The sequence below is a fragment of the Nomascus leucogenys genome, chromosome 13 (genome assembly GCF_006542625.1).
Source record: "Nomascus leucogenys isolate Asia chromosome 13, Asia_NLE_v1, whole genome shotgun sequence".
NCBI lineage: Eukaryota > Metazoa > Chordata > Mammalia > Primates > Hylobatidae > Nomascus > Nomascus leucogenys.
This window is the reverse complement of record NC_044393.1, coordinates 14,370,437-14,514,615: the sequence shown is the minus strand read 5'-3', so window position 1 is coordinate 14,514,615 and position 144,179 is coordinate 14,370,437. Positions and strand designations below refer to the sequence as shown.

The window sequence follows — 144,179 nt, the reverse complement described above, 5'->3', positions numbered from 1 at the left end:
GCGAGACTCTGTTTAAAAAAAAAAAAAGGCTGAGCACAGTGGCTCATGCCTGTAATCCCATCACTTTGGGAGCCTGAGGAGAGCAGATCAGGAGTTCGAGACCAGCCTGGACAACATGGTGAAACCTTCTCTCTACTAAAAATACAAAACTAGCTGGATATAGTGGTGCACACCTGTAGTCCCAGCTACTCAGGAGGCTGAGACAGGAGAATCGCTTGAACCCGGGAGGCAGAGGCTACAGTGAGTCAAGATTGCACCACTGCACTCCAGCCTGGGCAACAAGAGCAAAACTCCGTCTCAAAAAAAAAAAAAAAAAAAAAAACTTATCCAGAGAAGAAGTCATTTTTTTAGACTCAAGAATACTTTGTTTATACAGATGGTTGCTGTGAAAGGCCTGACTTTGTGCCGATAAAGAAGATGGATTTATGGTGAAGGCAGCCCCTGAACGAGCTCAGTAATCAAAGTCAAGTTCCTGCCAGGTGAAGCTGCAGCAGGCTCCACTCCTTATCAAAAATGACAGGCTCTGCTCCATCTGATGGGTGCTCCACCACATGACGCAACTCAGAAGGGCATCATGTTGTCAAACGGTTTTACTGCCAAGACTGTCGTTCATGTGTCCAAAGCATCACGTCTAACCTCTAGGCTTCGATGACCCCAGAGCTTGCAAATCTTGGTGGAAGAATTGCATGGAGCATGAAGTATGTTTTTCATCGGAAACGGTGCTCATTAAAGAAATATGTGCCTGTTAGCCATCACTTGGATTGTACATGACATCGTTGATGTTGCATATGTGTGTGTGTGTGTGTGTGGGTGCATGCACGCACTTGTGTGTTTACATTTTCTTTTCCTTCTTTGTTCCTCCACTAAAGCAGAAAAAGTGTTAGAAGATGTTTAAGAGAGATGTGAAAACAGAGAGAAATGCAGTTCCATCCACTCTTCTCTCTTGTAAGATAAAAATGTGCCTCTGGGTGTTTTTAAGCCAAAAGCCATTCTTTACCAGGAGGGCTTGTGGGAAAGCAGATTCTGACGCAGTAGGTCTGGGGTGAAGCCTGCAATGCTACTTCTCCAATGCGCTCCCAGGCAACGCAGCGGCCGCCGGTCTGGGAGCCATGCCTGGGAGTGGCGGGGCCTTAGCACACAGTGTGTGTCCCTGCCTCTGGACACATCCTGCCATCCCTGCTCTTCCCTCCTGCTGCTAAGTCTTGCCCTGGTCTGCCTGCCTTCTTAGAGATTGCACTTCCTTTAGCAAGTGTTTGCTCTACTTAAGGATTCAGGGAACATCTGGGCTGGAGAGATGCTGGAGACCATCTCGTCCAACTCTCTTTAGTTCCCAGTTGCTTTTGTGGCAAAAGCTAAAAACCCAACTCAACCCACACACATTTATATAGACTTGTGGAAAATACAAAGGGCTTTTTTTTTTGGCGTGTTTTAAAATATAAATGGTATCATATCATATGCGTCATTCTGTGCCTGTTTTTCTCCCTTAGTAACCAATCTTGGAGGTTTTTTAGGTCAGCAGAGGCAAACCTCCCCATTAACAGCAGCACAACATTCCAGGATCTAAACAGTCTTGACATTACTGACATTTACAGCTGGACAATTTTTTGCTAAGGGGCTGCCCTATGCATTATAGAATGGTTAGCAACATCCCACCGGCATGATTCCAGTAGCACCACTTGCCCCCACCAGTTGTGACAACCAAAATGTCATCAGACATTGCTAAATGTGTCCTGAGAGGCAAAGCTGCCCTGGTTGAGAACCATGGGGATAAGGTGTAGAAGAGCAAATTCCAAAGAGGTAAGATGAGTTACTTCCTGGGGCATAAGGAAGGACTGGAATGGGGATACAGAGTTCTCATTCATTATGACTTCATTCATTCATCCATTTCATACATATTTATTAAGCACCTGCCATGTGTCAGACACCGTGCCAGGTGCTAGGGATGCAGCAGGGAAGAAAAGAAGCCAATATCCTTTCTATTGTGGCTCTGCCATTCTCCCTGGAGAGACAGACATGAAACAAACAAGTAAGATATCAATATGGAAGATGTGCTAAGAACTATGGGAGAAAGTAGGGCAGGGGGATCTGGGAGTGCTGGGGCCCAGGTGGGGACTTTGCAGCCTCATGTATGATGTTTTAATGTATTAAAAGGAGAATATCTCCATGAGTTATTTGGGTGATTTAAAATTTTTTTATTACTTGAGCCTAGGAGTTCAAGACCAGCCTGGGCAACATAGCAAGCCCCCTCTCTACAAAAAAAATTTTTTTTAATTAGCCAGACGTGGTGGTGCACATCTGTAGTCCCAGGTACATGGGAGGCTGAGGTGGAAGGATCACTTGAGCCTGGGAGGTGAAGGCTGCAGTGAGCCATGATGGTGCCACTGCACTCCAGCCTGGGTGACAGAGACAGACCTTGTCTCAAAAAAAATTTTTTTTTAAGATCGATGGGCTGAGCCAGTCCCAGCCTGGCTCCCTGCAGCAAGGAGATCTTTCAAGGTGCTGAACCCTGGTGCCTGGGCAGCAGCTGGCCTCAACCCCCCATTCCTTCCTTCAAATTCCCTTGCTTAGGACAATAAACTCCTCAACAGGTACCCTTAGCTGCGCTTGCATGGAGCTGCACCCCCATCCCAAGAGCTCGTGGTGTGACCCTGAGGCACCCTCTCTCCACCTGTGTGGGTTCCTCCAGCCCATTGTTAAAAGATAATAGTAATGTCTAACATTCCTGTAAAAAAATAATCCCCATGTTTCTCGAGGCCCTAGGTTTCCGGTCCCTGCTCCCTCTATGACTTTTTCTCCTCCCACTCTCCCCCAACTCACTCAACTCCAGCCACACTGACTTTCTTTCTGCTCTTCAAACTTTCAGGCTGGGTCCTGCCACTGGGCTTTTGCACTTGCTGTTCCTAATGCCAAGGCTTTCCCCATGGTCTCCCCACAGCCAGCTTCTTATCAACCAAGTCCCATCTCAAATGTCGCCTCCGCAGAGAGGACATCCCCGGCCACCTCAGCCAAAGGAGGCCTTTTCTCCAAATCTCCTTACACGTCTCTCTCACATGTGTGTTTCTGTTACAGTTTGAATCTGTGTCCCTGCCCGAATCTCCTGTTCAACTGTAATCCCCAATGTTGGAGGTGGGGCCTGGTGGGAGGTGATTGGATCATGAGGGCGGTTTCTCATGGTTTCACACCATCCCCCTTGGAGCTGTCATTGCAATAGTGAGTTCTCATGCGATCTGCTTGTTTAAAAGTGTGCGGCACTTCCCCTCTCTCTTTGTTCCTCCTGCACCAGCCATGCGAAGATGCCTGTTTGCCCTTCAACTTCCGCCATGAGTAAAAGCTCCCTGAGGCCTCCCCGGAAGCAGATGCCACCATGCTTCCTGTAGAGCCAGCAGAGCTATGAGCCAATTATACCTCTTCTCTTTATAAATGACCCAGCCTCAGGTATTTCTTTATAGCGGTGCGAGAACAGACTCATAGTTTCCTTCATTGTACTTGTGACTTAATGAAACAATTCTGTTTGATTCTTTGCCGGGTTGTCGTCAGCTCCATAAGAAGAGGACCTTATCTTGTTCTCTGTGTACAAACACATAGTAGGTGCTTCATATGTACTTGTTGAACAAACATGTAAATGAATGAATGAATGAGAGCCAGTGTGATTTGGATAACTGCGTGCATGTGCTAAGTAAACTTTTTTCCATTATCTCTGGAGTTTTGTGTGTGTGTGTGTGTGTGTGTGTGTGTGTGTGTGTGTTCAGTTTGGTTTTTGCTGCATCTTTATACCCTCTGTTCTATTACAACTTAGCATTTTTCTTTTTATATAAAGAAACTTATTTAAAGGAATCTTGACAATATCACTAGAAACAGAAAGCCAGTATCAGCACATACTTGCTATAAATAGCAAAAAAAAAGAACAGAAAAAGAAAGAAAGAAAGAAAGAAAACCCTATACAGATAAATTCCATGAAGATGTGAAAAAGTTATCAGATTCTCACAGGATACAATTGCTACTGTAGTTTCTAAGCCTGAGGCTTTAGGAAATTGATACTCTCTTGGAAAAAAAAAATTTAAGCCTGAGGCTGTTGTGTCTTTCTTAAAAAGGAGATTGGCAGGTGTCAGAGAGGTGTTCAAGACAAGTTAACTCCAACCGAGGCTTTCTCAATGATCTTTCTCCAATTCATCCCAACACCCACTTGCAGCAGACCCTGCAGATGGACCCAGATCCAACCTCCCTTCCTGCTAACAGCAGCTGTCTGGGGAGATTTCCTTCCAGTTGAGCCATCCAAGGGCTCCTCCCCAGCCCTTATCTGTGGAATGGAAAAAATACTAGCCCACACCTCATAGATTAAAAGAATCAAATGAGCTCATTTATAGAAAGCACATGGAACAATGACAAGCATGAAATAATAGTCACTGATGTTTACTGAGACTAACAGCATGTCACACCCAGTGCAAAATGCCTCACGTCATCCCACAGAGTCTTCATAACAACCTTTAGCTCATGGAAGTACTATTTTTACCCTATTTGGCCAATGAAAAAGCAGAGGCCCAGGAAGGTGAAGTAACTTGTCCAAGGTCACACAGCAAGGAGGCAATAGAGCTGAGATTTGAACCCCGGTTGCCTGACTCCAGGACTGTACAAAGCCAGATACCACAGAGGCTGGGGTTATCGTTCGTCCAGACCCATGTTCCCACAGGTCCTCTCATCCCTTACCTGCTCCCTTTGTACCTTGCACTTCTATCCTCCTGCTCTGAGGAGATTCCTCTCCCTGGAGATCCTTGGGCTTGAGGGAACCAGGAGGAGAGGAGGTGAAGTTGGCCTGGATGACTCTGTGGTCAGGATCCTAATGACCCAGTAATTTTCCTCCAAGTCCTGTATTCTCAGGATTAAGTTCTAATCATCCATCTACCCACTCACCCACTCATTCATCCCTCTGTCCATCCATCTATCCATCCATCCATCCATTCATCCATCCATCCATCCACTCACCCATCCATTCATTTACTCACTCATTCATCTATTCTCCCATTCACCCATCCATCCACCTACCCACCCACCCATCCACTCATTTACCCATCCATTTCGTCCATTCTTCCATCCACCCATCTATCCATCTATCTATCCACCCACCTGTCTATCAATCCATCCATTCATTCATCCAGCCATCCATTCACCCACCCACCCATTCGCCTGTCCATCAATCCACTCACCTATCCACTCATTTACTCACTCATTCATCTATTCTCCCAACCTCCCATTCATCCACTCACCCACCATCCATCCATCCATCCATCTACCCATGCATCCATCCATCTATGCATGCATCCATCCATCCATCCATCCATGTAACATTTACTGAAGGCTCACTACCTGCCTGCAAAGTTCAGGTGAGGGACAGAGCAGTACTGTACAGGCCTCTCTCAGCCTCCAGCCTCCCTCATTCCTGCTTCCATCCTCTTCTGATCTGGGATAATTCCTCTCCTGGGAGATCCAGGGATGAGGGGGAGTAAAAGGCGGTGGGGTGAGGGGTCGGGGCTTCGGCGGTGCCTCTCTACTGAGGCCCCAGTCCCTTCTCCTTATGGACAAAATGGAAACTTGTGGTTTTTCTTCCTGCATTGAACCAGCAGGCTGAGCTGGGGCTGGACTCCTGGGACATTAAAAGGGGGTCAGAGGTGAAGGTGCATCCTCTAAGTGAGATCCTGTGGGTGGGGTGTGTGTGTGTGTGTTTCTGCGAGAGGAGGTGGAGGGAGAAAGGCCTGTGCATCTTGTCTCTGTCGGGCACACAGAGAATGGCAGTGGTGAGCCTGCAATGTATTGGGAAGACATTACCGTTTGCTCAGAACTGGCCAAGAACCCCAGCTCCTCCCTGCCAGGAGACACTGGGTTCTGCGCCTCCAGGCACAACTGTCTTCCCTCCTTTCCACTTTCCTCCCTCCTCCTCAAACCCTTGCCCAGGTGCCCCCAGGCTGGCTGGGTTCACCAGAGGATAGAGGACCACATACTAATCCCAGCCTCCTGTGGAGGCTAGTCCCACCCCCCACCGAGGTGGAAGATTCCTGCAGGTAGAATCAGCAGTGGTTCAAGTCCCACCGTTGTCCATGAGATCGGACTACACAGCACACACGGCCGATTTTTTTTACCTACCACGTGTCCCACATCTCCCACAGTCCTTTAATCCCTGACCAGTCCTTCAGAGGATGGACACATTCTGACCTTCGTAGCCTCTCCCCTCTCCTCAGGGATCACACCTCACTGTAGATCACAGCCCAATGTCCCAGGTGACTCACTTACTAGAATCTGTAATTCACTCCATCCTGCCATCAACGCCCCTGTGAGCTAGACACTCAAATTGACTCCATTTTACAGATTTGGAGACTGAGGTGCAGAGAGATTAAGTTCCAGTCTGAGGTTGCATGGTGGATGAGCAGCAGACACCCTGGCGGGCAGCCTGGCTCCTGAGCCATGTGTCACCACCGTCTTAGTGGAAAATCAGCCACAAGGAGGGATTCCCCTCCCAGTCTCCTGGCCCTTGCCAAAGGATCCACACTAGACATGAGAGGAGGAAGGGAGTCCACACCGAGTCTGGCCTCAAACCCTCATTCCTTAGGAAACTGTGCTAATGTTGCCCCTCCCTCTCTGTGACCACCCCAGGTTGAATCTGCACCTTCCCAGCTAGCCCAGGTGTCATTACATATTTATCTGTTGATCACTCGGCTCCAGGGACTGCCATATCAGCCCAGGAAGGCAGGATCTTGTCTGTCTGGTTAGGGGCTGTGGTCTGGCACTGGGCACATAGTCAGTATTCAATGAATTTTGGCTAAAGCCCTTTTGGATCGATCGTCTATTGCCAGTGTGGCTCAGATGCAGCCCCCGCCACTGACTGTGTGACTCTGGCAGGTCACAACCCCTCTCTGAGCCTCCCTTCCATCATCTGTAAAACAGATTCATCTCTGAGTCCTACACATGTTAAACACTCAAAGGATTTCTGTTGCATGAATTAGTGAAATCTGAGCTGGAAGGGCCTTTAGAGCCCAAGGTTGCAAACTGAAAGACTCAAAGAGTCCAGGCAGGAGCCAGAAACCACCAAGGGGGCTGGGGGGAACGGAGGCAGCTGCTACTCAGCTCTAGTCACCAGCACTGCCAGATCTTCTGGTTTCTCAAGAAAAACCAGAAATCTAGAGATTTACAAGAAGTTTCCCAATTTATAAGTATTGGCAACTAATTTAAAACATTTAAACACATCTGTGGACGGGATGTGGCTGCAGGCCGTTACTTTGCGACTCATGATTCATCTAACTGCTCGTGGCACAGATGAGATCAAAGCCCAGAGAGGGTGAGCCACCAGCCCCAGGTCACAGAGCACAGGAAGTGAAGAGGAAACAGTGACCTTTCTCCTTCGGCTGCAGCCCTGTTGCCCAAACTCAGGGCAACGCCTGAGCCCTGATCCCGAGGGAGGCAGTGCCGCCTTCTCCTCTAGGCCTGGCAGTTCCAGGGTGAGAGGAAGGTCACGATATCTCTGTTTGGGTGCACTGCAGCCTCCGCTTCCTGCCAGGACCAGGGTGAGAGGTAGGTCACGATATCTCTGTTTGGGTGCACTGCAGCCTCCGCTTCCTGCCAGGACCAGGCTGTATCAGGCACTGGGATGAAGAAAACATTCCAAGCAATGGGCTGGCCTAGGAGGTAAGAGCTGGTGGCAGAGAGGGGGTAGGCACACCCCTTCCTTACTTCAGGGATGTGCAAACCCCTTCAGCAGGCCTGGGCAGAGCTGGGAACGGGGTGGTTCAAGCCCTGCTTCTGGAGAAACATGCTCTGCCATGGAGGCTGGGAGCTGTGTCCCCACATGGCTCTTAGGACCTTGGAATGCATTTGTCCGGCAGCTTCTATACACCAGGCCTTCATCTGACCTGCACCCCCACAATCTCCATGGCCACTCCTCCCTCTGTGCCCTCTTGATCTCTCTACCCAGGCACAATGGTGCCTGCTCAGCCCTGAACACAGCAGCCCTGCTCCCACCTCAGGGCCTTTGCACACGCTGTTCCCTCTGCCTGGTTCACTTCATTCATTGTGCAGATGGCTCATTGTAGACCTCTACTTGAATGTCACCTACTCGGTGAGGCCCTCCCTACCTGTTCACTCTGTTTAAAAATGCAAACATCCCCCACCCTCCTTAGCCTCCATCTGGCTTTCTTTGACCCTGCTGTGCTTAGGACCATGGGACACATACGTTACACATGTTTATTTGCGTTTCACTTTCCTGTTGCTGCTGTAACAAATCGCCACGAACTTGGGAGCTGGAAATAACACGAATGCGTGAGCTTACGGTTCTGGAGGGCTGAAGCCCACAGTGGGTCTCAGCAGGCTAAAATCAAGGTGTGGGCAGGGCCGCGTTCCTTCTAGAGGCTCACAGGGAGAATCCGTTTCTCCAGCTTCTCAAGGCCACCTGTATTCCTGAGCTCAGGGCTCCACCCTCCATCTTCAAAGCCAGCAACGGCGAGGCCGTCTTTCCCATGCTGCATCCCTCCGCCTGCAATGCCCCTGCTTCCCTCCTGCACTAAGGCCCCTTGTGATGACACAGGGTCACAATGTCATCAGCTGGGTAATCCAGGGTTGTCTCCCCCAGCTCAAGGTCCGCTGCTCAGCAGCCTCCATTCCCCTTGACCTTGTAACCTTGTACATTCACAGGTTCCAGGGATGAGGACGTCTTGGGGAAGGGCGCATTAGTATGCCGACCACACACCAAACACACCAGGCGTTGGCTCCGGGAAGGCACGTGGTTTGCTGCTTTATGTATGCCCAGTGCCTGGCGCATAGCAGGTGCTCAGTAGACCCTTGGTGACTGCGTGGGTGCTGGAGTAGAATGTTGTAGCCGCCGAAGGAAAAGAAGGCAGGAAAGGTGACTCAGCTACCCCAGCGGTCCTCCCCGTCTTACCTATGAGGAGACTCAGGGAGACCTGACAGGCTGAGGGCTGAGGAGCTATGACTTAGCCCCTACCCTTCCACACCCATCCTGTGCCCACAAAGAGGGGTAGGACCTGGACTATGTCGGGGAGCCCCAAAGAGAAGGCCCGAAGTCTGGCAGCTTTAAAGGGGACAGTCCTGGTCCTGAGCCCTCTCTCTGAGCGCCCCTCACAACCCCTACAAGCTCCCCTCCCAAAGCTAGGCCAGCAGTGCCTGCAGGGGGCTGCCCAGGCGTGGTCCTGCCATGTGGGACCTGCCTGTGTGGCCCAGCAGGACCCAGATGAGTCACAGGACAGCTGGGGTGCCCTCCCTCCAGCCCCACGTGTCTCCCTGGCTTCAAAAGAAACCGACTCAGGGCCCAAGTTTCCTCATGACTGAAAAATGTTCCACCCCAAAGGACATGAGCAACAGCTCACCCAGAAAGAGAGAGAAATGAAATAAGTGGCTTTTCAGCACGGGGAGAGATGGTCGGCCACGCACAGCTACAGGCAGAGATCTGGGAAACAGAATGCCAGGGAAAGCAAGTGAGGAACAGAACTCTGCAAATCAGAACACTCATCATAAAATAATTCTGCTTGTTTCACAAGGACACATATACACCCAGGGACATATATCATGGGCCCCGGTATGGAGGCTCAAGAAGAAAATAAAACAAAATAATTTATTTTGTTTTAAATTATTATTATTATTATTATTTGAGAAGAAGTCTCACTCTTGTTGTCCAGGCTGGAGTGCAATGGCACAACCTCGGCTCACTACAACCTCCACCTCCCGGGTTCAAGCGATTCTCCTGCCTCAGCTTCCCAAGTAGCTGGGGTTACAGGCGCCCACCACCATGCCTGGCTAATTTTTGTATTTTTAGTAGAGACGGGGTTTCACTATGTTGGCCAGGCTGATCTTGAACTCCCGACCTCATGTGATCCACCCGCCTCAGCCTCCCAAAGTGCTGAGATTACAGGCGTGAGCCACTGGGCCTGGCCTAAATTATTATTATATGTTTATTTTGTTTTAAATTATTTTTATATTTTACAATGGAGCTTCCTGACATGTGACAATGATGCTATGGCTTTTTGTCGCTGTTTTTTGTTTGTTTGTTTGTTTCTGGATTCACACTAGTGTGAAATTTGGAGGGAGGTGATGATAATAAGAATACTAACAGTAACAAGAACTGTAATAAGAAGAGGCCAACACTCTGTAGCACTTACTACAGGCCAAGTGTTAACTTGTGTTAACTCATTCAATCCCACGATCACCCTCTAGATATAGGTGGGTATAGAGAAGCATGCCCCCATTTCACAGATGAGAAAACTAAGGCCCAGAGAGGTGAAGTGACTTGCCCACAGTCACACAGCTTGTATGGGATAGAGAAGGGCAGGGCGTATCACTGAACAAAATGGAGGTCCCTTCACCCCAGAGTTGCAAACCCAGCCTCCCTCACTCCCACTACCCCTCTGGGCCTCACTGCATGGATGGACATTGGCAACAACCCCTCCTGGAACTCCCTGAATCTACCCTCGTCCCCACTTCCCCCCAACAGTCCCTTTTCTATCCAGCGGCCAGAGCGATCTTCCTAAAGTTCTAGTCTCATCTTCCCTTGGTCTGCTCTCAGGCAGGGCCAGGCATTAGGTGAGGCCAGCAGGTGCCGGGCACAATGTCAGGAGACCCCCCTCTCAGGTGAGGCCTCAGCGAGGCCTCCTTATGTTTTGAACACTCAGTGTCCCTCTTGCACAGATGGGAACAGACAGTGTCTGGAATCCCCCCAAAGCCGCATTTGAAGTTTCTCTCCAGGCAGACAGGGCCTCTCCGGGCAGATGGCTTCTTCAATCCAGATGAGGGTGGAGGCCTGGGGATCTGGCAGCTCTGGGCTGATGGGACCATGTCCAGGGGAGAGGTTTCTGTTTTCCTGCAGTGGTTCTCTGGCCTATGCTTGCTGGATGGGGGTGTTGGTAAATCCTCCAGCTTCCTGGGGCCTGGGGAGGAGCAACCCTGAGGTGGACTCTGTACCCGCTCCCAGAGGCCCCAGCAGGATGGAGCCCCAGTTGCCCAAGTGATAACCTGCTCATCTAGACACCCAGCAGTACCAGCTGCCCCCTCCCCTCTGCTCTCAGAGCTTCCTGCGATCAGCTCCCCGCTAAGCCCCCTGCCCTTGGACCCTCTAAGTGTCTGCTTCTGGAGGAGGCCCAAGCCAAGACCCGGGAGACAGGTCAGTGGCTCAGGGCTCTGTGGCTCATGATATCTGCAGTATTTTCTCTGTGGCCTGGGTCTTCCTGTCTTCTGGGTGATCCCTCGGCCTTTGGGAGGCCAAGGTGATTGGATCACCTGAAGTCAGGAGTTCGAGACCAGCCAGCCCGTCCAACATGGTGAAACCCTGTCTCTACTAAAAATACAAAATTAGCCGGGCATGGTGGCGCACACCTGTAATCCCAGCTACTCGGGAGGCTGAGGCAGGAGAATCGCTTGAACCCCGGAAGGGGAGGTTGCAGTGAGCCAAGATCAAGCCATTGCACTCCAGCCTGGGCAACAAGAGTAAAACTCCATCTCGAAAAGAAAAGAAACAAGGTAAGGAAGTTCCAAAGCCCATACAGTGGGTATCTTAGGCAGGGCTCTACCAGATGAAAAGTATAGCAGAACCCTGACTCAAATTGGCTGATGCCATGAGAATTTATGTCAACTCCATCTGGTAAAAGCAGGAGTAGAGGTAGGCTTCAGGCATGGTTGGATCCAGATGCTAAATCAATGTCTACCAAGACGCACTACCTCTGGCTCTCATCTCTTTTACTCCACACAGACCCTCCAGGTCATGATGTGACCAAGGTTGCCCCTTGCCACTCCCAGCTTTATTCTCACCAGCTCAGCAACCCCAGGGAAAAGGGAGCACCAATTTCCAATTGTTTCAGAACAAGGTCTGTGGCAATGTTGCTCAAACTTGAATGTGCCCATGTTCACACTTGGGCACTGGGGACCATGATAAAATGCAGATTCTGGCTCATAGGTCTGGGATGGGGACTCAGATGCTGCATTCACTGCATTTTTTTTAAGACAGAGTCTTGCTCTGTTGCCCAGGCTGGAGTACGGTGGCATGATCACAGCTCACTGCAACCTCCACTCCCGGACTCAAGTAATCCTCCTGCCTCAGCCTCCCAAGTAGCTGGGACTTCAGGTGCATGCCATTATACCCAGTTAATTTTTGCATTTTTTGTAGAGACCTGGTCTTGCTGTGTCACCCAGGCTCGTCTTGGACTCCTGAACCCAAGTGATCCACCCACCTCAGCCTCCCAAAGTGCTGCAATTACAGGTGTGAGCCACCCTGACCAGCCCAGATACTGCATTTCTAACAAGCTCCCAGGTGCTCCTCGTGCTGCTGATCTGAACCACACTTTGAGTAGGGAGGTCTTTGCATGATGCCATTCCTCTCAGTTAAAAGCACATTGCAGGCCAGGCATAGTGGTTCACGCCTATAATCCCAGCACTTTGGGAGGCCGAGGCAGGTGGATCACCTGAGGTCAGGAGTTCGAGACCAGCCTGGCCAACATGGCGAAACTCTGTCTCTACTAAAAATACAAAAATTAGCTGGGCGTGGTGGCGGGCGCCTGTAATCCCAGCTGCTCTGGGGGCTGAGGCAGTAGAATCACTTGAACCCGGGAGGCGGAGGTTGCAGTGGACCAAGATTGCAGCATTGCACTCCAGCCTGGGTGATGAGAGCAAACCTCCGTCTCAAAAAAAAAAAAAAGAAAAAGAAAAGCACATTGTATACATAGGCAGAATATGCATCTAAAGAAAAATTGTAATCAAAATTAAAAAGTAAAAGCACATTGTGCACACACATGAAACTATTGCTGTATCCCAAGTGTCCTGCATGAAGTAGCTGATCAACTGGCCACAAGGACGTTAGAGGTGGGTGCTCTCATTACCTCATTTCTCCACAAGGCCCAGACACATTCCCAAGGCTGCACAGCTGGGAAGCAGCGAAGCTGGTAATAGATTCTCCAGATGGAATAAACAAGGGCCATGCTGATGGCCCTTAATGCTCTTTGCAATCCTTCTCTATTACAAAAACACTGTGCTGAGCAAGCCCACAGGTGTGTGTGTTTGTAAGCATGCACTAGTAGGTTTGGGGAAAGAGATTCCTAGAAGTGAAATTGCTGTATCAAAAGATGATGTACGGTTCTATTATTGTTAGGGGCTGCCAAAAGGGAAAGAGACTGCCCATTTCCCCGCATCCATGCCAGAACTGCATGTTCTTGTTTTTGCCACTCTGGTGAGAGGCGCCCTTCCTCATGGCCCTAGGAAGGTAGTGAAGTTATGTCCCAGCCCCAGGTAGGCAGCCTCCTTCCTGCAAGGGGTCATCCAGGGAGCACCCTGTGCCAGCCCACCTCTGGGCATCCTGTTGTTGTGGAAATATTTCAGGGTCTGCTTTCATCCTGAATAGCAACTTCAGTGGAAAGAGAAGGCCTCTGTTATGGGCTAAATTGTGGTCCCTCAAAATTCATATGTTGAAGTCCCAACCCCCAAGACCTGAAAATATGACTGCATTTAGAGATGGGGTCTTTAAAGAGGCGGTTACATTAAAATGGTTGTTAGGGTGGGCTCTAATCCGGTCTGCCTGGTGTCCTTATAAGAAGAACAGACCTCAGGAGCGCTCATGCACAGAGGGATGACCACGTGCAGAGGCAGCAAGAGGGCCGCCATCTGCAGGCCAAAGAGAGAGGCCTTGATGGAAACCACCCCTGACAGACGGCATCTCGAGCTTGGACTTCCAGCCTCCAGCACTGTGAGAAGATAACTGTGTTGCTTAAGCCACCCAGTCTGTGGTCTTTTGCTACGGCAGTTCTAGAGAACAAGTATAGCCTCTTTCCCTGCACACCTAGAAGAGTTCCTGGGAAGACGCCCATATGCCTGGCTTGGGTCACTTCCCATCTGTTACCAGTTGCTGTGGCCACCAGATGCTGAGCTCTAATCAGCCAGGCCTTGGCCAAGTGCTCATCCCTGGAACTAGGGATGGGCTCAGTCCGCCAGCCTGGGTTCACTTTTCCTTGTTTGATTAAAAATTTTAATTTAAAGCAAGTGAGGGCTGGATGCAATGGCTCACTTCTATAATTCCAACCTTTTGGGAGGGCAAGGTGGAAGGATCACTTCAGCCCAGGAGCTGGAGACCAGCCTCGGCAACACAGCGAAACCTCATTTCTACAAAAAATATTTAAAAATTAGCCAGGTGTGATGGCACCCACCTGTGGTCCCAGCCACTTGGGAAGCTGAGGTGGGAAGATCACTCGAGCCTGGGAGATCAAAGCTGCAGTGAGCTGTGATTGTGCCACTGCACTACAGCCTGGGTAACAGAGCGAGACCCTGTCTAAAAAAAAAAAAAGAAGAAAGTGAGGTCGAACCTGCGGCTAACAAGGGGATAATTTACATGTCTGAGCTCAAGTTCAGATGTAGAAGTTGGATTCTCTTTTCTTTTTTTTTTTCTGTCCTTTTTTTGGGGGTGGGGACAGAGTCTCACTCTGTCGCCCAGGCTGGAGTGCAGTGGCACGATCTCGGCTCACTGCAACCTCCGCCTCCCGGGTTCAAGCGATTCTCCTGCCTCAGCCTCCTGAGTAGCTGGGATTATAGGCACCCGCCACCATGCCCAGCTAATTTTCGTATTTTTGGTAGAGATGGGGTTTCACCATGTTGGCCAGGCTGGTCTTGAACTCCTGACCTCAAGTGATCCACCCACCTCGGCCTCCCAAAGTGCTGGTATTACAGACGTGAGCCACTGTACCCGGCCATCAAAATTAGAAGTCTTTTTAAAAGTCCCTTTGATCCCACCCATGGTAGGCAAATCCTACCTCAGGCATTGGGTCAGGCTGCAATTTCCAACTCATATGTGCTTTTAGCCCCTGGAGATTTCACTTAAATCCTGTGAGTTCAGCCATCTATCCCCAAGATGCAGTTCCTCCAAGATACCTGGCAGGTATCCTGGCGGGAGGGTGTCACGGTCTCTAACCTGGCTGACTACTGAGCCTCTGGGCTGCATGAGGACAGGATGTCTCTCTCACTCGCTGCTAGCCCAGTCCCTGGCACAGCCTTGGGGCTTGGCAAATATTTGTTGAATGAATAAACAGGCTGTGGCTTATAAGCTGGTTCAGATTCCAGCTCCCCACTCACTCCGCATGGAAGAACCACTTCAATCCTCCAAGCCTCCCTTTCTTCATCTGCATGGGGGATATTTTGTTGTTATTGTTGTTTTTTAAACTTGGGATTTTTTTGAAAAATAGAACAGATATAGATACAAAAACCACACAGCATAAGCATGTGCCTTAATGATTTATTATAAGGCAACTGAACACCCTTGTGACCACCTCCAGGTCAAGAAGTGTAACTTTGCCTGCCAACCCTGGAAACCCCTGCAGAACCCTGTCCTCTCAAAGCCCTGCCCCTCCCAAAAGTCACTGCTACGCTAAGTTTTATGGATATCACTTGTGTTTCTTTCTTGTTTTACCAACCCTGTGAGCAGCCCCAGACACTATATTTTATCTTGCCCACTTTTTAAAAACTCGATGTCTCTTTTAGTTTCTATTCCTCCTCCATCCCTTTCTTTTCCTTACAATTTATCTGCGCAGTACCTGGGCCGTCTAACCTGCAGAGACCCCTGGGTGTGGGTTAGGCTGATGACAGCACCGTGTCGTGGTTCAACACGTTCTGTCCTTGGGATTTGCTGTAAAATGGCAGCTGGATCCTGAGGCTACACCAGGGACGTTTCCAAGCTTCTGCCCTCATGGGTCGTGCTGAGAATTGAAGGGGGATGGGTGAGTGTTTGACATCAGCGAGCAGCCCGCAGAAGCAGCGGCCAAGGCTGTTTGGAGATGCTCATGAGGCCTGAATGGGCACAGCCCGAGGGACATCCCATCTCAACAGTCCATCCTGGCTTCTCTCCCCACCCAGACCCACCCACCCCACTTCGGGAAAGTTCCAGGGCCACGGCTGGCTTGTCCCAGCGGGAGCTGGCAGCAGAACGGCCTGTAATTTTAGCTGTTTCTCTTCCCTAAAATTATTTCCCTTCTGGAAATGGTTTCCCAACCCTGCCCAGGAAAGAGTTGGTGGTGCATGGAACATTTTTCTATTAAAAAAAAAAAAATAGGGGCCGGGCACTGAGGCAGGGGAATCGCTTGAACCCGGCAGGCGGAGGTTGTGGTGAGCCAAGATTGTGCCACTGCACTCCAGCCTGAGCAACAGAGTGAAACTCCGTCTCAAATAAATAAATAAATAAAACCAGTCACCAAACGTTGAATCTCTGCAGCCCAGGCTCTGGAGGCCTGGCTGAGTGCCAGCTGTATACCCTGCCTTGAGGGAACTCTGTCAGCGAGGAGCAGAGGGTAAGAGGGCATAGTCAGGGCTCTGCTGCCAGGATCCCCCCGCCCACCCAGTACATGGACAAGGACTCTGATGCAGGTCCTGGGACAGCCCCAGGCGAGCTGAGAAGGATCTGGCCTGGGGTTGAGTGGCCTGCCCAGCTGCTGCCACACTCGAGGTCTGTGGGTTATTCTAGGTCCCACAAGGCATGGAATCACAGAGCAGAAGTTCTTCCTACGGGGATTCTCTTGCAGCTGCTCTGAGCATTTCAAGAAAAAAAAAAAAATCCCTGCCGCTAACATCTCCCCATGACCTCACTAATTCTCTTCTTTCCTTTTTTTTTTTTTTTTTTTTTTTTGAGACGGAATCTCGCTCTGTCGCCAGGCTGGAGTGCAATGGTGCCATCTCAGCTCAATGCAACCTCTGACTCCCTGGTTCAAGCAATCCTCCTGCCTCAGCCTCCTGCGTAGCAGGGACTACAGGCACACACCACCACACCCAGCTAACTTTTGTATTTTTAGTAGAGACGGGGTTTCACCATGTTGGCCAGGATGGTCTTGATCTCCTGACCTTGTGATCCGCCCACCTCGGCCTCCCAAAGTTCTGGGATTACAGGCATGAGCCACCGAACTCTCTTCTTTCTAACAAAGTTCTCACAGGCCCCTGACTCCTGACCGTGCAAGCAAGAGCATCCGGCAAGAATATCATGGTATTTTTAGCACTTCTTGTACTTATTTTCATAATTTTTTTTTTGAGACAGAGTCTCACTCTGTCACCCTGGCTTGAGTGCAGTGGCACTATCTCAGCTCAACCTGCAACCTCTGCCTCCTGCATTCAAGTGATTCTCCTGCCTCAGCCTCCTTAGTAGCTGAGATTACAGGTGTGCACCACCATGCTTGGCTAATTTTTGTATTTTTAGTAGAGACAAGGTTTCATCATGTTGGCCAGGCAGTCTTGAACTTCTGACCTCAGGTGATCTGCCTGCCTTGACCTCCCAAAACGCTGGGATTACAGGTGTGAGCCGCCGTGCCCAGCCTTATTTTCTTTTTTTCTTTTCTTTTCTTTTTCTTTTTCTTTTTTTTTTTGAGGTGGAATCTGACTCTGTTGCCCAGGCTGGAATGCAGTGGCATGATCTCAGCTCACCACAACCTCCGCCTCCTGGGTTCAAGCGATTCTCCTGCCTCAGCCTCCCGAGTAGCTGGGAGTACAGGCATGCATCACCATACCTGGCTAATTTTTATATTTTTAGTAGAGATGGGGTTTCACTATGTTGGCCAGGCTGGTCTCGAACTCCTGACCTCGTGATCCACCCGCCTCAGCCTCCCAAAATGCTGGGATTACAGGTGTGAGCCACCGTGCCTGGCACCCAGCCTTATTTTCATAATTGTTTGCATGATAAATGATATAGGTTTTCCATGTTTGCTAATGATATAAAATTTCCTCTGCAGAAACAGGTTTAAAGAAAAAGGTGGGCAGAAAGTCCATTTAAAATATATATTAAGGAAAATAAAACACAGATGGCACAAAATCCAAAGCTACCTGGAGTTTGGGAGACTCAGGAGCCACGGTGAAGAGGACAGACTGCAGCTCTGAGGGCCCTGCAAGCCAGGCTTGCATTCTGGCTGTGACTCTGTGGGCCCTGTGATTTTAGGAAAGTCATTTGCCTTCTCTGAGTCATGGTGCTTTATCTGTAAAAGAAGGGAAAATAATAACACCTCCTTCCTATGATGATCTCTGAGAATTCAATAAAACAATGCTGAGAAAACACTCAGCCCAGTACCAGGCACATGGGTTGCATTTGATGCTGTCAGAACACAAGGTGGGTGCTACTTTTATTCCTGTTAGGAAGCTGAGGCCCAGAGAGGTCATCTAGTCCATCCAAAGTTGCACAACTTGTAGGTGGTGGAGGTGGAACTAGAACCCACAAAGTTCTAATGTGAGGCTGGGATTTGTGCTCTTAAACCGCTGTGCTGCTATTGGCAGATCCATCTATCCACCCATCCATCTGTCCGTCCGGCCATCCGTCCATCCGTCCGTCCATCCATCCATCCATCCATCCATCCACCCATCCATCCATCCACCCACCCACCCATACATTCATTCAGTCAGAATTCATGGAATTGTTCTGAGTTCTTGGTGTTTTCTCAAAAAGCAGCAAAGTGCAGAGGTTCCCAGAGCAGGTTCAAATCCCAACCTGCCATGTACAGGCCACCTGGGCAAGTTGTCCCACCTCTCCGAGCCTCAGCTTGCCCATCTGGAAGAGGGGAACATTGATAGCCTTTTGAAGTTCCCGCAGGAGGTAGAAGACCGTTTTTTGGGACTTCACAGTGTCCTACGTGCCCTGCATCTGACCCCATGCTCTGCCTCCACCTCTAAGTCTCAGTGAATCAAGCCCCGCCATATGTCTGCCTCATCCTGCCTCCCTCCTCCCTTTCACTCCAATTTAGCTAGACTCAGCTATTGGGGTTCCCTGAACAGCCCCTGGGCCTTTGTACACTTTGTTCGTCCAGCCTGAAATGTCCTCTTGCTTCCATCTGGTAACCATGATTCCTCCCTGAAAAATCAGGTGGGCTTCCCCCTCTGCCCCAGGAGCATCCCCTGAGGCTGAGCCAAGCTCTGCCTTTCTGGGCTCCCCCAGCTCCCCGCTTCTCTGACATGGAAAGGTCATGGATGTAATAACTTAGACAAATTCTTGTGCTCTGCCACAGTCCACCTTCTTGGTCACAAATGTCTGCTTCCCTTCTTTCATGCAGGTACATGTACCCCTCTGCAGACGAGGCCACACACATGTTTAACACAAGCATGGCATGTGATCCGAAGGCATGAGATCTGCCTTCATACATCCAACATGCAATGGTGGAACAGCATTAGCTCTGGCTAGTGACCTCTCCTGGACTCAGCTATCACCTCTGCAGAAAGGGGGCAGTAACAGGACCTGCCGCACGTCTGCTGTCATGAAGACCACATGAGCTAATATATGTGGGAAGCCCTTAGCACAGCGCCTTGGAGAGCATAAGCGCTCGATGCAAGGCAGAAGAAAGGCGTGTCCTAGTATGACAGGGCCCTTCCGACCAGGGCTGGTACTAAGGTGAGAGAAGCGAGGTGCCCACCGTGCAAAATGTAAGGCAGCATTCACTCTCAGAGCGGTGCACCTGCCGCTGGGTCCTAGGAGCCACAGAGCAGTCCCGCTTGCCCCCTGCTGGTCACTCTGCAGAATGACGTCCCTTCCTTCTGCTCTCAGGGGTCCCTGAGCCTCGGTTTCTTCACCTGTAAGGTGGGGTAGGAGAATCTGCCTTTCAGTTTGCAGGGCAAACAGGGGGCACTCCTCCAACATCAGTGTCCTCCTCTCAATGCCAGCACTTAATGAGCACCTACTACGTGCAAAGGAAGATGACTGAGACATGATCCTTACCCTTCAGGGGTTTAGCGAGTGGAGAGGGGAGGAGGAAGGCTGGGAACTGTGACTAAAGTAAAACACTTGTCCCTATGCAGCACCTACTGCTTACCTCAGAGCAGTCAGAACCACTGCCCTGGCACCTGTTCATCTGCATATGTTTACTAAGCACCTACTGTGTGCCTGAGCCCAGGCCCAGCTGTGGATTTACATGGATTAAGGGATTTAATGCTGTCAGAACACAAGGTGGGTGTTCTTTATATTCCTGTTGGGAAGCTGAGGCCCAGAGAGGTCATCTAGCCCATCCAAGCTTGCGCAGCTTGTAGGTGGTGGAGGTGGAACCAGAACCCCCAAAGTTCTAATGTGAGGCTGGGATTTGTGCTCTTAAACCACTATGCTGCTATTGGCAGATCCATCCATCCACCCATCCATCCACCTACCCATCCATCTATCCATCCATCCATCCATCCATCTATCCATCCATCCCCATCCGTCCATCCACCCACCCATCCATTCATTCAACAAATATTTGTTGAGCACCTACTGAGTGCCAGACACAGTGCTGAGTGCTGGAGAGACTCCAGTGACCAGAAAGACACAGCCCGTCCCTGCCCCCAGCAGCTGTTTACAAAGAAAGGATGGGCAATAAGCAAGACAAATAAGTAAAATATATGGCACTTGGTGATTCTTGCTATATATAAAAATAGAGTACAGGCTGTGCCCAGTGGCTCACACCTGTAATCCCAACACTTTGGGAGGCTGAGGCGGGAGGATCACCTGATCCCAGGAGTTTGGAACCAGCCTGGGCAACATAGCATAGTACAGACCCTGTCTCTACTAAAAACACAAAAAATTAGCCAGGCGTGGTGGCTCACGCCTGTAGTCCCACCTGCTTGGGAGACTGAGGTGGGAGGATTGCTTGAGCCTAGGAGATCTAGGCTGCAGTGAGCCGTGATTGTGTCACTGAACTCCAGCCCAGGTGACACAGCGAGACCCTGTCTCAAAAAGGCTGAGCGCGGTGGCTCACGCCTGTAATCCCAGCACTTTGGGAGGCCGAGGCTGGTGAATCACTTGAGGTCAGGAGTTTGAGACCAGTCTGGCCAATATGGTGAAACCCTGTCTTTACTAAAAATACAAAAATTAGCTGGGCGTGGTGGCGTGCCTCTCAGGTACTCGGGAGGTTGAGGCACGAGAATCGCTTGAATCTGGGATGTGGAGGTTGCAGTGAGTCGAGATCGCACCAGTGCACTCCAGCCTGGGTGACAGAGCGAGACCCTGTCTAAAAAAAAAAAAGAAGCACAGAAGTGTGAGAGGATGGGACTGAAGTGTTTCAATTTTAAATCATGGGGTGAGGCCTTGAGGGCCATTTAGGGACCTTGGCTCTCACTGTGAGTGAGCTGGGAGCCATGGAGGGTTCTGCGCAGGGGAGGAACCTGGCCTGACTTAGGCCCTTACAGGATCACTCCACCAGGAGGCCAGACTATTAGGACCCAGGGTGGAGGCTGCGAGCTCTAGGAGGAGGTGACCGCACACAGGATGGCGGCTGGGCTTGGTGGGGCAGTGGAGTGGGGAGACAGAGTCTGGATGTATCCTGAAGGTGGAACCAACAGGATTAGCTGGTGGATGGGACATAGAGATGGCAGAAAGAGAGGAGTCGGGGATGCCTCCCTGAGCCTCTGGGGAGGGTAGAGCTGGCTGCCCTTAAGGCCAAGAAGGCTGTGGGCAGAGCAGGTTTCTGCGGGAGATTAGGAGTGGGTTGCGGATGCATTCACCCCGAGTTGCCTGGCAATGTGGACGTGGAGTTTGGGTTTACCCTCGTGTTGACTGGCACACGCTCGCGGTGCGGTTATCACGCTGCTGGTGTCGTCACCACGCGGGCGCTGCAGGGACGGACCTTTCCCAACGCCAGGCTCTTCGGGGACTGCTGCGATGCCCAGTGCAGCCGCCAGGGGGCGCCCGAGCCGCACCCAGGACGCGCGGGGACGGGGTCATCCTCCGGGCGGGCTACTTGTGCGGGGCAGGACGCTTAGCCGCACCATTGGCCTCCGCCCACTCGGAGTCTGTTGCATTCCTCCTTCCCCACCGCCGCGCGCCGTGTGACAGCCAAAACTGTCTCCAGACATTGCCAGGCGCCCCCTGGAGGGGAAAATCGCCCCCACGGCAGTCAGAGCCATGGCCTGCGCAGCCACATTCATTTACTGAGCGCCTACTGTGTGCCTGCGTCTGGGCTCCGCAGGCGCTCACGGGGGTTCCTCATTTTCATCCAGGTTTCTGTTCAGATGTCACCACCTCAGAAAGACCCTGTCCTAGACACGCTCCACTCAATGACCTGAAAGGATCTTGTTGAAATGTTAACTTATTACATTTTAGTTTTTTGTTGTTGTTGTTGTTTTTGTTTTTGCTTTGAGACAAGGTCTTACTCTGTCACCCAGGCTGGAATGCAGTGGCACAATCTAGGCTCACTGCAGCCTCAGCCTCCTGGGTTCAAGTGATCCTTCCACCTCAGCCTCCAAGTGGCTGGGACCGCAGGAATGCACCACCACACCTGGCTAAACTTTTTTTTTTTTTTTAGTAGAGACAGGGTCTCACTATGTTGCCCAGGCTAGTCTCAAACTCCTGGGTTCAAGTGATCCTCCCGCCTCTGCCTCCCAGCGTGCTGGGATTATGCCACTCTGCCTAGCCTTCTTTATTGTCTGTCTCCCCTACCCAGCAGACAAGCCCCTGCCCTCTTGGAGCGCACCTTCCAGTGAGCCAGATGGTCACCTCTTTGAAGTGGTGGCATTTGAGTTGTGCCTTGAAGGATAGAAGCTGCTGATCATGGCGGAATTTGAAGAAAGGTCTTTCCTGGCAGAGGGAAAAGTCAAGGCGAAGGTCTAGGGGCTGCTCAAGTCCCTGCCTTAAGGCATTTAGAGCGTCCTGCCCAGTGGGTGATGGGTCCCCAGGCCACACACAGCTGCTGGCCGAGCGCCCAAGTCATCGGGAAGCCATGTGGTGTGGACAAGGGCCAGGCAGCTTGGACACACAAAGGCCCATTGACAGCTGCATGGGAAGGGCCCAGGGCACCCAAGCTGGAAGCCCAAGGCAGCTCCCTCCTGTCAACTCCCAAGGAGCTTTGGGTGGGGACAATAGAAAAGCCAGACTTCTCAGGAGACTCAAGTTTCCCTGGGGTGGGGCGAAAATGCAGGTGGCCTGGTCACTGGGACATGCAGGGCAGCTGCATGAGGCTTTTGCAGTCCTCCATCCCTGGTTCTAAGTCTAGCCCTGCCCCCTGCTAGCAGAGTGACCTTGGCCGTGTCATGCTCCCTCTCAGACCCTAAGTTCTCTCATCTCTAACACAGGGTGAAAGCCGGGTGCGGTGGCTCATGCCTGTAATCCCAGCACTTTGGGAGGCCAAAGTGGGTAGATTGCTTGAGTCCAGGAGTTTGAGACCAGCTACCAAAATACAAAAAATACAAAAAAAACAAAAATTAGCTGGGCATGGTGGCACACGCCTGTAGTCCCAGCTACTCGGGAGGCTGAGGTGGGACAATCACTTGAGCTAGCGAGGTCGAGGCTGCAGTGAGCCAAGATCGCGCAACTGCACTCCAGCCTGGGCAACAGAGCAACACTCAGTCTAAATAAATAAATTAATAAAATGGGGTGCAAAATAGAAGCAACCTTCCAGCGATGGTGTGAGACCGCCTGGGTCGAGTAGTGGCAACCAGGCCTGATTCAGCAGGTGTTTAACAGCAGGTGGTCAGCTCCAGCAGTCAGCTGTAGTGGCTGGCTGGAGTGGCCATCTGTGGTGGTCAGTAGTGGTGGTCGGTCATAGTGGTCAACTTTCATGGTCAGCTGTCATGACACTAGGCATGAGGACCGTCGGGTGAGCATGGCTGGGGTGTTTGGTCAGACAGACCTGGGTTCCACAGGTCTCCTGCTTTCCAGTGTGGGGCAGGTATGAGCTCCTTTTTCCAAGCTTCTGTTTCTCCATCTGTAAGATGGGGATAATGAGAGCCCTAACACAGGGCAATGACTGTGAAGCGCCCTGCACAGAGCGCCCAGCACTGGGATTACAGAATGTTCCAGGGCTTTGGAGGGCAGCCTCAGAAGAGCAGGCCAAAATGCAACTGGCTGGGCATGGTGACTCTACAGAGCCAGCAGGTGAGGAGTGGCTGTAAACGAACAGGAGCTGGGCCTCCCTCCGCGGGCAGGGGGGATGTGTGAGGGCATGTTCCCAGCCTGATAGCAGGAAGCATTTCCGGAAAGGCCCAGCTGAATAGTGAAGATAGCAGAGCAGGAATGTGAAGAACGCAGACCTGGGGTCAGCTTGCTGGGCTCAAGTCCCCTGTACTAGCTGTGTGTCCTTGGGCAAGTTACTTAACCTCTCTGTGCCTTGGTTTCCTCATTTGTGAAACAGGAATAAGATCAACCCTACTAGGCTATGGGGTTGATGTGAGGTCCTGATGAGAGAATATTTCTACAAAGAATGACAGATAGGCTAAGGGCCTTAAACGATGACGCAGGCCAGGCATGGTGGTGCGTGCCTGTAGTCCCAGCTACTCGGGAGGCTGAGGTAGGAGGATCACTTGAGCCTGTGAGGTTGAGGCTACAGTGAGCCGAGATTGCACCACGGCACTCCAGCCTGGGTGACAGAGCCAGACCCTGTCTCAAAATAAATAAATGATGTTGGACTGAGAAAGCATCAACACTCACCCAGGCTCTGGGGGGAAGATGGATGTGAGCAAGGCCAGGAAGAGCCAGGAGGAATAGGAGGCAACCCCTGTATGTTTGTGTGAGCACAGCCAGGTGTCAGGGTGGGGGGCGGCAGGAGCAGAAACCCTGAGAATGTAAAACAACTCGGGAGCGGCTGGGCAAGGTGGCTCACGCCTGTAATCCCAGCACTTTGGGAGGCCGAGACAGGCAGATCATGAGGTCAGGAGATTGAGACCGTCTTGGCTAACATGGTGAAACCCCGTCTCTACTAAAGATACAGAAAAAATTAGCCGGGCGTGGTGGCGGGCGCCTGTAGTCCCAGCTACTCGGGAGGCTGAGGCAGGAGAATGGCATGAACCCGGGAGGCGGAGCTTGCAGTGAGGTAAGATCGCACCGCTGCACTCCAGCCTGGGCAACTGAGCGAGACTGCGTCTCAAAAAAAAAAAAAAAAAAAAACTCAGCAGCATTGGCAATGGCCTCAGGACTCTGAGAGCTACTAACACAGCCACCTGGACCCACACAGGAAAAGCAAGCATTCTGAGATCGGAAGTATGAACTTTGGCCTGGGACAATAGGGAGCCACTGAAGGTTTGGTAGTCAAGGGTCAGGCCCCTCTTACCCTGAGAGTGGATATAACTAGGATACTCCACAGCTTCATCCCCAGCACCTACCTCGGGGCCTGCCACGTAGTAGGTGCTCAGGCAAATGATTTTAAATGAAGAAATGCATTAATGGGTGAATGAGAAACTGGCTACTAAAAGCTGGCCTTACTTTGCCCTTCTTCACCCACATAGCACTGGGTACCTCCGAGGACTTAGACACAGAGGGACCAGCAAAGGTAAATGTCCGGAGTGGGAACGAGCTCAGGGAGACAGAGGTGCAGTGAGGAGGCCAGAGTGGCTGGAGTAGAGAAAACAAAGGGAGAACGAGGAGGGGAGGCCCCGCGGAGGTCAGCCGGCTGGACCTCTCAAGGCTTTGCGGGTAGGGAATAGGGCTTTCTTCCAAGTGCAGTGGGAGCCTCCAGAGGGTTTGGTGGTTGTGTGTGTGTGTTTGGGGTTTTTTTGTTTGGTTGGTTGGTTTTTTGTTGTTGTTGTTGTTTTTCAGACGAGGTGTTGCTCTGTCACCCAGGCTGGAGAGCAGTGGTGCAATCTCAGCTCACTGCAGCCTCGACCTCACAGGCCCAAGCGATCCTCCTACCTCAGCCTCCAGAGTAGCTGGGACTACAGGCACGCACCACCATGCCTGGCTAATTTTTTTATTTTTTGTGGAGAGAGGGTCTCGCCATGTTGCCAGGGCTGGTCTCAAACTCCTGGACTCAAGCGATCCTCCTGCCTTGGCCTCCCAAAGTGCTTGGATTACAGGCATGAGTCACCATGCCCAGCCAGGTGCATTTTAAATCCTCCTATCAAAGAGCATAGCCATTATTATCATCCCCATTTTACGGATGAGGAAACTGACGCTCAGAGATTGAATGATTTACCTAAGGTCACACAGCTACATAGAGACAGTGCCAGGATTCAGCCTCAGCCCACTGGGCTGTGGGATCTGCAGGGCTGGAGGGGATAGAACAATGCCAGCTGGAGCCAGCACAGGTCCCCATCTGCTAAGCTCTGCCCTGCGACCTCTAGGTGACGCTGGGTGTTGGCAGGCATGAAGGACCTACACCGTGGGACTGTGGGGAACACGACCAGGCCCTGATCAGTAGGTCTGCTGAGTCACCAGGCCTGGCCCAGAGCTAACCTCTGGCAGCCGGGAGCCGCCCCAGGGTCCGTCCTTGGTGCCCTGCCCAGCAGCTGCCAAGCACAGCCACTGCCACTTGGGCTGGATGTCCTGCAGAAGCCAGAGTGACAAACTACCCCCAAATCTGCCCTCCTCCCTTTGCTGTGTGGCCTCTGGCAAGTCCCCTGCCCTCCCTGGCCTGCGGTGCACCTGCTGTCTCATCCAAGCCCCAGGCTGTAATGCCCCTCCCTTTGTGCTGGATAGAATCCTGGCCAGTTGCTGATACTGAGTTTAGACCGGAGGGCAGAAAGGCGGGACAGATAAGTGCAGGCAGTGGAGAAGCCTGTGGGCCCCACAGGACTAGACTCCTGTGGGTGTGGCAGAGGACAAGGCTGCCCATCAGAGCCCCAGGGACCCAGGCTCCACCCAGATAACAGAACACAAGAAGAGAGAGCCTCCTAAGCAGAACTCGGCTTCTGTAAGCAAGACAGATAGATAGGGCAAGCCAGCTAGCATTTATTGAGCACTTAATATGTGCTAGGCATTCTACAGCTATTCTCTTATTTAATCTTCTTAATAGCGGATGATGATCATGATGCAAGGTGATTCCTGTTTTGCAGATGAGGAAACTAAGACCTAAAGAGGTAAAGTCCTTGCTCAAGGTCCTCAAGCCAGGAAGTGGCAGAGCCAGGGTGAAATCCAAGTCCATGTCATTCCAAAGCCCCTTTGCCTGGACCTGGAAGTCCCTCAGATTCTAAAGCTCTAATCCCCCCTGCCAACCCCCCAGCAAAGTGCGGCATTCAGGACTGAGCCTCAAGGGACCAGTCAGGCCTGATTGTGAACCTCAGAGCAAGGCAGGATTGTCAGTGCAGTAAAGTAAGACTGGTGGGGCCTGATGGCCTCCTTGGGGACAGCCCAGGACAATAGCAAACAAGCTGGCTCTGTGCTGGAGCTTGCCCTGTCCTGGGGACCTCTTCCACCCAGGACGAGCTCACCTCAACATACAAGTCACCTGGGGCCCAAGTGGCCCATTTTAGGGATGTAAAACCTGAGGCTCAGAATGTCCCTGTAACGTGCCCAAGGTCACATAGAGAGTGAGCACACAGTTGGTGATACTGGAACCCAGTTGTCTCTCTTGTGCAGCCTCAGTTTCTTTTCCTCCCGGGATCGCCTGTGTTAAAAAAACATACAATGTGGCCGGGTGCAGTGGCTCATGCCGGTAATCCCAGCACTTAAGGAGGCCAAGGTTATCAGATCACCTGAGGTCAGGAGTTCAAGACTAGCCTGGCCTACACAGTGAAACCCTACTAAAAATACAAAAATTACCTGGGTGTGGTGGTGGGTGCCTGTAATCCCAGCTACTTGGGAGGCTGAGGCAGGAGAATCACTTGAACCTGGGAGGCGGAGGTTGCAGTGAGCTGAGATTTCGCCATTGCACTCCAGCCTGGGCAACAGAGTGAGACTCCGTCTCAAACAAAACAAAGCAAAACAAAACAAAACAAAACAAAACAAAACAAAACAAAAGACAAGAACAAAAAAACACACAATGTACTCTCTTGACCCTCATCATCTTCCAACAAGCACCCCAGTCCTCCGTCCCGCCTAAGGCTGAACTTCTGGTGGAAGCTGTGCATACTCCCTGACCCACTTTCACACCCTGCACCCTCCTCACCCCACCCCCTCTCCTCACCCACCCCTCTCCTCACCCACCCTCCCCACCATCACCCTCCCCACACCATCACCCTCTCCACACCCCACCATCTCCACACCCACCCTCTCCACACCCCACCCTCTCCACACAATCACCCTCTCCACACCCCACCCTCCCCACACCATCACCCTCTCCACACCCCACCCTCTCCACACAATCACCCTCTCCACACCCACCCTCTCCACACCCCACCCTCTCCTCACCCCACCCTCTCCACACCCCACCCCTCTCCTCACCCCACCCTCTCCACACCATCACCCTCTCCACACCATCACCCTCTCCACACCCCACCCTCCCCACACCCCACCCTCCCCACACCCACCCTCCCCACACCCCACCCTCTCCACACCCCACCCTCTCCACACCCCACCCTCCCCACACCATCACCCTCTCCACACCGCCACCCCCTCCACCCCCACCCCCTCCACCCCTCCACCCCGCCACCCCCTCCCCCCGCCACCCCTCCACCCCGCCACCCCCTCCACCCCGCCACCCCTCCACCCCGCCACCCCCTCCACCCCGCCACCCCCTCCTCCCCGCCACCCCCTCCCCCCGCCACCCCTCCACCCCGCCACCCCCTCCCCCCCCCCCCCCCCCCCCCCCCCCCCCCCCCCCCCCCCCCGCCACCCCCCCCCCCCCCCCTCCCCCGCCACCCCCTCCCCCCGCCACCCCCTCCACCCCGCCACCCCTCCACCCCGCCACCCCCTCCCCCGCCACCCCCTCCACCCCGCCACCCCCTCCTCCCCGCCACCCCCTCCACCCCGCCACCCCTCCTCCCCGCCACCCCCTCCACCCCGCCACCCCCTCCTCCCCGCCACCCCCTCCACCCCGCCACCCCCTCCTCCCCGCCACCCCCTCCACCCCGCCACCCCTCCCCCCGCCACCCCCTCCACCCCGCCACCCCCTCCCCCGCCACCCCCTCCCCCCGCCACCCCCTCCACCCCGCACCCCTCCACCCCGCCACCCCCTCCACCCCGCCACCCCCTCCACCCCGCCACCCTCTCCACACCGCCATCCTCTCCTCACCGCCACCCTCTCCTCACCGCCACCCTCTCCTCGGTGCCCTTGAGCATGCCTCCATCCTCTGTGTCACCAAATGGCTCTTGGTGTTGTGATCCTTGCTGCCAAGTCCCGGCGTGGGATCCCATGCTCAGAGCCACTTCTCAGCAACGTTGGACACTACTGACCACCCTCTCCTTCCCGAAACATCCTTCTTGAAACAGCCTCTATTCCTGACACTAGATGCTCCATGGGCCCTGCCTCTCCTCCTCCTCCCTGGCAGCTCCAACTCCATGGCTTTAAACAAACATGTGTTCTGATACATCTCAGACTCCCAACAGCATCCTTGATCTCTCTCCAGGGCTCTGGACTTGAATGTCGAATTACCTACTTGAAATATCCTAAAAACACAGCTTGGTTTCCCACAAAGACTTATTTCTTTCCTCCTTCCTTATCTCCACACTCTCCAGTCTTTGTTCCTCAGTGACACCACCCTGTAGCTCAAGCATCAAAGTGAGGTATCATTCTCAAGTCCTCTGTTTCCCTCCCACCAACTCCAAAATTTGTCCTGAGTTTTCCATTTCTCTGTAACTCCATGGCCACCACCCCAGTCCAGGCTGCTACCGTCCTCACCCTTGACCTCCTTGCTGTTTTTTGTTTTTTTTTTTTTTGCTGCTACATTTGCTTCCCATGCTGCCAGGGGAAACTTTCAGAAACATAAATCAAAACATGTCACTTGCCTGCTGAAAACCTTCTAATGGCCTCTGGCTGCCTTTCCAAAAACTCCCAAGTCCTCACATTGGCCTACAAGGCCCCATCTTCTTCTCCAGCCTTCCCTCCTCCCTTCCTCTTCAGCCACATTGGCTTCCTTTCATGTTTTCCAGCAAGCCAAGTTCTTTCCTGCCTAGGGGCCTTTGCACTTGCTGTTTCTTCTGTCTATAACTCTCTTCCTTCTGCTTTTCCTATAACTGCCTCTTTCTCTTCTTTTGAAACCCAGCTCAACCATCACCTTTCCAGAGGTCACTTCCCTGATCATTTAATTGAAGGACCTCACCCTTCACCCTGCTCACTCTCAACACTATCACCCTGTTTATTCCCTTCGTAACTCAGCACTGTCGGGAGCTCGCTTACTTGTTGACTTGTTTATTGTCTATCCACCTCTCTTCCCCAGAATGTTGGTCCCATGAAGGCAGAGATTTAATATCTTTCTTGTTCAGTGCATTAGATGGAAACCAGGTACACATAGCACAGTGCCTGGCACATAGAAAATGCTCAATAAATATTGGAGGGAGGGATGGATGGATGGATGAGATGGATGAATGAATGGATGGGATGGATAGGATGGATGGATGATGGATGGATGGGATGAATGGATAGATGCGATAAATGGATGGTTGAGATGAACAAATAGATGAGATGGATGGATGAATGGATGGATGGATGGGTAATGAATAGCTGGAATGGGTAGATGGATAGATGGATGATGGATGATGGATGAGTGGATGGGATGGATGGATAGATGGATGGGTGAGGGATGGATGGATGAGATGGATAGATAGATGGGATGGATGGATGGATGGATGGGATGAATGGATGGATGAAATGGAGGGATGAATGAATGGGATGGATAGGATGGATGAATAGATGGATGAATAGGTTGATGGATGAACAGGTGGGTGGGGGATGGATGGATAGGGTGAATAGATGGATGGATGGATGGATAGATGGAGGGATGGATGGATGGTTGGATGGATGGATGAATGAGATGGATGGGATGGATGCATGAATGTATGGGATGGATGGGATGGATGGATGGGATGGATGGATGGATGAATGGATGAATGGATGTGTGGGTGGGGGATGGATGGTTGGGATGGATGAATGGATGAGATGAATGGATGGATGAGTGGATGACATGGATGGATGGATAGATGGATGGGATGGATGGATGGATGGGTGAGTGGACGGGATGGATGGATGGATGGATGAATGGATAAATGGATGGATGGATGGATGGACGGATGGGTGGGTAATGGATAGATGGGATGGATGGATGGATGGATAAATAGATGGATGGATAGATGGATGGGATGGATGGATATGGATGGGATGGATGGATGGATGGATGGATGAGTGGATAGGATGGATGGATGGATGAGTGGATAGGATGGATGGGTGGATGGATAAATGGATGGATGGATGGATGGGATGGATGGATGGATGGGTGAATGGATGAGTGGGTAATGATAGATGGGATGGATGGATGGATGGATAAGAGGTTGGGATGGATGGGATGGATGGATGGATGGGGGATGGATGGATAGATGGATGGGGGATGGATGGATGGATACACAACCAGATAAATAAACCTAAAGTACACCTTTAATCATGCCACTCTCCTTCTCCAGAATCTAACTTGGCTGCCCACTGCCTATGGAATAGACAGCAAATTCTCTTCTGGGACATTCAAAGCGTTCTGAACTTGTTCCAAAGTGGGGGTGCAGAGAGTGATACGTGAGAAGATAAGTCATTCATACTGAATCATTAGGAAGTGGATCAGTTAACCATCTGTCTCTTTGATCTGGGCATGAGCCATTTGAGGGCAGGGTCATCTTCTCTCTGTCTAGACATTGAGCTCCTGGTCGGCAACATCAGAGATGTCTGATGAATAAATACATGACTGAGTGAGCAAATGAGCAAGTGAAAGCAGCCCCACTCTGCCCCAAAAAGCCAGCAAGTGAAAAGCAAGAAGCTTCAGACCCAGAGGGCTGAACAGTTCAAATTTAGAATAGGAGAGTAGTTTCACTGTTTCAGGTCACTGCTCCTGGCCAAGGTTTCAAAAGTATGTAAAGCTGGGGCTCTGCAGCGACCGGGAAATTGAAACTTACCAGAAACTAGACTGGCAGTGTCTCTCGGGAGGGACTGATTTGAATGCCAATGACCTGATCCTCCAATTATAAGAGCAGCATAGTGTCAGACTAAAAAGCACACTCCCACATAATTGCAACCAAAGCCACAAAGACTCGCACCACTAAGAGTGGCACTTCTTGAGTGTCCTGTCCTGCTGACACACTTCTGGTTTTTGCAGACCTTGGGCCCTTCCATTGTGACTCTCTTGGTTTGCAGGTGGAAGAGGAGCAGAGCTGTGAACAGGAGAGCTTGGGGTCACCTCAGCTCTACCAGAGGTTCTGTGACCTGCCAGAGGCTCTGGGACTTTCCCTGAGTCATCATCTGTGGAGAAAGGACTTGCCGTTGAGTGGTGCGTTCTATTTGTACTGCTCTTCTGATCGATCAGTGTCTTTGGTTGGGTTCCCTGGGAAACAGACTCAGAGAGCTAGGCACACATGTGGTTTACCGGGGAGCGCTCTCACGCACAGCACCTGTGAAGGGGGTAGAGCGGTGTGGGGGACGGTGATGTGGGGCTGGAATGCAGGCACACCAGAGGCCTCACCAGAGCTCAGAGGCTGGAACAGCCCTTCTGAGTTGCCTACATCACGGCCATGAAATGGGGTCCTTAGACCCCCGTGTCAACCCGACTTTGGAGGTGGCCTGCCCCTGTGGAGGAGGCAGTCTTAGGCAAGGCGGTTCCTCCTTGGCTGAAGGCGAATCCTGGAACCTCTGTCCTGAAGGGGAATCTAGGTGGCGGACTACAGTTTCCACTGAGGTCCACTCTTCTTCACTTCCACCGCCTGGAGCCAACCCATCACCTCTCATCTGGATGCAGCCTTAAGCTCCTCCCCGGAGCTCAGCATTCATGCTTGGCCCTTCACCAACACAGAGTCCAATCTGCACCAGGAACCCAAAACCACAGGGGGATTCCCAGCACAGAAATCAGATCACTTCACTTCATTGCTTGAAACCCTCAAATGGCCTCCCAGAACAAAACACACTCAGAATAAAATCCTGAGTGATCCCTGCTTCCGTCTATGACCTCTCCCTTCACGGTGCTTCAGCCCTCTCTCTCTCTCTCTCTTTTTTTTTTTTGAGATGGAGTCTTGCTCTGTCACCCAGGCTAGAGTGCAGTGGTGCAATCTCGGCTCACTGCAAGCTCCGCCTCCCGGGTTCACACCATTCTCCTGCCTCAGCCTCCCAAGTAGCTGGGACTACAGGCACCTGCCACCACACCCGGCTAATTTTTTATATTTTTAGTAGAGACAGGGTTTCACTGTGTTAGCCATGATGGTCTCAATCTCCTGACCTTGTGATCCGCCCGCCTCGGCCTCCCAAAGTGCTGGGATTACAGGCGTGAGCCACTGCACCCAGCCTCTCTCTTTTATAACAATCCATCATGACGTTCAATGTTCTCTGTTTCTTGAGACAGCAGCTGTGTTCCACCGCAGGGCCTTTGCTCTTGTTGTTCCCACTGCCTGACGTTTCCTTCCCTCAGATCTTCCCATGGCTGACTCTACGTCCTTCAAGTCTCATCTGACACGTCACCTCCTCAGAGGCATATTCCCTGGTTGTCCGATCTAAAGTTGTTCCACATTCCTCGCACGTTACCTTCCTTTTAAACCACTTCTCGCTGTCTGAAACTATCTTATGACTTTACTGGTTGACTTCCTGTCTCCTTCCATCAGAATAAATTCCATGGGGGTAGGAATCACATCTGCCTGTTCACCTCTGTTACATGCAGCATCTAAACCAGAAACCAATGCATTGTAGGTGTTATCTATTTGTTGAATGGCTTAATAATGATTTCATGGTTCTGTCTCCTTACTTATTGCTAATCTTGCTCTTTTTACTGTTTGCGTTTAAAGAACACCTTTTTCATTTTATCACTTCTATTTTGTTTTTTCTATTTCATTAATTGCATAGTTTACCTTTACTTTCTTATTCCTACCCTTTTGGCTTCTTATATTTTCTATTTTCTTAAGTTAAATACTTAATCCATTTTGTTTTCAATTTTTAAAAATAATAAATATCTTTAAGGCTATACATTTTCCTCTGTGGGCAGCATTAGCTATGTCTCACACACTTTGGTATGAACAGTGTCTGCTTTTTAAGACTCAAAAGTTTCCATGTTGGTTCTGATTTTCCTCTGATTCAGGGGCCATTTAGAAATAATAGCTATTTTTCAAGAAGTTAAAATTTTGAGGTTGCTTTTGATAATTTATTCTGAATTTTATTGGCTTATGAAATGAGAATGTGGCTTGGAAACATCTCTACCTTGAAACTTCACTTTGCCATTTACAAACTCTCACTAGACCAGAGTTTCCTTGCTGAGCATGTTTCCTCATCTGTAAAGAGAGCACAATAAATAGTGGCTAAGGATTTATGCCAGGCATGGTGGCTTATGCCTGTAATCCCAGCACTTTGGGAGGCCAAGGCAGGTGGATCACTTGAGATCAGGATTTCGAGACCAGCTTGGCCAACATGGTGAAACCCCATCTCTACTAAAAATACAAAAATTAGCCAGGCATGGTGGTGCACACCTGTAATCCCAGCTATTCAGGAGGCTGAAGCAGGAGAATCGCTTGAACCTGGGAGGCAGAGGTTGCAGTGAGGCGAGATAGCACCATTGTACTCCAGCCTGAGCAACAGAGCCAGACTCCACCTCAAAAAGGAAAAAAATAGAAAAAGAGTTTCTATGGCCACCTGGGCTAAGAGGCTTGTCTTGAAGCCACCTTACCCTAATAAACCCATTGTCTTTACTTACGTTGTATTTATATCTGTAGTGGCCTTGATGCTGTCACTGACCACTGGGACACCCCAGGCCTGACAGGCAGCTCCTGACACCAACTCAAATGCTAGTTCTGCTGGGTGCAGTGGCTCATGCCTGTAATCCCAGCACTTTGGGAGGCCGAGGCAGGCAGATCACCTGCGGTCAGGAGTTCAAGACCACAAAACCCCATCTCTACTAAAAGTACAAAAATCAGCTCAGCTGATTTAATCCCAGCTATTTGGGAGGCTGAGGCAGGAGAATCACTTGAATCTGGGAGGCAGAGGTTGCAGTGAGCCAAGATCGCACCACTGCACTCCAGCTTGGGTGACAGAGCAAGACTTCATCTCAAAAAAAAAAAAAAAATTATTTTGCTGAGAGAAATCTGGACCATACATTCCAGCTGTGACCAACTTATGACACTGCAGCTACATTTTTATTAGTCAGTGGATCTGAAACCAAAAAGTGTGAAAAAAGAAAAATTTCTCAATGATAGGCAAACAAATCTTAATATTTGGTGGTATTACTTTGTATTTGGTTCCACTGATTATTCTTTCAACAGGAATGTTAGTGGCCTTGCCACCAGCAAGGTTAGCAATCTTGGCTCCCAGTTACTTCTCTTGTAGGTCGGCCTTAAGAACAAGTCTTTGGCCGCGTGCAGTGGCTCACGCCTCTATTCCCAGAACTTTGAGAGGTCAAGGTGGGTGAATCATGAGGTCATAAGTTCGAAACCAGCCTGGCCAACATGGTGAAACCCTGTCTCTACTAAAAAAAAAAATACAAAAATTAGCCAGGCATGGTGGTGCATGCTTGTAATCCCAGCTACTCAGGAGGCTGAGGCAGGAGAATCGCTTGAACCTGGAAGGTGGAGGTCGCAGTGAGCCGAGATCACGCCATTGCACTCCAGTCCGGGTGACAGAGCGAGACTCTGTCTCAAAAAAAAAAAAAAAGGAAAGAAAAGAAAAAAAGAAAAAGGCTTTAAGGTTTTAGGATTGGATGTGGTGGCTCATGCATGTAATCTCAGCACTTTGGGAGACTGAGGTAAGGGGCTCACTTGAGGCCAGGAGTTCAAGACCAGCCTGGGCAACATAGCGAGACCTCTTCTCTACAAATAACGTAAAAATTAGCCAGGTGTGATGGTGCATGCCTGTAGTCCCAGCTACTCGGGAGGCTGAAGTAGGAGGATCACTTGAGACCAGGAAGTTGAGCCTGCACTGAGCCGAGATCGTGACACTACTCCAGCCTGGGCAACAGAGCAAGACTTTGTCTCATTAAAAACAAAACAAAACAAAACAAACAAAGAAACAGACAACAAGGCTTTAATAGCAAGAGTACTTTAGATTTATAGATGGTGCTTTGCAGTGAAGCTGCCATGATGAAAGCTTCCATTGACCGACCACCTATAGTGTGTAAAGCATTGTGCTTGGTAACTCACATATGTTGCAGCGTTTCCTCTTCACATTAACCTCATGGGGAAAGTCTTACCACCTCCCTTCTCCAAATGAGAAAACAGTATCAGAGAAATGTGACTTTACCAAGAGCACCCAGCTCCTGAGTGGGTTCAGCCTGGGGGTGTCTGGCTCTTCCTACATCTGGAATCTTCAGATTGAGAAGGTTCATTGTCATTTACTCAGCAAGTATTTGAGCACCTGCCCCTTGCCTTCTGTCCTGCAGTATGCCGAATTCTGGACTAGGTGCTGGAGATGGAACAGGGAGTAAAACAGCGTCCTCCGTTCCCTGTCCCAGTTGGGAAGAAAGACCAAAGAAAAGACAACCAAAACAAAGCAAGATGAAAACAACACTTCACAGTATATATGATGTTAGAGAGGGACGGGGCAGCTAAGATTCTCAACAGTTCAATTCAGTACTAAACTGTTTTACTTCTATTCTGTTTCTTTTCTTTTTTCTTTTTTTCTTTTTTCTTTTTTTTTGAGATGGAGCCTCGCTCTGTTGCTCAGGCTGGAGTGCAGTGTCGCGATCTTGGCTCACTGCAACCTCCACCTCCTGGGTTCAAGCGATTCTCCTGCCTCAGCCTCCTGAGTGGCTGGGGTTAGAGGTGCCCGCCACCACACCCAGCTAATTTTTGTATTTTTAGTAAAGACGGGATTTCACCATGTTGGCCAGGCTGGTCTCGAACTCCCAACCTCAGGTGATCCTCCTGCCTCAGTCTCCCAAAGTGCTGGGATTACGTGCATGACCCTTTGCACCCAGACTCTATTCCATTTCTGTCATCAGGTGGATTGGCAGACACAAAAATGTAGTGTCTCTATTGCCCTAGATCTCTTTAGTCATGTCCCAGGACCAAGGAATGTAAAATTTATTTGTTTGTTCGTTTGTTTTTGAGACAGGGTCTCACTCTGTTGCCTAGGCTAGAGTGCAGTGGTACAATCATAGCTCACGGCAACCTCAACCTCCCAGGCTCAAGGGATCCTCCCACCTCAGCCTCCCAAATAGTTGGAAGTACAAACGTAACACCATCATGCCCAGCTAATTATATATATATATATATTTTGTAGAGACAGGGCCTTGCCATGTTGCCCAGGTTGGTCTTGAACTCCTGGCTTCAAGCAAGCCTCCCACCTCGGACTCTCAAAGTGCTGGAATTACAGGTGTGAGCCACTGCGCCACCCAGCCCAGGGTTCTGCTATAATGAGCACATCCTTCTTGTAGTGTGTCCTTTCTTCACTTCAGTCTTCACTCACAGCCCTGCCATTTCTTGTTCCTGTGTAATCTGTCACTTTGTGGCACTTCCTTTTTCTCTATGTTGACACAGCCTGGCTTGTTTAGCCACTCTTGTGTCCTCAGGGGGTTTGATTTCCTTCCATGTTATTGCTATTATGTGTTACATAGCGATGAACTAGCCAGGACACATTGTTATTTTTCCCCGGGTTTGCCTCCCTGTTGGTAATCCTCCAACACCGTTCACATTTCTATTGATTTTTAGCCAAACTCGGGGGTTGGCAAATTACGGCCACCCGCCTGTTTTTGTAAATAAAGTTTTATTGGAACGCAGCCAAGCCTGTTTGTTTATATATTGTCTGGGGCTGCTTGAGCTATGAGAGCAGAATTGAGAAGTTGAATAGTTGAGTGACAGAGACTGCATACAGCCCCTGTGAGGGTGGAAAAAACAACTGTTTTTCCTCTGCTCTCACACTACAGCAATCAACACTAAAGATTTTTTTTTTTTTTTTGAGACAGAGTCTCACTCTGTCACCCAGGCTGAAGTGCAGTGGCACAATCTCAGCTCACTGCAACCTCCGCCTCCCGGGTTCAAGTGATTCTCTCACCTAAGCCGCCAGAGTAGCTGGGATTACAGGCACCCACCACCACGCCCGGCTAATTTTTGTATTTTCAGTCAATATAGGTTTTCACCATGTTGGCCAGGTTGGTCTGGAACTCCTGATCTCAGGTGATCTGCCCACCTCAGCCTCCCAAAGTGCTGGGATTATAGGTGTGAGCCAATGCACCTGGCCACAGAACATCTCCATGACCAAATGTGTGTTTTTCCCCAAGCACCAAGCAGTGGACACCAGCGGGGCATCCCCCAATTCCACTCCGATGCTGCCTACCTGAAGATAGCCTCAGGTCACACAGGTTGAGGGCTCAGTCCCCAAGACTGTCCCCTCCTTCCCAGCAGTCACAAGTCCAGGCTTCCAGAACTTCTGACCGATCAGCTCCAAACCCGCTCTTTGGGTTTAATTTATTTGCTAAAGTAGCTCACAGAACTCAGGCAAACTTACTTTTACGTCTACCAGTTTATGACAAAGTTTCTTTTAAAGGATGCAGATAAACAGCCAGATGAGACACACACAGTGAGGTCTGGAAGGGTCCTGAGCCTGTCCCCATAGGGTTGGGGCATGCCACCTTCCCAGCACGTGGATGAGTTCTTGTTCACTTTCTTATAAACCTCCGTGTGTTCAGCTATCTGGAAGCTCTCTGAGCCCTGTCCTCTTGGCCTTTTTTTTTTTTTTTTTTTTTTTTGAGACAGGGTCTTGCCCTGTCACCCAGGCTGGAGTGCAGTGGTGCAATCTTGGCTCACTGCAACCTCTGCCTCAAGGGTTCAAGCGATTCTCCTGCCTCAGCCTCCTGAGTGAGCTGAGATTACAGGCGTGTGCCACCATGTACAGCTAATGTTGGTATTTTTAGTAGAGAAGGGGTTTCCCCATGTTGGTCAGGCTGGTCTCGAACTCCTGACCTCAACTGATCCACCTGCTTCAGCCTCCCAAAGTGCTGTCTCTCCATCTGACTGCAAGGAAATGAAGTTGCAGGGAAGTGAAGTGACTTCCCCAGGCCATGGAGTTGTTGGCTGTAGAAGTGCAACCAGCAGAACATCTCTCCTAGGCCCTGCTCTTCCTAGAATTCACAGTGGAAGATGTATACCCTACTCTCACGTATTCCTTACCTCCGAGCCTCCCTACACAGCAGAGACCTCTCTCTTACATGACTGCCACCCACCATTGTCCTCGAAATAAGTCGAACAGTGGCATCTGTCGGTCCCACATCTAGTCGTAGCAGGGTGCTGAGTGGGGTGGGCATGGTGGCAGAGAAAAAGTGTGTCTTGGAGCAGTGAGAAAAGGACTCAAGGCTGTGCTTCCTCAAGGAGTCTCATGGCTTGTAGCCTGCCTGGAAAGTTTTCTGCCAGCATCTAGCAGGATGCATTTCACAAGCGGCATAAAGCTTCCTTAACCGTTTGTCCTTGCAGCCAGGTTGTGTGTGATGGTAAATCTGAATTGTTACTCAGTGACTGTGTTTTTTAAGAACAGCCCACCTGCAAGGTACTGTGGCATCGAGGGTACCAGGTTAGGAGGAAACTAGCATTTTTTTTTTTTTTTATACAGAGTTTTGCTCTTGTTGCCCAGGCTGGAGTGCAATGGCACTATCTCAGCTCACTGCAACCTCCACCTCCCAGGTTCAAGTGATTCTCCTGCCTCAGCCTCCCAAGTAGATGGGATTGCAGGCAACTGCCACCATGCCTGGCTATTTTTTGTGTGTGTATTTTCAGTAGAGACGGGGTTTCTCCATGTTGGCCAGGCTGGTCTCGAACTCCTGATCTCAGGTGATCCGCCCAAAGTGCTGGGATTACGGTGGTGAGACACAGCACCTGACCTCAGCAAAATAATTTGGTAAGTCTAGAGGTAAAGCTTAATACTGTAAAGATGCTAAAGATGCTGTCTTCGCAGATCATTAATTTAGTGCAATGTCAGTCATGATCCTAAATAGATTTTAAAAAGCAATTTTTTAAAATATAGAGACAGGGTCTCTTTGTTGCCCAGGCTGGTTTCAAACTCCTAGCTTCAAGTGATCTTCCTGCCTTGGCCTCCAAAGTACTGGGATTAGAGGCATGAGCCACTATGCCTGGCCCTTAAATAGATTTTTAAATATAACTTGACAAAATAAATCTCACTGGATTGAGAAAATACATAAACATAGCCAAGAAAAACAATTTTTTTGAGTCAGAGTCTCATTCTTTGTCACATAGGCTGGAGTGCAATGGTGCAATCATGGCTCACTGTAGCCTCACTCTCCCGGGCTCAAGTGATCCTCCAGCCTCAGCCTCCCCAGTAGCTGGGAATACAGGCACACACCACTGCACCTGGCTAATTTTTTCTTAAATTTTTGTAGAGACAGGGTTTCACTATGTCACCCAGGCTGGTCTTGAACTCCTGGCCTCAAGTGACCCTCCTGCCTCAGCCTCCAAAAGTGCTGGGATTACAGCCATGAGCCACGATGCCTGGCTGAAAATTTTGATGAGAATGGGGTTGTGTGAGTATGTTCACCCTGACAAAAGAGCTGTTTGCTTCGGATTTATGGACTTTTCTGTATGTACATTACACTTCTATAAAAGTTTACAAAATTTGGGGGAGGATATAGAAAGTAGAGATAAACATGTCTTATAAAAACATACTACAGGGCTATCACAATTAAAACTGTAAGGCATAATAAGACAAATAGCTCAATGAAATGGAAGAATCTTGCTACAAAATTTAATGTGTAAGACATGGGGAAATTATTGATTGTTCAATAAATACTGTTGAGACAATTAGCAATCCATTTGGAAAAAATAAATTATAGACCTCCCCTCCTGACCATATCATACACAAAATCTCCTTTAATTCCAGGGGATTAAAGATATAAATAGCATGATCATTCACTGATGGTAGAAGGATTAATTCATACTGCCTTTTCGTAGGACAATTTGGTAGGCTCCTTCAACATTTAAAATGTGCAGGTGGGGTGTGATGGCTGACGCCTGTAATCCCAACACTTTGGGAGGATGAGGCAGGTGGTTTGATCCCAGGAATTTGAGACCAGCCTGGCTAACACAGTAAGACCCTGTCTCTACAAAAAATACACTAATTAGCCAGGTGTGGTGTGTGTGCCTGTGGTCTCAGCTACTCAGGAAGCTGAGGTGGGAAGATAGCTTGAGCCCGGGAGGTCGAGGCTGCAGTGACCCATGATCACACCACTGCACTCCAGCCTGGAGTGACAGAGTGAGACCTTATATCATAAACAAATAAATATACGTATGTATTTGTGTGTGCATGTGTGCATATATATATGTGTGTGTGTGTGTGTCTGTGTGTGTGTGGATCCCTTGCTCCAACAATTTCATTTCTTGGACTCTCTCAAGTTAGCCTACACATATATGTGCACATGGATTGATGTGCATCTGTGTTCACTGTGGTGCATATAACGTGATAGTAGAAAACTGGGAACTACCTCCACGTCCATTAGGAGGGGAATGGCTAAATTACATACAACCACACAAGAGATTACCATGTGCCACAATTCAAATAATAAGATAGGTTCAGTCATTCATGCAACAAATATTTATTGAGCAACTACTATGTGCTAAGACCAGTTCTTAGCACTGGAGATACAGCAGAAAACAAAACAGTCTCTGCCTTCATGGGGATTATATTTTAGTGGAGTTGACAGCCAGTGAACAAAGAACAATAAAAATATAGTACAATTCAGAGTGAGAATATTGTGAATCATAAAACAGGGTAAGGGGGGACAGGGACAGGAAGGTGGCATTTCAGACTGGGTGCTCATCAAGTCTTCTCCAAGGAGGTAACATCTGGGCTTTATTTGAGGGAGCTCTTCATCCACGGAAAAGAGGTCTCCAGAAACATTAAGAAAAAAAAAAAAAGTAATTATAGGAAAACTTACGGTTTTTAAACTATGCCTTTGTTTTCCTAAGCATGCATATAGGTATACAGGTATAGATCTGGACATCAGCCAATGGCTGGACATGGTGGCTCACACCTAGAATCCCAGCACTTTGGGAGGCCAAGGCAAAAGGACAGCTGGAGCCTAGGAGTTCGAGACCAATCTGGGCAACATGGTAAAACCCCATCTCTACAAGAATTACAAAAATTATAAAAATTAGCTGAGCATGGTGGTGTGGGCTTGTAGTCCCAGCTACTTAGGAGGCTGAGGCAGGAGGATCACTTGAGCCCAGGAGGTTGAGGCTGTGGTGAGCTACAATCGTGCCACTGTACTCCAGCCTGGGCAACAGAGACTCCGTCTCAAAAAACTAAAAAATGTAGACATCAGTCAAACTGCTAACATTAAAGGAGAGGTTGAACACCTTTTTTCCAGTAAGCACATATTCACATGTTACTTTTAGAATAGACTTTTCAACTCTGTTTGTGAACAAAAACTATTTGGAGCACATATGCAAAAGAGTTGGGTCAGCAGAAGCAGCTTAGGGGTTAAGAGCATCTTCCCTGGGGCAAAAATGTCCCCAACCGGCTCAGCTGCTAGCTTTGTGACCTCAGGCAAGCTGTGGCTTCAGTTTATCTAGAGTAGCTGTTCCATTTGCGTTTGTACCTAGAGGGAGGAGGCCAGGGGTGCTACTGAACACCCGACAATGAGCAGGACAGCTCCCCCATTTGTCAAGAGCAATGTGGAGAAGCCCTGCTCCAGAACAAGGGGCAGTGTCCGCCTCTCAAGAGTTGAGGATTCATGGTGTGCAATGCACTTAGCATGGGCCCTGGCACATAGCAAGTACTTAATAAATAGGAACTATTTTTATTACTGGACTTGCCCGAAAACTAAAAAAAAAAAAAATGTTGAGAGTGTGGAGGACGTGGTAGTGCCAGAAATCAGTTCTGCTGAATCCCAATTCCAGCAGCTGGCTGGAAGGGATCTCTGACCTCCACAGCAACAACGGTCTTTACGGTGTGTGTGTCTGCCAATGGGATGGCCTATACAGAGCTCCTCATTCCTCCTGTTTGGTTTTTCTGGTTTGAATCTCATCTCCTGCCAGTAGTTCAGGGACATTCCCACCAGATCACCTGGTCTCTTGTACATATTCAGCTGTTCTCTCTCAGACATTCCCTGTGGTTCAGAAGAAACACACTCAAGCTTCTCTTGTAGGAAAACCAAAACCCAAGCCCACCTCACCCCGCACCCCCAGCTTCCCATGCTTCCTGTGGCCCTGACCTCCTCTTTCCACCCCTTCCCAGGAAATCCAAGAGACGCCCACTCTACTGCTATCTCATCCCTCCACCCCATCAGGTCAGCAAAACAACTCCTGCCACATTTCCAACACCTGGCCACTGCCAAGTCACTGCTTCTCCCTCTTCCTCTTGTATCGCTTCTCTGCTGCCTTCGCACTGCTGACCACTCTCCCTCTTGGCCTGCTTGTTCTCCCACCTCTCCTCCCACTCACTCATCCTCCTTTTCTCAACCAGGTTCTCAGAGGCTGGGCCAAGGCTGCTGCCTTCTCTCACTCTATGCTTCCTGTTCTCAATCCCCCAGCAATCTCACCCACTGCTGGGTCCTTACTAACCTCCACCCAAAGACTCCTCAGTCCACCTGTAGCCCCCACCCTGCTGTCTCTGCCAGGTTGTCTCAAAACTCCCTGAACTCAGCAGTCACAACTGATCTCGTATCTATCCCGCCAATCTGGTCTGATTCTAGTGCTCCCATCTCAGGGAATGGCCCTGTCACCTGTGCAAGTGGGAAGCCAGCAGCTTAGGTGGAGTCCTCCATCCCAATCACCCCTGGCAGGTCCTGGGAGCACGACCTCAGCATCTCCCAGTCTCCCCTCTTCCATCGTCCCTGCACCCATCTCACTCGCCCCTGCTTCTCTTCTGCTTCTGTACCATCACCCATTCTCCCTGCAGCCAGAGCCATCTCTCAAAGTTGCTATGGAATCCGAATCGCATCACACAGCCCTGCCTGCTGAAAACTCTTGAATCCATTGCTCTAAGGATGAAATGCAAACTCCTCCCGCTGTGCATCCCCCCGCCCTCTACTCCAGCCACGCTGGCTTCCTCCCTGCCCTGCAGCTGTGTGCCCCACACTCCTTGTCTCCCCCTAGCTCACTTGCTTCCTACATTCCCACCTGGGATGCCCACCCTAGCATGCACTCATCACCTGCAGCTTCCCCTTTTGGACCAGGTATTGAGGATACAATTTTAATCCTACCCCCCAATGGATCGTAAGCTTAATGAGGCCACTGATCCTGTCTTATTTTCTCTATTATTATGTCCCCAGCATCTGACACTATTAATACTGTGAGTGGCAAACATTCAACACATAGAAGCCACGATGACAACCTCTGAGCAGAATCTGGCATATACACCCTACACTGATCCTAGAGAACCTTCTGGAATCAAACTCCATCAACCCTCACCACCCCCTTCACCCCCAAGTCCCCTCACCCAAGTGTCTTATGCAACTTTCTTAGTACCACCTGGGTGATTCTTGAAAGAAAACCCAAGTGTGGGCGTGCCTGGGCAGCACAGTGGGGGACTGCTTCTGTTACACTGTGTAGCTTTTTACTCAGCCCGGTCACTTGCAGCACGGGTCAGGCAATATTTACCCCAGCAAGACCCAGAGCTCAGCTGAGCTGCCTGAAGTTGAACCCCTGTAGGAAAGGAAAGGAAAAAGCAAAGAACCCCAAGGACCCAAACTGTCCAAGACAAAGAGAAACGACCACCAAGGTTTGGTTCTTGAATATGTATTTTTTACTGAAAAAATCATTCATAAATTAACATACAAAAATGTACAAACACATGAGTAAATAATGTAATGACAAAGGACTATTTCTGTGAAAAGTGTTTTTTAAAACATCTTTAGATTTCAGTGCAAAAATGTACCCCTGGCACCTCTTAAAACGTAAGAGCAAGCTCAAAAACACGTACTGATGGAAATAAGCTAGCTACGCTCAATGCCATCGTCAATGGTGAGTGGATACAATCAATCCATGTGGCTCCTGCTCAGCTATTAATGTCTGTGGTACAGCATCTCTGACAAGAGGACCTATTATGTCAAAATGAGTATTCTTGCAAATATCCCCCCACCCCCCAAAACAGCATGAACGAGCAGGGACACCTTTCCCTGCACACAGCAATCAAAGACAAGATTAAGGGGCCATCCATCAGTAGCCTTGAAGATTTTCAGCTACCAATATATGCACAAGGTCACATTTGGTTCCTGGTTTTTTTTTTTTTAACATGACAATTTCACGCTATTAACAGCACACAGGCCTGGCTGTATGTTTTTAACTATGACATTTCCCATATGATATTCGAGGCCTGCTGGACGCATGACTGACAGTGCACATCCAGAGATTCTACACTCATCAGACACAGACATGACTGCAAGGGTATCAAAGTGACCCCACTTTAAGCAGTGAAAAGAGACCTTTCCTTTTGTTCTCAAATCAGCATTTCTTAAGTCAGGTGTTAGCCTTTTGCCAACAGTGTGTACTTGATGGTAATTATGGTAACGTAGAGCTTCAAACAAGATCGCCTTACAACACTGCCACATACACACACGGCATCCATGACTCAATCAGTCTGTCCTGGCAAATCCTTCCAAATGACATCATAGTGTTGTCACATTGAAAGCAACTCACAGCCTTCAGTGAGGAAAGGGGAGAGGAGACTGAGAAGGGGAGAAAAGGCAAGGCAGGGACAAAGGCCCGGTGGGGGGTGGGGGTTGCAGGGTGGAGGGGGGTCTTTATTGCTATATGCACCATAAAACAAAGGAAAACCAAATGAACTTCTGTGTGTAATGTTCCCTTGTGAAGGTATTTTAAAGCATGAAATGCTTGAGTCTTAAAAAACATACGCTATAGCTTACCAGCATTTTCAAGGGCAGGAGCCTGCTCTCTCATATGAGCCGATAAGAGCTTTGCAATGCAATTTATTTTCTAAATACCACTCTATTCTTCAAAAGAACAAAAACACAAACAAAAAAAAACCAAGGCCTGGCCAATCACTCCCACAGTTTGTGGGGATCATATGTCCACAGAACCATCACATGCAACGAAAAAAGCCCTAACCCACACACATACACACACACACACCCCTACACACACCCATGTAAACCATAAAAATCAAGAAAGTTGAAGGCAAACAAGGCAATTAAAAAAAAATACGAAGTACTCTTCAGAAAGTACTCCTCATCACAATATATAAATATGTTTTATGGAAAACAAGGGCGGGGGAGGAAAACTGGCATTTTCCAAAATTCTGCAGAAGTCGACAGAGACTACAATTTGAGGGCTTTGGTTTGGGGAAAAACAAAGAGGCACAAATTCAAATACAATTTAGAATATGACTTCAAGGCTGGGCGCAATGGCTCACACCCGCCCATAATCCCAGCACTTTGGGAAGTCAAGGTGGGCAGATTGCTTGAGTCCAGGAGTTCGAGACCAGCCTGGGCAACATGGGAAAAACCCTGTCTCTACTAAAAATACAAAAAATTAGCCAGGTGTGGTGGTGTGCACCTGTAGTCCCAGCTACTCGGGAGGCTGAGGTGGGAAAATGGCTTGAGCCTGGGAGATGGAGGCTGCAGTGAGCTGTGATCGTGCCACTGCACTCCAGCTTAGGTGACAAGAGCCAGATCCTATCTTAAAAAAACAAAACAAAAAAGAATATGACTTCAAAATGCAGGTGGGGGTGTAAGCAGTGCACCTGGGCTCTTGCTGTCTGGAGCTTTGTTAGTCTAATTTCAAAGCTTCAATCCGGTCTTACCTGGATCCCACAGCATACAAGTGTCACCAGCTCCCTGGCTCCTGGCTCCCTATTCGAGTGCTCCTTGGTTCTATGTATCAGTTACTAATGTTGACAAAGAATCTTTCCAGAAACCAAAAAGGGACACAGAGGAATCACTGAAGCCAGGTGGTAATGCAGGCACATTGTTCAGAAACTGTGGCCAAGTTCCACAAGAGAAAAAATAGGTGGGGGAGGGATTCCCATACACACCCCCGCCCCCCACCCCCTGCCCCACCATGCTGATGAAAAGACAGAACACGAAGCCTGGAGAGCCAGAGATGTGTGTGCAGCGAGCCCCGGAGGGCCTGCTTTGGGCAGGAAGCAGCCTGCTCTAACAGCAGCCTCTCGCTTAGCGGAGAGTGGGATGAGCACGTGCGCGGCTGACAGGGAAGAGTGAATCCAGAGCAGAAGTCAAGGGCAAGACTCATAGGCGAGGAAGAAAGGGGCAGATGCCAGCTCCCGGCAATAAAGGTCGGGTTATTTTGTTCTTTTGTGACATGCCCTATATCCACTCCCTTCCCAAAGTGACAGCAATTCGGGAGATGACATTCTTCAACTGCATTTTAACTGAGTTCCTGTACTTGCCAACCAAGTAAGTGGCCTAATATATAAATCCTCGATTTGAATTGGAGCCAGCTAGAAAATTAAATTTTAAAAAGGCATTTTACATGGCTTATTTACAATTATACTTCTTCAAGAAGTGATTGTTATATATTTGTCTATTTATCTTTCCCAAACACCCTCCCCTCCACCCTCAATCCCCACCCAAAGAAGGTAATTTTTTTAAAAAAATGAAACCAAAGAGAACACCAGAGATATAGAAGAATGGTGTGAAGTTTCATTTGCTCTTCCTAAAACGCAGCTGCCCTGTGGTGGGTTTGCCTCTGCTCTGAAGGCCAAGAGGATCCAAGGTCATGTGTAGGGACAGGCTCCACGACAGGACCACGGCAGGACCACGGCAGATCACAGTTCATCATGGGTTCTGGAGACTGTGGCTAAGACAAGATGTGGGGTAGGAGACGGGGGGAGAGCAGCGGGACAGACGCCTGTCTTGTGAAAACAGAAAGCCAGTGCTGACGAAGGAAGTCCCCAAGCTCACTCCCTCAGTCCCAGCGGCTGATCCAGTGAAGGCGTTTGTGCGTGTGCTGTCACATTTTCCCCCTGAACCCTGTGATCCTTCATGAGACACGGTATTTCTGTTCTCTTGCTGTGTAGACCCTCCCCCCTCCAAAAAAATTCTCATCGGACTGCTTTCTTGGTGGCGGTGGGTAAAGCAAACGTACATTCTCTCCTCTCAGTACTCATTCACCTGAGCCAGCTCGGGTGTCAGGTTGACAGTTATGTTTTTATACAAGGCGTCGTATGTGATGTTTGCAAAGTAGTTCAGGTTGTTGAGGCCATCCAGCCCTTGCCGTTCTTTTGACTTCCTCAGCAGAGCATACCTGTTTAGGGAGGGAACAGAGAAGAGGTGGCTCTGAGTGAGGATCCACGCCTCTGCAGTCAGAGGATGGAGCAGGGCGTCCCACAGCAGAGGACGCAACCCACGGCAGCACTTCTGCAGCACAAGGCGGGCGCACGGCCATTCTGCTATGCCAGGCTGAGTGCTGCGGTCAGAAACACCTCCTGTGTTTCATGCCAGGTGCTTCACTTAATTATTTCATTCAATGCTCACCCTAGCCCCTGCTAGCAAATGAGGAAACCAAGGCTTAGTAATGTGAGGTAACTTGCCCAAGGTCAGAGAGTGGGGAAGTGGGAGGTAAGGTATTAAAAATACAACAGATGAGAAAGTTCATAGTCTGTATTCAGTGCCATTTTACTTCCATGAAAACAGAATTTCAGCAATTAGAATTGGTTGTCTAGAGCACAGTCTTCCCCACAATTTAGAAAAGACACACACACACGCAAAGAAAGAAAAGGTAACACAGCAACTGCAGCCACCCAGACAGAAGCTCAGGACACCATTCGGAACGGGAGCCTGTGGAAAGGGCGCCACTGCTCTGTCACCTCAGGGACCTTCATCTAAGCCGTTTCTTCCCAAATTCCCCAAAGGCTACTGGGGAGACCACAATGCTGAAGACATAGGACAAGTGGTTTCCTTAGAAGAATCTTACTATTGAAATGTTCACCAACGGTCTGATCCCCACACTGGTCTGCCTCAGAGTTAGAATACATGCAACAGCTGTCAAACAACTGTCAGAACAGGGCCTCCGGGTGGAGAGTAGGAGAAGGGGTTGTAATATGCTCTAAGACATCCGGACATGAAAGTATAGGGGATACTTCTAAGAGACAGAGATAAATTGCACCAACCTTCCAAGAAACTGGACTTCTCCTCGATGGTGATGAGGAATGGACTTGTACTTTCCTGTGTCACCCTCTGGCCGGCTCACAGAATAGCCTGCATTCTGTACTCTGTCCAAGACCAAGAGAACGGGCTTTTAGATACAACGGTAATAGCCTAGGAGTGACCAAAGTCTACAAGACATGTTACAAGCTTACCCTGGAAATCACACACAGCAAAAGCTCTCACCCGCTCAACTGACTCACTGTGTCATTTCTTAAAAACTGAGTTAAAACTCAATTTTAACTGAATTAAAGTTTTTATGTGAATGGAAAAAAATAGGCTGGGCTCAGTGGCTCGCGCCTGTAATCCCAGCACTTTGGGAGGCCAAGGTGGGCAGATCATTTGAGGTCAGGAGTTCGAGACCAGCCTGGCCAACATGGTGAAACCCCATCTCTACTTAAAAAAAAAAAATTAGCCAGGCATGGTGGCGCAGGTCTGTAATCCCAGCTACTCAGGAGGCTGAGACAGGAGAATCACTTGAACCCGGGAGGCAAAGGCTGCAGTGAGCCGAGATCGCACCAGGCTGGGTGACAAAAAGAAAATCCGTCTCAAAAAAGAAAAGAAAAGTACAGAAAGAAATGGCTACTTCCAGGGAATGAAATAGAATCAAAATGGGGATTAACACTTAGACACTTATATCATCTAATTTTTTTTTTTTTTTTTTTTTTTTTTTTTTAAAGAGACAGGGTCTATTGTGTTGCCCAGGCTGGAGTCCAGTGAGGTGATCATGGTTCAGTGCAGCCTCAACCTCCCAGGCTCAAGTAGTCCTCTCATCTCAGCCTCCTGAGTAGCTGGGACTACAGGCGTGTGCCACCACAACCGGCTAATTTTTTTTATTTTTTGTAGAGACAAGGTCTCACTGTGCCCAGGCTGGTGTTGAACTCCTGGGCTCAAGTGATCCTCAAGCCTAGGCCTTGCAAAGAGCTGGGATTACAAGTGTGAGCCACGGTGCTCAGCCTATCATTTGAATTTTTATCAGCAAAATAGTACTTATAATTAACAAAAGACACATACTTTTCAAAAGCCAAGCTACAAAGTAAACAGATTGCATTTGTTCTTTACGAGGTTACTATTTACTTACTCCATAAAAATATTACTTTATTCCACTCACACACCGGATTGTTCACCCAAGTTTGTACAGTACAAGCCTCATGTGATGGTGCAGCTAAATCTATGTAGACATATCACTAATATTACACCCTTCAGTTTGGAGTGGTTCCAATGAAATGGGCATTTAGTACACAGGACGCTGGTGAAGTGAAAAGTTTTGTTAGAACCTTTAGCAGGAGGGGTACTTAGTTATAACATGCCTTAAAAACCCTATTTGCATCCATTAAAGGACAGTGCTTTAAAAAAATAGAGCCTTAAAATGACTACATTCGCCTAAAGGAATTTTTCCTAAATAGGAATAATAGGCAAAAGAATTATCTACTATATCACACTCTAAATAGTGGAAAATGGAAAAGATTCTAAATATACAACAGGAAATAGTTACATAAATTACAGTACATCTATATAACCGAATTCAATGGAGCCACTTAAGATCCTGTTTACAGAGTATTTAATGTTGATATAATAAAAACAGTAACACCTATTGAGAGCTTACCACATATCAGATATGCCAGAGCTCCATACACATTACATCATTTAATCCTCACAATCCTGAGATTTGTGATTTTAAAAACTGATACACAGAGATTTTAAATTACTGTTCACTTGCCACTTTTTAAACACAAAATAAACTCAATGAAATGGTAACATGTTACTTATTGTTGTGGGTAATTTATTTTTATACTCATTTGTATTTTATAATGAACATATTATTAGAAGAAAAAAATTGCTAAATTATAATTTGTTGATTTTTGCATGTCAAAGGAGAAAAATGAAAATAGCTGCTTTGTTGGGATATACAGTTTGTTTTTTAAGATATTAAGATATTTTTAAATTAAGATTTAAGATATTTTCTAAAAACTTGTGTGTGTGTGTGTGTGTGTGTGTGCGTGTGTGTATTTTTTAAGACAGGTCTCTGTCATCCAAGCTAGAGTGCAGTGGCACAGCTCTCTGTGGCCTCAAACTCCCAGGCTCAAGTGATCCTCCCACCTCGGCCTCCCAAAGTGCTGGGATTACAGGTGTGAGCAATCACAGCTGGTCAATTTCATTTTTTTTCTTAACCTTTTAAACTGTAGCTACTAGAACATGTTAAATTACACACAGGGCTTACATTATATTCCTATTGGATAGTATTGGTCTGCAGTCTAAGGTAGCATTTCTAGAAGACACCGAAAGAGCAGCAGAGGTACCTGTTCCAGAGGTCGTCATCTTCTCCACCCCAACCCCAGAAAGCATTAGGAAAGCCATTGATTTTCCGAAATTGTTCCACTGTTAAGCCACTCACTCCTCCAAAGAACTCGGTATAAGGAAGCCTAGGAGGAGATGTGGGACATCAGTCATCTGCGTGTTACAGGGTAATTGTTTTCCCTAGAAGGTTCTCATTTGAGGACTAAAAACAGTGCTCTCTGTGCTCCTGACCTGAACCATATGAACTTGCTTCCTCATGCTGACATGTATGAATCAAATTAGCAAAATTAATTTTTGCAAACTGATTTTTAATAGCTTTAGTGAGATATAATCGACATACCCATCCATACACAATTCGCCCATTTAGAGTATATCATTCAATGGTTTTAGTTTATTCACTGAATTGTGCAACCATGACCACAATCTATATTAACGTTTCATCACTGTCCCCGGCAAAGCCTTGTACCCATTAGCAATCACCCCGTACTCCTCCTGTCCTCCTTAGCCCCTTATAACCATTTATCTACTTTCTGTCGCTATAGACTTGCTTATTCTGGACATTTCAGACACCTGGAATCATATGATACATGACCTTTGTGTCTGGCTTCTTTAACGTAATGTTTTTGAAGTTCATCCGTGTTTTGGCACGTATCAGTACTTCATTCCTTTCTCCTGCCAAACAGTGCCCCAATTGTATGGATACACACATTTTGTTTATCCATCCATCAGTTGATGGGCATCTAGGTTGCAGCTAATTAGATTTCCTCTTCACATCGCTCACCATCCTTTCAGATTTAACCTCTTTAATTAAGAGGAAATGATACTCACAGATACATATACTTATCCAATTTGGTTGCAAAATGCCTCGGCATCTGTCCACATCCATAATAGTTGCGATCACTTTCTGGTATGTGATCTACATCATGAAAAATCAAACAGTCCCAATCCAAGTCCTTCATTGCTTCTTGAAAGCCAACGTTGAAAAGCATGGCTCGATTAAAGGGTTGGGTACCAACCTAAAAGAAACAGAACTTTATTTTTAAAAGAATCTTGAAGCAAAATCTTTGCTGTCTTTCCTGTACCTAAAGAAGAGTTTATTAGAACCAACTGGAAAAGATCACTGGGCTAGTGTAACCAGGTCCAGCACCACAAATCCACTCACAGTGTGGCCCAGAAGTCACTGGACCTCTGGCATGGGCACAGTGGCTCACGCCTGTAATCCCAGCACTTTGGGAGGCCAAGGTGGGCAGATCAGGAGTTCGAGACCAGCCTGGCCAACATGGGGAAACCCCATCTCTACTGAAAATACAAAAGCATTAGCTAGGCGTAGTGGCGCATGCCTGTAATCCCAGCTTCTTGGGAGGCTGAGGCAGGAGAATCGCTTGAACCCGGGAAGCGGAGGCTGCAGCGAGCCAAGATCGCACCATTGTACTCCAGTCTGGGCGACAAAGCAAGACTCCATCTCCAAAAAAAAGAAAAAGAAAAAAAGAAAAAGTCACTGGACCTCTGGCCCCAATTTCTTTAAAAATGTAAATGGTAGCAAACCCAAGCTTCTCTTTCCCAAGGCTACTGAAGGCAGAAATTCAACCATATAACAGCATTTAGAAGAGTACCCTGCTCCACAAAGGTAAGAGACAACACTACCATTTCTACTCTTTACCACTTGCTCTTCAGCATATCAACCAATCTCTAACTGTTCATAAACCAAATCTAGTACAAAGAGTGGTTTTTGGTTTTGTCTTCTTTTATTTTTAAGATCTAACTAAGACAACAACAGTCACTGAGCATGCCAGGGACTCAAGCCTATGGACAAAGAATTCAGTGGCTCATGAAGAAACCAGCTCAAATCAGTTAACAGCCTAATTAGTGTTACAGCTACATTGACTCCCCCTTGCCACTATCAAAATACCGAACTTAGGACCGGCAGATAGACCGTTAGCATTTCCCAGATGCCCGGCCTTGCTGAACAGTGGTGCTCAGCTTTTTTCTCACTCCAGTATAAGGCAAGCTCCAGGGTGACCACTTAACAGCAACTCAGACTATGAGACTCAAAAGTGTGCCCACAGGGAGAGGTGAGCATGCAACAGACCCTCAGGCTGGCGATCAGTGTATTCAGGGAAGTCTGTCAACCTTTTGTTTATCTATGCATATAGCGCCTCTAGTTCAAGGATCACAAACTTCAAAATGCCTAGAGAAGCCAAGTCAGTAAAGTAAACATATAAAGTAGGCCAGGCAAGAGAGAACCACAGTAGGACAGTCATGTTCCATCTAAAGGCAAATAAAAAATATGCAGGACCAAAAAAAAAAAGATTTACAGACTTAATTTGCCATGTGGTCTTCTTCAGTTTGTGACTCCTGTATCTGGTTCACTACCAATATTTTTAAGATTAAAACAAAACCAAACCCTCAGGCTTAGAGAAGTCTGCAAATGTCCCAGGCCACTTGGTTGATTAACAGCAGACATGACAAGCACTGAGGTCTCTTGACTCCAAGGCCACATCTTCTGTGCTGTACCTTGCTGCAGCTCTTTATCTTAAGGGGAACTTCCTGGGTCTGGAGCCTGCAGGCACCAACAAAACCACCATACAAAAGGCCTTTGTTCATGAGCAAACAAAGCTCTCTCCTGCATTCAAGTGTGCCCAGTACTGGGCAACAAACCTCAAACCAGGGGCACAGAATTGCTCTCTGCTCCCCCTTCAAACCTCAGGCAACTCAATCCTAGGATTCCAGTTTTATTGGCTCTTCACACCAACAGTGGATTAGCTTGCAGCATCCTCAACTGCTGTCTCAGAAGAGAAAGAAAAAAGGAAAGAAAGGACTACTCACTTGTTCAACCACATAAAATGCAAACTGCAGGCGCTGGCGCTGGAGCATGGGAATCAGGTGTCTGAACAGGACGGGGAGGTGCTCGTGGCGGTTCCGGAAGGGGATAAGGATCGCCACCTGGAGTGGATTACAGCAAAAGAAGCACAGTTAGGACTCTCAGCTTTCACTCCTTAGCAGGACACCCCTGCTGAATTGCTGACCAACCCGTGGGAGTTCTGGGAGGCTGGCTATCTTGTCCTCAGCTTTCTCTAAACAAAGATCTATGTTGGCAAGTTGGCCCTTGGACCTAGATGAATGTTATTCTTACATATACCATATCTTATAGTACACAGTAGGCCTACAATTTATTCTAGGCCACAACTCATAGGAAAACACACATTCTACACTGTGACAAAAATACATCTATAAACTTACAATTAAAACAAGCTTCACAAGACAGTACTTCCCCTTACAATGTGCAATGTACAAATGCTGGTTATTCAACTGTTTTTATTTCCCAGCGATGGGTTGGATACTGATCTGTTCCAGATCTGCCCTGATCACTGCTGCATCACCAGCACTTAACAAGGCTGGCACAGAATACGCATTTTAATAGATACTTGTTGAAAGAATGGACTTAAACTGGGATCACAGCTTAACAAAAACTACTGATGTCTTCTGACTATGGTCAAGCAGAAAAAAACTAAATCTCAGTGTCAAGCCAGGTAACTTTGCTTTTTAATCCACTAATCTTTTAGTAACCAGTGGAGAACAGGCATGAAGCACTGACTCTGCAGATGACTTCTGCAAATGGGTCAGTAGAGACCACCAACGCCCTCATCCCCTTGCTTTGTTAATATTCCTAGTGGGAAGACCAAAGGGTCTTGCTCGGTCATCAGAATAATGCAAATTTCTGTATCTACAAGAGTCCTTGTGGAAACCCATTCCTCTAAAATGTTTCTACATTTGCATGGGGTGGTAGGATGAAAATGACAAAATGTCATGGTTAGCTAATCCCATGGTGATTCGGACCTAAGGCAAACCCCAGGTGGGCTTCTCAGCATTTTGGCTGTGACTTTACACCCTACCTTCCACCGAGGCATGCAATCAGAAGGCTTCCAGTGACCTCCGAGCTTGATGGTTGGGTCTTTGGAGAAGAGTTCATGAATGTAATCCATTCCAATTTCACTCATGTTTATGTCTATTGGGCCCTCTGAACAGAGAGGGGGAAAAGAGATTAAGAGGTCAGAAAATGATAGGTTTCCCTATGCCCGGGGTTTTAGTCTCTGGAGAGTGCAATGCTTTTTCAGCTGAATTTGTTTTTAGCAAGGATGGAAGTCCCTTCCTCTGCTCTCCATCTCACTGCATTTCAGTTCCTCACTATTATCAAGGTGAAGAGGCAAATCAAGGAATTAAGACTTTAGAGTTCTGCTTCTGTCAGGGGCCAGGAAGAAATGAAGACTTTAAGTAAAACCGCAGCTGAGCTTTTCTTTTTTTTTTTTTGAGACAGTCTCGCTCTGTCGCCCAGGCTGGAGTGCAGTGGTGTGATCTCAGCACACTGCAACCTCTGCCTCTGGGTTCAAGCAATTCTCCTGCCTCAGCCTCCCGAGTAGCTGGGGTTACAGGCATATGCCACCACACCCAGCTAATTTTGTATTTTTAGTAGAGACGGGGGTTTCACCTTGTTGGCCAGGCTAGTCTCAAACTCCTGACCTCAAGGGATCCACCCACCTGGGCCACCCAAAATGTTAGGATTACAGTCGTGGGCCACTGCACCCAGCCTTCTTTTTTTTGTTTTGTTTATTAATATGTTTTAATAGAGACAGGTTGCCCAGGTTGGTCTTAAACTCCTGAGCTCCAGTGATTCTCCTACCTTGGCCTCCCAAAGTGCTGGGATTATGGCTATGAGCTCCTGCACCTGGCTGCAGCTGAGCTTTTCTGAGAAGGAGAAAAGCAGCTAAGCTTAGAGTCATGTCAGGTTTGCTCCTGATGCAAGTGCAGACACACTACCTCTCTCAATCCATTCACCAGTGGGTCAGGACCCTGAGTGATTATGTCCTAACTCAGAATGCTGGTCATCTCTGAGTTAAGTCAGGAAGTGGTACAGTAACAATTAATAAATGCTACTGAAACAATGAACTGATAACATTAGTTTTAGGCCTGTCAACGCCTATTTCTGAAACACAAATCTCAGCCTTCCCAAACTAAGCTTACATCTAGATGCAGACAAAAGCAGGTTTTAAAGGGAAAACCTATATATGTGTGGTGAGACACGCAAATGAAACAGTAAGGCTTCCAACACAACTTACATGCTTATAATTAATTATTCATATATGGATGAGAATATGTTCAAATACCATGCATGACTATTTCTAACATTTTCCCTATTTTCACTATGTTTGTGCATAAAAGTCAACTTTGCAAATGTAAGATTTTCTTTTTCTTGATCTCACTTCTTAAAAAAGAAACAATTTTAAAAAAAGAAGTGGGGAGCTATATAAGAAGCCTAAAAGTATAGGAAAGGTATAAAAGTTTACTGTCCTTGTTTTAGCTTACATGAGATCCAAAAAAAAGAACAAAAAGATCTAAGAATTGTTTTAACTAGCACTTCGTCAAGCAAATAACTTCCAAGCAAGGCATGGTGGCTCATGCCTGTAGTCCCAGCTACTCAGGAGGCTGAGGCAGGAGGACTGCTTGAGCCCTGAAGTTGGAGACCAGCCTGGGCAACATATTGAGACCCCCACCTCTAAGATCAAGCACTACAATCAGTGGGAGATTTATACTAAAAAGACAAAGCTGCCTGCCTATACAGTGATGTGCTTTGACATTTTCGCCAGTGACAGATGGCATATATGGTGGTTGCATAAGATCACAATGGAGTTGAAAAATTCCTACTGCCTAGTGATGACACAGCTGCCATAGCATTGTTGTGTTACTCAAGTGTTTCTGGTGATGCTGCTATAAACAAATCTACTGCACTGCCAGTCATATAAAAGTATATCACAAGGCTGGGAGCAGTGGCTCACACCTATAATCCCAGCACTTTGAGAGGCTGAGGTGGGCGGATAACCTGAGGTCAGGAGTTCGAGACCAGCCTGGCCAACATGATGAAACCCCATCTCTACTAAAAAAACAAAAATTAGCCAGGCGTGGTGGCAGGTGCCTATAATCCCAGCTACTCGGGAGGCTGAGGCAGGAGAATCACTTGAACCTGGGAGGCAGAGGTTGCAGTGAGTGGAGACCACACCACTGCACTCCAGCCTGGGCAACAAGAGCAGAACTCCACCTCAAAAAAAAAAAAAAAGTATAGCATATACAATTATGTAGAGTACATTATACTAGATAATAAACTATGTTACTGGTTTATATATTTATTATACTATATTTTTAAATCGTTACTTTACCCTTTTGAGACAGGGTCTTGCTTTGTTGCCCAGGCTGGAGTGTAGTGGCGCGATCATGGCACACTGCAGCCTGTTGCCCAGGCCTAGGTGGGAGGTTTGTTTCAGGCCAGGAGTTCAAGACCAGCCTGGGCAACATAGTAACACCCCATCTCTTAAAAAAAATAACAATAATTTTAAAATTAGCCAGGCATTGACAACAGGCACTTGCAGTCCTAGTTCCTCAGGAGGCTGAGGCAGGAGGGTTGCTTGAGCCCAGGAGTTCAAGGCTGCAGTTTTTTTTTAAACTTTTTATAAACTTTTTAAAAGTTCGCAAGTTTAGAAAGTAAAAAGGTATAATAGTAAGGTTCATCTACCATTAAAGAAAGAAAAATATTTTCTGAATAAATTTGGTGCAGCCTAAGTGTTCAGTGTTCATGAAGTCTACAGTAGTGCAGAGTCATGTCCCAGGCCTTCACATTCACATTCGCTCCACGTTCACTCACTCACTGACTCACCAGAGCAACTTCCATTCCTGCAGGCTCCATTCATGGTAAGTGCCCTACACAGCTGTACCATTTTTTATCTTTTATATCTCATTTTTTACTGTACCTTTTCTATGTTTAGATACACAAATACTTACCATTGAGTTACAATTACTGTATAGTACCATGCTGCACAGGTTTGCAGCCCAGGAGCAATAGGCCATACCATACAGCCTAGGGGTGTAGCAGGCTACACCATCTAGATTTGTGGAATTTAACTCTAGGAGGTTCCCCCAACAATAAAATCACCTAATGATGTACTTCTCAGAAAGTACCCTCGTTGTTAAGCTATGAATGACTGTATTCATACTTCCTCTAGGAAGTTCAAACAGAACCCAAGTTACAAAGGACAGGCAAGTGCAAAGGAAAGAGTGAAAAAGTAGGAAAGGTAGAAAATGGCACCCAAGAACACAGGCAACCTTGCAGCAGGCTTTGAAGAGGAGTCAGGAGCACAACTTTCACAAACCCTGTTTCCAGTGGAAGGGAGGTATTTATATTCTCTCTGTAGGCAGACAGAGAGATCAAGAGTGCCCTCCCCTTTATCCATTTTAAAAGAAGAGGAAGATAGGCCAGAGCTGTACTCACTCATGGAAGGGAGCCTTTCAGGGCAGGTGTGGTTTGCAAAGTAGGTGAAGTCTTCAGGAAGAAATGTTGTAGTTTGCAGGAAGGTTTCACTGTGGTTCAAGTCAAGAGGATAATCTAGGGAGGTAAAGGAAAAAAGCCGATCAGACTGATACGTGTAATCAACCGTGCAATTATTAGATGCCTACCAAGTAAGTCTTTTTCTTAGCTATCATCTTGGTAGAAGGAGACAGGACTCTGGACTATCACTTTGATGCAGCTAAAAATGTGAACCCATCAATAAAAATGTTACCCAAATGACATATTTTAACCAGTGTTCCTATTCCTATTGATTTTATAGGTTTATATGCAGCACTCAGTTTACAGTCAACTGTAATTAAATGTAATTTTAAAAATAGCAGTCGCCCTCCTCTCATTTCTATTTTCTAAAAGAACCACTTGCCCTTCTTTTGGCCAAGTATTTCAGCATTTATATTCAGTATTCACCTCTGTCAGCCTGTACGGCTGGTCGTGATGTTTCTGTTTTCAGTCTTACCTACTGACCTCCCACTATGGGAGGTGAGTGAAGACATTATCCCCTTCCTTCTGCCACCCCTGCCACACGATCCCCTTCCATTCCCCAGTCTCCCATCGGTCACATATCATAGCTGTGGTTAGGACAATCTTCAGTCTTTGTATTATGATGCTGCTGTTAAGTACTAGTCATCGCTGAGAAATGTGGGAAGTTATGCATCTTGTTTTTCTGTTTGCTCAGTTTTATATGCAGTGATTCTAATTCAACACCACACCTTTCACCAAGACATTTCCTCCTAAGACACGCATTAGGTATTCTCTCAACTGCATCCTCCCAGAGGAGGTGTGGCAGCTTCTGGCTTTCTTCCATGCCAAATGTGCTTGGGGGGAGTTATTCTCTCGGTGATGATTCCTCCCTTCTGTACTCTGTGCTGCCTTTCTGGAGAATACAGAACAGGAGTTGGATGTGGGACCTCCTGGTCCTCTAACTGTCTCATCTTTTCTATCCAGTTTTCCATCTTGCCATTTATCTGCCCTGCTTTCCAAGAGATTTCCTCAACTTTACTCAACCTTCCTTTAATCATCATCTCTGCTATCATATTTTTAACTTTGAAGAGCTCTTGTTTCCTGAATGTTCATTTCTTACTATATTCTTGTTTCATGTTTGCAGTCATTCTTCTCTTATTGATATCTCCGGTGTCAATATCTTTGGGTCTTTTCTCCTGGTCTGACCAGATTCTCCAGAGAAATCCATTCGAATCTCCTGCTAGAATGGTAGAGTCCTGACTATAAACATCCTGAAACTAAGAAAGAAGAGAAAGAGGCCGGGGCATATGTAATCCCCATCTTTTCAAATACTGTGGTCATGCCAGGTATCCCCAGTTTGAGGAGCCTCTGTTTTGCCATCTCTGGGGTTATTAAGTCTCCGGCTCTTGCCAGGATGGGGAAATGGGTCTGGGTATCTGACTGCTTTTTAACAGCTTTCAATCTCCCTTTTTTTTTAGTTGCCACCTTTGCTCCTACTTCCCATGTTGCTAGTTCCTGAGCTTCTGGGGGATCCTGGGGTGGTTGCTGGTTTTCCTGTTGCTGCTTTGAGCAGTCAGTTTTCTTGGGTTTGTTAAGTCTTTTATCAGTGGTTCCTCTGCTTTCTACCTACCAAGATTTTTTGCTGTGGTCTCCTTTCCTGTTCTCATTCTCAAGGGTTTATAATTTAAAAACCCTCACATATGTATGCCCCTTTAGAGTCATGTTAGTGGATATGAAGAGTGTGAAGGCAGATGTCTTTTTCCTAGGGGATGTAGTTGTAGAGTAGGAGGAGGGTCCTCCAACCTCGTTTTCTACAGATGAGTAACTGGAACAACATACACAGAACTCAGACCAGGAGCCCTGGCTAATGCATGGCAGAGCTCCAACTAAACTCTGAATGAGAGATCTTTCCAGTATATTGTATTGTTTTTATTTTTTTCACAGAATATTAAATCCTTTTGGATCCATGCTGATTCTATGCAAATTAAAACATCCTGTTCAAATTCACTTTGTACCCTAGAATTCTAGAATCTTCAACTAAGATATTTTTGAAAAAGCACTATGAGCAGGTTTCCAAGAATCAAATGGCTAACACATTGAATCCTTTTATATATGCACATGGCTGCCTACTCTGCGCTGCCTACTCTGCAAGTACTCTGGGGACAAAATTCAACGAGAGGCAACTTGAAAATTTTAACAGTGTCTTAACAAGGGAAGGAACAGAATGCTTTCTGTCCTTTTTAGTAGTAGCTTTCCTGAAAAACACTAAGCCTGAATTTATAGAGAACAGTAGAGACTAATTTATATAAAGACATAAACCAGGCTGGGTGTGGTGGCTCATGCCTATAATCCCAGCACTTTGGGAGACTGAGGCAAGAGGATTGCCTGAGCCCAGGAGGCCAAGACCAGCCCGGGAAACATGCTGAGAACCTGTCTCTACAAATAATTTTAAAAATTAGCCAGGCCTGGTGGTGTGCGCCTGTGGTCCCAGCTACTCGGGAGGCTGAGGCAGGAGGATCACCTGAGCCTGGAAGGTCGAGGTTCCGGTGGGCAATGATCACACCACTATACTCCAGCCTGGGTGACAGAGCAAGATCCTATCTTTAAAACAAACAAACAAACAAACAAAAAAAAACATGAACCAGGACAGAACCTTAAAGATAATATTTACAGAGAAATTCTCTGAGCTCAGCTCATACATGCAAACCTGGCCTGGGTTGAATCTTCTTCTGAAGGTAGTAACTACTTCAAAAATCTATGTGAAGAATCCCTCATCCTAATTATTACTCTGGATGAATCTAATAGATGAAATTATTCTCCTTTAGAAAAAAATTAAAAGACTTCACAAGTACTAGAAAATGTGCCTGTGTTTGTGATACGCCCATGTGTGGCAAGAGACGCTGGCTGGAAACATGTATTGGCACAGTCAATACATTCACTAGAAGGCAATGAAATTCCCAAAAGTATTACACTAAGTATATTTTCATAAACAAATCAACAAAAACGAAGATAATAATCATTCTGGTCAATGACTGACCCAAGCCCTAGGGCTAGAACCTAATCAGGAAACTAGAATTTAAAAAACATGAGGCAAGAGACAAGATATCTCTAACTCTAATGATTCTACTATTTTGAGTTTCTTTGAAGACAGGTAAATTCCTTTCTACTTCCTTCAAACAATGATACAATAAGCCTGGTAGCAACTAGCATGAAACAAACAAAAAAAAGCATTTATTTTTCTTCTGATTACTAAATTAATAATATGTCACTGTTTTAAGAATCCTCAAATACACAACTTTATTGTAAAAATCTTCCAGAACCTTACTCTACATCTTGGGAGGGGTGGCTTAATTTCCTGATTTCTTGTTTAAACATTTTTAAATAAAACTTTAATTAAAATAAAGTCTACCTGGAAGGCCAAGGTGGGGTGATCACTTGAGGTCAGGAGTTCGAGATCAGCCTGGCCAATATGGTGAAACCCCGTCTCTGCTAAAAAAAAAAAAAAACCACACACACAAATTAGCCGGGCATGGTGGCAAGTGCTTGTAATCCCAGCTACTCAGGAGGCTGAGGAAGGAGAATCGCTTGAACCCAGGAGGCAGAGGTTACAGTGAGCTGAGATCACACGGTTGCACTCCAGCCTGGGCGACAAGAGCAAAACTCCATCATAAACAAACAAACAAACAAACAAACAAACAAAGTCTGCTTTTCGGTAGCAATAGAGGCCTTTTAAAATGAAAGAGACAGAGGAAATTAATTGCTCACGACCTGGTAAAACTATGTGCAGTTATCGTGAGGAGCCCTTGTTTTTCTCCCCTGCTAGCTGTCCAGCAACGGGTGGGGTTATACCTTATCCCCTTGGAGTTCCAACTATAACTTCTTACTCTTCTAAAGCATGTACCTACTGAATGAGGAAAATGCTGAGAGAAAAACAAGCCTGTTAAATTTCTACAGCCACGGTTTTACTTTTTAACTTAAATCTAATCTATTTCAAACCCGGACATGTTCTTGAAGGGCAAAGAAGGCAGCTGCTTTTACATTTAAAAAATGGGAAAACAAGCCGGGCGCGGTGATCTCTGCATTTTGGGAGGCCAAGGCGGATGGATCACCTGAGGTCAGGAGTTCAAGACCAGCCTGACCAACATGGTGAAACCCTGTCTCTTACTAAAAATACAAAAAATTAGCCAGGCATGGTGGCACGCGCCTGTAGTTCCGGCTACTCAGGAGGCGGAGGCAGGAGAATTGCTTGAACCCAAAAGGTGGAGGTTGCAGTGAGCCGAGATCCCGCCACTGCACTCCAGCCCGGGCAACAGAGCAAGACTTTGTCTCAAAAAAGAAAATGGGAAAACAGGCCAGGCACAGTGGCTCACACCTGTAATCCCAGCACTTTGAGAGGCCAAGGCAGGTGGATCACCTGAGGTCAGGAGTTTGAGACCAGCCTGGCCAACATAGTGAATCCGTATCTCTACTAAAAATACAAAAATTAGCCGGGCATGGTAGTGGGTGCCTGTAATCCCAGCTACTCAGGAGGCTGAGGTAGGAGAATCGCTTGAACCTGGGAGGCAGAGGTTGCAGCAAGCCAAGATCACGCCACTGTACTCCAGCCTGGGCAATAGAGCGAGACTCTGTCTCAAAAAAAAAAAAAAAAAAAAAAAGACAGATAGATAGAAAATGGGAAAACAACAGACTCCTACCTACAGGTTCAAATGGCTGCTGATATCATGGGCTTGCAGACCACCATTTCTGTCTGACAGCAGCTGCTTATTCAGCGTTGCTTCACATCAGTGGTTCAGCAGCCTTGGATGCACATTAGAATCATCTAAGAAGCTTTCAAAAATCCTAACACCAGGCCAGGTGTGGTGGCTCATGCCTGTAATCCCAGCACTTTGGGAGGCCAAGGTGAGATCACTTGAAGCCAGGAGTTTGAAACCAGCCTGGGCAACATGGTGAAACCTCATCTCTACTAAAAATACACAAATTAGCCGGGCATGGTGGCACCCGCCTGGTGTCCCAGCTACTCAGGAGGTTGAGACAGGAGAATCACTTGAATCTAGGAGGCGGAGGTTGCAGTGAGCTGAGATGGTGCCACTGCACTCCAGCCTGGGTGACAGAGCAAGACTGTCTCAAAACCAAAACAAACAAAATTCTAACATTCAGGCTATACCTCAGGCCAATTAAATAAGAATCTCTAGCAGTCAGGCACAGACATCAGTACTTTGAAAAGCTCCTTGGGAATTCCAATGTATAGCTAAGGTTGGTATCGCTACCCTAATACCTGGAGGAGGTAAAAACCTGCCTTCTCCCCTGTGTTACCAAATCCAGTTGAGAAGGAATCGGAAGTGCTGACCAATGGACCCTAGCAAGAATCACCACTTTCCCCTCCCATTTGAGAAAAGACCAAACACTTGCCTCTCTGCTTGAAAAAAATATGGAAATCTACATATACTAGAAAGATGCCATTGGGACAAATATCTGTGAAATATAAAGAATTAGCATTCTTCAAGAGTTAGTCCATTTAAGGATGACTACCTACTGGGAGGGTAGCCACATCGAAGACTACAGACTGGACATCTAAAACCACCGAGAAAGAGGTGAGGATGACCCACTCCACTAACAGATTACAAAGCACACCAGCATGACTTTACTCACTCTGCAGATTCACAATCTCATAAACCAATGGCTTTCAGTGACAACAGGAAGCTTCTCCTGGTCACTGCTTCAGGCTTATTTCCAGGTTCACAGACCCCATCCCCAAAAGTCTGTTTTCATTCAATAATCACCACGTTGCTTTTAAACTTAAAGAAAACCAGCATTACTTAAATGTCTCCCTGGGCTTTTGAGCTATGCTTGGCCTAACGCAGACGCCTGAATGTGGGTATGTGCCTCAGCATTATTTCAGCAGAGAATGGTGCATAGTCCAGGTTACCACCATTAAGCCAACAGTGCTCCAGGCAGAAGTGGTCGGGCCAGAGGTGTCAGTCATTTGGCTGTCTCAGCAGTGCTGGGTCCAGAATACCCTCTATGACTGTGCTAGGTAGACAATTGCTTTGAAATGAAGAAGAATGATGGGTTTTCATTAAATACACTTTCAGTGAAATGCTATTTTCTTTTCAGTACAGGTTGAGTATCCCCTTATCTGAAATGCTTAGGACCAGAAGTGTTTCAGTTTCTGATTTTTTAGGATTTTGGAATATTTGCATTATACTTACCAGTTGATCAACCCCAATCTAAAAATCCAAAATCTAGAATGCTCCATTGAGTATTTTCTTCAAGTGTTGTGTTGGCACTCAAGGTTTAATCATGTGTGGATGCTGGAGCAGTCCGGAGTTGGTATTTTCTGATTGGGGATGCTCAACCTGTACTTACTCGCCAAAGATGTGCCAGTGACACAGCAGCTCATCAAGATGGTGACCTCCTTAGAAACATGCTACAACACTTAAAACATGCTTTCTTGTTAAATTCATTCCTTCATGCATACAAAAATAATTTACCAAGTGCTTCCTATGTGCGAGGCAGTGTATGAGGTACTAAGGATACAAAGATGACAAAAGGAATGAAGCCATTACTGGGATTCAGGGCACAGGGCCTGGAGTCAGAGAATCAGCAAACCCTAACCCTGCTGCTGCATCAAGTTCTATGACTTCTATGTGCACCTTGTTCCTTTTATCCCTACAATGGGGACATAGTAGCTACCTTCTGGGTTCTTGTGAGGGACTACATGAAATCATGTGAGTCAAGTATCTAATAAACAGTAAGAGAGTCCCTGATGGCACAGACTTCCAATCTGTTAGAGAAATAAACACGTTTAACAAAAAATAGATTGTTCTAACCAGAGAGGTGCAAGGAAAAAGTATTTGGGTGTATGATAATTTGAGAATAAAAGCACACCAAGTTCAATAATAACAGGTCACTGGATACACCCTCCAAAGGTGAAACTCACCTCTGTACTCAGTTTTCAAAGACAGCAACTCAGGAAGTAGCGCAATCCTGTGTTGCCAGACCAGCAGTGGTGTGGAAATGGGGTCCTGCTGCATGCCCCTCTAACTTCTGAGAGAACTGCCAGTACTGCCAAATGCCCAGAGAGACAGATATTCTAGCCTCATCTAACACTGCAGAAGTATGACATCTGGACTGGATAAATGTCATGAGGACACAAATGTTCCCTTACTCAGTGCTATACAGGGGAGAGCGCGCTGGAAGGGCAGTCAGTACTGCCTCGTTTCTTCACCTAACTAGAAGCAGGATTTTGGCAGGGTTTAGGGAAAGAGTTACATGATCAAGCTGTGCCATCTTCCCCAAGATTATATGTACTATGTGTGAAAAATGCAAACAGCATAAAATTCTGCCTTAACTGACAGAGCCACATGAGTCGAGTGAGAATGTGTGTGCGGATTGTGTGCAAAACCTACCACCACATGCAAGACGGAAACTGCAGGGTTTCCTCTCCCAGGTATGGTTCAGAGCTCAGGCAACTTGACCCAGTGCGACCACAATTTGTCTAAAAAGCTCTGAAATGTCATTCACTTGTTCTTTGCAAACAAGAAAGGAAGTATCAAAAGTTTATCAGTTTGCTAACTACAGTCCTCTGTTGCTAAAGTGGAGAGCAGAGGAAACTGATAAATTAGGATGTGGTCAGTTCTTTTAAGGAGAGGCAATTCTTTTAAGAGAGGCAATGCTTTCTCTTGATTTCCTAAGCACCACAGAATAATTCGCATTTGCAACATTTGCAAAGCAATTTCACATTCCACAGTGAACTTCCAAAAATCTTGTAAATTATTACAGAAGAAGAGAGGACTGATTTAGAGGGAGAATTTTTTTTTTAATGTAAATATTTTAAAATATTGGGCTTAGACGAAATCATTAAGAAACCACAGGAGGCTGGGTATGGTGGCTCATGCCTATAATCATAGCACTTTGGGAGGCCAAGGCAGGTGGATCGCTTGAGCTCAGGAGTACAAGACCAGCCTGGGCAACACGGTGAAAGCTGTGTCTACAAAAAATACAAAAATTAGCCAAGTCTACAAACAATACAAAAAATGAGCCACGATGGCTCACACCTTTAATCCTAGCACTTTGGGAGGACGAGGCAGGAGAATCACTTGAGCCTGGGAGGTCAAGGTGCAGTGAGCCAAGATCATGCCATTGCACTCCAGCCTGGGAGACAAAGTAAGATGCCATCTCAAGAGAATAAAAAAAAAACCTTGGGCACAGTGGTTTACGTCTGTAATCCCAACACTTTGGGAGGCCGGGGAAGGCGGATCACCTGAGGTCAGGAGTTTGAGACCAGCCTGGCCAACACGGGGAAGCCCCATCTCTACTAAAAATACAAAAGTTAGCCAGGTATGGTGGCGCACACCTATAACCCCAGCTACTCGGGAGGCTGAGGCAGGAGAATCAGTTGAACCCGGGAGGTGGAGGTTACAGTGAGCCGAGATAACACCACTGCACTCCAGCCTGGGTGACAAGAGCAAAACTCCATCTCAAAAAAACCCAAACAAACCCAGAAAGCACATTAGCCCTCAGTTAAAGAAATAAGAGGTGAATCATGAATCCTTAGTAAAATGAAATCTCAGAATCTATTTTTTAAATAAAAATAATCCCTGGCTGGACTAGAGAGGCCTCAAGAGAGTCCCATTTAATCACATGTGGAAGTATTACTTCCTTCCTGTATTCAGTTTTTGAAAGAGTTAAAAAGAAAGAGCCCTGGCACAGTGGCTTATGACTGTAGTCCCAGCACTTTGGGAGGCCGAGGCAGGCAGATCACTTGAGGTCAGGAGTTCAAGACCAACCTGGCCAACATGGTGAAACCCCATCTCTACTAAAAATACAAAAATGAGCCAGGCATGGTGGTGTGCTCCTGGAATCCCAGCTACTCAGGAGGCTGAGGCACAAGTATCGCTTGAACTGGGGAAGTGGAGGTTGCAGTGAGCCGAAATCACCCGTTGCATTCCAGCCTGGATGATAGGAGCAAAACTCCGTCTCAAAAAAAAAAAAAGAAGAAGTAGTCATCCAGTCACTCTTAATGTATTATGCTATAGTTTAAATGTCTGTCCCCTGCAAACCTCATGCTGAAATGTAATCCCCAATGATGGAGGTGGGGCCTACAGGAGGTGTTTGGGTCACAGGGGCAGATCCCTCATAAATGGCTTGCTGCTGTTGTGGTAGGTTCTCCTCTATTAGCTCCCAGAAGAGCCGGTTGTTAAGAAGAGCCTGGCCCTGCCCTCCTCTCACCTGCCACATTGCTTCCTCTCACCATACACACGGGCTTCCCCTTCCCCTTCCACCAAGAGTGGAAGCAGCTTGAGGCCCTCACCAGAAGCAGATGCTGGCGTCACACTTCTTGAATAGTCTGCAGAACCATGAGCCAAATAAATCCTTTTTCTTTGTAAATTATCCAACCTCAAGTACTCTTTTATAGCAAGACAAACAGACTGAGTCATATTGTTAACAAAAATGAACGAGGATTCATTTGGCAAGAGCTTTTTTAGCAGCAAAGTAAAACTCAGCCAAATCCCTCTTTTACAATGCACTTTTCCCATTGAAAATAATTATTGCAACCGAATTTACCTCTCTTGGGAGAAGACATTCTAATCAGACCACCTCTTTACTAAAAATATACCTGAGTCATTTGCACTGCTGTTCCTCTTGGCATAAGCACTCCGAAGCACCTGCTCATAAACCTGAGCACCGATTGTTCTCACGTTGTCCCGGATCAGAATGCCTTGAGCTTGCATCATGAAGAGGTAGGTGTTCACTGCAGAAAGCCAAAGGGGAAAAAGAGGCGGATTCAGAAGCAATCATTTAAAAAAAAAAAATCACATAGCTATGGATTTTTTTTCTTTTTGGACTTTTAAAGCCTCTTTTAGTTCTTTTAAAACTCTACACGACCATAACTCTATTTTCCATACCTTTCAGGACACCAACATCCTTTGGGTAGCTAGTAGAGCTTAGAGGAATTTGTCAATATCCAGCAGTTCTAGAAAAACCATCAACTTAAAAAAAAAAATTCCATCTGTTCTTCAAATACCCAATCTGTATTCTAGCACTCTGATCATCAGAAAGATCTTTATGAATTAGTTAAAACTTTTTTTTTTTAAAGGTTTCTGCTCTCTTTAAGTTCACCTTCTCAGAATTAGTTCATGGTTCTTCACAGAGAAAGAAACCATTGACTCTCTGCCTGCTAGAAGCACTGAAGCCACGGTCTGAAGCCACGGTCTGGTCTTGGCAACCTTTTCAAAGGGGTAGACTGAGGCTCCAATCACTTACCCTTGGGGGATTTGGAAAGAAAAAGGAGTAACGAAAGACTATTTGCAGTCCTCACTATCCACCCATCCCAGCCCCAAAGTCCAAAGCAATAGGGAAAGAGCATAGTCCAAGGTCAATTAAAACATGCTCTTAACAAATGAGTGTTCAGATTAACCTGCCAATCTTGTCTTCTTTGGAAAGTGATCTCCACTTGCATTTTCCTGAAGTCTCTCTATGATACAAAACTAGAAGCTCACAAACACATCAAAATGTAATCCCTATATTCTACTTGCAAACTCCACTGCTATGCCATCTATTTTCAAGAAACAGTGAGATTGTAAAACATAGTTTCTTAACCAGTCACTCTAATTCCCTCAAATTGCCTTTGTCATTGTGAAAGGGGGATGTGTTACAGGGGTGGAACATTTACAAATCTAAACTCTGTGGGTGTCTGGGGGTGGATTCATCTAACCGCTTGGCTAACCTCGGGACCAGGCCCCAGTGCCTCCTCCACACTCAATACATCTGGCCTTGGGATGTGGATTCTGGCTCTTTGACAAGACACTTGGCTGACATTATGTTTCATCACTATTAAAGCAGTATCCTGTACATAATGCGCAGCAAACAATGACTGAATGGAATAATGGACGAAGCTTAGAAGTCACTGTATTTCAAGCTAGTGCTTTTGGTGCTTTATACTGGGAATGACAGAGGTGGGGTGGGTTAGCATAATGTCAAAAACCCCATGTGGCCAACATTAAATAGGGACATTGAAATCTTTCCAAAGATTTCAAATCATCTCTTAAGGTATATCCCAAGTCATAAAATAATAAGCAAAAAGGACCAGTGTTCAGAATGCTTTCCGAAATGAGGTAGCAGTTTCAAATGCGGCCTTGCATTGGTTGGCAGACAGCCCTATGCTTAACTTCTGGCACCATCGGAGAATAGATCAGATATTGTGTTTATTCTCTAGTAGCTAGGAAAGATTTTAAGGAAAAAAGACAGCTTCCAATTATTAAAAAAAGTGTAACTGTGTGAAGTCTCTGAAAGCAGGAGTAACACCTCATTCTCTATTTCCAGCAGATAGCACACTGCCTAGCGCAGTAGGGGGGCAGTCCACAAATACTTGTTAAACCTAAGACTTAAACTTCATCTAATATCACATTTCTAATTCAGTCCTGTGTTGTTGTTGTTTTTTTTTTAATCATTTGGGCTGTACAGTATGTTCCCACTGCCCTGAAATCTTCCTTTCATCCCAACATATTACTAAACCAGTTGTCTTATTGAAAATTTTGTGTAAAGCTTTTACTGTATTTATTGAAAATCTTGTGTAAAGTTTATAGTTAGGTGCCGCCAAGAATTCACTACCTCCTTTACTCTGCGCTGCAAAGGACACAGTTGCTTAGCCCCTCCTTTAAACACTCTCTCTTTCTTAGCTTTGAATCCCAACTGGAGGATTCCTCTAGGGCCGTCATTCTCTAATGTTTGCCACCCATCCCCCAGAGTGCTTTAAAGAAGCCTGTTTCCTAGGTCCCACTACCCAGACTGATGCAGCTGGTCTGAGTGGGGCCCACGAATGTGCACTTGTAACAAGCTCGCAGGTGACAAATGGTGCCGGACTAAGGATCACACTTCTATAACCACTGCTTTAGGGAACTGTGGCCACATAATAAATGTAAGCAACATTTATTGAGCACTTAATTACATAATTCCTTATTGCATTTAATCCTCATAATTATCCTAAGAGGCAAGTAATACTATCCAATTTACAAACAACTTCTGGGCTTCGGTTTCTCCAAGTATCTTCACAAAGGTCAACTGAGAGCACTAGGATTTGAACCAGGTGTGTCTGTGCTCTTAACCACTAAGCTTTATACCTCGCACATCCATGTTCTAGCCACAACCTCTCTCTGAAAGATTTCAAGCACCCACATGGCTTAAATGCTTACTCTTAAGGAGATAGCTCTCACATCTTCATCTCCTGCACAAAGCTGCCAGATGGATCTTTCTTGACCTTTCTTAATTACAGATTTATCCACACTGTTCCTGCTCAAAAGTCTTTTACGTCTCTTGCCTTTGTCCCTGAGCTGCTGCTACAGCAATGGGTCTATTCTTTCTGCCGTACAAATCCCATTAATCCTTCAAAACCCAGTTCATAGACCTCTTGAGGAAGCTTTCAGTACTGTGTCAGTCTCCCTCCTTCTCCAGTTTCTGTGATGGTCTATTACAGACTATCAAAACTTGGATCTGTTTCCATGTTGACTTAGTTCGCTAACAACTGTCTCGTGTTAGTCTCGTCATTCAACTAATAAATTAACGTACACCACACAGTATTTTTTTTTTCTAATTATCAAAAGGAATTAGCACAATGCTAAAAAAATAAAAACTGAGGGAGTAAAGATTGCCAAACAAAAGGAAATAATCACAAATCCACAACTTGGGATTGGATGGGATTTTAAGGAACACTCGCCAATATCATCTAATGCTTCCCACTACTGGAGAAATATGACCTCCAAGAACACAGAGTCAACAGGGAAAATATAGCCATCAGCAAAGAAAACCTACTTTGGTTGGGTCCAAAATGTTTCCCAGTCACTTGTTTTTTCTTTTTTTCTTTTTTTTTTTTTTTTGAGACAGTCTCACCCTGTTGTCCAGGGTGGAGTGCAGCGGCGCAGTCTTGGCTCACTGCACCTCCACCTCCTGGGTTCAAGTGATTCTCATGCCTCAGCTTCCCAAGTAGCTGGGACTACTACAGGTGCATGCCACCATGCCCGGCTAATTTTTGTATTTTTCACAGAGACGGGGTTTCAGCATGTTGGCCAGGCTGGCCCAGTCACTTTCGCCCACTGGTTCTCTCTCAACCTTCCCCAGCCACCCTCTCCCATTCAGGCCCCTTCTATGTGTGCCCCTCCCATATCACAACTTCACACAACTTCACATCTTCCTCATCACAACTTCATCATCACAACCTCACTCCCCATCCAGGCTGCGCTCTCTGCATACTGGCCCAGTTGTCTACACTTGAAAAAGAGTTGTGACCACACTAACAGAGTTGTCCAGATGCAAAAGGATGAGCCTAGAAACACACAAACCACCAGCAGCCCTGTTCCATCTGTTACCAAAGATCTGTAAAAGCAAGCCCCTTTTTGGAGATTCACAATGCACAATAACTCAAGGCCCAGAAATTCCCAGAAGAGAGACATTTAGTTATCTAGCCTGCCATTTCCCAAACCAGAACATCAAGTGAGTCTCTGCAGAACTTACTTTGGGAAATTCAGTTTTGGATATTTCTATGAATAGACTTTTTAAACATCCATTACATGGTTAGGTAATCAATCAACCAATCTTTGCTGAATGTTGTTGGTAAACAGCAGTCATATCCTATTACTAACTCATATCAAGCTTGCTAGAGGCAAAATCCCCTTAATCTTTTTAGAGATGCTAAATTGCCCTTCTCCTGTGCAATGCTCATGCAGTTGGTTATACAAATCAAACTGTAGGACCTTTCAGGTGTCTCTATTAAAAGTCTTGTTACTGGCTGGGGCGCAGTGGCTCACACCTGTAATCCCAGCACTTTGGGAGGCGGAGGCAAGAGGATCACTTGAGGCCAGGAGTTCAAGACCAGCTGGGCAATACAGCAAAATCTCGTCTCTACAAAAAATAGATTTTAAAAATACTAGCCGAGTGTGGTAGTGTGCACCTGTAGTCCCAGCTACTCACTCAGGAGATCAAGGCTGCAGTGAACCATGATTGTGCCACTGCACTCCAGCCTGGGCGACAGTGAGATGCTGACTGGTTAACAACAACAAAAAAAAACAGTCTTGTTAATAAATTTAGGCCATGGCTCTGGCTTAAACTAGGAAGTACATATGCATACACATGTTGCTTTCAATCTAAATTATCTCATTCAAAATTCACATCTCTGTGAAGTAGATATCATCTTGAGTGTTTATTTTAAATTAGGAAGTCAAGTCCTCCAGGGGGTAATTTGCCCAAGGTCATATGGTTAGTGAAATCAAAACCGGAGAGGTGAACTGAGTTGCTGCATACATTTTGATGAGCTTTACTTTGTTTTTTTCTTTTTGTTTTTTGGAGATGGAGTCTCCCTCTGTCGCCCAGGCTGGAGTGCAGTGGCGCGTCTCGGCTCACTGCAACCTCCACTTCCGAGGTTCAAGCGATTCTTCTGCCTCAGCCTCCTGAGTAGCCGGGATTACAGGCGCCCGCCATCATGCCCAGCTAATTTTTTGTATTTTGGTAGAGATGGGGTTTCACCATGTTGGCCAGACTGGTCTTGAATTCCTGACCTCAGGTGATCCGCCTGTTTTGGCCTCCCAAAGTGTTGGGATTATAGATGTGAGCCATCGCACCCAGCTAACTTTGAAAATTCTGAAAGCAGTACTTTCTAATAATATGGTCCTGAGCAACAGTGGCTGAATCAGTTTAAAAAAACAATTTTAAGTTGGTGTGCAGTAGTTAAATCCTCCAGTTTCAACGAGTCTCTACTGAGCACCTCCTTTACTGTGTGCTTTTTAGGCACCGTACGAGGGCACTGGAGGCCAAGTATGCATAAGGCAACGCTGAATAGATGAGTAATGTATAGACAAAATTCAACAAATTACAATGCAATGTGGTAAATGCGAAGACAACATTTAACACAAATTCACACTTACTAATAATTTGTTTTACACTTTCATGAGACAATGTAATTATTATCCAGCCTCAGTATCTAGGAGGGGGGATCTCTTATATATAACCATAATTCAGTTGAGAAAAATAAGCCCCATTCAGGTCTACACAATTAGAAATTTCCATCCAGATGCCAGTGTTAGCAGCCTTGGGCCATGGCTTAACTGGACAGTTTCCAGGGGCGAAGGACTGGGTTTCCTGCCCTTCAGCCACCTCTTGGCCACACAACGGTGCCTTTCTTCCTCTCTCCTTCTTATTCTAACAGGAAAACCTCCTCCTTTCTCACTGATCCTTAATGTGTATCCTTAATGTTTGCTGCGGTTGGCTTGGTAAGCTAAAAGAGGGTTCAGAACCAGAAAAGAAACCATTCCCTTCCTGACCACTTTTTACAATCTGTGTCTCACCCCCAACATATGCAAACATACAACACACACATACTCACACCCAAACACCAATCACCCTCCTCTGCTTTGGTTTTCTACTTAACGTACTACATATTTTAAAATTTATCTTATCCTCCATGAGAATGTGAGCTCCATTAGGGCACGGCTGTTGCCTACTTCCTTTAATGCTGTACCCCCAGTGGCTAGAACGGTGTGTCGGGAACACAGAGGATGCATAATAAATATCTGAATTTAAAAAATAATAAGTTGAGACAATATAGAGTTTTCTGAACTCGGCTGTGCTCCAGGAGGCATGGAGATGGATTTCAAGCCCTTCTCTTTATTTTGCATTAGCCCCCTCCTCCTTTCTGAGAGGAACCCAAAATACTGTAAGTTAACCAGTTTCGCTGCACTAACCTGTTCCTAAGAAAAGCTCAGTAATTCCTTTCCACCAATTGAGCAGCACTGCCAAAAAGATTAGCTTTCCCCTCAAAATGTTCTCTGTTACTCTCATTCCTCATAAAGCTTTTAAAAACATGTTCCATACTATAATGCACAAGTTTATTCAAAATCTTGTGCAATAATATTTGTAGTAGAAAAACACTGGGGAAAAAAGCCTAAATGACCATCCAAAGGAGACTGGTTGAATACATTTTTATACTCACTCCCATGGATGAGTACCATGAGACCATAAAAAAGAATGAGAAAACATTTGTTATAGTCCAAAACTAGAAAGAACTCAGAAGAGGTTAAATATTTGTAGCCTATTCCAATTTTGGAATACTATACAGCAACAGGAATAAATAAACTAGAACTGCATGCATCCATGTGAATGAATCTCTTACACTCTATGTGACACAAAGAAGCCAGACACAAAAGAACACATGTGGTATGATTCCATGTAGATAAAATACAAAAACAGGCACAGCTAATCTACAACATAAAAGTCAGGAGAATGGCTACCCTGGGGTGCAGGAGAGTTGAAGGTGGCTTCTGGTCATCTTATTTCTTAACCTGGATGCTGGTTATTCAGATATATTCATTTTCTAAACATTCACCAAGCTTTTTGCTTACGTGTACACATTTTAATGTTATATGTCAACAAAATTTACCTCCCCCAAAAATAAGGTGAGCAAAACCCATGAACTGACTTCCAAGACATATTATGCTACTTAATAAAGGGGAATTGATATGCACTCACATATTTTTACAAAAAAAAATAGGAAGAGTAAACCAGAAACTAATAAAAATGTAGGGGTAGGACTGAGGCCTGAGTACACCTTTTATATTTTGGACATTTACATATTAAAAAAATTATCTACCTGGGCATGGTGGCACACCTATGGTCCCAGCTACTTGGGAGGCTGAGGTAGGAGGTTGGCTTGAGCCCAGGAGTTTAAGTCCAGCCAGAGCAACATAGTGAGAATTCATCTCAAGAAAAAAAAAAAAAAATATATATATATATATATATATATATATGAGAAAAATGGGCAAACCCTAAAATGGGCAAACCCTAAAACTAAATACAAACACAAACAAATAATTCTAATAATACATCATACTGAAATAACACCATACATTTGTGGGTGAAAACACAACCCACAGAAAAGTACTCCGATACATTCTTTGAGAGATATACTGTAAGGACAAAAAGAACCATAAAGAATCTGGAACTCTGTTTAGCAGGTCTGTTGATTAGTCATATGTGGGTCATAATCATGACATGGAAATCAACGGATGCTAAAACCCTCAGGTGAAAGGGTTGTTGAAGAGGGAAAACAGTCAGAACACATCTTCAATGCACTACCCCACAAATTACATGTTGATCACAGCTGACATTTGTAATTTTGCTGCATAAGAGGAAGATCTAGCAGGTCATCCCTTTACCAAATGTCTCAACTCAGCAACCCCAATATTAGAACAACCTACAGTTCCAGGCTCCTAATGCAATGTAAGATATTTACTTCCTATATAATATTCTTGCTAATCTACTGAAGAGGAAACAAGAAGATAAATCTAGAATATGGGATATTCTTTTTTTTTTTTTTTCTTAAGAGTTGCGATTTCACTCTGTCACCCAGGTTGGAGGGCAGTGGCATGATCACGGCTCACTGAAGCCTCCAACTCCTGGGCTCAAGTGATCCTCCCAACTCAGCCTCAGGAAGAGCTGGGACCACAGTGGAATGCCCCCATGCACACAGCTAACATTTATATTTTTTTAGAGATGAGGTCTCCAAATATACACACACACACACTCTTTAGATTCTTAAGGCTGAAAGAACATAGGATATTCTACAAAATAACTGATCTGGACCAAAAAAAAAAGCAGGGGCTATTCTAGAGACATAACTAAACGCAACACATGAACTTTGACTAAATTCTGAATAGAAAAATCAGAGTGCTAAAATAGACATTTTTGAGACAAGTGAGAAAAATTAAACACGCAATGTATATCAGATATTACTAAATGTTAGGCTTAAGTGTAATCATAGTGCTGTGATTATGCAGAATGCGCTTATTCTCAGGAGATGTATATTGAAGTATTTAGAGGTTTAGCATCATGATGTCTACAACTTGACTTTCAAATGTTTCTGAAAAAAATGTGTGCATATGCACATATGCATGTATGAGCTTACGTATGCATACAAAAGGTTAAAGCAAATGTGACAAAATGCTACCAACTGGTGAACTCAGGTGTACAGCATATATTTATTGTACTATTTTCTCAATGTCTCTACAGATTTGCAATTTTTTTCTAAAAGAAAAATAAAAAGTTGTTAATTAATGTGTTGCAACTGCCAGGTTAAGTGGGTTACTGTTTTGCTGGACTTCAAGCTTTCTCCAAAAGGGGAAAAGCAAAGTGGCCACTTACTCTCCAGGAGTGGCCAAGTTCCCAACCTTACTTACTGAAGAAACAGGGCCGGGCACAGTGGCTCATGCCTGTAATCCCAGCAGTTTGGGAGGCCTAAGCAGGAGGATCACTTGAGGCTAGGAGTTTGAGAACAGCCTGGGCTGTTCCTAGTGAGGCTCTGTCTCTACAAAAAAAATTAAAAATCAGCTGGGCATGATGGCATACTCCCAAGCTACTTGGGAGGCTAAGGTAGAAGAATCCTTCGAGCTCAGGAGTTTGAGCTGCAGTGAGTTATGATCATGCCACTGCACTCCAGCCTGGGTAACAAAGCAAGACCCTGTCTCTCAAAAAGGGGGGGGTGGGGGGGTAGTAATAATAATAATGAAGAAACATCAAGTCCTAAGGACTTTTTACACTTCTATAAAACACCAGCCACAAAGAGATGAAGAATTCTTTTATAAATGTTACAAACTGTAATTCAGACATACATTCATTCAACACTCATTATATACATATGATGTTCCAGGACTGCCCTATAATCTAAAGATAAAGTGATATAAATAAGACACAGTCCCTGCCATCACCTTGCAATGGAAGAACAGTCACATTTATTCAGGGGTACAGGAGAGTGGCTACTAGATCATATTGGGAGCAGGGGCCAGGAAAATACTCTCAGAAGAGGTAATTCTAGAATATGGTCCTTAAAGAAGTGCACTGAAGCAGGAGAGGGAGCAGCATAAATGAAAACAAAGAGCCATCCAGGGGGAAATACATCTGAGGAGTCAAAGAAGTTTCGTATGGCTGGAGCAAAGGTTACATATGGCAAGAACATGAGAGAGGAGGCTAGAAAAATGGGGGGAGCAAGAGCGAAAGAGCTTCATGCACTATACTTGGGGTCTGAACTTGATTCTGAAAGCCATGACATTGCAGAAATGGTCCAGGATTGGATTTCCAGTGGGCCAATGAGTAGGTATCAATCGGAACAAGTAAATCTACCCTACTCAAAATTCCTGGCTCCAGATTAAGGACTGAACTTTTTAGTATCCGCATCTAAATTCTTAAATGAACTAAATAAGATTCTGTGTGTAGAATCCCCCAGGTGGGTAATAAAAGTTGGGAGCCTGAATCTTGGCAAAGACTGTACTTTCTACATGGAGCAATGCAGAGGAACACCACATTTCTATGGCATGTAGAGTGGAGGGAAAATGTCAAGATATAAAGCCAGGGACAAATGACCAGAGCCAGAAAGAATGACACTCAGCAAAGGTGCTGCTTGGTGCTCAGGGGGGTCTGTTAGACTGCGTTTTCTTTCTCTGAATTTACTCACATCATCATCCCACTACAAAATGTGGGATTTATAACAGAGTCAAATAAATTCCAGAACAACACTGGAGCCAATCTATGGATCAGAGGTTCTACCTCTTTAACATGTCCATGCTTTTGACATAAAGAACAGGGAAAAGGGAAGAGAATCTAAAGACAAGAGAAGCAGAAAATGAATAAATAGAACAGGAGGCTCTCTCTCACGCTCATGCTTGCTAGTGCTCTCTCCTTCCCCCATATACAAAATACAGATAAGACACGATAAAAATTAAGGAAAAACATGTGTCAAAGGAATGCTGAAGTTTGATTTCTGACATGCTAGAGTGTCTGCAAAACCTGCATTATCTTTTTAGACCAATATTTTGTGGAAAAAGCACAACCTGAAAAATAATTGAACCTTACCCCCAAACAAGCAGATGATCAGTGTTCACTGCTCTGCACAACAGGTAAAGAAAGAATCTGCTTATTCTGCTTATAAAGAGATGGATTCCTATACAAATAATAATGCATTTATTGAGTACTTATGTGCCAGTACCTTTCCAAATGCCTATGTTTCATCTCATTTCATCCTCACAATAACTGAGAGGCAGGTCGTTGCCATCAATTTAGAGATGAAAAAACTCAGGTCTGAATACACAATCTGACCATGTGGAGCCAAGATTTCACAGCAGGCTTTGTCTCCAGAGTCCAGATTTTTAACAAACGTGCTCTATTGCCTCTCAGATGCTCAATCCCCTGAATCCACAGCTGCTATGCTGCCCACACTTTGTTTGACTCCTTTTACTTGGATCTTTTTGAAGGTTTTTTTTTTTTTTTTTTGGCTTGTTTTGTTGTTGTTGTTTTTGACAGGGTCTTGAATAAATAGAACAGGAGGCTCCACCGCCCTCTGTCACTCAGGCTGGAATGTGGTGGCACGATCATGGCTCACTGCAGCCTTAGCCTCCCTGGCTCAAGCAATCCTCACACTTTGGCCTCCCAAAGTGCTGGGACTATAGGCGTGAGCCACCCCGCATGGCCAATATTACCTGGATCTTTACTGTCAACATGTCATATATTTCAGGCTTCCAATATTCCACTTCAGGAGTGGGTGCCGATACTCATACTATAGTGCATCCCCCAAATTTTATAAGTTTGAAGCTCTAATGTGAATCATGAATTTTTGCATTTTAAATCTGCTTAAAATGCTGGATACTCATACTATGCATTGGAAGACATTAACATACATTTAAGAGAGAAAATACAGCTTTTTTAAGATACAAGGAATTTTTGGCAGCAAAATTTATACCCATTGTCTTATCTATTTAAATATTTTGGAGTAACTGTGTGACAATTTTCATACAAAAAGTGTTTAAAGAAAACTGGAAGGAGGGGGGACACATACACATATTAACAAAGTAAATAATCCAAAAAAATATTTTGGGGGAAAAAATTGATTTGAGGAATCTTTTGCTTTCCTAATCCTTCTCATTTGAGGCGGAAAAATCACGAAGTCATTCATAGGTTTCATTTTTCACCATAATTACTATTCCTAGCTATTAAAAAAATCCAAGTGGTAAAAATTAACAGCTATGAAGTACCCTATAAACATTTCCACTGACCTATTAGTCTACCATCTGTTAAATTATTAAACTGTATATAAGATTAGACATGAAAATGCTGTCTAAACAGATATTAGATGGCTGAGTAGCCTATGGTAAGTACTTTACTGATCTAAGCTTCAGCTTTGCTTCCCCCCAAATTCTTAATAGCATGACCAGTTACCAACCCTCAGAAGTACCAATATCCACATGCACAGCCACATAACCTCAGTATAAGCTTGGGTGGGAGAAAACTATAAATTACCTTGCTGGTTCTATTGGCACTGAACACCTACATTTATCAAAACAACCCTGCAGAGTGGGGGCTGCGTCAGGGTATGAAGGATGTTGCTGATGGGAATGTGCTAGAGGCACAAGACCAGCACTGCCACACTCTTCTCTGGAACTGAAACCAGAACAAAGGCTCTGCTCCCCTCACCTCCGCACCCCCTCGTCCTAATCTCTGTCCGTCACTGTCCCCCTCCACCGACCAATCCCTGTCCCTGAATTGCCTTGTGGTTCCAGCCTCCCGCCCCCACTGACACCTCCTCTGTATGAACATGCTTCTGTGACACCTGTTCATACTAAGCTTTTTTTTTTTTAGACAGTATCTCATCCTGTCACCCAGGCTGGATTGCAGTGGCACAAACACAGCTCACTGCAGTCTCAACTTCCTTGGCTCAAGCAATCCTCCTGCCTCAGCCTCCTGTGTATCTGGGACCACAGACGCACACCACCACACCTGGTGAATTTTTTTATTTTTGTAGAGGCAGAATCTCACTTTGTTGCCCAGGCTGGTCTCAAACTCCTAGGCTCAAGCAATCCTCCTGCCTCAGCCTCCCAAACTGCTGGGACTACATGTGACAGCCATCACGCCCAGCCAATACTAAGCTTTAATGTCCCTTTCCTAGCTTTTCCTGGTATCATCCTGCCCCCAAGATTAGAACTGCCTACACCTATCTTTGGGCTCTTTCTCAACTGATACACCAACTTCTATCCATGACCTCTACAAATTTGAGCATGACTCTCTCTTCCAACAGGCTGTAAGCTCCTTAAGAGTACAGACAGTCTTCTTTTTTTCATCAACTTCTGATGAATAGTAGGCATTAACTATTTATCAAAGAATTACATAGGCCGGGCGCGGTTGCTCACACCTGTAATCCCAGCACTTTGGGAGTCCGAGGCAGGTGGATCACCTGAAGTCAGGAGTTCGCAACCAACCTGACCAACATGGAGAAACCCCGTCTCTACTAAAAATACAAAATTAGCCGAGCATGCTGGTGCATGCCTGTAATCCCAGTTACTTGGGAGGCTGAGGCAGGAGAATCACTTGAACCCGGGAGGCAGACATTGCGGTGAGCTGAGATTGCGCCATTGCACTCCAGCCTGGGCAACAAGAGCGAAACTCCATCTCAAAAAAAAAAAAAGAATTACAGCTTGGCACACAGATGCTGTGATGGCCGGAGGAGTTGCCTTGCTTTTTTAAGGTAGAAGTATACTGGTTTTTCTGCAACCACAAAAGAAAAAGTCTATAAGCCAGAAAAGGTCACAGTGAAACTGATACTTCACCAACTGTGCTGGTGTTCGTGCAGACTGGTATAACCCTTTGGGAAAACTATTTGCAAATTCAACAATAGCCATGAAAATGCTCATACCTTCTGAGCTAACAAAGTATCCTAAATATGAGGCTATTCTATGCACAAAGTTTTTAATTACATTATTTCTAAAAGCAAAATCTTGGGAAACAACTCAAAATCAACAATAAAAGCCAACCAGCAGCCCTCAGTGCTGCTCTGCCTATGGAGTAGCCACTGTTTCTTTTCTTCTCTAATAAACTTGCTTTCACTTACTAAAATAACAGCACATAAACTGTGACACAAAACTTGACGGAATCGGCTGGGCGCGGTGGCTCACGCTTGTAATCCCAGCACTTTGGGAGGCCGAGGCGGGCGGATCACGAGGTCAGGAGATCGAGACCACGGCGAAACCCCGTCTCTACTAAAAATACAAAAAATTAGCCGGGCGTGGTGGCGGGTGCCTGTAGTCCCAGCTACTCGGAGAGGCTGAGGCAGGAGAATGGCGTGAACCCAGGAGGCGGAGCTTGCAGTGAGCCGAGATTGCGCCACTGCACTCCAGCCTGGGAGACAGAGCGAGACTCTGTCTCAAAAAAAAAGAAAAAAAAACTTGACGGAATCTTACACATCTTTAAAAGTGAAAACTATGCAACCTTATCACCATACACCTTATGTATAATATTTAGCATAGACTATCACATTTTTAACAACATGAAAAAAGTTCTGCTATATCATGACAAGTATTGCTAAGGAATAAGAACATGTATCAGGCTAAAAAAGACTTGAGGCAAATTTACCAACCTGCTTTGCTGTTAGGGAGTAAGTGATGTGAGATGACTTTTTTTCCTTCTGTTTTACCAATGTTCTTTACAATAGTAATGATTTCTTTTTTTGAGACAGGGTCTTACTATGTTGCCCAGGCTGGTCTCGAATTCCTGAGCTCAGGAGATCTTCATGCCTTAGCTCCCAAGCAGCTGGGACTACAGGCATGTATCATGGTGTCTGGTTGAGTGAGGGTTTAAAAGAATGCAATTCTATAGCAAAACGCTGAATTTCTTCAACGCTGAAATGCTGTCTGCCTACAACTAAGTTTCTTCTAACCCTTTGCAAACATGTAACGTAAAATTTTAAGTTGACACTACGAACTGCTTGTCTAAATGAGTCAAAAGACTGATACCTGTTCTACCAAAGCCTCACCAACATTCAGAGGCTTTGGTGGAACAGGTATCCCATACCTTGTTGATGGAAACAAATTGATGTAACCTCTAGAGAGGTTGGCAATACAGATCAAAGTGAAATGTTCATACTCTAACCCAACAGTTCCTACTTTCAGGTATTCGTCCTAAAGAAATAACTGGATAAATAACAAATGTGTTCAATACTGTTTATCTCAGTGCTACTTATAAAAGCAAAACTCCAACCTATCTATGCACCAAAAGGGCCTAGAAAAAAAATTACGGCAAAATCAGACCATGACAAACTCAGCTATCACTGAAATAATGATTACTGTTTTAGAAGTACTCACTATTTAAAAATCATACCGTGCAGGCCAGGCACGGTGGCTCATGCCTATAATCCCAGCACTTTGGGAGGCCAAGGTGGTTAGATCACCTGAGGTCAGGAGTTCAAGACCAGCCTCGTCAACATGGCGAAACCCCATCTCTACAAAAAATACAAAAATTAACCAGGTGTGGTAGTGCATGCCTGTAACGCCAGCTACTCAGGAGGCTGAGGTGGGAGGATCACTTGAACTTGGGAAGCGGAGGTTGTGGTGAGTTGAAATCATGCCACTGCACTCCAGCCTGGGTGACAGAGTGAGACTCTGTCTCAAAAAATAATAATTTTCTGAGATTATGTCTGCATTTGTGCTAAATAATTTATGCTAGGAGCAGTAATAAAAGCAGAGATGAAGCTATTGATTGAAGACTGTATATACATTGTATATATACTACATATATCACATTTGTGTTAAAGATACAAAGGAAAGTATAAGCCTAGAACAGTTTTAGAAATTACTTATCAAGATGTTCAGTGTTTTATCTCTGTGTGACAGAATTACAGGTCATCTGCGTTGTCTTTCCTTTGTTACAATGCAACATTTCCAAGAACATCAGAACCCTGTAAGATAAGGAGGTTCTCTGTTCCACTAGTGAAAAACTGCAGTAACCAAATCTGTTTAAATCAACTGACCCAAAATTTCAAAGTTTCCAAAGTTACTGAGAACCCCTTTTCACACAGCATCTACTTTATGAGCACACTTTGGGAATGCTGCCTTTGGGCAGGGTCTTTTTCTTATCTTTTTTTTTAAAACAATAATCAATACATTTTTGTATGGGATGGTGGGAAGCACAAAAACACAACCTTCTGCCTTAATAAGAGTTTCCTCCCCTCTTCATTGCTCCAGACCCTAATAATTCCCCTAATCTCAAACTGTTATTCTACCCCCAAATTATCCTACCCCAAGTGATTCATAATGATCCTAAAGCTCTTGGTGCTTCTAGCTTTAACTTCATCAAGCAAGTTTCCTCTATCTAGCCTACCATCCAAACATATTCTTCCACACACTGTTCTTTGGTCTCCCTCCTGATTCTCTTTTGGAAAGATTATTCTTCATGTCCTATGGGGATAATATATTTTAATCATATTATTGTTAGCCTGGAAGTTTGTAACAGACTAATGGGGTTATCTACTTGTTGGGAATTTAAGTGCTTCCAAGAAGGCAGCATTCCAACTGATATTAACACCCAAACTGTCAAACATAGGAAATCAGAGCCATGCTTTCCATAAAAAGGCAAAAGATGCCAGAGAAAGCACTTGAAAATTTCTAGCCTCTAAGGCACACACACTTAGCAAAACAAAGTCTTTCCTTAACACCTTGTGGATAATGAAACCCTTCATCTCCTCCAGATGGCTTGTCTTTTGCATATATCAACTCGTAGTCCTAGAAACGGGTTCTCTGGGCCATGCAGAATGCTGGATTATTTTTCTGTCATCTACTATGACAGACTCTGTCACTTGATCAGACATAAACTTTTCTTTCTTTAGCTAAGTAATGTTCACATTTTAAAGCAATTCAAGACCCAAGTCCACAGAAACAGAAGGGCCAACCTACTCTACAAAGGCACGTTGGAAGAGCATGATTGATGGAAACTTGGAAGGAGTCAGGCAAGGTGGCTCACAACTATAATCCAAGCCCTTTGAGAAGCCAAGGTGGGGGGCTTGGCCTCGACCTCCCCAAAGGCTTGGATTTAAAAAAGAAAACAAACAAACCAGAAAAAAACAAACAAGACACAAATCTTGTAAGGCTACATTTTGGAAAGAAAATTAAAAACAAATTCTTCCCACAGATCGCATAACTGCAAAGGGGGAAATGTGCATTTACAATGAAGAGATCAGACAGGTACCACTTAACCAAGTGAAACTAGGTATCACCAACTAGAACAAACTAAGATTACCTTCTGAGTATTATTGCCAAAAACTTTTAATTTAAATCGAATCAAGCTCTTAGACTTATCTTCTTTTTTCCAAAAATACAGCGGATTGGCCAGGCGCAGTGGCTCACACCTGTAATCCCAGCACTTTGGGAAGCCGAGGCGGGCAGATCACGAGGTCAGGAGTTCGAGATCAGCCTGGCCAACATGGTGAAACCCCATCTCTACTAAAAATACAAAAATTAGCTGGGCACGGTGGTGGGTGCCTGTAATCCCAGCTACTCAGGAGGCTGAGACAGGAGAATCGCTTGAACCCGGGAGGCAGAGATTGCAGCAAGCCGAGATCGTGCCACTGCACCCCAGCCTGGGCGACAAAGAGAGACTCCAACTCAAAAAAAAACAAAACAAAACAAAAAAAAAACCCGAAAACTAGGGAACACATTGAAGCGACACTAGGCAATTCCAGAATGCCAGAATGTAGAACATGCAATAAAACTGGCCTGAACTCTTTCTCAAAGAGTTACTTACTACAATGAGCAGTGGATGGGGTGAGAAAGCTACTAAAGACTAACAGACATAACCAAATGTAATATGTTACTTTGGAGATGGGGGCAGCTACAAATAACATTCTGAGCACCACTGGATGAGGACTGGATATTAGAAAGTATTATGATCACTTCTCGGCCTTTTGGCTAAGATCAAGTATGGAAAAGATTATGAAAGTACTGTGAATTTTCTTAGATGCAATAATAGTACTTTGATTAAACAGGAGAATATCATTTTTTAAAGAGATGTGTGCTGAAGTATTTAAAGGTTAACTGCCTGGATAATTATCAACAATTTAACACGGCTCAGCGGAGAAAGCAGAGCCACAGTTCAAACAAAAAAAGCAAAATAGTGGTAACTGTTGACTCCAGATGGAAGATAATGCTTTTATTGTGTTATTCTTGCAACTTTTCTGTAAGTTCGAATTTTTTCATAGTAAAAAGTTGTGGGGGCCAGGCACGGTGGCTCATGCCTATAAACCCACCACTTTGGGAGGCTGAGGTGGGCGGATCATGAGGTCCGGAGATTGAGACCATCCTGGCTAACACAGTGAAACTCTGCCTCTACTAAAAATACAAAAAAAAAAAAAAAAAAAAAAAAATTAGCCAGGTGTGGTGGCAGGCGCCTGTAGTCCCAGCTACTCGGGATGCTGAGGCAGAGCTTGCAGTGAGCCGAGATTGTGTCACTGCACTCCAGCCTGGGCGACAGAGCAAGACTCCATCTCAAAAAAAAAAAAAAAAAAGATGTGAGAAAAGTTTGGTTTGGGATGTATCTAGATTGCCAACTAAACCTAAATCAAAGTATACTAATATTAAAAATCCTGTAAATGGGCCAGGAATTGTTACAGAGGGAATAAAGACCCTAGCAATGTTCACATAAGAAGTTAAAGCACTCCAGGGTTTTTCTATGCCTGTAAAGTATTCTTTAGTCTTTGGAATCAAGCACTGCATTTAGGGTCGGGTGTGGTGGCTCATGCCTGTAATCCCAACACTTTGGAATTACAAAATCCCAGGAATTCGTAACTTTTTTTAGTGAGTCTGCAAATGTTACTGAATAAGCCAGCCGCAGGACTGCTCACGGAAGGGGAAGGGAGGCACAGGAGACCGAGGTGGGAGGATCACTTGAGCCCAGTAGTTAGAGAGACCAGCCTGGGAAACATAGTTATGAGACCCCATCCCTATTAAAAAAAAAAAAAGAAGAAGGAGAAGAAGGAGAAGAAGGAGAAGAAGGAGAAGAAGAAAAGAAGAGAAGAAGAAGAAGAAGAAGAAGAAGAAGAAGAAGAAGAAGAAGAAGAAGAAGAAGAAGAAGAAGAAGAAGAAGAATTGCGTTTAGTCTTTACCTATAACGTCATAGGTGAACTAAAAGAAATGATAAATATATCCTCCTGTTGTCTCTCAATGGCTTTCCACCACTTTCAAGGTCCAAATTCCTCATGCTTAGCATGACTCAGAAAAGTCCATAAAACCTGGCTCCTGCCTCTGGAATTTCAGTTCTTGCCACTCCCAACTCTACCCACAATGGACAGTTCTCTGGAACCTGCTAAGATCTCAGACAATGCTGTTCCTACTGGCTAGGTGCAAAGACACAAAACCTAAGATTTCAAAATCAAAAAATCCCGGGAAAAATAACCTATCACAACAAAAGCATGAGCTCAGGAAGGAAAGGGAATGGAGGGGATAAGAGGAGGGGATGGGGACCAAACCCAGCTGTGCCTCCCTTCCCCTTTCATGAGCAGCCTGGTGGCTGGGTTGTTCTGTGTGTTCAATAACATTTGCAGAGACCAAAAAAATCACTAATTCCTAAGATTGCTGTTACTCTCAAACAAAAGTCAATTCCCAAGCCCGCACATCCCACAGTCAAGCTGAAACTCAGAAAACTCAAAGGCCTTAGGATACTGATCCTATGCTGGCAACCACATAGCTCAGAAATGCAACAAAAATTAAATTATGGTATCCTGTAATAGATTTACACTTTACTTTTAAATGTTAACAAGACTGCCAGAGGGAGTAAGTTTATCAAGGGATAAGAATCCTAACAGTACCTCCTAGTTCACTCAGAGGCCAATTAACATTTCCCACCACGCCCAACAAGGCTTCTGGGGATGTTCAAAGTTGCTTATGACCCTGTGGAGCTATAAGCAGGTACCTCTGCCCCAGAACCTATTATGAGCAATGCACTAGGGGCTCGGTGCACAGGGAAACACCTGAACTACAACTAGCCAAGCAAATATCGTATCCTTTGTAGGTTGTCAGGTTTCTTCGGCTGTCTGAAGATCCAAAACCTCATGTGACTGTTTGATTTTTAGTCTCTTCTCACCTTGGTCTTCCTTTCTCACAGTTATTTTTAAAATTAGCAACTGGCTAATATTTGAAAACTGTCAGTAGCCAACTATCTGTTTCACAATTAGATCACTGTTCAGAAGGAGCAGAATTTTCAACTCTAGTTCAACAAGCTAGCAAATCATTACAGGAATGAGTGACTCCATCTTTACAGCTGGGTCGCTGCACTATGAGGCTACACTAAAATATACCTAACTGTTGAATTCCAACATGTCTGTAGGCCCTCCCTGCATCTTCAAGGTTCGAGTTTTTATTACTGCATCCTCCCCCAACCCAACCCCCGCCGACAAAGCTTGGCATTTTTGGAATCCCTGCTCATAAAGTGACTCAGTCCACTGATGGGCCAACTGACAAATCCTTAAGGGATTAAGATATTATCAGGTAAAAAGTGACTTTTAAAAATGTACATACATACCTATATATATATATATGAGAGAGAGAGAGAGAGAGCGTGTTATAGGAAAGCTATTAACTATACTATGAATAAAAGAAAATTTCACTGAAAATAAAAGTGATCAGGTAGCACTGACTACAACCTTCCAAATTCCCCCTAAATGAATCCACAGAAATACTTGAAGGGTCTTTTGCTAATTTGCGGTTAGAACGCAACACACTCAAGAAAATGATGCTCACAGCAGGACACTAATACTAAGTAATTTTCTGAGATTATGTCTGCATTTGTGCTAAATAATTTATGCTAGGAGCAGTGATAAAAGCAGAGATGAAGTTAAGCTATTGATTGAAGACTGTGCTAACCCCATTAAAAATAGAGAGAGGGATGAATGTGTGCCTTCACAACTCAGCTCAGGATATAATTGCCAGCTGAGCTCTTCCTTCCTTAAGAAGGCCCATTGCTCTTGGCTACTGCGCAGGGGCTATGAAGGCCCCACGGTTCTAGGACTAGAGCAGATGTGTACAAACTCCCTAAAGTCACAGGAAGGAAGGGGAGGCACAACTGGAGAGAAGTTGGTGAACTGCCTCTCTGGCCCATGGTGGCATGAGGGCGGGGGCACAGAATAAAACCATAAAGCAATAATTTTCACTATTTAAAAGAACAAGTCTAAATGACACGCATCGTCTGTGCCTAAGATGACAAGTACTGCTGTTTTTTGGTGAGTCATGAAGGGCAGTCATGCTGAAAAGCGGGGATACTTCTGTATTCCACCTATGTAATCATTCCAAAATTATGGGATTGGGACATTACAATATCTATGATGTATGTGCTTATATTTGTATGTGTTTGTGTGCTTACCCTTAAATGGTGTTTTTTGTTTTGTTTTTGCTGACTTCTTTGTTCTCTGGGGTATTTCTGCAGCATTCTCAGAAAAACCTCAGGGTATTAGAGAAGGTACAACTTGCTAATGGCAGCTCATGAGCATGGGCTGGAAAGGGAACCATAGGGAGCCACAGTTGTCAATAACCACACCCTCTATGGTGCAAACATGACCCACATACAAACTGAAGTACAAGTACAACCCCTCCCAAAAGTCTAGCCCTAAGATAATAGCACAGAAACTAAGCCTAACGAGGTGCTTGGAACCTCTTTCTGCCTGCACCAACCACCCTCTGCACACCACCCCCAGCAAGAACCCCTGCCTCCAGCTCCCCTAAAGCGGCATTTCCATGATAGCACTATTGTTTAATCCAATGACAACTTTGGCACTGGCTAAGGCTTACTATGTTTATCCCCTTTCACACCATTCTCTGAGCAGAAATGCTAGGTGCAAACATTTGTTGGTAATTATGTTAAAGTAAGTCTTCTTAAGAACAAGTGATAAAATGAATACATGAAAAGTCTGCAATCTATTTTTGAAGAATTGTCTGCATAAAGAGTGGAAATTGAGTTTTTCTTATGCAGCTGAAAGGATAAAACAAAAATCACATACAATCGGAACACAATATAAAATAAGGATCGTACTCCCCCAAAATTACATCTGTATTTGGCTGTGAGAGGTGAAATATCTTTTATTTATTTATTTATTTTTGGGATGGAGTCTCACTCTATCGCCCTGGCTGGAGTACAATGGTGCAATCTCGGCTCACGGCCATCTCCGCCCCCCAAGTTCAAGTGATTCTCCTGCCTCAGCCTCCTGAGTAGCTGGGATTACAGGTGCGCGCCACCACGCCCGGCTAATTTTTGTATTTTTTAGTAGAGACAGGGGTTTCACCATGTTGGTCAGGCTGGTCTTGAACCCCTGACCTCAGCCTCCCAAAGTGCTGGAATTATAGGAGTGAGTCATTGCGCCCAGCCTGAAATATCTTTTAAATCTTGTTAGCATGTGCTCTAAAAGACATGTTCCACCTTAGGACAAACAGCAAACAAACTTTATTTCTTCAGAACAGAGAGAATGGCAGGGTAGAGAATCAAATGACACTGGAAGTGGGGCCTTGATCTCACCCCTCCTGATATGGTGAGCACACAGGGCCTAGAGTCGTGGGCTAAACTAAAAGATGAAGGTCAACTTGGTTACTAATTTTGCAGAGAAAGTCCAAGGCAATCAAAATAGAAAAGCAAAATCAACCCTGGAACTCACACAAGACTGGACATGTCATGGAATTATTTATAGTCCAGGACAGGTGAACAATAATTTGGCTGGACAAGAATGCAGGCCCTTTTCTGAGTTCACTTTCACTGTTCCAAGAATGAAGATGTCTTGCTATTGTAGCTGCAAGACAGGCACCAGCCATGAGTCCCTACGTGGTGGTGTGGGTGCTGCCTCTGAAGGACAAGCCTCATAATTATCTGGCCAAGATATCTTGAAAGAAGCCTACTAATGCATAAAATACATAATCACTGAGCCCTGGAAGCCATCCAGGTACTCTCGGGCCTTTGGGAGTTGGACAGACATGTAGCAAGGACACATTCTCTCAAACTTCCTCCTAACACAAGCCTTAATCAATATTAAAAGGTTTCATTTAACTTTGGTAAAGTAGGTATTATTACTCTCATTTTATAGAAAAACAAGCTGAGACTCAATCACTGCTTTCATCTGGCTTAACAGCTCACTACTAGGCATGCTACTAAGACCTTGAAGATCCTTGGCTTCCATATCCACTCCAGTATAAACATTGTTAGTGCTGTTACTGGTAATGGGGGCTGGGGGGAATCCCCAGCGTTCCTGGAGCACAAAGCAAAGTTTCCTCCATTCTCCTAAATACATTAATTTAATCCCTTGCCCACTACATGATTACATTAAAAGGGGCTGGGGGTGGGGAGGGTAACATAAAGCCAAGACCCAAAGTTAACCACAATACAAAAGGAGAGAAGAATGGATACTATGATCTTCCTTTTAAACTTTCATTATAGCTGACTGTTTGCAGAACTGCTGGGATGACTCAATAGATTATGGGAAATGGCCTAAAAGGTCTACTGGAAACCAGACTGAACCGTGGCCGCATCTTAAAAATAACCTCTCGCCTCTAATTTTCTTCTCCCCCAATTTTTTTACTAAAAAGGGTTTTTTGCTGTTTTGTTGTTTTGCAATCACCAGTCCTAAAATGAAACTAAAAATTTATTTTCATTTTATCCTTGGTCATTCTCTAGCACTACAATCAAGAACATTAATGAGTCTTTCCTACAATACCAAAAGTTGGTTAAACAAATACCCTGTTTCCCAGCACTTTGGGAGGCCGAGACAGGCGGATCATGAGGTCAGGAGTTCGAGACCAGCCTGGCTAACAGGGTGAAACCCCGTCTCGACTAAAAAAATAAAAACATTAGCCAGGAGTGGTGGCACGCGCCTGTAGTCCCAGCTACTCAGGAGGCTGAGGCAGGAGAATCGCTTGAACCCGGGAGGCGGAGGTTGCAGTGAGCCGAGATCCTGCCACTGCACTCCAGCCTGGGCGACAAAGTGAGACTACGTCTTCAAAAAAACAAACAAAAAAAACCCTCGTTTCACATGTCAGCTGAACTTTCAGTGGACCTGACTCCTGAACCCCAAAGGAGAGCCAGGTTTTCCTTTAACACATATTGCTGCCATAAAAACTGCTGTTATCAGGCAAAGAATGAATAGGTTATTTAGGAAATATGGCAAATATTTAATAACTGATTTTTTTTTTCAGTATACCTGCCCTGAAGCAACAGGGAAACATTACAGGACTTGGCCCCTAATCTCAGCAATTTGTCGAATGAGCAAGCGGTTAAATCGCACTCTCCAAGATACCTCTCACTAAATGCATTTATTGCATTTCCAGAAGAAGAAAACTATTTGACTTGATTGCTACCTTTAAACTGTCCCTTTTTCAGGTTTTCTATCTATTTCAAATGAGACAAGCTTATCCTTTGATTAAAATGCCATATAATAAAATCCATCAAATCATATTAGCCAGAGAGTCAGCAATCCAGCTTTATCATTATTTTACTAGTAGCACAAATAAGAGGGCTGCATGGGCTGAAGAGCCAGTTCAACAAGCTCTTGGAGTGTTCTGGACACAGAGACCACGAGTGTTTTGGAACATAAGGCTGAGCTATGGGGACCTTTTTGCAGCAAAGAATTCCTGTCAGAAATAAGACTCGATATTAGAGGTTGTTTTAAAAAATAATAATAATAAAAGCACTGATGTGCATCCTAGGATGTTTAGCAAAATTAAAAGTTAAAAAATTTAAATTTTAAAAGCACTGAAACTTGCTGTAACACAGATGAACCTTGAAAACATGCTAAGTGAAATATGCCAGAACACAAAAGTACAAATATTACATGATTCCATTTATCTGAGGTACCCAGAATAGGTAAATTCACAGACACGGAAAGTAGAACGGTGATTATTAGAAATCGGGGAGAAGGGGACTAATAATAGGTGGACTAATAATAGAGATTGAGGAGAAGGGGACTAATTTTTAATAGGTGTAGAATTTCTGTTTGGAATGAAGAAACCAAGTTCTGGAAACGAAGTGGTAATGGCTGCATAATATTGAGATGTACTTAATGCCACTAAATTGCATACTTCAAATGATTTAAATGGTACTTTTTTTTTTCCGTAAAGTGAAAGCAAGTTTATTAAGAAAGTAAAGAAATAAAAGAATGGCTACTCCATAGGCAGGACAGCCTAAAATGGCCTATTTTATGTTATGTATATTTTACCATATATTTTACCACAATTAAAAAAAACTGTATAGGCTGGGCGCGGTGGCTCACGCTTGTAATCCCAGCACTTTGGGAGGCCGAGGCGGGCGGATCACGAGGTCAGGAGATCGAGACCACGGTGAAACCCCGTCTCTACTAAAAATACAAAAAAACTAGCCAGGCGTGGTGGCGGGCGCCTGTAGTCCCAGCTACTTGGAGAGGCTGAGGCAGGAGAATTGCTTGAACCCGGGAGGCGGAGCTTGCAGTGAGCCGAGACTGCGCCACTGCACTCCAGCCTGGGTGACAGAGCGAGACTCCATCTCAAAAAAAAAAAAAAAAACAAAAAAACTGTATGTAGGCCGGGCACAGTGGCTCATGCCTGTAATCCCAGCACTTTGGGAGGCCGAGGTGGGCAGATCGCGAGGTCAGGAGATCGAGACCATCCTGGCTAACACGGTGAAACCCTGTCTCTACTAAAAATACAAAAAAAATTTGCCAGGCATGGTGGCGGGCGCCTGTAGTCCCAGCTCAGGAGGCAGAGGCTGGAGAATGGCGTGAACCCGGGAGGAGGAGCTTGCAGTGAGCCGAGATCGCACCACTGCACTCCAGCCTGGGTGACAGAGCAAGACTCCGTCTCAAAGAAAAAAAAAAAAAACTGTATGTAAAAACTAGAATTATAATTTAATAAGTTCCAGCACTTTGGGAGGCTGACGTGGGAGAATTGCCTGAGGCCAGGAGTTTGAGACCAGCCTGGGCAATAGAGTTAAACCTTGTTTCTACCAAAAACAATTAGCCAGTCGTGGTGGCATGCACCTGTTGTCCCAGCTACTCAGGAGGCTGAGGCTGGAGGTTTGTTTGAGCCCATGTGTTTTAGGTTACAGTGAGCTATGATCACACCACTGGACTCCAGCCTGGGCAACAGAGCAAGACCCCATCTCTAAAAAAAAAAAAAAAATAGTAAGAAGAACATAGGTGGTAAATAATAAACTAGCCGGAAGGACACTGAGGTTCTGTATTTAAAATTCATGTTAAGAGTCAGAGTGCTACATGCATCCGCAATCAGAATCAAAGAATCCACACTCCCAAAGTGACAAAACAGCCTCAAACTAGTTTCTCTCATTTTAATGCTGCAGATCCCCAAGGTTCAGATCCTGGGCTTCTCGATCTACACTCAATCCCTTGGTGATCTCATCCAGTCTCATGATTTCAAATACTACCTGTTTGCTGGACACTCCCAAATTCTTACATTGAGCCCTGACTTCTGCACTGAGAACCAGGATTGTAGACCAACAGCCTCCCTGCCATCTCCACTCAGAAGCCTAACAGTTACCTCAAATTTGTCCAAAACCAGATCACTGTCCTTCCCACCCACAAACCTGTTCTACTGCGTCTTCCCATCCTGGTTAATGGTAACTCTACCCTTTTACCCTCATTCCTTGTCAGTTCATTCTCAAGTAGGCAACCAGTGGCATTCCTTACAACAGCAGTCAGATTTTCTAATTCCTCTATTTGAAAACCTCCAAGAAAGGCTGGGCACGGTGGCTCACACCTGTAATCCCAGCACTTTGGAAGGCTGAGGTGGGCAGATGGCTCGAGCTCAAGAGTTTAAGACCAGTTTGGGCAACCTGGCAAGACCCCGTCTCTACAAAAAATACAAAAATTAGTCCGGCACGGTGGCTTGCGCCTGTAGTCCCAGGTCCTTGGGAGGCTAAAGTGGGAGGAGCATTTGAGCCTTTGAGGTTGAGGTTGTAGTGAGCTTCGATTGCATCACTGCACTCCAGCCTGGACTAAGGAGCCAGACCCTGTCTCAAAAATAAATAAATAAATAAAAACCCTCCAATGAATTCTCATCTCATTGAGAGTACACATCAAACTCTGGACAATGGCTTATAAGGCTCTAAACCAGCAGTCAGAAGCTGTGGTGGGTGAATCCTGCCCAGTGCCTGCCAGTGTGAATAAAGCACTGCTGGACACCCTGTGCCCCTCTGTGCACTGCCTACTACTGCTTCGGCACTGCAGGCAGAGTTGAGTTGTTGCTATGGACTGCAGAGTCGAAAACATCTACATCTGGCCCTTCGCAGAGCAAGTCTGTCTACACCAGCTCTTAAATGATTTCCCTTATCCCTCTGACCTCACCTCTCTAGTTCTGCACCTCACTCACTCTGTTCCAGCCACACGGGCCTTCTCGCTGTCCTGTTCTGAAGATACCCATGCAAGCTCTCACCACAGGCCACTGACCCAGCCATTCTCTTGGCAGGGCTGCCCAGACAACCACATGGCTTGCTCGCACACCTCCCGAATACCTCACTTCAGTGAGACCTTCCCTAATCACAATATATTTAAAATTGCAAAATTTCCTCTCTCTACTCCCCACAAAGCATCCACTTTCCCCTTTCTCTGCTTCTCCAAAGCACTAATTACCTAAAAGGACACACAAGTTTGTTTTTAGTTTGACCATGCCTGCACACTAGAATATAAGCACCATGCAAGCACGAATTGTTATCTGTTTTGTTCATGTTCATGTATCCTAGTGCCTAGCATATTAGTAGCAGCCCAATAAATATATGTTAAATGTAGTTGAAAAGTTGAATATAAGCTCCATGCCAGCAGGATTTTCATCTGTTTTGTTCAGGTATACCAGTGCCTACCATATAGCAGCAGCCCAATAAATATTTGTTAAATATAGTTGAAAGAGTATTATCAGTGAGCCTAAGGCAAAAATTCAAGATTCCAATTCTAGTCCAGGCGCAGTGGCTCACATCTGCAATCCTAACACTTCAGGAGGTTAAGGCAGGAGGATCACTTGAGCCCAGGAGTTTAAGATCAGCCTGGGCAACATAGGAAGGCCCCTTCTCTACTGACTTAAAAAAATATTAGCCAGGCATGGTGGTGTGCACCTGTAGTCCCAGCCAGCTGGGAGGCTGAGGTGGGAAGTCGGCTTGAGCCCAGGAGTTCAAGGCTGCAGTGAACTGTGATTGCACACTGCACTCCAGCCTGGTTGACAGAGTGGGAGACCCTGTTTCTGGGGAGGAAAAAAAAAGTGACATAGAAGGACGACATATGCTTATATACAACAAATACAAATTCTTAACTAAAAGTTAAATAATAAAAAGTTATCCTAGAAATAAATTGTTTTGATTTCACAAATAATGTTCTCCTTAGAAGTTGCAAACTATCTGCACATAAATGTGTTTTGTTTAGTCTAACAGGTATTTTCTGGTTTTCCTTTTATCTTTAAGCTGAATAAATTGTCAGGTAAATGGTTTAATGGTTGAAAGTATTAACTCTGGAGGAGGGCTAGGCAGGTTTAAATTCTTTTTTTTTTTTTTGGAGATGGAGTCTTACTCTGTTGCCCAGCCTGGAGTGCAATGGTGCAATCTCGGCTCACTGCAACCTCCGCCTCCCGGGTTCAAGCGATTCTCATGTCTCAGCCTCCTGAGTAGCTGGGATTACAGGCACCCACCATCATGCCCGGCTAATTTTTGTATTTTTGTAGAGATGTGGTTTCACCATGTTGGCCAGCCTGGTCTTGAACTCCTGACCTCAGATGATCTGCCAACCTCAGATGATTTGCCCACCTCGGCCTCCCGAATGCTGGGATTACAGGCATGAGCCACTGCACCCGGCCTAGACAGGTTTAAATTCTAGTCAGCTGAATGACCTTTGGCAAATTATTCATTCTGTGTTTCCTCATCCATAAAATGGGGATAATAATATCCCTATCTCATTTGTATTGAATGGGTTAATATTGGTAAAACATTTAAGAATAGACTGTAGCCAGGCGTGGTGGCTCACGCCTGTAATCCCAGCACTCTGGGAGGCCAAGGTGGGTGGATCACTTGAGGTCAGGAGTTTGAGACCAGCCTGGCCAACACAGTAAAACGCTGTCTCTACTAAAAATACAAAAATTAGCCAGGTGTGGTGGCACATGCTTGTAATCTCAGCTATTTGGAAGGCTGAGGAGGGAGGATCGCTTGAACCCAGGAGGTGGAGGCTGCAGTGAGCTGAGATCACACCACTGCTTTCCAGTCTGGGCAACAGAGCAAGATTCTGTCTCAAAAAAAAAAAAAAAAAAAGAGCAAAGTAAGAGCAGCAACACATGCAGAGCTCTAAGAGAGTCTTGTATGTGGTGAGCACTCGTGTTCATTCAGAATTTACTTTAATTAAAAAAAAAAAGTTGGCTGGGCGCGGTGGCTCACGCCTGTAATCCCAGCACTTTGGGAGGCCGAGGCGGGCGGATCACGAGGTCAGGAGATCGAGACCATCCTGGCTAACACAGTGAAACCCGGTCTCTACTAAAGACACAAAAAAATTAGCCGGGCGTGGTGGCGTGCGCCTATAGTCCTAGCTGTTGGGGAGGCTGAGACAGCAGAATGGCATGAACCCGGGAGGCAGAGCTTGCAGTGAGCCGAGATCGCGCCACTGTACTCCAGCCTGGGCGACAGAGCAAGACTCCTTCTCAAAAAAAAAAAAAAAAAAACAGTTGGTCCCTGAACTGAGAGGCCACATATCAAGGATACAAGCACGCAAAATCAGCAAGTGCCATACAGTACTACCGATCTACAACAGAAAGAAATCAAGGCATACCTGCAGACTTAAACGACATACTGAAGAGCCACGTCCTTGTTCAAATAATTCCATTCCAATTCCCCAGGGAACAGAGGTGGCATGGGGTAGGATTAGAGTTTCACTCAGCTAAGACAGAGGTTTGAGTCCCTGCTTGACTTAGCTGTGTGATCTTGAGCTCGTGACCAAACTTCTTACAGTCTTAGGAGAGTTAGAAATAACAAATATAGATTCCAGAGTGACTGAAACAGAGTAGGCCTTCAGGAAGTCAGTTATTATTTGTATAAGCCTTTCAGTTTAGAGTAATTTTAGAATTATAGAAAAGTTGTGAATATAGTACAGAGTTTCCATGCTGTTATTTTTTCACCAATATTGTTATTCTGATTGTGAAGAGAGGTAAACAATTTCTAAATTACACCTTAAAAATCCATGACAACAAAGAATACTGTCACTCTAGGGAACTCCTGATTTATGCACTTAAACACACCACTCCGCATCAGGTGAACTGATTCCCCAAGCTTGTTAAGATGTGTTACACAGTTTAAAGGCAGACATGACTAAGAAGCTAACATGTGTATCACAGACCTAGGAACACTTTCTCCATGTTACCGTCTCTAAAAGGAACTTCAGCAGGTGCAGTGGGTGCCTCCTCTCAACTCATACCACAAACCCAGGGGCTTCACAACACAGTATTTCCTGACCAACAGAAAATGAAAAACTCTGTGACCCAGACAGCCCAGCCTTTGAAAGCAGCAAGGGTAGCAACTGCTGAGCCTCAAAGGTCAGCCTCTGAGTAGCCACCCAGAATGCAATGGGCTGGCAAACAGTAGGGGACAAAAACGCTGGATCCAAGCCTGGATCCCAGTGCTCACCGGACAATCATTTGTCCCATTTCCTCAATTATCTGTTTGTCTCCTATAGATGTCTATCATAAAGGCAATGTGAAAATATTATTTTAAATTTTACAGAATAGAAATTACGGACTCAGAAGAGGCATATCCAGACAATAGGTAGAAAAGTAGAAAAATAACAGCTATTGTCCTGGAAATCAAATACAATTCACACTAACATTTAGATCTGCTTTTAAGAGCTTTCAAAAACCTCACGTTATTAGACATTTTTGGATAGTTTTAAAAGTCTTGTTCTTTTTTTTTTTTTTTGAGATGGAGTCTCGCTCTGTCACCCAGGCTGGAGTGCAGTGGCGCGACCTCGGCTCACTGCAAACTCCGCCTCCCGGGTTCATGCCATTCTCCTGCCTCAGCCTCTCCGAGTAGCTGGGACTACAGGTGCCCACCACCACGCCTGGCTAATTTTTTGTATTTTTAGTAGAGACGGGGTTTCACTGTGGTCTCGATCTCCTGACCTCGTGATCCGCCCGCCTCGGCCTCCCTAAGTGCTGGGATTACAAGCGTGAGCCACCGCGCCCGGCCTAAAAGTCTTGTTCTTTAACAGTAAGAAAAATGCATCCTCTGAATTGAAGCTTTAGAGTATTTAAAATGAAAAGCTTGCTACGAAATAAATGTGAAAAAAAAAAAAAGGTAGTATTTGAGCATTGCAGAGGGATTTCTCCTTTCTCCTGAGCTGCTGCTGTAACATCCCCTCTGACTCAGCACCTAAGAGGCATGATGGGAAGGGAGTACTATAAAAAAGCCATGCATTATTAACAAGGCATTTGGCATCAAAGCAGAATGATTTGGAAAACCGGAAAATGTCTGCAGAATAAGAGAAAGGGGAGCTAACAGCTTAAATTATTTTTGGTAGTGTCATGCCATTCAAAATTGTCTACTCTAATCTTCTAAGCTGTCTTTTTCTCCCTTAGTTTTAGCTCTAATTCTGATCTCTTTATGTCCTTCCTACCTTACATTCCAAATGGTTATGACTTACATTCTGAGTGGATTTCTCTGTGTTGGTTTGCTCCTGTCAGTTTTAAAGAACTGCTGTACACGCATTAGATCCAATTAAGACAGACTGCAACAGAACTGCTCTGCAGAAGCCCAAGACATACCACATACAGGATGTTAACACTACTGCCTAGAAATCAAGAGTCTGTCTCATCAATCCTAGAATAAGCAACCAAGTGACCTAAGTTCCCAATTCACAGATGGCAAGCCAATGGTTAAAAAAGAAAATACATTTACTCTTATAACCATTTTAGGACCCTAGAATTTACCATCAAATTGTCAGTAAAGAATGAAGCTGGGCCAGGTAAAGTGGCTCATGCCTGTAACCCCAGAACTTTGGGAGACCGAGGTAAAAGGACCTCTTGAGGCCAAGGGTTCTTGCTATGTTGTCTCTGCCCCCCCTGCAAAAAAAAGCCAAGTGTGGTGGTGCACGCCTGTAGCCCCAGAGACCCACAAGGCTGAGGTGGAAGGATCCCTTCAGCCCAGAAGTTCGAGGCTGCAATGAGCTATAATTATGCCACTATACTCCAGCCTGGGTGACACAGCAAGACCCCATCTCTACAAAAAAAAAAAAAGAATGAAGCTGGCATATAGTCCAATGGTCAGAGACAATGACTTGAGTAACTCAAAATCCAATTCTGCTTTTCTGGCATTATATCAAATTAGGAAAACTAATCCCTTCCTTTAGGCCAGTAGTTCTCAATCAGGGGTGCTTTTGCTTCCCAGGGGACATCTGGCAGTATCTGGGGGCATTTTTCGTCATCACCACTGGGGGAGAAAGGTGCTACTGGCATCTCTTGGGTAAAGGCCGGAGAGGCTGCAAAACATCCTACAAGGCACAGGACAGCCTCAACAACAAAGTAGCGTCAACAGCGCCAAGGTTGAGAAACTCTGCCTTAGACAAATCACTTAACTTCTACTGACTTTTAAATTAACCATTGACATGGTTAGAAAGTACAGCAGTAATGCATAAACGTTACGTTTATATTTGCTGGTTCACATTTATTGGATTAATAAACATCATGCTGGGCGAGGTGGCTCATGCCTGTAATCCCAGCACTTCAGGAGGCTGAGGCGGGTGGATCAGAAGGTCAGTAGTTCGAGACCAGCCTGGCCAACATGGTGAAACCCTGTCTCTACTAAAAATACAAAAATTAGCCAGGTGTGGTGGCAGGTGCCTGTAATCCCAGCTACTTGGGAGGCTAAGGCAGGAGAATTGCTTGAACTCGGGAGGTGGAGGTTGCAGTGAGCCAAGATCGCACCACCGCACTCCAGCCTGGGTAACAGAGCAAGACTCTGTCCCAGGAAAAAATAAAAAATAAAATAAACAGATCATTTATTTTCGATTCCCTATAAACGGAATATTTCTTCCTTAGTAAATGGAGCACAGACTAGCATCACCTTTTCTGCAACATAAGGAACAATGCACATGTGAAAGATGTGCATAAAATAGCCTCTGCTTCTGGCTATGACTGAGAGCCTGTGGCAGACCAGAGATCCCTCAGAGAAACAACTCCAACAGCCAGAAAAAATTAAAAAAATAATAATAATTTTTTTTCAAGTCTGAAGACTTTGGAGAGCTGTTGAAGCTACTATGACTTGAAGAGACATAACCCGGAAGGGTAAACTCTTTAGGAGCAAGCCAATATACCACAACTGCTTCGCCCCTCAGGGCATTTGCCAATGCTAGGTGCCAGGAAGGAGGCTGAGGAAACAGAAAAGCAGCCTGGGAACATGACCAGAGCCACTATTCACAGGGAAAGAAACCAGCAGAGCTCATGGTAGTGTCTCAGGCCTGAAGAAAGAAAAATAGAGACAAGGGCCCAGGATTCCTGTGAAAAGAACTGAGTGTTTTCCCCTGAAGACATTTTACAAAATCCCAAAGATGCACAAGTCAGAAGGCTGAAACCATGCAGAAAGCCTCTGACTAGCACAGCAGGTTTCTTCACCAATCCCATGTACTAAGAAGACAAAGATTAAAGTTCAGGACACACCGTGGGGGACAAAGATTAAAGTTCAGGACACACCATGGGGGAAGGACCCCAGTTCTTAGCCAGAACTCCTGCAGGGTACTTCCAAAGAGTACAGGCAAACCAAAAAGAGATGGAGCCTGACCAAAACTACGCCCTTGCTGTGGTCAGCTCAGACAAGATAAATGGAATCAGCCCCCATTCTATCTGCCTAGCAAATGGTGTGAGCCATCTAGATATTATAAAATCATCTAGGGTCGCTACAATTTTTTTTATATACAATGCCCACTTTTCAATAAAAATTAACAGGCATGCCAAAAGATAGGACAAAATGAGTGTCAAGGCCGGGTGCAGTGGCTCACGCCTGTAATCCCAACACTTTGGGAGGCCAAGCCAGGCAGATCACCTAAGGTCAGGAGTTCGAGACCAGCCTGACCAACATGGAGAAACCCCATCTCTACTAAAAATACAAAATTGCCGGGCTTGGTGGCGCATGCCTGTAATCCCAGCTACTCAGGAGGCTGAGGCAGGAGAATTGCTTAAGTCCGGGAGGCGGAGGTGGCAGTGAGCCGAGATTGTGCCATTCTACTTCAGCCTGGGTAACAAGAATGAAACTCCATCTCAAAAAAAAAAAAAAAAAAACAAAAAAAAGGGTGTAGTATTTTAATACTGAGTAAGACAGAGCAAAAAAAGAGAATGATTGATTGATCCAAAAGCTATGCCATCAGAAAACATCTAGACCGAAGGCTGGAGGAGAAGGAAGGAGAATAGAAAAATACAGATTTGTATCGAGTGCTAGCCTGAGAAAATGTCTCGGCAAACAGTGTTTAGGTATCCATTGGATGATACATGCAGAAAAAAACACAAAGAGGTGTCAAACACCTCTTTGACAATTATACAGGATTTATGTTACTTGATTTCCAAGTAACAAAGACAGCAAAATAATCAGAAAAAAAATATTTAGACTCAATGAGAACGACAAGAGAGATCCTTAACACACTAAGGATGAAGAACCTGATAATTCTTAGCTCACTCTCTTACCAATCTCAAAGTTAAAATGATCAAGGGAGTGGTCTGATTCAATGGATCCATTTCTGCCCTGTGAGAACTACAATTTCACAGATACAAATTTATAACATCTTTTTTGATATCTAATCACCAATGTGAAAATTTTTAACATTTTTAAACTGTTTTATTATGAAAAATTTCAAATATACAGCAAAGTTGAAAGGACTTTACAGTGAACTCCCATATACTCACCATCTTGATTCCACTATTAACTTGCTTATCACAAATATATCCATTAATCCATCTTAGTTTGTGATGTATTTCCAAGTAAACTGTGGAGATCAGTATACTTCCTGCTAAACACTTCAACATGCATGTTAATTAATTAGATGTTTTTTCCCTTTCTTGGTGTAAAAGTTCATGCAATGAATAGGTGTGCATTTGCGGAGTTTGACAAATGCACATACCTGTGTAATCTAAATCCCTATCAAGATATGAAACATTACAATCACTCCTGAAAGGTTTCCCAAGCCCCTTTGCAGTCAATCCCTACCCTTATTTCCCTCTCTCAGAATAAATGTTTTTTTGTTTAGAGACGGGGTCTCGCTTGTTGCCCAGGCTGTCCTGGAACTCCTGGCCTCAGGTCTAAGGAGCTAGGTCTCTAGGCATACATAGCACAAGTGTTTTTGTTGTTACTTGTTTGTTTGCTTTTGAGACAGAGTCTCGCTCTGTCACCCAGGCTGGAGTGCAATGGCATGATCTCAGCTTTCTGTAACCTCTGCTTCCTGGCCTCAAGCAATTCTCCTGCCTCAATCTCCCAAGTAGCTGGGATTACAAGCACACACCACTACACCTGGCTACTTTTTTTTGTATTTTTAGTAGAGACAGGGTTTCGCCATGTTGGTCAGGCTGGTCTTGAACTCCTGACCTCAAGTGATCCACCTACCTCCGCCTCCCAAAGTGCAGGGATTACAGGCATGAGCCATCATGCCTGGCCACAAGTGTTATTTTTAACCCACGGTACTTTGAACAATCTTCAAGTCTCTGGTGTGAAGAGACAGTCTTAGAAAAGTAATGTTTAAAAGGGATAAATACAAATTAGCCAGGCATGGTGGTGCATGCCTGTAATCCCAGCTACTCGGGAGGCTGAGGCAGGAGAATCACTTGAATCTGGGAGGCGGAGGTTGCCCAGCCTGGGCAACAACAGTGAAACTCTAACTCAAAAAAAAAAAAAAAAAGTGGGGCGAACAATTATATTTTAATTATAAAATAGTAAATGAAACCATATTCCTGAAGCTAAATACTTACAGAAAGTTGCAGAAAAGTTCTATCTGTTACATCCTTAAATGCATATAAGCCATTTAAATGGTATCAACCTAACAGCTAATTTTCAATGAAATATTTAGTCCCAAAGAAGGCACACCGATTGATATGTTCAACATAGGTATTCTTTTTTCCTAAAATTCTATTTTTATGAATTCATGGAGACATAAAATATTCGAGAAGAATCCTTACCCTGAAATTGCAATTTATCTATAACTTATATTCCTTGAATACCTGGGTTTCCCTTCTGCATATAACCAAATAGAATCCTTTCTTGGCAAGAATGGATTGCTGCCTCTACTGTGAACTGTAGTTACCTGGCTCTAACTGGTAGACAGATAATTTAAGGTGAATTAGCAGATTATGCCTGTGCTCTGGTCCTAGAATATTATTTAAGAGATAGCAGATAAGAGTGGTAAATGATCAACCGGGTGTTTGCTGAAACTTCCTGGAGGGTTAAGTAATTTATTATTAATTTTTGAGACCAGCTATAGATGGGAAAAATGAGTCATTCTGATTAAAACGACGGTGCAGGGCAATCAGCCAGCTTTAGACACTGCTCCTATATCAAGTACATGCCAGGCCAGGAGCAGGGGCTCACGCCTGTAATCCTAACACTTTGGGAGGCAGAGGTGGAAGGACTGCTTGAGCCCAGTAGTTTGAGACCAGCCTGGGCAACATAGTGAGGCCCTGTCTCTACAAAAAAAATTTTAAATTAGCCAGGCGTGATGGTATTACATAACTGTAGTCCCAGCTACTCAGGAGGTTAAGGTGGGAGGATCGCTTGATCCTGGGAGGTCAAGGCTGCAGTGAGCCGCAATTGCCACACTGCACTCCAGCCTGAGTGACAGAGTCTCCCAAAACAAACAAAAAAAAAACCCACACGCCAAAACATGTTCTTCTGCAGTATATGGTAGAGTCCACATTTTCTTACAGGACTGAAAACCTGACAGTCACTTTGCCTCTAGACAACACTCTTAACATTTTTAGTTAGTATATAATCTGTACATATAATGTAAGCTCAATTATGTTTTTGAAAAATTACACATACTCCCCTAAAAAAAGATCCAGAAGAAAAAGCACCAAAATGTTAACAGTGTGTTATCTTTGGGTTATGAGGTTTTAGACTGTCTTTATTTTCCTTATGCTTCACTGTATTTCCCAAATTTTATACACTGAATGTATTATTTTTATAATCCAAAATAAATTAAAGATACTGGGGAAAAAACAAAACCCTAGGCAGTGACTGACCTGTAATGATCCCCAAATGACTGGTTTTATCACACTGTGATTATGAAGCTACAATGAATGAATGCCCTTTGTACGTGATTTATCCTTGCTGCCACCCAAAGGTACATATAACCTGATTCTCCTGGCAACAACACACCTTGGCATCCCACTTACCCCATGTCTGTAAAGAGGCCTCAGACAGTAATTCAACCATTTAAAAACTATGTCCCCTATAATTATGCTTTCTCACTATCTTCAGAGTATTCTCAGCTACTGTTTTTTTTTTTTAATGTATTCACTGTAGTGTGCCTTATAAAAACAATAGGTATGTTGAGTGTGCTGTTTCTATTTATACATAAGCCTTTCACTCCCATCCAAAAGAAAATATCCCAGCCTGGGAAACAAAGTGAGAGCCTGTCTCTACAAAAGAAAAAAAAAAAAGTAGCCAGGCATGGTGGCGCGTGCCTGTAGTCCCAGCTACTCAGGAGGCTGGGGCAGGAGGATCGCTTGAGCCCAGGAAGCCAAGGCCGCAGTGAGCTATGATCGCATCACTGCATTCCAGCCTGGGTGACAAAGCGAGACCCCGTCTCAAAAAACAAAACAAAACAAAAACAATAGAAAATATCTTGGTATCACCATATCATCATCCAATGCCAACTTTATGAGAATTCCTGATGTAAACTGGTGAAAATCCTTGGAATAACAACTAGACTGGGACTCAGTTGTAATGCTGGCATTGCCTAAGAGGCTGAGTATATCCTTTAAACCTTTCCATGATTCTGTTTTCCCACCTGTAAAATACAGAGGTAAGCCCAATAATTTTGAGTATCCTTTCCACTGAAAACCTGTCACATTGCCTCTAAACTACATTTAACATTTTTAGTTAGTATATAAAACTGTACATATAATGTAAGTTCAATTATGTTTTTGAAAAATTACACACATACTAAAAAAATTATCCAAAATGTTGCAATTCTTCAGATCCTGTTGTATCTTACAGTCATGCGCTGCATAATGACGTTTCAGTCGACTAGCTGCATATCCATGGTGATCCTCTAAGATTATAATACTGTATTTTTACTATACCTTTTCTGTTTAGATATATTTAGCTACACATTTACTTACCTACAGTATTCAGTACAGTACCATGCTGTACAGATTTGTAGCCTACAAATAATAGGCTATACCATACAGCCAAGGGGTGTAATAGGCTATACCATCTAAGTTGGCGTAAATACACTCCATGACGTTGCCACAATGACAAAATTGCTTAACAACGCATTTCTCAGGATGTATCCCTATCCTTATGCGACGTATGACTGTGTTTGTGAATTCACCTTGAAAACACATCTGAGATTATAATCTCCCAATAGGCAGAATATCAATCACAGTAGCAGTAACATTGACTGGATATGCTTGCCACCGCAGGGACTTTGCTAAGTTCTTCACTATCAGGTAGAAACTAATATCAATTCCCATGAAGAAATTGAAGTTCAAACAGAATGGTCCAGTAACTGGCCCAAAGTCACCAAACCAGTCAAGTTGCAGAGCGGGGACAAGAGCTAAGAATTATTAGGCTCCCACAGCTCATTGCAGTTTCTCTCTCCAAGGTGCAGGCTAATTCTCTTTGTCTTAAACAACACAGTATGTCTACCTTGCTGTTTCTAAAGGCCCTAAGCTAGATGACTAAGGAAGCTCTCTACATCTGATTTCTAGGAGTCTAGGAATTCTGAGTATAAACATCTTCACTATTCACGGTTACATATCATCAAGAAACAAGCTTACTTTCGCCACCACTTTTTAAGACATTTTCCAAAAGCCTGCTGGCAGCAGTGTGCACTTATGCTCAGGTGACTAGCTGGGCCCCAGAAGTTTAGAGAGCAGTGCAAATGAGGTTAAGGTGCCAGTTTGACTCCAGGGCAGGTATGCAGCTTTGCATAAAGAACAACTCTTTGCATAAGGGATAGCCTCAGGGGAGGTTCCCCAATCCCAGAAAGCGACCTCACAAATGCCTACCCACAAACAGTTAATGAAGGGAACAAAGGCACAACAAAATTAATCTCTGCACCTGGAAAATAACTCAAAGTGACAGGATGGACACCTCACTTTCGATAATTAGCCACCTCATTAGATTTACAAAAAATAACAGAAGTGAGATGACCTGATCAACTAAGCTAGCAGAAGTCTAAGCCACTCTTCCTTGAAAAGCAGACAGCTTATGTATACATAGTACTTTTTATTAACACCCTAATTTTCCATTCATTTCCAGAAAGAAGTTAGAAAAAGTATGTTCCTCATACTTCAAAGTGCCCTTTCTGTATAGAGAGGCGATGTGCCTAGATGGGAAAAGAATGGGTTTACCTAGGCTTCACACCTACCTACCACCTATTTGCGCATCTATTTTTCTTTTCCCAACTATAACTTTCAAAAGTTATAGTTGGGAAAACTTTAACTTTCAAAAGTTATAGTTGGGAAAACCGTAACTTCCAAAAGTTATAGTTGAGAAAACCGTAACTTCCAAAAGTTATACTTGGGAAAACTATAACTTCCTCTTCCTAAAACAAAAGCAAATCAAAGTCTGGGCATGGTGGCTCACACATGTAACCCCAGCACTCTGGGAGGGCGAGGTGGGAAGGTCACTTGAGCCCAGGAATTTGAGACCAGCCTAAGCAACACAGGGAGACCTAGTCCCCACAAAAAAATTTTTTAAAAAGTAGCTACTGGTCCTAGCTACTTGGGAGGGTGAGGTGGGAGGATCACTTGGGCCCAGGAGGTAAAGGCTGCAATGAGGTGTGATCACACCACTGCACTCCAGCCTCGGTGACACAGCCAGGCCCTGCTGAGAAGGGAAAGGGAAAGGGAAAAAGGAAAGGGAAAGGGAAGGTAAGTTTGCTCTAACACAACTGATATACCTGGGAACAATATGAGCATAACCTGAACTCTGCCTTTGCATATGCACAATTTCATCCACGAGGAAAACCCAGAAAACTACACCCAGCTGGACAGACAGACATACACATACACATACACACACACACACCCCTGAAGCATCTACCAGCTACTCAGTTCACCAAGTGGGTGCCACACATATGGTGTGTGGATGTTAGAACTCTCAATGCCATTTCAGATAACCCTCCTTCTACCACTTCACAATAACTCAAGCTGCAACCCTGCTGATGCTCACTTCTATGAGCAAACCACGGGTTTACTTTTTCAAAGTTAAGTGCCATATTTACAGTATTCCTTAACTGCTTAACATGTGAACACCTGTGCTGTTTTCATTAGGTTCTTTTTTTTGGTGATGAGTAACTAATGCAGTTTTTGAATGTTGTACACCTAACCCAATTTTTTCATAATCTCTATGGCTTTTATTGAACAATCTGGCATAGTGTGGTAATTTTTTTTTTTTTTTAAACAGACTTTTGCTCATGTTGCCCAGGCCGGAGTGCAATGGTGCGATCTCGGCTCACTGCAACCTCCACCTCCCGGGTTCAAGCGATTCTCCCACCTCAGCCTCCCAAGTAGCTGGGATTACAAGCATGCGCCACCATGCCCGGCTAATTTTGTATTTTTAGTAGAGATGGGGTTTCACCACGTTGGCCAGGCTGGTCTTGAACTCCCGACCTCAGGTGATCCACCCACCTTGGCCTCCCAAAGTGCTAGGATTACAGGTGTGAGCCACCGGGCCCGGCCAGTGTGGTAACTGTCAGAAATGCTTATGCCATGTTATAGCAGAACTATTTAATATAATCACCTTTATAGAAAAGAATAAACTGCATGACATCAATGATATTCCCATTCTGTACATAGATACCTTTCTAAAGGGTGGCGGTGGGAAAAGAAAACAACACATTGAGTTTCTATCTAATCATTTCCAACAACTCAGAAGCAAAGAAATATCCTGAGTTTTCACTATGCCTAATGCTTCCATATGGGATCTTCCAAAGGGTTAAGAAAGCCTGGCTCAGCCTAGAGAATGCCACACAAATTAACTACAGATTTAACTCCTTTACTGATGCAAAACGCAAGCTGTGTCACACAGCTGTGTATGAAAAAACAATGGAAATAATCGCAGTAAAGGTATATGGTTAATGTGACCAGGGTAGCCCAACTCTGGTCCTACTCAACTGATGTGACCTATGTCATAAAAGACTCTCAATCATTCAAAGTTTACTCACTCTTGACAAACCAGAGAAAAAATAACAATCTAGAGAAAAATAATCACTAAGTCCAAACAGGTTTCTGAGAAGAGCTTTATTCTACTTTGTGGAATCCAACCAAAGAAAGAAAAAAACTAATTAGACATACTGTTGTAACATTTAATGAAATTTGAAATTCTTCTATTTAAACTTATTAATAGTAATGAGATTAAATAGACTTGACATCAAAGGGGCTAGAATTTCCCAAGAAGTTTTCCACATTATTGGTAAAGACAGCAGGTATGTTTTCTTTACAGCTTTCAAGAATCCCTAGCCAGAAATAATCTTACATTAAGACACGATGTTTCGTTATAGTGGGGGAAACAGAACTGGCCAGGAAAAGATTTTATAGCAAAGAGATTGTAAAAGATTATTCTAGCACAAATACAGAATTAAATTGCTGCCATCCTTTTTCTCCCAGCCCAGCAATTCCTGAGGTGCAAAATTTTCAAATATCTGTGTATATAATGACAAGGACGCAAGTGAAAACACTTGTGATGAAAGGGTTATGAATAAATTACTGTAATTTCCTTTTATCAACCAAGTTGATTTAATGATTTAAAAATATTGTTCAACAGAACAAAGGTGGTAACATTTGTTAGATCCCAATTAAACATGATTCATTCTGGAATGTTTCTGATGACACAGCTTACATAAATAATCTACTGGGAAGTCTACTCAAAATTCACAATGAAGAGTCGGTTTTTCACACATACAATACAACCTGAAACTATAGCTTCAATCTATGCAGATGGTTTTACTATTTTAATTATACAACTAATTAATACCAAAATTAGATCGATGTTGTTTAATTTGTGGCTACTGAGGAATGTTACTATCACAAATCACAAAATCTGTGCCAAAATAAGTCTTCAAAGCGATATTGTTGCCTCCTTACCCTTCTAAGCTTTGCAATGGGCTTTGGTCAAAGCTGACATAAACAGCTAAAGAAATTAACAACAGAGTCTCAGAAGACAAGGCCAGGGGAGCCAAAAGGACACAGGTGCTACACACCCAGGCAGTCGTTGTCTGCTCCCAGAGCACCTGACTTCAGCAGCCACAGCACTTGCTCCTTCAGCGCAGCGGCGCCTTTGAGGGAGCACAGCCTGGAAGGTTTACCCTTCGCAGAGACACTTGCTCTTGGACTTCTGGCTGTACATTCTGAGGGTTCAAATGAAGGATGGGACAATGGGAAAGCTTAAATCTTCTGGAAACGTCACTGTGATCAATGGCTTCAACCCTCCTCTACCTCGTACCAGTTCACTGGAGCTGCTAACATTGTTTCCTTCTTTATCCGCCCATCTCTATTCTAGTGGAGCCCCGTGATTAAGGGATGGCAAAGAGGAAGGGGACATGTCCTTTTTTTTTTTTTTTTAACAGAAAAACACTCATTTAGATAGCTGGTTTAGTAAGACATCTGAATAAATATGAAACCCAAGTATGTAAAAGCTTTAAAAACCCAGGTTATGAATTAGCCTAAACCTGTGCTTATGTTCCATTCTGTTTAGAGGAAGGGGGATGGAATCCCTTTCACCTTTGTATTTTTCATGACAAGTCCATGGTCACATCAAAAATTACTTTTGTCTTTAACACAGTTGAAGTTATTAAATGTTATCTAGACCTGACCAAATCCTATTTCCTTAATGTTATATTCAGGACAGTGAAAAAAATACTGTTTTCTTTTAGCAAAGTCTGACTTTTAAGCCTCAGTTTTTACCTGATTAAATAAACTGACCCTGCTTTTGAGGTTAAAAAAAATTACTTTTGTTCATGGGGTCCCATTATACTGTACTATTGTTTACTTTTATATGTTTGGAAATTTCAGGCCGGGTGCAGTGGCTCATGCCTATAATCCCAGCTACTCGGGAGGCAGAGGCGGGCGGATTACCTGAAGTCAGGAGTTCGAGACCAGCCTGGCCAACATGGCGAAACCCCATCTCTAGTAAAAACTACAAAAATTAGCTGGGCATGGTGGCACACACCTGTAATCCCAGCTACTCGGGAGGGTGAGGCGGGAGAATTGCTTGAACCTAGGAAGTGGAGGTTGCAGTGAGCCGAGATGGTGGCACGGCACTCCAGCCTGGGGGACACAGTAAAACTCCGTCTCAAAAAAAAAAAGTTTCCATAATAAAATGAAACTCTTAAGGAAAAAACTGCTTTGAACCTAAAGCCAACCCAAAAAGTAGCTCTTACCTAAAGTGAATTTCCCCTAGTGCCAAATGAAATTCAAAAAAATCCCAATCTTCTAATTCACACAAATCTTAAGATTTCTAATACTTTAAACCAGAATGAAAAAGTCAGGTATGCCAAATTAACAATGGAAGAGAAAAATTAATCCCACACCAAAGCCAAAACATTGAACTTCCTCCCACTCTCACATTCAGACACACACACACAAGCATGAACCACACAATGAAGGATTCCAGCTGCCCTGTCCAGACAACTGGACGCACATCACACCCCTCCTAGTCATCCAGGGACCATCTTGGCAGCCTGTTTCTCATCACTACCTGCCACCCTGTGCCTGTGTTGTGGACAAGGAAGGCACAGGTAGTAGCCTAGCTTTTTATTTTTTAAATCTCAGCAATAGAGGCAAGGTTATTTCTACCTTCCATCCAAGAGTATGGAGCACAAGACTAGCTGTTTATTAATAACATGCTTACTTTCCACACCAACCACACGGTTTTCCAATTTCACAAAGTAAATACTTCCTCATCCCTCTTTAGAAAAGATGAAACAACTTATCGTAGCCTAAGCAAAAACCACCTCTCAAAGCAAAGACTGGTGAGCAGATTCAAGACATAAAGGTATAGCTTTTATCATAAATTTGAAACCAACAAGAAAGCCATTAACCTAAATATTTTTCTAATCAAAAATCAGAAATGATGTTAATAGCAACATATAAGAATTACTATATCTACCCCACTTAGAATGTACTGGGGTACATGACAATGACAATCAGTACTGATTGCCTTATGTTTATCAACTTTTTCATCTACATTTCAGGTTTCAGTACAAGACAAACCATTAATACATTCATGATTAGCCATTTCAAAGCATTATTGTATACATACTGTATGACACAAAGTGCTTAATTGTAACTTAAAAGGTTAAAACCCATCTTGAATCCTAAATGGGCAAAAAAAACCTCCCACTAGTCATCTGCCCACAAACCAGGCCCCATATAACCATCAAGCATCTGACTGCATTGGACATGATTAATCTGAAACTGTGCTATGAATCATACAGTAGTCCTCCCTTATCTTCAAGGGATACGTTCTGAAATTCCCCAGTGGGTGCCTGAAACTGCAGGTAGTACCAAATCTAAATACATTGCTTTTTCCAATACACACATAACTATGGTAAAGTTTAACTTATAAATTAGGCACAGTAAAAGATGAATAACAATGTAAAAGGAAAATAAACTTGGGGACCCCAAACTCACTAAGTTAAAGAGAAAAGTCAAGGTAAGAACGGCATTATGCAAACCTACCTCCCTTACCATCTGCCCAATAGGAAATTCCTTGTGGACCTCAAGATCCTTATCCTACAACCACTCTGCTGAATTTCACACTGACAACGTAAACTGACAGCTTATCTTCACAGGTATGGGACAAAGGACAGAACTCAAAGTCATTCCTCTGCTTACCTGAGACAAATGCATAATCTGATCACTTCCTCTGCCCTGTAAGTATATTTTGTCTTATGTAAAAATGCAGATTCACTGAGCTAGATGAATGCATAAGGGACTATTCCTCACCCACCACATGTGAACAGCTGATCAAAGACTCAAAAGAATGCAACCATTTGCCTCTTATCTATCATGCCTTCTTAAAATTTCTTCCCCTTTAAATACTGAAGCCCTCAAAATCATCTTTGGAGAAAGGCACAGACCTTGGGCCTGGGTGCATGCCCTTAACCTTGGTAAAATAAACTTCTAAATAGATTGAGACCTGTCTCAGATACTTTTTGGTTTGCAACAAATATAATAATAAAATGGTTTTACAATTTGGTTTACAACAACAACAACAATAAAATGGAACAATTATAACAATAATAAAAGTAATTAAGTAAAATTAATTTTTCTGAGAGAGTCTCACTCTGTTGCCCAGGCTGGAGTGATCATGGCTCACTGCTGCCTCATGCCTCAAACTCCCAGGCTCATGCGATCCCAAGTAGCTGGGGCTACAGGCATGTGCCACCACACCTGGCTAATTTTTATTTGTATTTTTGTAGAAACAAGTTTTCCCCCAGGTTGCCTAGGCTGGTCTCAAACTCCTGGGCTTAAGCGATCCTCCAGCCTCGGCCTCCCAAAATGCTGGGATTACAGACATGAGCCACCACACCTGGCCATAAGATTAAAATTTAAAAGTATTACAAATAGTAAAATTAAAATAAGGGTCACTTGAACACAAGCACTGTGACACCATGATGATGATGTGATAATCCAGACGACTACTAAATGTATATACAGCGTGGGTATGCTGGACAAAGGAGTGACTCACATCCCAGGCAAGACAAAGGGGGACAGAGCAGGATAGTGAAGATTTCATCATGCCACTCAGAATGGTGCACAATTTAAAATTTGTGAATTGTTTATTTCTGGAATTTTCCATTTAATATTTTCAGACCTCAGTGAAATCGCAGAAAGCGAAACTAGATAAGGGGGTGACTACTGTATTCACCATTATTCCTGGCAATTAAGGAATGTTAACTCCAACTGAACACCAGATGAATTGGCCCTCAATTAAACACATCTGTCCAGAAATATAGAATCACCCAAAACTGAAAATTTACTAAAGTGAAGCCATGCTCCTTAGAAGACTTAAAAAATAACGATACACTGTCTGCTTTGTTCATCACTGTACCCTTCAAGTCTAGCACACTGTAGGGGTGTTACACAGAGATTAATGAATTTAGCTATAAGAAAATAGCAAAATCAGGCAAATGCAAAGACGAGTTTGTAATTATTTCTCTTTTATCACAGGCACCAGAACATAAAAGTTTTCTAAGTACCCACCCCTGCCTTAATCACCATTTTTATCACTCACATTTAGATAAATACATTTGCAGTTCAGCTGATATCAGAAAAAAAAAAATATGTATCAAATGGCAAATTTTACTAAGTCAGAGCTGTGGGAGTCCAGCAGCTTTTACATGTTAGATTTTTCTATTTCCTCATTCGTCAGCATTTGACATCATTTTCTGATGTTATAAAGGATAATAGAAAAAAAAACCCTGTGCACACATCACGCCCCTCCTAGTCATCTAGGGACCATCTTGGCAGCCTGTTTCTCATCACCACCTGCCACCCCGTGCTTGTGTTGTGGACGAGGAAGGCATGGGGAAACAATATTCTGGTGAATAAAGCATTACTAATTTTCAAAGAATTAGAAGGCAAAAGCAAACAAACAAAAAAAAACACCCACAATACCAAACTCGAAGTCATGCCTCAGGGTCTTTATTGTAACTACTTAATACTAAACACCAAAACATAAATGATGCTGGTTAATGGAGATTTGGGGCTAAGAAAATACCAAACAGGCTGGGCATGGTGGCTCATGCTTGTAATCCCAGCACTTTCGGAAGCCAAGACAGGTGGATCAGGTGTTCAAGGCCAGCCTGACCAAAATGGTGAAACCCCATCTTTACCAAAAATAAAAAAATTAGCTGGGCATGGTGGCATGCTCCTGTAACCCCAGCTACTCAGGAGGCGGAGACAGGAGAATCACTTGAACCTGGGAGGCAGAGGTTGCAGTGAGTTGAGATCATGCCATTGCACTACAGCCTGGGTGACAGTAAGATTCCGCCTCAAAAAAACAACAACAAAAAAAGAAAATACCAAACAAAATGTACTTTTCCCTATCTTCGAAATCATCATGTCTTTTCATTCCTGTATGGCAAAAAATAAATCCTGTGTCGCCTGCCGAATCTGAATCTAAATAAATAAATAAAGACAAAGAATAATAAATAAAGAAAACAGCTTCAAACTTAAACACGTTAGAGCAAGAGAAACAGACAAAAAAAAACCATGACTCCTGCTTTCTCAAAAATCACATCAGTAGCTTATAAAGACCTTCATGGGCAGAAAAAAGAATGGGCACACTGTAGGGAGCAAAAGGTAAGTGATAATATTTACAAAGTAGTGTATTTTAAAAGGACAAACAAAACAAAAAATTAGGTAAATTGGGCCTCATTAAAAACTTTTTTGTGCATCAAAGGACACTATCAAAAGTGAAAAGACAACCCACAGAATAGAAAATATTTGTAAATCATGTATCTGATAAAGGTTTAATATTATTCAGAATCTGTAAAGAACTCCTAACAGGCCGGGCATGGTGGCTCATGCCTGTAATCCCAGCACTCTGGGAGGCTGAGGTGGGAGGATGGCTTCGGTCCACGAGTTTGAGACTGGCCTGGGCAACATAGGGCAATCCCATCTCTACACATAATTTAAAAATCAGCCGGGCTTGCTGGCACGCACTGCCGTGGTCTCAGCTGCTTGGGAGGCTGAGGTGAGAGAACTACTTGAGCCTGGGAGGTTGAGGCTGCAGTGAGCCGTGATAGTGCCACTGCACTCCAGCATGGGCAACAGAGCGAGAGTCCATCTCAAAAAAACAAAAAACAAAACAAACAAACAAAAAAACCCTAAAAAATAGTGATTACTGGCCAGGCGCGGTGGCTCACGCCGGTAATCTCAGCACTTTGGGAGGCCGAGGCCGGCGGATCACGAGGTCAGGAGATTGAGACCATCCTAGCTAACACGATGAAACCCCGTCTCTACTAAAAATACAAAAAAATTAGCTGGGCATGGTGGTGGGTGCCTGTAGTCCCAGCTACTCGACAGGCTGAGGCAGGAGAAGGGCGGGAACCCAGAAGGCGGGACTTGCAGTGAGTAGAGATCGCGCCACTGCACTCCAGCCTGGGCGGGACTCCGTCTCAAAAAAAAAAAAAAAAAAAAAAAAGTGATTGCTGCATAACATTATGAATGTAATTTATGCCACTAAACTGTACACTTAATTACTTAAATTACCAAAATAGATACATGGCAAACTTCATATTTTACCACCAAAAGAAGAAAAAAGTACAAAGTAGATTTGGAAAAAATTAATTCAGTCACTTCAAAACCAGGATTAATTAATTCCTTTCCCCAACGTAAATGCAGTCCAACAACCAAGAGGCTGATCTGCTCAGACAATAGTTTCTTCTTTCATTTCATTAAACATTTAAGTACATACAACGTGCTGGGCACCATGCTAGGCACAAGAAAATTACAATCCAGAAAACTTCCCTCTCATGACTATATAGATTATGAGGATATGGGTCAAATGAGCTTTTCTAAAAACGTTAAAGGATTAAATGCTTTTATTGAAAACACACAGATTCAGCCGGGCACGGTGGCTCACACCTGTAATCCCAGCACTTTGGGAGGCCAAGGCAGGTGGATCACCTGAGGTCAGGAGTTCGAGACAAGCCTGGCCAACATGGCAAAGCCCCATCTCTACTAAAAAATAAATAAATAAATAAATAAATAAATAAATAAATAAATAAATAAATAAAATAGCCAGGTGTCGTGGTGCTTGCCTGTAACCCCAGCTACTCAGGAGGCTGAGGCAGGAGTATCACATGAACCCAGGAAGCAGGGGTTGCAGCGAGCCCTGATCGTGTCCAGCCTGGGTGACTGAGACTCTATCTCAGGAAAAAAAAAATACAGATTCAAAATAACTATACCATGAATCCTAAAGCCAGTCTACTGTCATTTTTGGTCTATCTGGTTTGACTTCCTTAGGTTGGCAATTCTGTCATTTTTCTGAACAGGAATAAAGCAGTTTTTTCCTTTTTCAATTACATAAGCAAGACACAACACAGTATTTAGGAAAACACTATTTTATGACCTTCACCAGCCAAGTCTACCAATGAGCAAATACATGTATCCTGATCAGGAATACAATTTAGGCTTGGTTCCTGAAAGCAGAACTTAAAATGGGATAATAAGCGGCTCTGTGAGGAAAAAATAACTCTGTCTCTCCATCTTTCCAAGCTTATGATTGTTCAGCACAGTAGAATTAAGAAGGTTTAAACGTTGATTATCCATACTTTTAGGACTACTTGGGAGGGGGTGGAAAAAGTTACCTCTTTACTGATATTTAAATATCCTACAACTTTTTAATAAAAATAATATACAGTTGTGCTCACTAGCATACCCTGGACCCACTGACATGTAAAAACACAACATTGCTGTCTTACAACCTACTCCTTCCGGTACCCGATACTCCACAATATTTTTCATCTTCATAATTAGGCCACTAACCGCCTAAGAGAACTGTTCATAATTGATGACAGTAACGAAGGTGCCTCAGAAACAATGACCAGGTTTGCTTCTAATTGCTGCAAAGTACCTGGGTAGCTCCGTCACCTGCAAAGGCAGAGGAACAATACCCAGGGTCTAATAATTGCTTACTCAAACTAACAAAAGGAGAGGAAAAAAAAGGAGGAATTGGAGAAGGGGCAGCATTCTAAATTATTTAATGTGATTCCCATGCTTGGGAAAACACTGAATTCATGCAACCAGGAATGCTCCTCAGTATAAAAGGCACCATATAAAAAGAATTACTGGATCCAAATGCAATATTCATTTTCATTTAACATCCAACTACCTAGAGGATTGAGGTAATGAGTCTGGGGCTCTGTTTCACACTTAAAAGCTGAAGTGTGAAGCCAGAGGAAAGGACTGGCTTAGCAGATCAAAATGTAAAAGGATTAGCCCACAGGACAAAAAATGGTCCAAAAAAAGGAAAAAATGGTCTTAATATCCCAAAGATATTTCCAAAAATTCTTTCTGATTTTCTTTCCTTTGACCAAGACAGCACAATTGTCCCCCTCTTCCTTAGTGACAATGATCTCAAAGATAGATTTCCGTGTAGAGACACCACCAAGTCTGGAGTTCCCAGGCTAATGTCCGAAAGCAATGGCACTGCACAGTGGGGAGCTTGCCATTCACCCCAAAGACTGAAACTATAAAGTCTGAAGATTACACACAAGCATGTCACCATTCTCAGCGCAGCAGTCTGGGGAGGAGATGAAGTCAACGGGAAATCAGAATTTTAAAAGACAGTGTCTTTACTTGACAAAATTATTCCTTCTTTACTTCAAAGGTTCAATTCACACATGCTCAGAATCATGAAACTTCAGATCCGAAAGGGACCCCAGAATCTGCACAATAGTCCAGTCTCCTCAGTTCACAGAAAACAGGAAAAAAAATTCATACCTAGTTATTGGTAAAGTCAGACAGGAGCCCAAACCTAATCTCAGTTTAATATGAGCATGAGACCAAGAGGGCACCTCCTATGGTTATAAATAAGAATCATATGGCCGGGCGCAGTGGCTCACACCTGTAATCCCAGCACTTTGGAAGGCCAAGGCGGATGGATCACCTGAGGTCTGGAGTTAGAGACCAGCCTGGCTAACATGGTGAAACCCCATCGCTACTAAAAATACAAAAAAAAAAAAAATTAGCTGGGCATGGTTGCAGATGCCTGTAATCCCAGCTACTCGGGAGGCTGAAGCAGATTGAGAATCGCTTGAACCCAGGAGGCGGAGGTTGCAGTGAGCCAAGATGGCACCATTGCACTCCAGTCTGGGCAACAAGAGAAAGCGAAACTCTGTCTCAAAAAAAAAAAAAAAAAAAATCATAAACATAAGGACCTTTGTGTCAAGCTCTGTGCTAAGCCCTTTCACGTGCATATTCTACTTAATTCTGACAAGTAGCCTGAGAAAGGTAGCATCCTCTATCTGAAAACAAAATGAATCTGCCCACTCCAAGCTGATCTGATCCCAGATCTCTTTTCAACCATATTGTATGTGCTTCAGGAATATCTTAATAATTCTCAACTTTGGGCAAGTTAATGACTCGACTTATATGATCATCTATAAAATGAGAGATGTAGTCAAAAGTTTAGAATTCAAAGATCTCCCATAACTCGGGCCGGGCACAGTGGCTCACGCTTGTAATCCCAGCACTTTGGGAGGCCGAGGCGGGCGGATCACGAGGTCAGGAGATTGAGACCACGGTGAAACCCCGTCTCTACTAAAAGTACAAAAAAATTAGCCGGGCGTGGTGGCGGGTGCCTGTAGTCCCAGCTACTCGGAGAGGCTGAGGCAGGAGAATGGTGTGAACCCGGGAGGCAGAGCTTGCAGCGAGCCGAGATCGCGCCACTGCACTCCAGCCTGGGTGAGAGAGCGAGACTCCGTCTCAAAAAATAAATAAATAAATAAATAAATAAATAAATAAATAAATAAAAAAGAATTCAAAGATCTCCCATAACTGATAACATGACACTCAAATCTGGGTACCTGGGTAGCTCCAGGATTTTAAGTGGATCTTAAAATCCCATTAATTTTTCCTCACAATTTTCTACAAAACATAGCTCATGTGCAAAGGCAAGGCATACCTTTATTGGCTACTAGAAAGTGAAGTTCTTCACAACTGCCCTTTTCCCCACAGTGCACACAGGCCTGCCTCTTCTCTTCAGCCCACACCCAACCTCCCCTTTTCTCTATTTCTTTGACAGGCCTCAGCAGCATTACATTGCTCACTTCTTACGTGCTAAGGTTTTTCTTTGCCTTATGTGATTAGATGTGCCCAACATACTTCCAAGATCTAAAAAGCAGCAAAATTTAGGGAAGCAAGAAGTCAGTTGTATTCTGGCCTTCTGCTGCTTTGGAATTTCTACTCTCTCAAAGAGCTCTAAAGAGGCATGGCAACACAGAGCCCCTCCTTCCTGGTGATTATTATACAAGGCTCCCACTGGCCTATTCAGCTGGGGCAGGGGGAGTCGATGCTGGAATAGAATCATCTGCTGGCTAGGTATCCTGGAACAGTAATTAATACTGTTTGAATGGCTGAGACTATACAAAACCAACCACTTTCTTTCTACTAAAGAAAATTTCAACTCCAAACCCAAGACCTGGCTTCCAATATAGCAAAAACTCCACAAAGAGAACATAAAACATCACCAAAGTCCTGGTCAAAAGTGGTGCTGTTTACTTTTGTAACATCAACCTGTTCTCCAAATATGGCTTCCTCCTAAGAAGAAGAGACAATATACTCAAATATGTGCGCAAGAGTGCATAAGGATTTGGAGCAAAAAAAAGGTGTCCTTCACAGGATAAGGTTCTTAAATTCTCTAAAGTGAAGTAACCCACATTTCCCCATATGTATTTCATTCTAGAAAGCTCAGAAACCGTGTGCTGAGGGATTCAGAGGGCTTTTTCATGTCAAGAAAAAAAAAGGCTATTTTCAGACTACACTTGAATGGGGAAAATCTGAAGTTTTCATGTGGTTATTAGGAAAAGTTGTATTTGATTAGAGAAGACATGTATCTTCTCTAAAATCATTGTTTGGTTGGAGACAGGGTCTCACTCTGGGTGCCCAGACTGAGTGCAGTGGTTCAATCATGGCTTATTGCAGCCTCGACCTCCCAGGATCAGGTGATCTTCTGACCTCAGCCTCCCGAGTAGCTGGGATTACAGGCATGCACCACATCCAACGAATTTTTTCTATTTTTAGTAAAGACGGGGTTTCACTATGTTGCCCAGGATCGTCTTGAACTCCTGGACACAAGGAATCTGCCCATCTTGGCTTCCCAGAGTGCTGGGATTACAGGCATGAGCCACCTTGCCCAGCCTTTTTTTTTTTTTGTCTAAAATCTTAGGAATGGCCCGGCACGGTGGCTCACACCTCTAATCCCAGCACTTTGGGAGGCTGAGGTGGGCCTATCATCTGAGGTCAGGAGTTCGAGACCAGCCTGCCTGGCCAACATGGTAAAACCCCGTCTCTACTAAAGATACAAAAAAAAAAATAGCTGGGCATGGTGGCGGGCGCCTGTAATCCCAGCTACTTGGGAAGCTGAGGCAGGAGAATCACTTGAACCCAGGAGGCGGAGGCTGCAGTCAGCCAAGATCATGCCACTGCACTCCAGCCTGGGTGACAGAGCAAGACTTCATCTCAAAAAATGGTAAGATAAAAATAAATTAAAATCTTAGGACCAGTGTTTATGTAGAATGTAAATGAATTATCAACTTTCTATATATGAAAGCATCTCACTAGCTTTATTGAGGCATGATTTCTTAAAAATTCTCTAAAAGATTGACTAAGATGCAGTTATAGTTTTTCAAATGGCTTTGGGATTTTTTAAAAGTATCGGATCATTGAAATCAAGTCACTTGCTCAAGGTCATTCGGTCAAATCAGGTAAGATTAGAATTACTGGCTCCTGCCTTCCAAAAGCCAGCCATAAATCAAACTTCTCTTGGAACTAAGCAGGCCAAAAATGTCAAAATCATTCCCCATCTCTTTTCTTCAGTAATCAAGGAAAGAGAAAAATTAGTTTAAATGTAGAACAGAATTTCAATTAATAAAATGTCATCGGCCAGGCGTGATGGCTCCCATCTGTAATCCCAGCACTATGGGAGGCTGAGGTGGGCAGACCACGAGGTCAGGAGTTCGAGACTAACCTGACCAACATGGTGAAACCCCATCAAAAATTAGCCAGGTGTGGTGGCGGGTGCCTGTAATCCCAGCAACTCAGGAGGCTGAGGTGGGAGAACTGCTTGAACCCAGGAGGCGGAGGTTGCAGTGAGCTGAGATTGCGCTACTGCGCTCTAGCCTGGGCAACAAACAGAGCAAGACTCCATCTCAAAAAAAAAAAAGTCATCAATGCATAAACAATTACTCCTAACCGTGCAGAGGCACCTCTCTTGAAACTGGTAACTGTTTCAACAATTTGCTAAGGTCAGTAACCTCTACACAACCTTGCCATATGATGGTACCATAAACTTATTAAGATTTTAAATCAGCACTTCGTATGTATATTTACAAATAGCTCGCTTCTGTTATCTTTTAAAAGACCTGATCAGACTGGAGTACAGAAGTACTCTGAGCTCTCGGATTTTTTTTTTAATTAACAGGTCATAAATAAGTTCAAAAGTTTTCTGCAGAACCCTGAAGGGAACAGGAATATTTCAACATTGCAAATAAAACAAGTGATTAAATAAATGAGAATCATAAAGGCCAGGGGGTAGAGGGTTGAAGAGAAGGGACATCACATTTTTATGCAACATTATTACCTTGCTCCTTATCAAATCCACCACTTTCTCTCTTTCACTTTCTTTCTGTCCCAACCTTCTCCTTTTAAATTGCTGATATAAAACACTACTTCCCAAATTAACAATACAGACACAACTCCCGGCCAGGCACAGTTGCTCACGCCTGTAATCCTAGCACTTTGGGAGACTGAGGTGGGTGGATCACCTGAGGTCAGGAGCTCCAGACGAACCTGGCCAACATGGTAAAACCCCATCTCTACTAAAAATACAAAAATCAGCCAGTGGTGCCAAGCGCCTATAATCCCAGCTACTCGGGAGGCTGAAGCAGGAGAATCACTTGAACCTGGGAGGCAGAGGTCGCAGTGAGCCGAGAGCTCACACCATTTCACTCCAGCCTGGGCAAAAGAGCGAAACTCCGTCTCAAAAAAAAAAAAACAAATCCCAATGAAGCCATATTTTTAAAACATTAAATGGATCAAATGGTATTATTATAGTAGCTGAGGGCATTTTATATTTTTTGCAAACACCCTATTAATAGTCTTATTTAGTAATTTTCCTCATATCCAATTTTCTATGTGAGATGGTACCCCATTTCACGGATGACTCAAGTCCAAGAAAAGTTTCCTTTGCTCTTAGAATACGGGTCACCCACATTAAGTGGCATTAGCGCTCAAAAATAGTAAGTTAATGGTCAGGCTGAAATTTTGGCTGGGTTACAGCATACATGGACAATTCAAAACATTTATAGCTACATGATTTTTCTTATTTCAAATTCAAGTCTACTATTTCTGAATATAATTGTAATATACTCTTGGAGTGATGATATCTCTAGCCCTTGAGCACAACGTAGCCACAAGGTACACAAAGCAAATCAAAAGCAAGCACTGGAAAAAGTTAAACCTAGAAGGAAATACAAGTCTAACACTTTCCACTGTGCCAGAAAACAGAATTGTCATTGGGAAATTTATTAAAGTGAACTACATGAAACTGCTGATATACAACTGTTTTTGACCTGCAAAAACAGAAATTTCGTATGGCTCAACCTAATGTTATTTTGTTATTTTCTTTTTTTTTTTTTTGAGACGGAGTCTCACTCTATCGCCCAGGCTGGAGTGCAATGGCACAATCTTGGCTCACAGCAACCTCTGCCTCCTGGGTTCAAGCAATTCTCCTGCCTCAGCCTCCTGAGTAGCTGGGATTACAGGCACCTGCCACAACGTCTGGCTAATTTTTGTATTTTTAGTAGTGACAGGTTTCACCATCTTGGACAGGCTGGACTTGAACTCCTGACCTCATGATCCACCCGCCTCAGCCTCCCAAAGTGCTGGGATTACAGGTGTGAGCCACCGTGCCCGGCCAACCTAATATTATTTTCTAAGCTCATTTTAGTAACCGTTAAGGTCTTCATATCCCAAGGAACACAAAACAACCTTTTATTTCTCCAGATTGCCTTAACCTCAAAAAAATTTGCCACCCCACTGTCCAAGGCCAGACATTTGAAAACTTTAAGTTCAACAGAGCCTGTGCATCATAGTGAGATCCTGTCTCTACAAAAAACTGTTTTAAAAGTTAGCCAGGCAGGGTGGCATGTACCTGTAGTCCCAGCTACTCAAGAGGCTGAGGGAGGAGGATCCCTTGTGCCCAGGAGATCAAGGCTGCAGTAAGCTATGAGCATCACTGCACTACAGCCTGGGCAACAGGCAATCATTAGTAGGAAGGGCAACAGGCAATCATTAGTAGGAAGGGCAACCAGCTAAATGTAACTACTCCACATCCTTTTTTTATTGTTCCCCTTTCTCACGAACAAAATTTCCATCCTAAGTAGAATTCCCCTTCAGAAGGCTTATATTCAAGGAGATACAGTACTAATGAAAATGTAAGTGCTCTGCCTCTTTTTCAGCTATCAGTGATATAGGATTCTAGGCAAGGCAGTAGCACATCGCTTTACACAGGGGTTCCACTGACCTAAAAATCTACTGTTGAGGAATCTTAATTAAATTGATAAGTTCCATTTCTGTTGAAGAATCTGGCTTCTAACCTTTCTATCAAAAGGGTGATTACCATCCCAGTGGGACATAGTTTTCCATTTAGATATAGGTGATTTATCGACTCAGACCAGAAGTACCTGTCATTTTCACAAAAGGAGAAAAAAAGGGTTATGGCTCTAAGACTACCTCTAGGTCCAAATCCCATCTTTTCACACCCATTTTTATTAGAGTCTAATAGCCAACATGCTAATGAACTCTTTCCTCAGTTAATTCCACTAATTAGTTATCTCTTCTTGTTCTGCCAGAATCCCAACCCTTTTACAATCTACTCATCAAATCCATCAGGCCACATATTATACCTTCCTAGAGGGACACTTTTCCCGATGACACTTTGTAAACAAGGCAATCTGATGCTGCCTGTTCTATCTTCCCACATCTAGTTGATAGTTCAAAACATCAACATTAACCACAAGTAAAATATGCTTAAAAAATAATCAGGAGATGATCTCCTGCTCTATCTGGAAATTTCTCTATTCAGCTAGTTCTGTGTTGGCAGGTCAACAGAGAATGGCACTAGTTACTGCTACAAACCTAAAATGTAGGGAAATCCTACATTTCCCTACAGCTAAACCATCAACCCTTTCCTAAAATCCATATAATCCAAAATTTTTCTAGCAGAATTTACTCTTCCTGTCCCTGCCCCAGCAGCATCTTCTGATAATTTTTCACCATAAACTGAGGTTTCCTCATAGTAATGCCAAGTCAGGCAAACACATTCCTTAAGCCTTCCACCTAACTCCCTTCTTCCTGGAAGTTACATGTAATAGCTGCCTTTATTTACTTATTTTTAAAACTCTTCAAGCATCAGGTACAGTGGTAAGTGCTTTTAAAGAACATGTATCTACTTCCATCCTTGACACCGTATGAGATTGGGATTCACATTCCCATTTTACAGAGGAGAAAAGCTAAGGCTTAGTAACCTGCCCAAGGTCACACAGGGCAGAGATTGGAATCCAAGTCCTCCGCTCTTAACCCTCATGCTGTCTTTCCTTCTGATCTCTTCCTGTCCTAAGTGGTGCCCTGTGGTCTTATAAAAGACTATGCTTGGGGCAGGCGGGGGAGGGGTGGGAGGGTCAGTTTCTCCAGAGACTGCCTTTCCTTTAAAGGATAAGACTTTGAAAAGAAGGAGTACCCATTACATCTTTCCTCCATGCTCCCCTTCTCACCTGGTACCATTTCCCAAAGGCCCCAGTCATATCCCCTTTTCTAGGGCCAATTTAAACTTCTCCTTTATCCCCAGAGCAGGCACTATCCAATACGGAAGAACCACCACCTACCCTCAAGGCTAGGAGAGGGCAGAAGTGGAAGAAAGAACACAGACAGCACCCCTTCCCCAGGTCTTCAATTGAGAAAGAAGCTGTAGCTGAAAGTCTGGGGGGCTGGGGACAAAGGTGACAAGGATGTGCCCTTGTGGGTACGCGAGGTGGGGGGGAGAGGAGATGGGGAAGAGGCATGGGACGCTCAGGGGGTTAGCGGGAGATTGAATGGGGGTGGACCTCTGTAAGGGGAAGGGGGGTGCCACTGGCAGGCAGAGAGATCAGGCCACTGAAGAGGTGAACGTGAGTTAGGGAAGAGGACCTGGAGGTGGATGTAATGGGGGAAGTGGAGGAAGAAAGGGGAGGGAGGGGGCTCACGAGAGCAGGAAACGATGGAGTCACGGGGAGTGGGGGAGGATGGATGGGAGCCAGAAGGTGGGGCGGCCTGAGACCCGGGCACATGGGCTCGGCGAAGAGCTGGCGCGCCGCGGGGGAATGGGGTGCGGTGAATGCCGGGAATGGGGGTTCCAGGAGACCCCGGGGAAGGGAAGGGGAAGCGGGAGTTCTCGAGCAGAGGAGCGGGAAGTGGGAGTTCCAGCGAGGCAAGAGCGGGAAGGGGGTCCCGGAGCAAGGGGCGGGCGTGAAGGCACGGTCGGGTTCGCGAGGGCGGCGTTAGGAGGGGCGGGATGGGCCGGAGGCTGGCGCGGGAGAGGGATCCCGGGAGCCCGTTGGGGTGCGGAAGGCAGGAATGTCCTGGCGTCCCCGAGAGCCGGGCCAGGACTCCGGAGTCTTCGGAGGACCAGGCTCGAGGCCGCCTCCCGGCCGGGGCCCCCCAGGGAGGGGCGGGGATTCCCCGGGTCCCTCAAGGCCAGAGCGGCAGCCGCCGCGGTCCCAAGCCCCCTTCCTACCTATGCCGGGCGCCACATAGACGAAGTAGAGCAGCGAGGACGAGAGAGAAAAGAAGAAGAGCGCGGCGAGCAGCGAGCGGCGCGGCAGCCGCAGCAGCCCCCGGCGGGCGCGCATGCTGCAGCCGGGCGGCCGCTCGAGAGCCAGGCCGGGCCTGCTCCCGCAGCTCCCCGTCCGCCGCCTCCTGGGCCGCCGCCGCCACCGCCTGGGCCTCGGCCACCGCCTCCCGGGCCTCGCGGGCCGCCACTCGCCGCCGCCGCCGCCTCGCCGCTCCCAGCCGCCGGCCGTCGCGGGCCGGGACACATGAAGCGGGCGGGGGCCAGAGCGGCCCCGAGCGGGCGCAGCGGCGGGGGCGGAGGCGGGGCGCACGCGCGGGAGGCGGGGCCAACGCCGCCGGGCACCGTCGCAAAAGACCCGCGTGCTTGCGCTCGCCGCCGACCCTCGTCCGGCGTCCACGGCAGCCCGCATGGAATATCGCCAAATGGCGACAGACCCTCTCCCAGTGCGGCCACCGCCCAGGCTTTCGGGGAACGTCTCTCAAGTGCTCCGCGCTCGCTCGCCCCCATCTCGGGGGCCAAGGGGCCATCTACAAAGTCTGACTCATCTCGTTGCCCACTGCAGCAGAAGATTGGGGACTGCAAGGCTTGGGGGTTCGGCCTGGTATACACCCTCATTCATTCATTCATTCATTCATTCATTCAATTCACCATTTATTTATTGAATGCCAGATACAGTTGTTGGCGCTGGGCATGCTACAGAGAAAAACACGATAAAAATCTGTGTCTACTTGAAACTTACATTATGTGAGAGGTAAAAGAAACAAATCAGCTAGTAATATCAGGTACTGGTAACACATATGAATACGATAAAACAGGAGGATGTATTGCAGGCAGGCTGGAGTAGTCAAGGAAGGCCTCACTGAGCAGTGACACGAGCAGAGATATAAAAGGGTGAGAAAGCGCCAGCTTTTTAGAATAAGCTGGGGAAAAAGCAATCATACCAGGGGGAACAGCAGGTGTAAAGGCCCTGAGGTAGGAAAAGGGCTGATCTGCCCCCGAGTTGAATCTAAGGCCAAAATGGATAAAATCCAGTGAAGTAGGGGGGGAAATAGGGATGAGCTTGGAGCTGTAGTCAGGGTCCACATCCTACTGTATCAGAAATAGCATAATGATAACAATTGTCAATGTCTCTAGACTTCTGCTGAGAAACATGGACTTTACTCATGCCATGAAATTCCCCCACCAGTCTTGAGATGTGTGCTGTTGTTATTACTATCGTACAAGTGAGGAAACTGAGGTTTCTAGATGGAAAGGCAATTCACCCAAGCCTTGCAGTAAGGGCTCAAATCAAAACTGGCCTGTCTCCCATGTCAGGCCCTTGACCTCTAGGTTGTAACTGTTTCAACAGTCTGTGTGGCCTCTAATTCTTATCCTGCAGGCAAATCGGTATCCTATCCCCATCACCTGGGTATGGGACCATATCCAAAAAAATGTTTTCAGATCAGCATCAGCTCAAAGGACCTCAGAAGGCAATGAACAGTCCTAGAAATTTATGGCAAGAAGCAGTAGCTTCAAGGAGCTGGACTGGGGAGGCCAGTGTCCCCTGTGTAGACATATCTGAAACTAGGGTACTGTCTTGGAATGCCAGAAGCAGTGGGGAGAGGAGAGGACTTTGCAGGGATTCTGTGAGAATCAACAATAATCCTGATTTATATTCCTAAAGTGATTTCTACTTTTCACAGTGTTTCTTTGATCCTTTAAGTGGGGAGTCTAGAGCCACACTGCCCGGGTTCTCTGACTCTCAGCTTTTCCATTGTTAGCTGTGTGACCTCATGCAAGTTAAACTCTCTGTGCCTCGGTAAAATGGAGGAGGTTATTAGCAACCTCATCAGGTTGTTGCGAGGATTTAAGTAATACATGCAAAGTGCACGTAGTAAGTGCACTTAGCTATCACCTAATTCAATACCCCTGGGGAATGGTATGGTGGAAGAGAAGAGGCTTAAACAACAAAAAAGGAAAGCAGAGAATTTAGACTCAGATAGATGTGAGTTCAAATCTCGGCTTGGCCTCTCCTGGCTATGTGACTCTGGGAAAGTCACTTACCTCTCTGAGCTTCTCTATTCATCACCTGTGAACCAGACCCAGTGCTGCCCCCCCCACAGGGATGTGATGTGGATTAGATGAAATAGTGCAGGTAAGGCCCTGGACCAGAAATCCTAGACTAGCCGGAATCATCTAACTTGCAAATACTTTTTGTTGGCCCACACAATGGCCCCTCCCAACCCTCATATCTATGAAACATTTTCAAACATATAGAAAAGTTGAAAGAATAGTACAAGAAACATCTGTACACTCCCCACCTGGATTTGATCATTGTTATCACTTTTCCACATGTATGTATCTACATTCATATGTTGAAAATTTTTATTTTTTGCTAAATATTTAAAGGTAGGCAGGGCGATTACACCTGTAATCCCAGCACTTTGGGAGGCAAAGGCAGACAGATCGCTTGAGCTCAGGAGTTTGAGACCAGTCTGGCCAACATGGCAAAACCCCATTTCCACAAAAAATACAAAAGAATTAGCTGGGCATGATGACGTGTGCCTGTAGTCCCAGCTACTTGGGAGGCTGAGGTGGGAGGATCTCTTAAGCCCAGGAGGTGGAGGTTGCAGTGAGCCAAGATAGCGTCACTGCACTCCAGCCTGGGAGACAGAGCGAGACCCTGACTCAAAAAAACAACAAAAAAAGTAAGTTGCTGCCTTACTAGTACTTCATGCCTTAATACTTCAGTAGCAAATCCTAAGGAAAATTACATTATCCTTCAGAACCACAGTAATATTAAGCGAATTAACAATTATACCATAACATTCTGTAATATCCAGTCTGTTCTGGATAGAGAGAGAAAGAGAAACCTTCGTACATCTAAACTATGTACCAATGATCAGTCTCTACTTCTGACCTATCTGAAATAACATGGCATCAAAATAAATTGGTTATGTTTTAGGCTGGGTACAGTGGCTCACGCCCGTAATCCCACCACTTTGGGAGGCTGAGGCAGGCAGATCACTTGAGGTCAGGAGTTTGAGACCAGCCTGGCCAACAACATGAAACCCCATCTCTACTAAAAAATACAAAAATTAGCTGGGCGTGGTGGCACATGCCTGTAATCCCAGATACTGGGGAGGCTGAGGCAGGAGGATTGCTTGAACCTGGGACGCAGAGGCAGAGTTTGCAGTGAGCCGAAATCGTGCCATTGTACTCCAGCCTGGACAACAGAGTGAGACTCCACCTCAAAAAAAAAAAAAAAGCAAAATACAAAAATTAGCCAGGCATGGTGTCAGGCAGCCTGTAATCCCAGCTATTCGGGAGGCTGAGGCACAAGAATCGCTTGAACCCTGGAGGTGGAGTTTGCAATGAGCTGAGACTGTACCACTGCACTCCAGCCTGGGCGACAGAGCAAGACTCCGTCTCAAAAATAAATAAATAAATAAACTGGTTATGGTTTTTTTTGTTTGTTTGTTTCAGATGGAGTTTCACTCTTGTTGCCCAGGCTGCGGCACAGTGGCACATTCTCCGCAACCTTCACCTCCCAGGTTCAAGCGATTCTCCTGCCTCAGCCTCTCAAGTAGCTGGGATTACAGGCGTACGCCACCATGCCCGGCTAATTTTGCATTTTTAGTAGAGACAGGGTTTCACTATGTTGGTCAGGCTGGTCTCGAACTCCTGACCTCAGGTGATCCGCCTGCCTCGACCTCCGAAAGTGCTGGGATTACAGGCGTGAGCCACCGCCTCCGGCCGTTTATGTTTTTAAATGGAAGGAAAAGAAAGATGTCAGGGGGATCCAGGGATCCCTACCTCAAACTCCTTCCTCCACACTCCTTTTTCATCTCCAAGTTAGGTTCCCAACTCACTAAAGCATGCATTCATTATATGTTCACTTGACTATTCAGTTCCTCAGACAAACTCACTGTATTCTAAGCTCTGCTCAAATGTTACCGTCTCAAAAAGACCTTTCCTCTAAAATAGCTTTCCTCTCCCCATCCCAGCACTCCCTATCCATAGCCTTCCTCAGCTTGATTTTTCTCCATAGCACTTTTTATCCCCTGACATTCTACTATACATGTACAGGTTTACTTGTTCATTTTCGTCTCCCAGATCAGAACGTAAACTTCATGAGAGCAGGGATTTGGTTTCACTCTCTGCTGTATCCTTGCACCTAGCACAGTGCTCAGCAGCCAGTAGGCGCTGAATAATTGTTGAGGGATGTCAGGTGTGCAGTGACTGTGTGCTGGGTATGGCAGATGCAAAGATGACGAAGACATTCTTGCACCCTAGTGACATATGACAGACAGGAAAGTGACTGAGGGACACTGTCATAAGGGCAGGACTCAGCATGGCTGGCAGTAGGGAAAGGTGTACTGTGAGATTCTAGATTGTCTTTGAAGGGACATTGAGACAGGTTTGCTCAAGGGGAAGTGAGAAGAGGCCTGCCTGGTTGGAGCAGCTAGTCCTGCCAAGGAAAAGAGGTGAGGGGTGAGGCTGGAGGAGTGTGGCCTGACCCTGTGGCTCAGCATGGGCCCTGGAATCAGACGGATTTGGCCGCCAGTCTTCCTTCCTTCCTGCCCTCACTCTGTCATCTTGGCAAGTCACTTCACCTCTCAGAACCTCCATTTCCGCATCTGTAAAATGGAGATCAGACAGTTCCTTCTTTCTAGGATTGTGCACAGATTACAAATAGTATCTCTATAAAGGGCCTGATATGTAGGAAGTGCTCAATCCATGGGAGCCATCACTATTCTTAACTTTTTACTCTGAGCCATAGAGAGCCCTTGAAGGTTTTAGCGCAGGGGCGTGGCCTAAAGAAAGGGAGGTCCTTGGTGAAATCTCAGGAGAGCACAAGTTGGGCCTCTTGTGCTTGTCAACACCCAATTGCAGGCTGGCTGAAACCAAACACGTAAAGAAAACAATCCAGCAGGGCATGGTGGCTCACGCCTGTAATCCCAGCACTTTGGAAGGCCAAGATGGGCAGATCACCTGAGGTCAAGAGTTCGAGACCAGCCCGGCCAACATGGTGAAAACCCGTCTCTACCAAAAATACAAAAATTAGCCAGGTGTGGTGGCAGGCACCTGTAATCCCAGCTACTCGGGAGACTGAGACAGGAGAATAGCTTGAACCCAGGAGGCGGAGGTTGCAGTGAGCTGAGATCGTGCCACTGCACTCCAGCCTGGGCAATAAAGAGCGAAACTCCGTCTCGAGAAAAAAAAATAAAAATAAAAAAAAAAAAAGCCGGTGCATCCTTTCCCCTACTTTTCCTTCTATCAAATAACCATCAATGTTCTTCAGGGCAGCCGCCCACCAGCTAAGTTCCAGAATGAGGAGGAGATGCCCCCAACTCCATTTTACCAATAATGACACGTAGCATGAGCAATAAATAAAGCCTCTGAGATATAGGGGCTTTTTTTTTTTTTTTTTTTTTTGAAACAAGACTTGCTCTGTTGCCCAGGCTGGAGTGCAGTGGCATGATCTCGGCTCATTGCAACCTCTGCCTCCTGAGTTCAAGTGATTCTCCTGCCTCAGCCTCCCAAGTAGCTGGGACTACAGGCGTGCACCACCATGCTCAGCTAATTATTGTATTTTTAGTAGAGACAGGGTTTCACCATCTTGGCCATGCTGGTCTCTAACTCCTGACCTCAAGTGATTCGCCCGCCTCGGCCGCCCAAAGTGCTGGAATTATAGGCATGAGCCACCGCGCCAGGCCAAGGGCTATTTTTAATACAGAAAACCTGGCCTATCCTTACTTATCATAAATATACTGGTCTGCAACTTGCTTTCTCCTGACATTATTTTTATAAGATATTTCCATAATGATACATGTGGCTCAAGTTTATTCATTTTCATTGCTGTGTAATATTTTATCATATAACTTGGCCTCACCTTTTAAAATCCTTTTTCCTAATGATGTCTATTTAAGTTTGTTCCAATTTTTTCCTCATACTGGTCCATAAATCCTTAGCCACAATTCAAATTCTAGGAAACCTAAAAATGGAAGGCTTTTTATAATTTATTTAGCAGCAAGATCTGACCTGATTTGAACTTCTTTAGTGGCAAAACCTGACCTGAATAGACAGAAAGCTATTTATAATCATTATGCCACTTAATGTGAATATTCATATGTTCCACTGTGGAAATATTTATTTTTGTTTTTTGTTTTTTTGGGTTTTTTTTGAGACAGGGTCTCCCTCTGTTGCCCAGGCTGGAGTGCAGTGGTGCAATCACAGCTCACTGCAGCATCAACCACATGGGTTCAATCAATCCTCCTGCCTCAGCCTCCTGAGTAGCTGGGACTACAGGCATGGGCCACCATACCGAGTTTAGATTTTTGCTTACAGGATGAACCAGTCCTCTCAAGGAGTATGATAGGAGATTTCATGAATGCACCATATTGTCTTTCAAAATTCTAAGAATTTCTTTTTTTTTTTCTTTGAGATGGAGTTTCGCTCTTTTTGCGCAGGCTGGAGTGCAATGGCCTGATCTCGGCTCACCGCAACCTCTGCCTCCCGGATTCAAGCGATTCTCCTGCCTCAGCCTCCCAGGTAGCTGGGATTACAGGCATGCACCACCGTGCCCTGCTAATTTTGCATTTTTAGTAGAGACAGGGTTTCACCATGTTGGTCAGGCTGGTCTCTAACTCCCAACCTCAGGTGATCCGCCCACCTCGGCCTCCCAAAGTGCTGAGATTACAGGCATGAGCCACTGCGCCCGGCCTCAAAATTCTAAGAATTTCTAAAACTCAAAACACGTTTAGCCCCAAGGGCTTCAGATAAGGGATGGTGGACGGGCACAAACATGACTGCAATGTATGTGTGTGGCAGAATGTATTTTCCAAAGATGCCCTCAACAATATTTCCGGTCCTCATGCTCTTCTAGAACTTTCTCTAATTCCTCTTCCTGTGAATCTGGGTGGGATTGTGAATCATCTATAACCAATAAAAAGATGAAAAAGGCCAGGCATGGTGGTTCATGTCTGTCATCCCAGCACTTTGGGAGGCTGAGGCAGGCGGATCATCTGAGGTCAGGAGTTCAAGACCAACCTGGCTGGCATGGTGAAACCCCATCTCTACTAAAAATACAAAAATTAGCCCGAGCGTGGTGGTGCATGCCTGTAATCCCAGCTACTTGGGAGGCTGAGGTGAGAGAATAGCTTGAACCTGGCAGGTGGAGGTTTCAGTGAGCCGAGATTCTGAGATTGCCCTACTGCACTCCAGCCTGGGCGACAGAGTGAGCGAGACTCTGTCTCAAAAAAAAAAAAAAAAAGATGGAAATGATGCTGCACAATTTGTGAGGCAATGCAGCTTCTGACTTGATCACTAGGACACTCACCTTTGGAGCCTGGAATCCTTATGCCGTGAAGAAGCCCAGGCCAAGTGGAGAGGCCACATACAGATGCTATGGTCAGCAGCCCCAGCAGAGGTTCCGGATGACAGCCAGCATCAGCCACCAAGCATGTCAGAGAACAAAGCTTTAGATGTCCCAACTCCCAGCTGTCAAGTCATCCTCACCCTTTAAATCTTCCCATCTAAAGCCCCAGATAAGCTGTCCCACTGTGCCCTTTCCAAAATGATGAGCATGATAAAATGGTTATTGTTTTACACCACTAAATTTGGGATAATTTGTTATGCTGCAGCAGTAGTAACTGGAGCAACACACTTTTTTTTGTTTTTTTTTTTGAGAGGGAGTCTTGCTTTGTTACCCAGGCTGAAGTGCAGTGGCGCAATCTCGGCTCACTGCAACCTTTGCCTCCTAGGTTCAAGCGATTCTCCTGCCTCAGCCTCCCAAGTAGCTGGGATTACAGGTGCACACCACCACGCCCAGCTAATTTTCATATTTTTAATAGAGACAGGGTTTCGTCATGTCGTCCAGGCTGGTCTCGAACTCCTGACCTCAAGTGATTCCCCCCACCCCCCTGCCTCGGCCTCCCAAAGTGCTGGAATTACAGGCATGAGCCACTGCAACCGGCTCAACATGCGTTTATATGTAATTTGTGCATGGGGCAAAAATATCTCCAGGTCACGTGGTTTACAAGAGAGGATTTGGTGAACAGGTGAGGTATGCAAATCTTCTGCTTTACTATTTTCCAAATTGTTCTCCAAAATAGTTGTAGCAATTTATACTCCCAGCAGCAGTGAAGGAGGGCTTCCTTTATTTCCTGCTTCACCCACCGTTACTGTAATCAGAATTTTCCAGGGTTTGGTCCTTCTGCCACCAATCCCCTCTGAAGAGAAAGAGTAAGGTAAGAGTTAGCAAAGGCCTCCAAGAGCTTTGATTCTGTAAAGGACTATGTCTTTGCTGTCAAAAAAAACTGACTTATAGCCAGGCACGGTGGCATGAGCCTCTAGTCCCACCTACTTGGGGGGCTGAGACAAGAGGATCACTTGAGTCCAAGAGTTCTGTATTGTAGTGCACTATGTCAATTGGGTGTCTGCACTAAGTTCAGCATCAATATGGCGACCTCCCAGGACTGGGGGACCACCAGGTTGTCTAAGGAGGGATGAACCAGCCCAGGTTGGAAATGGATCAGGTCAAAACTCCAGTGTTGATTAGTAGTGGGATCGCGCCTGTGAATAGCCACCGCACTCCAGCCTAGGCAACATAATGAGACCCTGCCTCTAAAATAATTAAAAAATTAAAAATTAAATAAAATAGCCCGGGCATGGTGGCTCACGCCTGTAATCCCAGCACTTTGGGAGGCCAAGGCGGGCAGATCACCTGAGGCCAGGAGTTCAAGACCAGCTTGGCCAACGTGGTGAAACCCTGTCTCTACTAAAAATACAAAAATTAGCCGGGCGTGGTGGCCGGCGCCTGTAATTCCAGCTACTCAGGAGGCCGAGGCAGAGGTTGCAATGAGCTGAGATCACACCATCGCACTCTAGCCTCGGCGACAACAGTGAAACTCGGTCTCAAAAAATAATAATAATAATAAAAATAAAAAACAAAAACTGACTTATATCCCTTTTTTAAATTCTCCTCAGTCTTTCCTATCCTGTAGAGGAAGGCCTAAGGCATGACAAGATTGCTCCTAGTATTGTCTGATATAACTCATTCTCTCATTCAACAGATATTAGTATTTATCAAGTACTGGCCAGGCGTGGTGGCTCACACCTGTAATCCCAGCACTTCGGGAGACCAAGACAGGCGGATCACTTGAGGTCAGAAGTTTGAGACCAGCCTGGCCTATATGGTGAAATCTCATCTCTACTAAAAATACTATATATATATATATATAGGCCAGGTGTAGCGGCAGGTGCCTGTAATCCCAGGTACTTGAGAGGCTGAGACATGGGAATTGCTTGAACCCGGAAGGCAGAGGTTGCAGTGAGCCAAGATCGCCCCACTGCACTCCAGCCTGGGCGATAGAGTGAGACTCTGTCTCAAAAAAAGAAAAAATAATAATATTTATCAAGTACCAAACTAGATGCCAGACATTTTTCTAGATGCTAAGAGAAAATTATGATGATGATGATGATGCCACTGCCATCTAGGGACCAGGTATTTATTGAATTTTTTAGTCAGCCAACATCCATTCACCTGACTTCTGAAACAGCCAGATTTCCTTCTCTCCTTGTTTTCAGTCTATGTGCTTCTCTGAGGTTGTTAACTCCATTTCCATCTCCAGACATCATATGAACTAGCCTGGCCAGTCAGAATATTATATTCCTTTTGCAACAGTGATTGGTTCAGGGCTGAGCAGACCAGCCAGAGCCAATGATACTAAATGTCCAGCTTTCTTTGTGCCTTTGGAGAGGCCAACTTTCTCTTTCATGCTAGACATAAACATGACAGGTTGTGAGGCCACAGCAATGGCAACTGTTTTATCAACATGTAGAACCTGAGAATGAAATGAGCATATGAACAGACGGATACAAACAGCAAAGAGAAATTGAGTCCTAATGATATAGTTTGACTCTTGAATTCACCTAGTCCTAACCTGCCTTTCTTTTCTTCCCCAGTTTTGCATCTGCTGAGGTTTTTACAAGTGTGTTTTTTTTATTTTAAGTGAATCATAGCACACATACAGAAAAATACACATTGTAACAAAAGTATAGTTTGCTAAATTTTTACAAATGGAATATACCCATTTAACCAATACTCACATCAAGAAATAAGGACATGACATAATATATACATGTACATCATATATGTATAGGTATGTATATGCATATGTGTATGTATATGATGTACATGGTCTCCAATTTATGACAGTTTGACGTACCGCTTTTTTATTTCATGATGGTGAGAAAGTGATACATGTTCAGTAGAAACTGGACTTCAAGAAGGCCAGGCACAGTGGTGCATGCCTGTAATCCCAGCACTTTGCAGGCCAAGGCGGGTGGATCACTTGAGGTCAGGAGTTCAAGACCAGCCTGGTCAACATGGAGAAGCCCCATCTCTACTGAAAATACAAAAAATTAGCCAGGCATGGTGGTGCGCACCTGTAATCCTAGCTACTTGGGAGGCTGAGGCAGGAGATTAGCTTGAACCCAGGAGGCGGAGGTAGCTGTGAGCCGAGATTGCCCCACTGCACTCCAGCCTGGGTGAGAGAACAAGACTCCATCTCACCAAAAAAAAAAAAAAGAAAGAAACCGGACTTCAAGTACCTATACAACCATTCTGTTTTTCAGTTTCAGTACAGTATTCAATAAATGATATGAGATATTCAACACTTGATTATAAAATAGGCATTGTGTTAATTTTACCCAACTTTAGGCTAATGTAAGTGTTCCGAGCACATTTAAGGTGGACTAGGCTAAACTAAGATGTTTGGTAGATTAGGTGGATTAGTGCATTTTCAATTTACGGTATTTTCAGCTCACAGTGGGTTTAGCAAGATGTAGCCCCTCTGTATGTTGAGGAGCACCTGTGCTGTTATGTCTGGCTCCGTTTGCTCACCATGTTTTGTGAGATTCATGCATACCCATGAGTGAGATTGTAAAACCATTCATTTTAATTGCTGAATAGTATCCCGCTGTGTGAATACACCATAGTTTACTTTCCAGTCAACTGCTGTCATCTGGCATTTGGATCGTTTCTAGTTAGAGGATACTAGGAATAAAGCTGCTATAAGCTCCCTGGGACAGTGGCTCTCAGGCTTGTGAAATACTCTCTTGATGTAGTGTATTAGGCATAGCTGGGGGCTCACATGATATCAGCAGCCTTAGTTTCTCTCAATATCTTAGTTCTGCTTCCCTGTGAGTTGGTTTCATCAGATTCATGTGTTCCTCCTGACCAGCTTATTCCCAGCTGCTCCAGGCTTCCATTCCCCAGCCCAGTCACTTAGCCAAAAAAAGAAATTTTATAATAAAGTCGCATTGGTCTGGCTTCATTCATGTGTTCCTCCCTGAGCCGATCCCTGTGACTAAAGGGATGGAGTGTGCTGATTGGACAGAAGTGGTCACATGCCCACTCCCCACCCCGCCCCCACCCTGCAGCCAGGAAGCAAGATCAGCTTCCTGTGAACCACATGGCTGATGTAGGGAGGGGTGGCTCCCCGAGGGGAAATCAAAGTGCAATTATTCAAGTGGAATTGTTGCTGGGCAGGCAAAAACAACAGATATTTGTGGACCACACCAACTTTTTTTTCAATGCCTTCATGCCTTTAGGTGCTCTGTTTCTGCTACCAGGAAATACTGTGTTCTCTTTCTCCTCATCCTCTAAGATCCGGCTTAAATATTTTTCCCATCCTGAAACCTCCCAGAATTTTTGGACTTGATTCTGGATGGATGTTCTTTTTTTTTTTTTCTTTTAAGACTGAGTCTCTCTCTGTTGCCCAAGCTGGAGTGCAGTGGCGCTATCTCGGCTCACTGCAACCTCCGCCTCCCAGGTTCAAGCAATTTTCCTGCCTCAGCCTCCCGAGTAGCTGGGATTACAGGCGCCCACCACCGTGCCTGGCTAATTTTTTGTATTTTTACTAGATACAGGATTTCGCCATGTTGGCCAGGCTGGTCTCGAACTTCTGACCTCAGGTGATCCGCCCACCTTGGCCTCCCAAAGTGCTGGGATTAGAAAGGCCTGAGCCACCACGCCGGCCTGGATGGATGTTCTTAACCTCCATTTACTCTCCTTCTGTTGGAAGAGGCTCAAAAGCTTAAAACAGCATTCCACAGGCCCTCTTGCAGCTAGGACAGTGGGAAGTTAAATTCTGTCAGTTAGATTCATTTGCATGAGATCTGGAGGATGGGAGAGAGGGAGAGGGCATCTTTCTGGAGCTGTGTCAGCTAAGGGAGCAGTTCTGGCAGGTGGGAGGAGCGTGTACAGTGGAGTCCACTGTGCAGTCCCCACTTAGGAGGGTGTGAGGTAGTAGGATGGAGACCATGGTGGTGGCAGGGAAGCAGCAGTTTGGTAACCTTGGGAGCAAGGCCTTGCTGGAGGAACCTTGAAATCAAAAGCCTGAAATGGCCCCTGAATTCTACTCTTACAGACCTCCTAATGATTTTATAAGCACCTATATCCCTGTATTAAATCTTATTTATTTATTTATTATTATTTTTTTTAAATTATAGTCACAGAGTCTTACACTGTTGCCCAGGCTGGTCTCCAACTCCTGGCCTCAAGCAATCCTCCCACCTGGGCCTCCCAAAACACTGGGATTACAGGTGTGAACAACTGTCAAGCCTCAAAATTCTTTTTTGGGCCAGGCGCGGTTGCTTCCACCTGTAATTCCAGCACTTTGGGAGGCCAAGGTGGGCAGATCACTTGAGGCCAGGAGTTCGAGACCAGCCTGGCCAACATTGTGAAACGCCATCTCTACTAAAAATACAAAAATTAGCCAGGCGTGGTGGCCCATGCCTGTAATCCCAGCTACTCGGGAGGCTGCAGGGAAGAAGAAGAATTGCTTGAAATTGGGAGGCGGAGGTACAGTGAGTCAAGATCACACCGCTACACTCCAGCCTGGGTGACAGAGAAAAACCGTGTCTCAAAAAAATACAATAAAATAAAAGATTTTTTTAAAAAGCACTTGAATAGCACTTACTCTGTGTCAGGCACTAGTCTAAGCACTTTATTAAAAATTTACGGACCAGACATGGTGGCTCATGCCTGTAATCCCAACCCTTTGGGAGGGCAGAGCAGGCAGATCACTTGAGGTCAGTAGTTCAAGACCAGCCCGAACAACATGGTGAAACCCCATCTCTACTAAAAATACAAAAATTAGCTGAGCATGGTGATATGCGCCTGCAATCCCAGCTACTCGGGAGGCTGAGGAAGGAGAATAGCTTGAACCCGGGAGGTGGAGGTTGCAGTGAGCTGAGATCGCACCACTGCACTCTAGCCTGGGCAACAAGAGTGAAACTCCATCTAAAAAAAAAAAAAAAAAATTTACAACTAGGCATGGTGGTTCACACCTGTAATCCCAGCACTTTGGCAGGCCAAGGCGGGTGGATCCCCTGAGGTCTGGAGTTCAAGACCAGCTTGGCCTACATGGTGAAACCCTGCCTCTACTAAAAATAAAAAATTAGTCGGGTGTGGTGGCACACAGGTCCCAGCTACTCCGGAGGCTGAGGCAGGAGAATTGCTTGAATCCAGGAGGTGGATGTTGCAGTGAGCCAAGATCCCGCCACTGCACTCTAGCCTGGGCGACAGAGTGAGACTTTGTCTCAAAAAAAAAAAAGAAAAAAAAATTTACTTAATGGGCTGGGTGTGGTGGCTCCTGCCTGTAATCCCAGCACTTTGGGAGGTCAAAGGGGACGGATCACTTGAATCCAGGAGTTCAAGACGAGCCTGGCCAACATAGCCAAATTTCATCTCTACTAAAAAATACAAAAAATTAGCTGGGCCGTGGTGGCATGCGCCTGTAGTCCCAGCTACTCGGGAGGCTGAGGCAGGAGAATGGCTTGAACCTGGGAGGCAGAGGTTGCAGTGAGCCCAGATCGCTCCATTGCACTCCATCCTGGGTGACACAGCGAGACCCTGTCTCAAAACAAAACAAAACAGTACAAACCACTGAACAAACAAAACCCTTAATCTTTACAACAACATCTTGAGGTAAGTACTACTGCCACCCTCATTTGCAGATGAGGAAATCAGAGTCTAGAAGGATTAAGAAATTTGCCCAAGGTCACACAACTGGTTTTTATAAATTATGTAAGGTTATGCGTAAATTTCTTAATGCCATGGGGAATGCTCTTGATGGGAAGGACTGTCCTTGAAGGCAAGCACTGTTTTTTTTTCATATTTGCACCCCAGTGCCTAAATCAGCACCCCAAGCACTTGATAGGTGTTTGGTAAATATTGGTTGAATGAATGAATGAAACTATTTATGAATTCAACTGAGTCTGCTGTAAAAAGAAAAAAAAACCTAAAGATTAAAAAGAAATTCAGAGTATATTTTCCCACTAGAGCACAGGTGAGCAAAGTTCTTTTATAAAAAGGCAGATAGTAATTTTTTTGTTTTTTTGAGACAGAGTCTCACTCTGTCACCCAGGCTGGAGTGCAGTCACATGATCACCGCAGCCTGGACCTCTTGGGCTCAAGTGATCCTCCCACCTTAGCCTTCCAAGTAGCTGGGACACAGACTTACAACACTATGCCTGGCAAATATTTTTTTATTTTTTTCTATAGAAACAAGGTGTCACTATATTACCCAGGCTGGTCTCAAACTCCTAGCCTCAAGTGATCCTCCCACCTTAGCCTCCCAAAGGGCTAGGATTAGAGATAGTAAATTCTTTTTTTTCGAGATGGGGGTCTCGCTCTATTGCCCAGGCTGCAGTGCAGTGGCTTGATCTCAACTCACTGTAGTCTCCGCCTCCAAGGTTCAAGCAATTCTCCTGCCTCAGCCTCCTGAGTAGCTGGGACCACAGGCATGTACCACAACACCCAGCTAATTTTTGTATTTTTGGTAGAGATGGGGTTTCACCATTTTGGCTAGGGTGGTCTCCAACTCCTGGCCTCAAATTATCTGCCTGTCTCAGCCTCCCAAAGTGCTGAGATTACATGCGTGAGCTACTGGGCCAAGCGAAGATAGTAAATACTTTTTATTTTACTGGCTATACTATCTTTGGCACAGCCAATTAATTCTGCTATTCTATCACAAAGGCAGCCATAGCCACTATGTAAACAAAGGAGTGTGTTTCTGTTCCAATAAAACTTTATTTACAAAGACAAGCAGCAGACCAGATTTGGCTCATGAGTTGTACTTTGCTGACCTTGCCCTATAGGATGAGTTTTAATATATCAAAAGATTTACTGTAGATTACTGTACTTAGTAAAATCATTTTTTTGCTTTGTTTTGAAAAAATTATTTATTTTATTTTATTTTATTTTTTTGAGACAGAGTCTCACTCTGTCTCCCAGGTTGGAGTGCAGTGGCTCAATCTTGGCTCACTGCAATCTCGGCCTGCCAGGTTCAAGCGATTCTCCTGCCTCAGCCTCCTGAGTGGCTGTGATTACAGGTGTCTGCCACCACGCCCGGCTAATTTTTGTATTTTTAGGAGAGACAAGGTTTCGCCATGTTGGCCAGGCTGATCTCGAACTCCTGACCTCAGGCAATTTGCCTGTCTCAGCTTCCCAAAATGCTGGAATTACAGGTGTGAGCCACCATGCCCGGTCCTCTCCAACATGTAAGTAGGGAATATAAAGCTAACGTTTCAACATTGTATTTCATTTATTTTTATTTTTTTGAAAAGCAAATCTTTATTGTCTAGAAATACATATTTTAAAAATCCCTCACAAAAGATGCTATTCTCTAATTTCCCCATCTTCTTTTTCTTTCTTTTTTTTTAAGACAGAGTCTTCCTCTGTCACCCAGGCTGGAGTGCAGTAGTGTGATCTCCGCTGCAACCTCTGCCTCCCGGGTTCAAGCGATTCTCCTGCCTTAGCCTCTTGAGTAGCTGGAATTACAGGCATGTGCCACCATACCCGGCTAATTTTTGTATTTTTGTAGAGATGAGGTTTCACCTTGTTGGCCAAGCTGGTCTTGAACTCCTGACCTCAAGCGATTCACCCGCCTCAGCCTCCCAATCATTTCTCCATCTTCTTCCTCTTCTTCCACACCTCTGATATAAAGGACATTATTACACCTTATTAAAACTTCACCCAGATGTCCAGACAATGCTCCATCTATGTATTCTTCTTTATTTGCAAGCTGCATGTTCATGTAGCCATCTACAGATACCAGGTAGTCCTAGTACTCCATTCCCCACCTAAGTTTCGCCATCCTTGGCTTTCCTATTACTCCACTGAGGAAAGATTTGGGATTGAGAGGTAAACTCATCATCGTAACCACAGGCAAATGCTATGGGCGAATGCTGCAGGCCGCTGACCAGGCTGACCAGGCTCCTGACTGCAGCAGCTACCGCAGGTCCTGAGCCACTGAGCATCAAGAGAAAACTATGTTCAAGATTTTATAGTAAGGAATGTATTTGGTAACATTCCATGATTTCATACCGTAGAAGGCTCAGCCAACATTCCATGATTCCACATAGAAGGGGGTTTAGCTAACATTCCTTGAGTCTGTACAGATGAGGATGCTCTGTAGACATTCCATGACGATAAGCAAAAAGGTTCTGTAAACATTCAATGATTTTATACATGGACAGATGTTCTGCAAACGGTTCAAAATTCATCCCACAAGAAAGGATTCTAGCCAGGCGCGGTGGCTCACACCTGTATTCCCAGCACTTTGGGAGGCTGAGGCGGGCAGATCACCTGAGGTCAGGAGTTTGAGACCAGTCTGGCCAACATGGTGAAACTGTGTCTTCACTAAAAATACAAAAAATAACCGGGCATGGTGATGGGCACCTGTAATCCCAGCGACTTGGGAGGCTGAGGCATGAGAATCGCTTGAACCGGGGAGGTGGAAATTGCAGTGAACCAAGATTGCGCCACTGTACTCCAGCCAGGGTGACGGAAAAAAAAAAAAAAGAAAAAAGAAGGCTGGGCGCGGTGGCTCACGCCTGTAATCCCAGGACTTTGGGAGGCCGAGGCGGGCGGATCATGAGGTCAGGAGATGGAGACCATTCTGGCTAACACAGTGAAACCCCGTCTCTACTAAAAAAAAATTACAAAAATTAGCCTGGCATGGTGGTGGACACGTGTAGTCCCAGCTACTCGGGAGGCTGAGGCAGGAGAATGGCATGAACCCAGGAGGCGGAGCTTGCAGTGAGCGGAGATTGCGCCACTGCACTCCAGCCTGGGGACAGAGCGAGACTCCGTCTCAAAAAAAAAAAAGAAAAGAAAAGAAAAGAAAGGACTCTGTAAACATTCCATGATTCTGTATACATGTGGGTGTTCCTCAAAAACAGTTCATAATTTGATTTTTTTATTTCATTATTTATATTTTTTTTGAGATGGAGTCTCACTCTGCCACCCCGGCTGGAGTGCAGTGGCACAATCTTGGCTCACTGCGACCTCTGCCTCTCAGGGTCAAACGATTCTCCTGCCTCAACCTCCCAAGTAGCTGGGATTACAGGATGGGCCACCATGCCTGGCTAATTTTTGTATTTTTTGTAGAGAAGAGATTTCACCATGTTGGCCAGGCTGGTCTCAAACTCCTGACCTCAGGTGATCCGCCTGCCTCGGCCTCCCAAAGTGCTGGGATTACAGGTGTGAGCCACTGCGCCTGGCCAACAGTTCATAATTCTATATACAAGAAGGAAAACTTACTTGTTCTGACACCCTAAAATTCTGTACACAGGAAGTGCTCTGTAAACATTTATGATTTCATTGCTATGAATAGGCTTTATAAATATTACATAATTATAATAGATAGAAATGGGCTGTATAGAACTTCTTGATTTTATGCTTTTGTACACAGTTGGTGATTCTGTAGCCGAAGAGCACTCTTCAAACAATTAATGATTCTACCTAAAGGAGGGTACAGGTTTCCCTGAACCTACCTAGAACAAAGGGTGCTCTGTAAAGATTCCATAAGACTAAATATAGGGAACTCTGCCTGCTGTTAATGACACTACAGATAGAAGGGTATTCTGTAAATATTCCTTGATTTCATGGCCCAGTGAGGTGGTTTATGCCTGTAATCCCAGCCCTTTGGGAGGCCGAGGTGTGTGGATCGCCTGAGCTCAGGAGTTTGAGACCAGCCTGGGCAATATGGTGAAACCCCATCTCTACTAAAAATACAAAAATTAGCCAGGTGTGGTGGTGGGCGCTTGTAATCCCAGCTACCTGGGATGC

General features: G+C 45.3%; 1 protein-coding gene and 1 pseudogene across 1 annotated transcript; both read right to left on the bottom strand.

The window, feature by feature from the left end:
* Positions 1-44,911: 44,911 nt before the first annotated feature.
* B4GALT5 (beta-1,4-galactosyltransferase 5) lies at positions 44,912-126,330 on the bottom strand. The gene is made up of 9 exons (XM_003252920.2): positions 125,999-126,330; positions 68,085-68,219; positions 58,430-58,543; positions 55,008-55,132; positions 53,941-54,057; positions 51,943-52,130; positions 51,117-51,239; positions 48,783-48,884; positions 44,912-47,917 (listed from the first exon to the last, which is right to left on the bottom strand). Exons 1-9 carry the CDS (start codon positions 126,111-126,113, stop codon positions 47,770-47,772), a joined length of 1,167 nt encoding a protein of 388 aa, XP_003252968.2. The 5' UTR covers positions 126,114-126,330; the 3' UTR covers positions 44,912-47,769.
* A 7,896-nt stretch (positions 126,331-134,226) lies between these two features.
* LOC100602660 lies at positions 134,227-142,260 on the bottom strand (annotated as a pseudogene).
* Between the last annotated feature and the right edge of the window lie 1,919 nt (positions 142,261-144,179).

What these genes read in the sequence shown, in the direction of transcription:
- B4GALT5 (XM_003252920.2), bottom strand. Translation starts at nt 126,113, where the DNA reads ATGCGCGCCCGCCGGGGGCTGCTGCGGCTGCCGCGCCGCTCGCTGCTC. An exon ending in TGAAAGGCTCCCTTCCATGA is followed by an intron (nt 55,133 to 58,429) that starts GTGAGTACAGCT and finishes CTCTCTGTTCAG; the next exon opens with AGGGCCCAATAGACATAAAC. An exon ending in CATTTTATGTGGTTGAACAA is followed by an intron (nt 52,131 to 53,940) that starts GTGAGTAGTCCT and finishes TGTTTCTTTTAG; the next exon opens with GTTGGTACCCAACCCTTTAA.